The sequence below is a fragment of the Netta rufina genome (genome assembly GCF_964035555.1).
Source record: "Netta rufina genome assembly, chromosome: 10".
NCBI lineage: Eukaryota > Metazoa > Chordata > Aves > Anseriformes > Anatidae > Netta > Netta rufina.
Genome location: NC_140133.1, coordinates 20,034,043 through 20,178,221, shown reverse-complemented (window position 1 = coordinate 20,178,221; position 144,179 = coordinate 20,034,043). Strand labels below are relative to the sequence as shown.

The window sequence follows — 144,179 nt, the reverse complement described above, 5'->3', positions numbered from 1 at the left end:
TGCTCGTGCAGTCAAAACATGTCATATGCATATTCTCACACAGAAAGCAGTAGAGGCTCTAAAGCCTATCTTAGAGTGTGTTTGATTTTCTGGCTGCCTTATTTGTTTACAACAATGCTCTTAAAATTGTCTCTACCATCTGTGTGGTTTCTAGTTGTTTGAATGAGAATGAGATATTAAAATGCCATCCAGATGTCTAGATGCATATCAGCATTAACATATTATGCAAATTGTCACAAGGATAGTTTTTTTTCTTCTTAAGCAAAACAATATTTTTAGACGGAATGGAGAGAAATAAATCTGTGAAGGATGGCAAGAAAATAAATGCACTGAGAATATTCAGCTGAACTTTTCAATCATTTTTATGAAAGGGTTAGCTACAAAGTGTCGTTAGTTGTTTTGACTATAAATCTATAGAAGAACAATTGGATGAAAACATAATAATAATAATAAAAAAAAAAATCTTGATAATGCAATGAAGCACCACTAAACCTGAGGATCTCATAAAATGAATTCAACAAAGTGAAATATAAAAGTTGCCTCTGTGTATTTATCTCATGAGAACAGGACTTCATGAACAATGATAACAAATATCTGTTGGCTGCTAAGCATCCAATTTTAAGAAACCTTTGGCTCTTATTCTACCAATGTTTACATTTGGAGATCAGAGCTCAGAATCAGCAGTGCAAGATCAGAATTGTGTCTTCATTGTTCTCAAAATAAGAAGTGGCATTAGAAAATTAAGATAAATGTCTTTAACTGAAATTATTATTATTATTTTTTCTGGGACTTTGATTCTTACAACTAAGAAAAAGTATGATGTCTGTTAAATTTCTCCTTAAAGTTAGGCTGGAAATTTTCAACCTAAATTTCCCTTGCAATTTAATAGTGGAAATTATCCCATCTTCTCCTTGATGACAAGGAGTACTCTTCACAGCCTTCCTCCTCACAAAGTAAAGAGCTAGACCTAGCCAATGTAGGTTACAACAACCTTTCAGTCATGTGAAGGCATTTCACCTTCCTCATCATCCTTTTCCAGACAAGCTCAGTAATTTCAGTCTTTCCTCATGGTTCAGGTTTCCTGAAGTTCTATTTTGCACGTTGTCTTCAAAATTCCCTTTAATTAATCCATATATCTATAGAAGTATTGGGCCAAAGACAGGCCAGAGTAATCCAGCTGTGGTCAGACCAATGACTAGGCTTGAAGAATTACTTTCTATTTTAAATATACTATCCCTATTTATTTATCCTGATTTGATGGCTGCTTTTCTATGTTAATGATGTTCCTAGCATCTCCCACCATAACTCCTCTCCTACAGGCATCTACTGCTGCTTCCCTATCCATAATCTGTTACTTTATCACCGAAGGGCTTTAGGTTCGCTTGATATGGTTCCTTCTCAAACCATCCATGCTGTTTCTTACTTACCATCTTTTATCTTCTGAGTACTTAAATAGATTGTCTGACTATTAATTCTGGTATCTGTCTGGGCACAGAGTGGAGTATGATTGCTCTGTAATTCCTCAACATTTTAATAACATATTACATTTAACAATAACCATTTCTTTTTTTATTATTATTATTTTTTTCCCTGTCTGTTACCAGTGGCATATAATCTTCACAAAGGAAGTTTATTATGTGTATGATGAGGGCTTAATCCACAAAGAAATGAAGAAAGGTTTGTACTTCAGCTGCTACTGCAGCTACTCCCGAGCAAGGACAGCAGTCCCAGCATGCAGTGGATCAATGATAACACAAAAATTGATCTTTAATAAATAGGCTGAGAGTCCTGTAGTGGAAACCATATGCACGAAATGTTATGTATAAAATCTTATATACATTATAGCAGAATATATGCACTCTCCCATCCTGAGGGGGGTGAAGATAGATTTTCTATCTTTCAGTTTGTTGCATTTTCCTTTTTTTGCTCTAAGACCACCAGAGACTTCTAATGATCATTCTGAAATGCCAATCTAATGTCACAAGAAAGCAAAAAAAAAAAAAAAAGAAACCTAACCATATATTTTAGTTCCTTCAGTCATTAAAGCAGAAATCGTAGCCTGGTTGAAAAAAAATATTGCTGCTCTGAGGATTGCTAACTATTCAGAGAATAAATCTGTTTGTGGATTATTAACTGCAAAGTAAAAGCCTATTTGCAGTGTATGAACAATAGCTGCTTTTTATATTGGTGTGTTTTGAGTGTCTGCAGCCAGAGATACAAACATTTGTAAACAATCCATGCATACAGCTTCATTTTGAGTTCCTGAGAGTTATGCACTGACGCCAAGAGGATAATAAATAGACCGCCGTTTTTTTTTAAAGTGGGTTTTTGCTTGGCATGCAGGGAGTTTTAGTAATTCTTCTTAAAGCAATAGGGTTTTTCCTTCTGCACTGCAGTAACTGAAAAACAGGAGATCCTGTTGGGGAAAACCACCAAATGCTAAAAGTACAACCTTACTTACAATGTACTGAAACAGGGGTCCAAACTCACAATAGCCCCAGTTTGGGCACCTCAAACGTTCAGAAATGACCTAGCAGAAAAAGTTCTTGAGATATGGCTTTGGAAAGAAAACAGTAACAATCACTTCCTTGATTATAGGCTGTGCTTTCCTCCCGGATGGTAGCAAGTCCTTATTTACAGTGCAATGTTAGTCCTTATGTACAGTATAACATTATCCTAAAACTCTAATTAAGTGTAAGATCTCTGAGCTTCTGTTGTCCAGATGTAGTAGAGGATGCATGTGCTTCTTGTGTGCGTTGTTGCAAGTGGAACAGATCTCTGCTGCCGCTCTGCACCCAGGAAACCCCTCGCAGTACTGAAGGCCAGACCAGCTGGTTTTCAGGCATGCACATGGAAGTTTTAATTCATCCTCTCACCAAACCAAGGCATGAATGACTCATATAACACATTCTAGGTTGTAGTTGTTGTCACTCTTCTGGCTTTTCTCGTTCCTCTCACACATGCCGGACAGGCTGCATTTCACGCGGGTGTAAGCACAGGCTGTGCTCTCAAATGTTCTCACATACGCAAGAGTGTTTTAGCGTGAACTATTTTGACACTTCCAAGAATGGCTAATTATGCACATTTAGAGGTCTGTTTCAAGGCTGTACCCAAAACATATTGATCTTCCATTGACTCTCGTTGCCCTTAATAGACTGGTGGGCAGTCAGGCTCTTTCTGCCTCATTTGATCTCTGCTGCTTACCAGAAATTTGATTGCTTTTCCAGTGGAGATCTGGACACGTTTTCATTTTGCATCTTTCCACATTACCTCAGTAGTTGTTGTTTTTGCCGTAGTTTGAACCTTCTACACGGAGTGCTTCAAGGGAAATAACAGAACTGCATCAAGGGAAATAAAAGATTTGATGTAATCCTGAGACATGTTTTAGTTAAACACAGGCAATTTGTCTTAGAGCAGTTCGATATCAGGATGAGAGTGCATGGTCTTTGTATACATGAGACAGTATCATCTGTCCTAAAAAGCAATGAATTTGTTAATTAAAGCCAATCAAGTGATAGCAATAATTTTACTGGCATGTTAAGAAATAATTATTTTTTATTTGAGCCTCCGTCCTTCAAAATGACTTTCCTCAAGCACTTGGTAAGTGAGCTTCAGTTGTACAAAATATTCCTAACACACTAATTTTAACTATAAATATTTTCCTTAAAGTTACTTCTTAAATGCTTTTCAATTGCTATATGCAGAGGTAATATTAGCCTTTCTCAATTTGCAGTATTACTTGTTTGTATATAACTGTCATTTGCAGATACAATATCTGGTAATTTGCTCTCAAGCACCAATACTTTCTCAAAAGAAATACTTTTAAACCTACTCAGAAACATTTCACAGAGGAAAAGTGTTGAAATTAAGTTACTACATTATTTATGAGTGTTTTTTTTTCAGCCCTATGCAAAACAAAGGAGTATTTTTAACCCATTAAATCAAAGCTCTGAGAAAAGTGGTGAAAGTGTTTTATTTTCTTGGCATTATGGAATACTGCCTAAATTACTTTCTAGGCCTTAATTTCACATGGCAGCTGTCAATAAGTAGCTGTGTCTGAGTGAGTGGATGATAAAACCATGTGCAATACTCTGCTTTTCAGGAGCTGTAAAATTGAGCTTTTTTTTTTTTTTTTTTTTTCTGAGTGCATTTGAGCACTGGCTTAGCTCTGCACTGCAAGATGCCTTCACAGGTTCATAGTCCTTGGACCATGCTGACCTGTGTGAGCTTTTCAGCCCTACAGGGAAGCATTGCTTGTGGTCCACATTCCTTTCAGGACTCCATCTCTGCACCATGTCTGCTAGCCTGGCAGACAAGAGGTCTCCTGTACATACATAGGCAGTTTGGATGCATAAAACTATAGCTCTGCCAGTACTGCTTGCAGCTCACCTCACATGAAGGGAAAAATACAGGACTGGTAGCTCCTGTACAGCCAGGAATAGTGGCATTGCTACTTGAATGTCTCTCCTCTTTTAGCTGTGATGTCTGTGTCTTTTGCTTCAGGTTTCACATAGCATGGCTTCTTATACATCGTTCTTCTTCCCACTTTAATTTTCTCTATATGTAGTTGTAACAAAGATATTGCAACTCAAGAAATACAGCGCAGAATGGAAAATGAATTCACGTGAGGCATGCAGGTACACCTCACTGTATAATTAATAACATAGCTTCCTGCCCGCATGTGAGACTTCAGAACTGATTAGCTGGCAGCTTTCACTGCTGTTCCACCATATAAGAAAGTATGGCTATAAAAGAGGATTCAGCTTCACAGCATCATATAAGCTTAAGTTTCATTGATAGTAACAACATGAACAAGAAAATGTGAGATGTGGGGAAGATATCTCAGGGTAAAAAAAAAATAAAAATAGGAAAATAATTCTTCAAACCTAAAAACAAAAAAGCAGAACAGCCTACCAACAGATATAACAAATTTCTAAACTGAGATTGCAAGGGAAAACACTTCAATCCCACAAGAAGCAATTAGAAGATCCTGTGGAAGTAGTGCATTAAAAAGATGAGTTTCCAAAGGAGCAAATTGCTTTTTCCATATATATATATATATATATATATATATATATATATATATATTATTGTTCACGTGGAACCCATCTGACCGTGTATTCTCTCCACAGAGTATGAATGTTGCTTTCCCCTTTCTGGATGATTATCTGTCCTCTATTGTAAAGAGGTATGAATAAGCAAAAGCTTTCAAGGCTGCTGAAAAGGATGAAGTACTTTTTTATTTCTCTTTGTAGAACACAAAGCCTGTAGGAGGGAAATTGCAAAATATTGTTCTTCTCTAACATGCTTTAGAGAAATGCTTGGTGTATTTACTCATATCCCACCTGAAACAACCCACAGAATCGTTTAAATAAATAAGCTTGCACTGCACAGTAGGTTTTTACATACACGGAGTAGGGTAACGAGAGTAATGGAAATTCTCTCTTCTGCAGAGTGGATAAGTCTGTGCTTAGACTTTTTTTTTTCTTTCTTTTTTTTTTTTTTTTTCAGTTTTAATCTGAGAGTAAAACTTTCCCATATTGAGTGAGTTTTATCTGAAAGAGTTTGAGAATCTCATAATCCAGGGCACTTAGTCCTTAGTTTTAGACACTTTATAATTTTCTAGACTAACTCACATGAGGTTTAAAATGTATATGTCATTGTAATTCTCCAGTAACAGTCACTCTGAAGCTGAAAAGACCTTCATATCACTGAATCTGCTATCATACCTTTAGTGATTACTTCTCTTTCTTGGAGGTAACTGGAGGCAAATTACAATCTAGGCTAATAGGTTTTATGATCAATCAACTCAAAGGCACATACCTGTCCTATTAATAATGCAAATGTGATAGGATTATTGAGTTACGAGTAGCTTATAAAGAAATATTAACCACTAATACATTAATTAAAGCTGAGAAAAGTATTAATTAGCTTTGATGCTGCTGGATTACAGAGTAGTAGATAATTTTACCAAGGCCTGCTTGAATTGATTAGTGTGATCCCATGCTGTGCACTGTGTTTCCACAACAGAATTGATTTATTTTTTTTTTCCTCCCAGATGAAGACAAACAGCATTCTGAACCACATTCAGAGGCATTTCTGACTAAGCTTGGTTAGGTAAGTAAATAATAGAAGTGGCCTTCTTCTGCCCTGAGTTTTACCAGTTTTACCTCATGTGAAATCTTGTAACCACTTTAAATTTGATGTGACTACTTCTAGAACAAAAGCAAAAGTAGAATAAAAGGTTCTGCATTGTCAATGTACACCACAAGGGTATAAGCAACCTACGAAAGTGGGATTATTCTCCAGTATTCCTGGAATGCTATGTCCTAAACTGATCTTCATGTTCTGTCAATTATATTTATCATGAAACCGTCAGCTTTGGCTTTTCCAAATTACAAGTGAAAAAACCCCTCAGTGTGATAGTGTCTACATAGGCAAATGCCTGTAACTCATGAATAGTACTGAGCTGTTAAAATGAGGCCGTCAGTATCCATAAGCATTCAACTTAACAGTGGCAAAATGCATCTCCATACTCACATGAAAAACCCAAAGTGCTGAATTTTGTGTAATTCAAACATAATTTATATCTAAGTAAACTCAAAAGCAAAAAGATCACAGCTAAAGCATATTAGTTAGGCAACCATGCACTTCTCAAAGATGCTCAGATAGTACCATGATGAGCTTCCTGTGATGCATATGAAAGCCAGTTAAATTACAGTTGCAGAAAATTTACAAATTAAATTAAATTAAATTAAATCAAATTAAAATTTACAGTTAGAGTTATAAAATATCACTGGCAATCACTTGAAGGAGATATATGTGGTTAAGTAATTTATGCAATAACTGAAAAATAGTTTCTTATTTCTTCTCCTTTCATCTTGGAGGGATGAGGCAATAGTAATACATGGAAAACTTTCCTAACATGGTAAACACTTTAGATTTCTGTGCTGGTAAAAGTAAAAGTAATCTGGGCTTCTCAGCATGCTGGACATCAATGAAAACACTGGTTAGTTAGGGTATAAATATTGGTCATATACTTTATTGCACAGGTTTAACATTTTTTTTCTCTATCTTTTTAGGAGTTCAAGACAAGCCTGTGAAAGACCGCGAGATGGTTTCTAACAGTATCACTGGCCTAAGTTGACATGGTGTCATTTCACTGCAAGTATTGAGGTTTAGAAAAGTTCTTCAAGATTTGACCCGAGTGAGTGTAACACAAAGATGATTATTCTCAAGTTCTGAAAACAGTCTTGACTGAGGAAAATTTCAGTTTCCTCACATTTTTTCCCCAATTGTAGATGGCTTATTATCCCTGTAATATTATTTCTCTGGCTTCGGAAATAGCCTTTTCATTTGTAGCACTTCACTGATGGTGAATGGCAGTTGTCCATTAACCATTATCTCTTCTAATTTTCTGTGAACTAATTGTAAGGAGTGTAAGAAAAGCTATTAGGATACTGGAGCACTGAGAGAAAAAAAAAAAAAAAAAAAAAAAAAAAGGAAAAAGAACAGGTCAAGATTACGTTGGGTCATCACAACTTACAGCAATATTTCTTTCAAGAAATGTGAAGGTCTAAAAGTCGATTGTTAAAAATAAGGCAGAAAAACACCTGTTAATATCAATTCAAAAATCAATAAAAACATCCAGTTTGACAAGAACTTCTATAGAAATTTCTAGGGAAAATACTTACCTTATGACATGACAAGCATCTTTATTGCATAGGTTAAATGAGACAGTAAAGGGAAAATGTTGCTACTGTATTGGAACATACTAAGACAACTGAAGAGCAGACATATCCAGGCACAAAGATATGAAAACCAGAACCAAAACCAAAACAAACCCTACTGGAGTTGATAAATGTAATGCAAAGCTGATATTTGAAGAAGGGACCATTTATCTGACTAATATTTTTCAGAACTTTGAAAGAACTAGAAAATAACATTATTAAAATTATTGCAGGTTATGAGCAAAGTAATTTTACTCATGTCTGCATTACCTTGACTAACCACAGCAGGAGATTTCTTACAACCTTAGCTGATTATGAATACAAATCATCAGGTTTATATATATCACTCACGGTTAAAAATTCATTTTTGATAGCAATGAATAGGGGTGGTGAAAAATTGTAAATCAAAATATGTACGTGAACAATGTCCTGTTGTGTTGTGATGAAAAGGTAGAAATGTGTGAGTGACAGTTGTGGGAATTAGTTTTTTATATTTCCTGTCTTTCAAAATTTAGACTAATAGGTGGATGTAACATGAAAAGATAAACAATGATAGAAAAAAAAAATAAAGCTGCTTTGGTCGCATGTAGCAAACAAGATATAGGCATCTTTATAAATCAAATCTACGGCTAGAGCACAGACGGATTAACAGGTGGAGAAACAACAGATGACATATACAATACTGATGGTGAAGAAATATGACCAGGTTGAATAGTTTGGACAAGCTTTAATTCAACATAGCACACTTTTGAAAATTGATGGCTTTTAAAATACCTTAGGAATGATTCTGTTCTGCCCATGTTGCCTGCTGGCACCCAGGACTAAGATCTAATCCATAACTATTGTTGGGATAATGAACACTAAAGGAGAACAGTTGCTCATATTCACTTTGCACCCATTTGAAATGATTGTCATGATCAATTACTCAGGTTGTGGCTGAAATCGGTGACCACTGAGGGGCAGTTAGAGTTGTCCTGACTATGCCACATGCTATTTCCACAGTTCTTGATTCACCTCCAGATCAGAAGTTAAAATGTTAAATTACTTCAAGCAAAAGGATTCATTGCCATGCAGAGGTTCCCACTGCTTAGGTGGGGATGGGGGGAAGTGTATTGCTGAATTCCTTGTGGATGAGGCCAAAAACAAATGTTAGCCTTGGATTAGATTAAAGGCAAGTAAACAGAGCAGCAGAAATATCAGTCATAATAATGAAGGTGGAAGTAGATGGCTTTTCCAGATTGGTAACCTTCATCAAACAAATGCAGGATGAGATCATTTGAACAGTCTGGAAGAATTATGGAATGAAAAATAAGTTGAGTAAATCAACAAGCATGTCAGGTGATACTCTGCAGTGAAGATGGAGGTTTCTTTTTTAATTTACTGAAAAGGTACATTCTATTCTCACAGGGATGAAGCTATAAGGACCCATTGCCAAGAAATTCTGCTGGATACACAGCTCCACCCCCTCACCCAGGGGACTATTGATGTGTTTGCATAGCAGAACTATTTATGAAGATACTTTTGTGCAAGATATGAGTGTACATACATGTGCACAATTGTCTTTAGTGATAAAATAATTGCCTAATATGCAAAATCGATAAAATCAGAAATGTGAGCAATGCAAGAAATGAATCTGAATATTCAGGGCTGTACCCTTTTTCTCCTTTAAGCTGGTCAGAATACTCTTTCTGTAAGAAACCTGTTTGCCTGCTCCCCAGGCTGTTAAAAGGCAGGATTGATTTGGGCCTTAACCTATGCAGTTCCAGCTGGGATATTCAGACTGTGCAGGCAGTACCTGAATGATTTTTGAAAACAATAGTATTCAAACACATGCAATACCGAGTAATAGTAGGAAGAAAGAAGGGTTGTGATTTATACCATGTGTCATGATGCCAGTGGAAAGGGGAAAGATCTACTGAAGCCTCTTTGTGAGAATAACACTGTGCTCCAGTCAGCTCAAGATTGTGTCCCAAAGCGTGTTTTGACCAAGGGAAAATAAAATAGTCATATAGACAGGTGGGTACCTATAATCCCATCAATGACAATATAATGGTATACCAGAAAGGCTTTCAATCTTTTTAGGCTTGTACATCTGTTTCTATCACACCTGCCCTAATTTTGCCCCTTGGTCAAGTTTTGAAGCCTCTCCTGATTCCACACAATTTAATTTTCTATGTAGATATCACTAATATTTTTAAGCTATTGTTCATCTGCTGCCTAGACTCTTAGACATCTAAGTCTTCCAAAATAACTGTACCATCTGTCACAGTCTAAGAATTACCATTCTAGTTATCACCAATAAAGGGATGGAGTCATTTGATACAAAATTTATGCATAGCACCAGACACTCTTTCACCCAGTATACAATTGAATCTGCCACTGGGGGATTTTGGATAACTACTGAGTCAAAGGCTGGGTTAATCATATGCATAGAGGGCTAAGAAGAGTATATTGGAGTTGTGTAGATATTTTGAAAGGCTTGGTATGAACGAGCATATGTGAGACGGAGCAAGAATCGTTTTTTAATTGGTGGTGGAAAAATCAAGCTGTTATGGAGCAGTGTGGGAATGAGGGAGATAGGTATTTGTTCCAAATAATGGATTATACCAAAGCTAGATTTATCTAGAGTTTTCTACAGGTGCGAGGCAAGATTTAGCACTCCATGGTGAGCGTGGCTGAGGTGACCGCAGATTAAAGCACCCACACTGGAAGAGGAAAACGGCTGCTTTCCAAGCCCTACCCCAATGAGTTCATGAAGACTTTATGGCAAGTTGAACAGCTTCAAAGAAACACCAAGTCCCCCCTGCTCGTAACCGGTGGCCTAGTCCTGGGGGAACAAGCAGAGGTAGGAACCGAACCCTTCTCAGCCAGGTGACAGAGCTCAACCCCAGTCTGCCTCTTTGTGGGCCAGCAGCACAATTAATCTCCTTCTAGGTGAGAAGGACACAAGCTGCTGTGTTTTGCATGAAGTCCAGATCTCACCATCTATTGGCTTGGGTCCTTCAGGCATGGCAGCTCAGGGAATGCCAGCTCTGCCAGTTGTGACACAGGCTCATCTGCTTGGCCAGAGCAGCAGCCAGTAACTCTAGGGCTTGGTCATATCTGAGCAGAGGTTTTGAGGACACTCATTTAAGCATTCACATCCAAAATCACTGTTACAGAGATAGAAATACTCTAGTGGGTCTAGCCCATAGCACTAAACAATATAAAAGTTGCCTTTCCTGTGATGCAAATATCATATGATAAAAACCAGTATAACAGAAACTGCTGGTAGAGTCTAAGTGGGTTAATACAGTTATTATCCAAGCCTTGCTGCAAGCTAATTGTTCATGAACATCCAAGCTAGCAAATTAAAGTAAACCCATTTTATCACTCAGATTTAATGATTTTCTGCTGGGAAATGTTCAAAAATGTCCTTCTTTGAAATACTTAGCTCACCAGCAAATTCACCATCAGTTGTTCATTTCTTCTCCACTGAAGGTCACTCTGAAATTTTCACATTTTCCTTTAAAAGGTTTGTATATAAGATGACCACTGTGAGCACGAAGAACTTTTACTTCTCCTTGAGCTTTTAGTTCATAATGGTGTTTGAACATTGTAAGCCTGTGAGTACTGTAACAAAGTGAATATTCAGATCCAGAAATTTCAAATCCAGGTGAAGTGAACTTGCTGATTAACTCTGTGAATGAAATTAGTAGTTCAGCAGAGGTTCTGATGACAGCAAAAGAAAATCTGTCTTAAAATATAGTAAAACCTGCAGGAAATACAAGGTACCTGCTGAGAAATCAGCTTTCTCTTTAGCTATAACGTTTAATCTTTTTGACTCTTGCCTAGTTCTTCATCTGGGGTAGAGGGAACGCAGGTACGGATTTCACAGTGCTGTCACTGCCAGTGAAATGTTCATATTAATCTAGATTTGTATGCTGTATAGCTGTTGGCAACGAGGACAGTTAACATTCCATTATCACTTTCCCTTCAAGGATACTGAAGAGCATTAAAAACATTAAGCTTTGAGGTTGGTAATTTACTAATGAGAACACTGATTCAAAGAGAAATTAGAACCTTAATCTCTCATCCATTGAAGCCAATAGAAATCATTTTGTGATTTCCTTGGGCAGACTCTGTGTAGCTTGTAAAAGGTCACAAAAGAAATCACAGAAAAATTAGACTGAAGTTCAATAATTTTTTGCTCATCCAGTAAGAGAAGAATAGCTGCCCCTTATGCTATGCCTGTGCCCTTTAAATCTGAATCCCTTTTCCTTAATGCCGTTGAGAAATATTCCAATAAATTTAGATTTCTAAGATCACATTTCCGTGTCACCACCAGCTGTGTGCTGTAGCAGAGGAGACATGGAACAACTGATAGCTTTGGAGCACTATTAGTTTTCATTCAGGCTGAACATCACAGCTCTCCTCCACGGGATCCAAGCTGGAGCCTTCCCTGGTGGTGGATGCTGAAACTCCAAGCAGATCCTGGAAACAAAGATCTCTTGGACAAGTTTCCTAACAGAAGAAGCATAAAGCCAGTCCCACCAAACTGAAGAACCAAAGCTTTTGCATCCTGCTTGCATGCTCACAATTACATTAAGCATTTTAGTACAATGGAAAGCCATACCTCACGCCACATAAATTAAATTTCCAAATTCTTGGAAGTAGATAAACTTCACCAAAAAGCTATTCCATACTGCTGAGACCTTTCATTGAACTAAAGCGTCTAGTTTTCAGGGTGACATAATGACATTGAAGAAATCACAGCTAAGTTCTTCAAGCCTGTTGTCTTATAGATAGTATTCTCAAAGGCCTGATCCAAAGCACTGTGTAGTCAGAAGCAAACATTTCAACTTGGGCCTCATGCAATGTTTTGCAAGATCCTCCATCTCTGGTAATAATTCAAGCAGTTTATTACAGAATTTCATAATGCAATATGCATTGCTTGTGTGGCTAGCAACCTTTATATCAACAGTGTAGATAAATGCCAGTACTGCTATCATAATACACTTCAAGTGAGGTAAGAAATATAGTGCTGTATTTACAAATTTGATCCATTCAGGGCCCAGGGCTGTAGCAACTTATATATAGGAGCATTTATGCACAAAACCACTGGAGCATACACATGATTATTTATCAAGGTGGTCTACGTGTAGTGCTGGTATTATGCATTAGCACCTACTTGATATAACAGGAATAAACATTTCATGAAAGAACACAAAGGACGCTGGAAAGGTGTATCACAAACAAATTTATATAGTGAACCCCTAGAATATTTATGTTGTACATTCCACATAAAGTGTGTGAGAGCTAGCCATGTAAAGCCCTCCCAAAACCAGGTAAGAAGGACAATTTTATAATGGTGATATAACTGAAAGAGTTTTCATTGACTTTAAGTACAAACCTTATATTTTCTATTGATGTTCCTTCAACTTATGAATCCCATAAAGATCATTCCACACTATGATAGAAAGAATAGATGCATTTCCATGATATGCAGAACAGTTTTAAACATTTGCACTCATCTGGATTTAGCAAACTGTAGTGCGCAGTGAGTGGCAGATGTATTGTTCTGCTGTGCCATATAAAGTATTATTTCAGATGTTTGAAATAATGCATATAGTTAAAGGTTATGGTAGAATAACATTAAAGAAATTCATTGTTTCTTGGCCTGATGGTAATATGAATGATAAAAAGGTGATGACTATTATAGCCTTGAAGCATTACAGTCATTTTGCTATGATAATAGTCCTCAGATTTGGTTATAGCCCTAATATGTTACCTGAAAGTTAAAATCAGATTCATAGGTCTGTTGGCACATAGTGATTACTTATTGTCTAGGATGTAATATCTAAAAGAAAAGGAGTGTTGATCTTGAGGATAAATCCTGGTTTCTTTCTTTATTTTTTTATTATTTAATTTTAAGAGGAGCTAAGCATGGAGTTTTTATTTCAGAGAATGAATCAATTCAGGATTGTCATTTCTACCTTGAAATATGCCATGATGAATACCTCTCCTGCTCTATGCTTTTATCACTCTTTGTACCAAATTATTATGGACCACAGGCAGCTGATGTTTCTGGCGTTACAAGCAATACAGCAAAGCTGTCAAGTGACCGAGAGCTTCAAACCTGCCCCTGCATGATTTGAGAGCCCCGATGGATTGTTTTGGTTATACTTTTGAGATATTTGGGGATATTAAAGTGCCCATTACCACAGTATTAGTACTTCACCATCCTTAACACTTGCTTAATCCATCAGTTTTAGAGTCCCAAGTCAAGGACTTGTTGTCAGTGAATTACTGCTGCCAATGCAATGCAAACTGTCAGATTGCAATCTTAGCCATAAAAAGGTCACATAATAAAGCACATAACAGAGGAAAGACTGTAATAATTATTGTTTTCATTGTGTATAATATCTAAGTACATACTAAAGCTTAGTAGTAGACAGAAGAGCTGTGAAAGTAAAGGCATTTCTTTTGTATTTCTGATTCTCTCTCTCTGAACAGAAATAAAAATAAATAAATTAAAAACAACAACAACAACAACAACAAAAAAAAAAAAGATAACAATAATGTTCCAGCCAAAGCAGAGCTGGTTCCAGACAAGCTGAGAAAGAAATGAAATAGTGTCACGATTATGACAATGCAGAATAGAAATTCAATATCTGCTCTGTAGTTTGTGTTCTGTGTTTCTTTAGGGGACTAGAAAATGTTTGATTAAAAAGGGAGTCATGTTCATGGGGTGCATTACTCATTCCAGATTTCACATTGTAACTCAGGCTAGTCAAATACGTTTCTTAGCCCTGAATCTGATATCTCTGTATTTCTAGAGCTTCACACAAGCGATTGGAAATCAAACATTCACAAGAGATAACACAGTAAAGCATTAAACCTAACGGATTTTATGTGTCCAGGGCAATAATTGATTTTGTGTTATGCTAACCTACTCTGCAGGTTTAAGCAGTGAGGACAGCTCCATTTCATAGGGTAGTCTATGAATTATTATTTTTAGGGTTTTTAAAAGCACTGAGGCAATTTACATTTCTATTTCCTTTTTCAAACATTTATATGGATGAAGAATACAGGGAACACTTGTACAGGCAATGGAAGAAATTCATCCCTCAAGTTTTCTGAAAAAAAAAGAAAAAAAAAAAAAAAGTGAAGTAAGTAGAAAAAAAAAAAAAAAGCAAAATGTTAAAAGTACATTATTTTTTCAAGGGAGAAGTTATATGTTTATTCTTTCCCTCTCTTTGTGCTGCCTGCTTGCTGTTGGAGTGTGTTCCCTCCACCTCTATAAGCTGGCGAGGGCTTGATGGTAGCACAGTGTGAGCAATTCCTGGCATTTCAGAGTTTAAAAACAAACAAACTAACTCTCGTCTGAGCACTATATTACCAAAAATGCATCAGCATAATGTCACAGAAGACAAATCAGGAGGGAGACCCACTCCTTTCTTGATGGGAAGGTTTCAGAGAACAGCTACTTCCCCAGTGTGTTGGTAGAAGCAGTATCTTTCTGGTTAATGCTGGAGTAAATAGTCCCCTGAAACCAGCACATCTATATTCCAAAACACTGCTGTTTTTTTTAAGCACATATTTTGATAAAGTAAGGAAATAAGTAAAGTGTTGGACAAGATACCTACTCTCCATGCCAGGGTACATAGCCTTTTCTTTCTGCTACGAATTAATCTCGGCCAGTCAGCAGAGCAACTTAAACATGTCTCTCTTAGTTTTTGGGTAAGCTCCCTAAACCACAAATAAGGTAGTCTAACCTGAACTGCCCTCAATCTTCCCAGGTGTTACTGTCTCATTTAAATATGTTACACCTGAAAAAGAGAGCTGCTTCTGTGGGCAGCTGCTGGGGCACTCAATTAAAACAGGAACACCAGTCATATATGCTATGCCAAGTGGAAAACCATTAACTCCAGGATTAATTCACAAGATAATGCCTTTTTGCCTACCGTTACCAGGAACTGCCATGGCCCGGTGCCTGTTGAAGTAACAGAATTTCTACTTCAATAAGGACCAAGTCAGACTGCATGTGGTCAGAAGCCTCTTCTTCCAGGTAGTTTTCAGTGTGTATTTATGGTGAGAAATGAGTGTCGCTTTCTTTTTTTCACATTAGGACTGCTGGGCTGAAGAAAATGGGTATAACTTTTCTTTTAATTCTATAATCTTATTATCCCAGCTCCAATAAAAACTGATAATGAAATCTGAGGATATTGAGAACTTGGATTTTTTCCATTAAATTTAACTTGATATTTTTTTCAAGCAATGTGGTACTTACTATAGTCCAACTCTTTTTAAGACTATCCAGGGAAACATAAACCCTTGCAGCGAGCCATTTTCTGTCAAAATTACATCTGACCTGCATATTTTTGCAATTCTCTGATGCATTATACAGTCAGATCAGGTTGTTCCTTGACCAGTTGTTCACCCCTATCAATTGCATTAGCATTTAACCTGTCAGTTTAAATTACAAAGGTAACAAAGGTTTAGGAAGGTTACAATAGATCCAATCTTACACAGAAGTGTAGAAGAATAATCTTAAATCATCCTTCAATTCAAGTGTTATTTTTTCTCCTGACATACATATACTCACCTTCTAGAAACATCACTGTACCTGTGAGCAGCTTTTTATGGTGAGGAGTACATGAGATCAGCAAAGCATGTGATATAAGAGAAGTACCTGCAAAAAGACAAACATGTATAATTTATTTGAAATGAGATTATATCTCCTGTACCTTTTCCCATTTTCTCTTCTGTTCTTTATCCTTTTCCATTGTTAAATTTTCTCTTCTCTCTCCGGAGACTTTATTCTTCATTGTATCTGATTAGTAAATTAGGTCATATTCTGTAGTCTCATAAGCACTTCATTCAGGGCTGGAGTCCATCATATTAATTTTTTATCCTTTAGAACTTAAGATACTGTGGCTCGGAGAAGGAGAGCCCAGCTTCTCCTCAAACTGTCTGTCATCCTGTGTTGCACGCTTACATATCTACCACATCAGTTTGTTTGGTTTGGGTGGCTTCTCAAGTAAAATGCCATCAAATACACATAACCCAAGAATGCAGAATTACTATGATACCTCAGCAGCTGGAGTAAATGTGAGGACAGTTCCTGCTACCTGCTCAGTTATTTTCAGCCTATAATGCCAGCGCACCAAGACAAAATGCATTCTCTTTTAAGCAATTGAATATGTTTGGAATAGTCTAGAATCATATTCATTTGGCAAGGGATCTTTCAAATCTGTTTAATGTGTGTATAACATGAAGGCAAAAGGCATTCTAGTGCAGGTCCTGTGGGTTGGTTCCAAGGTAGAAGGAAGATCTGCAAAATGCTGCCCTCCAGCACCCTGCTGACCCCAGTGCTTCAGGAGAGCAGAGCAGGAAACCACATTTCAGCTAGCTCCCAGAGTGTGTTTATGAACAATGATGTCAGAACTGCAACTACAGGTTGTCTGAATACAAAATCTGACATAATTCCTATTGCAACTACCCTGCCTGTCTCTCTGTACCCCTCCCAGCATCAACGCAGGTTGTGTAATAACATAAAAGCACTCCATAGACTTTTGCAAGGCTAAATCAGCATAGCATGAGCCCCAAATGCCACTTTTTCAAGCAACAGGGAAAAACAACCAAACAAAAAATTACAAAAGCAAAATCCTAATTCTGCTAACTTGTAAATGCCATGGAACTTCCTTCATATTTTCTTCCTTTTCCTACTAAGGTGAAACAAAGGGCTTCTGCCAATAATATTCATATGCACAAAGCTTGCATCAAAGTCATTCTGTCTTTTGTCTGCATGGAAACTGCATCATTAAGATAATAAAGATGCAGTGTTAAAGGTAAAGCCAGATTGTGGCTGTTACTGAGTTCAGGGAATGCTGTTGCATATTTCTTGTAATATATGTAAATATTTTTAAAATATCATTTCCGGTGTGTCCAGAATGCATGTTAAAAAGGCTCTAAAAATAACAATATCTGGCCATATATTGTTTTAGCAATAGATAAGTGCCGAAAATAATATCATTGGAAAAGCATTTGAGGCATATATCTTTGTATGCTTGCACAACTACCAGCTTTACCACATGCAGCTGTGTTGCATTAGCTGTGCCATAATGAATGTTTAATAAGCAGAAGGGAGGAGGATGGCCACATTTGCAGAGTGCATTCGCTGCCGGAGTTGGGATGTGTGGGTTCCTGCTCCCTGGAGGCTGAGCAGCTGAGAGGTGAGGCAGAGCTGGGCACCAGCAGGGCATTCAATAACTAAAATTGTCCAGATACGTAGATATCTTATGATATACTTAAGATATATATATATCTTATGATATACGATATACTTAAATGCATAACTTATTTAAGATCATCATGAAAATCTGTTGAGTATCCAAATACTCATTACAACCCAGTACCAGTCAATATGGATTTCCAATGAGTGTTCAGAGCCATACAGGCATCAAAAAGACAATCTTCACAGTAACAAGAATGACTCAGACCTTATTGATGTAACCCACAGTATTAGGCTCTTGAGCAAAGACAGGTAGATTACTCTACGGTTCCATGCCAGGTTTTATTAAAGAGTGCATTGGGAATTGTCAGACTTCTGAAGTCTGCCATAATATCTGTACACTCAGAAGGCTCTTATGGCCTTTACCCAGCAACTCGTATTCTATTCTCACTATACATAGAAAAATGTTAAAGAAAGAAACAGAAGGTGATGTGATTTCCATATTCAGTGCAACATTCACTGCTTTACAAACACAGCTGCCTATTTTGCTCTTCCTTGCACTTGGGCAGAGCTAGAATTTCAAAATTTTTGACCCCATCACACCTGCTGTTTATAATGAGACCTGTCTCAAACCTATCTTAACTGGACAGCTGCAGCTATTTCTCCTGAGGAGGCTCCTTTGCCAGACCTGATGGGGGAAGAAGTCCCCTAACAGTGTAGCAGGGGACAGGATGGAGCTGGTGAGCTGATTCACCCAGCACACAGATTTTCAGAACAGATTTCCTGGTGCAAAGCAGTACAAGAAAAAAAAAAAATAAAATAAAGTTTCATTTGAGGGTTCTGCTTTATAATTCTACCTCCCCTGATGTACATATATTTTGAAGTAATTTTGTCATTTTTAAAGACTTTTTTTTTTTTCTTTTTGAAGAGCAGAACATTAAAATATCTAAAATGAACTGGCTCCAGATTTATTATTTGTTGCTTCACTGTTATTTCCCTCTTTCACAAAATAAGCAGTCTTCATTGTGGAACAGAATATCCACTGCCCCCAAGTGTTCTCAGGAGCACAACAGAGAGATAAAGTTCAATCAGGGAGGTAAAAATACGAGCAAATAACAAAACCACATACTTTCAATCAGGGCTAGTATTCATGTCCCAACAGCCACAATCAAGCAGCCAAAGCTAAAGTTAATTAAACATTGGTCCTAACCAATGTTTAACTAAAATAAAATAAAAATACGCTTTTTCATGAGTTCACATACCGAATGTTCTGGGGCCACAGATCCTGGCTATGCTGCTCTGATATGTTTGGGTTGTCAACTATAATGTGAGTATGAGGACACTGCTCTGTCTTCTAGCAAAGAATTGTTCCTGGCAGCAGGAGCCAAATCAAACCCTTATTTCTATAATACCCAACAAAATACACTGGGTCTTTTCTGTGGGACAATTTATAGGGTTAGTGCTTTTATTTTCATAACATAGGATATTATGTCACCTTTTCACTGCTGGGCAATATACAGTCCTGAATATCCAGTACTCCATGAGATGATCTCCAAATGCTATCAGTTTTCTTGCTGCTTCAATGCTGACATTTGTTCTGCTGATATATTGAAAAATACAGAGAAACGCTTTGTGGGGAAATTCAAAACGTAGTGAATAACGTTATCTGAGTGTCCCACTTCCATGATGGTCCAAAAAAGAAAACTTATCCAAAAAATGGGAATAGCAAAAAAACATTCTACTCACAATGGCAAGTGGAGACTTGCAAAAGACTTTTGAAGAGATGAGAGACAATTTAGTTTGCAGAAATCTGAAAAGTTGAGTGAAAAAAATTCTTTAAGGAAGGAAGGAAAGAAGGGGGGGGGGGGGGCGGAGGGAGGAAGGAAGGAAAACTTCCCACTTTTTTCTAGTTCTTATTCCAGATGTATTCTCAATATAAATGAAATTAGGTCACGTATTCAATAAGGCATACACGCACTATTTATGGTATGCAATCAAGCTTCATGCTGCAGAATTCAGTGCCACTGTCTATCATGAAGTCAGACTCCGAGGCTAAATAACTTAATATCCTTAAATTTTGTACCCCCATATATTCATGCTTTGGAGAGCAAATGCCTGAGCTGAAGGCTCCAGAGTAATCTGTTTGGAGTTCTGACCTTCCTTTGAAGTATTACCAGTATTTGTCACTGTTATATTCATAATAGTAGATGAGATTTAACAGTCCTTGTTGCCTGTGTTATCAAAATGCTTAACTTAAATGCAAAATGTTTTTTGCATTTTTACAGACATCTGGGGTAATTCAGATACAGGATCTTTGTAGTACAGTGGAGGGAAATTCTTCTGGAGCTGGGAACTCTGAGAGTCCTGGTACAATCCTGCTGTGTTCATGTATAACCAGGGAACTCCACACAGCTACTACATTGAATCCCTGATTGAAAATGGGAACAGAAACGGAGATCATTTTCAGTCTGCACACAGAAGACTATAAGGCTCCACTGGGCCAAAATCCCATTTTAGTCTTCTCTATGTGTTCAAGTTTTGTGGATTTTCTTCAAATGCATACATTTAGTAACTGCCACCCTTCCCTGAACTGCAAAGAAAATATGGAAAATAAAGTATGCTTGATCACAGATATCAGGATCCGGTAATTAAATGATTGTTTCCAATGCTTACTTCATGATCCCAAAATTCATGTCATTTAATTATGTTCCTAATACTACAGGAAATCCTAAACACCTGTAAGATTTATAGAGCCTCCTTGCACTGAAGTTCAGTGTGAGCTGGTAACCTAATTTCTGCAGATTTTTCCAAAGCACCCAACTGTAAAATTAGACAAAAACAAATAAATACTTTAAAAGTAATTTTAGATGTCTCAGTTGGTGCACGCCTATCAAGTCACCCAAAAGGTTTTCTTCCCTTAGTCCCCCAAAAACTACGGATAAAGATTAAAAACAAAAACAAAAATAAACATGGACATAATCAAATTTACTCCATGTTTGACAATGTTCAGAAAGCCACTGCTGGCATACCACAGATACGCTGCTTGTATACATGACAAAGAAGTTTCAAACAACTGCTATAAAATTGTATGGGGTTAATTAATTAGGGGAATTTTATACCTATTAAATTAACCAATACAGAACTCAGTGTGAAACCCCCTAATTCAATCCCAATCTGTTTTTATTTGCTTTGGGAAATGTACAAGCAGAAACTACATCAAAGAAATCAAATAGCAATACCCTTGCTGCTCTGATATATGTCTCCATCTGATAGCTTTCCGCAAACTTAAGTGATTTTTTTTTTTTTCTGGGGGGGGGGGCGGGGGAAGGGAGGGGAGTGTCAAATAAATAAAACCTCTGTATTTAGACAAAAACACTGCCTTCTTGGATATCATCTCTCAGATAAATAAGAATAATATTGGGGACAGAGAACTGATCAATATTCCCTTTAAAGTAGAATGGTTAAGTGCACTAATTAAATTAAAAAGCCTGAAGTTTAGATCTCAACAGCAAAGCAGACTCTTTGTCCTCAGTAGGGGGTGTTCCCCCTAGGTGGGACATTTCTGTGCACCCTTCTGGACCCCTGACACAGACAGAAAACCCTGAGAGGGCCAAACCCAGCAGGAGTTAGAGGCCCCAGCAACTCATCGTCTGTCCAGACAGGCCAGGTACTTGCAATGTACAAAGTTCACCTTTAAGCATCTTTTCACTTTACTCTTAGGAGCTGTAGCTCCAGTCTTTTGGGAGATGTTCCCAATGGTTAAGGTCACAATAAGGCTACTTATTTCATTAGTGACCATCCAGCCCTGAAGATCTGCTCTGTTGTGTTTTAGACACAGGGAAGACAGACGGTGGGCAGAGATCACAGAAGTGCATGTAGCTCTGCATGTCCCCTCTCCGTGCACCCATTCAAGAGAGGCAATGCCTGAAATAACAGCCACTGCACTCATTTTCATTAGAGGCAGACACAACACTGCCTTGTCACGTTGCCTTATTGCCACATGTCAGGTGTTTTTGGAACATTGTCAGTCTAACAACCACTCCAGAAGCAGGAGGAGCAGTCTTTGAAACAAGCTGTTCCACAATCACAGCATCTGAGTGAGCGTGCAAGGCATATGCTTGGCAGGTGCCTTGCTACCTGGATTTTGGAGCTGAACAGGAGAGCTAAGCAGCTACCCCATTGCCTCCAACTACATAGCTGGCTGCGGGGCTCCCTGCTGCATGGTAAGACAATGCAGAGGGCTGCAGAACATCAGGGAGGTGCCCTGCAGACTGCAGAAACAATTGCACATCCCAGAAGATGTCCTGTGTCCAAACCCAGAAAGCCAAGAGGCTGTGATGCTGAATATGACCTGGAGCATTACAAACACCTATTGACAGTACACTTCTTCTTTAAAAAAAGTGTATTTACAAAAGAAAAGTAAGCATCAGAAGTACCATTCCATATCACCAGTAGCAAGAATAACCCTGTTTGCATCATAAGAATAAAGCTTACATCAAACTACAAAGAGGTTACAGGAAACTCTTGTATTTCTTGTCAATGTACAAGGCTCAGAAATAATATTCTGCTGAGCTAAATGCCTTTTATGTTTGCTGTTTAAAGTAGTAGCCACTTTGTATTTTAACTATGACCTTTCCATTTACTGGGTCAAGAATATCAGCTGACCATGGAGTTGGAAGTAAAATAATTCCTGACAGACTGCATTTTATTTCCACAAAATGACAGCTCTAGCCTTCGGCTCCTAGTCAATATCTTGAAGAATTATTATGATTCTTGTATTTTGCTAAAGAAAAATGGATAATCACATCTTTTCCCCAAACTGCAAAGATATATTGTTTAGTCTCTTTCTATCCATCCATCTCTTTCCTACTGCAAATACTATGTGTTGCTCAGTCTAACCTAAATGCAATCACCTCACTAAAAACACAATCTTTAGAACAATTATAGTCACAAAAGTCTCAGGCAATTTTCCTGCGAAGTACAGCAGTAATGTAAAAGGGAAAACAATAGCTCAGATTACTCAATCTATTATTAACGTTGTGGCTTTACTGAGAAAGTTAATGGCAGTATCACAATGAGATGCTGACACACATGTCACAATAACATTGTCATAGCAGGTGCACATGCCAAATGTAACTCCTGGAAATGTTTGAGCAATCTCTTCTACACAAAGTGAGGATACTCCTGTTGCAGCAACTTTGCCATTACCTAAATGTGTCTAATTTGATGAACATCTTATTAAGGCTGAAGAAAAAGAGATGAGAGAATAATGAAACAAATAAACAAATAAATAAATATCAACAACAACAAAAAAAACAGTATCACTTACATGGAATATTTGGCATTTGTTTTTGCCATGATCAATCCCTGTGGGAGGGGATCAGGATAGAGGCAGTCGCTGGGGCAAAGTCTTCTATGACAAGATCTGTTGAGGTTGTCTATCAACAACCATCTGGCTGCAGATTTTCATAAGGTGTTTTGATACCACTAGGCATTGTAGAAGTTTTAAAAGCATATAAATATCTCATTGCACTTGCAGAATATCACCCTTAAAATACTCCCCTTGGTCTGGTAGACCTAGGGCTCTCCGGTGCTTGATGGCATTGATTTCTGTATAATGCATTGTCACGTTAGAGAGCAGATGCTTTACTCTCCTGCGAAAGGTAAAATACAAAAGAGCTAAAGAAGAACATAGGAAAACTTGTAAGAAGAGGCGGAGAAGGTGAGGCAATAACTTCTGTAAAGGTGAAACTGTTCTTCTGAATCTGGTTATCTCAGGCAGAACTGAAGTAGATAAAACACATGTTGGCATCTTAATGCTTAGTTTTTCATTCTTCCCTTTTCTTTATCATAAAATGAAAGAAAGTATTTCCTCTCCCATCTTAGATCTACCCAACAGACAACAGATCAGTAAAGCTGTGTTAAAAAAAAAAAAGAATGTTTCCAAAGCAATAGGAATTCTTGAAGGAGTATGTATATATTTGCTTGATAAATTATTTCTTCATTTCTATATTCATAAAAGCACATGTATTTTCATGCACCATTGAACAGAAAAATACTGTGAATTTCCATAGAAAGGTGCTATTGGTTTATTTTTTTTCTTTTGCTGAAGGAGTTATTTGTTATGGATTTTCAAGGCATAATAAAAATTTTGTTATCCTTCCTGCACCTTATTGAGTGTAAAAGTGCAATTTTTTTTTTGTTTGTTTAAATGTTATTAAATAAAGATAGTTTCAGATGTTACTTAAAATAAATTCAAGCATTTTCTCTGTATTTTCAAACTAATTTGACAGGAACTTGACATTACAGCAATGTAAATCTCAAGGAAAGCCTTTACTAGACATGCGTTAATATCAGTTTGACATGAAAATGTGAAGTTCAGTAGAACTAAGGCAAAGAGGAGATGTTCAGCAAGGCTAAGACTGGTGTAAGCTCATACCTAGATTCAAAGAGCCCCCAGGCTTCTGGAAAGGAGGCTGGTAAGTCAAGAAATGTGCAAAACAGATAATAATGCAATGAGATAGAGGAGAAATTTTCATTATGAGATTACATATTTAATTGAATTTCTAAATTATGTCATGACATTTAGACCTCTGACTGGAATCAAACCAGAAGTCCAGAAATGAAGAATAGAGAAGTTACTCTTAGGGAGCTCAAGTAGACATCAACCAGAAGACACAAAGAAGGAAGAAAACTGAATGTTAATGACTTCTATATTAAGAGGTCTTTTTTCCCCATTTCCCCATTTGTCTATGAGTAGAGGTTGAAAAGGTCTCCACAGCACGTCAGCACAGTGAAGAAGTTCCCTGCAGAGCATGAATTATGTTTCCTTGCCTGCTAAGTTTTCAACAGTTGGAGGAAAAATTGCATTTTAGACACAGGGTGTAAATCTCACATTTTAAACCAAAACCTCCCCACACCCATTTTTTTGTCAGGTCAGTCAAATTAATTGGATTCAACTGTTTTTTACTACAAATTCATTAAAATTTTGAAAGACTGTCATTACGAGAAAAAACACAATCTTCAGTTAATAATATCAAGTTGCTATTACACTGGCTTCTTTTTCTTCTTAATTGGATATGTTGAACCAAATTCTGCTCAGCAAGCAGTTTTTATTTTGGCAAATCAGCATTTTTTTTTTCCAGTGGGAAAAAAATTGTCAAGAATTTCCAGCCATCTCAAATAATTTCCCAGATGTGGTGGTAGCTTAATGAAGTTATAGCCTATTTAAAGCTACATTCTTGTATCTTTTAGGTCTTCCTGTAGTATCAAGGGACAATCCGTCACCATGTGCACTCAATAAACCAGGAGAAGATGATACTACATGAATCGATGTAGCTCTGTAGAGATTTGGAAGGTGTATACATATTGGAGAAAGCAGTAAATAAAAACAATGTCTCACTGGAATTTAATTTAAGCATCCAATGGGTGAGCTTGTACTTAGGTGCGTATATAAATAACTTAGACAAAGGAAAGGGAAAATTGTGAACTTAGTTAAGTATTGCTTAGTGTACAAAACATAAGGCCAATGTTATCAAGTTATCCTCAGCTACGCTAATTCTGCAACAGTTTTACATAAAGGCCCTTTCCGATTGGATACAGATAACTTTGGGCTCTCCACTCCATCAAGAAAAATCAGTCTGGGGATATTATAGAGTAAACTAACATTTCTCCACTATATTACAGGTTTTACTTTTATAAACAAAGCTCCATTCCTCATACAGACAAGTTTGCACAGCTAACAGAGGGTGCCAGTGGTACTGTGGGTATGCAGGAAGCATTAGGAGTAATGTTATGTTAATATTGAGCTAAAACTAATAATGGCAACATTTTTAAAGACTGCTTGAACAACTTGCCATTAACATTTATTCAGACTTCCTAAATTATCAACCATTATGAAAATAGACCAAGTCATTGTTTTACCTGTAATAAAGTCAAAGGGATTGCTGGAGATATAGCAAGGGTATTACACACATAATTACCACCATGGTAATTTATTCAATAATGCTCCCATTTAATTACAGAAACCTATTACACTGAGTGATGTGTTAAATGTGATTTATATGCCAGACGTAAATATTCAAAAAATGGCCTCCCATAATGAAAGCATCTCCTGGCTCCTGTAATGAAGGAAGCATTCAACAACCAATGTCCAAGAGGCTGAAATAAGAAAATCACTCCAGATACACAGGGGCCATTGCATAATTCTGGAGTTGTGTTTCTCTGTCACAACATGGCAAACATTAAGGAGCAACACCACAGGCATCTGTGGAGAAACAAAACAAAAACCTCGTTGTGCCCATTGCTGCACCCATTGCTGCATTCCCCTTTAGCACGCACTGAAAATAATGCTGGAAATAAAAAGAATAAACCCTCTACACTGACTTTATTTAACCTTGCTTTAATGTGATTGTTAAGGCAAGTCTCTGAAGACTGAATCTACAAAAGATTTAAACATTTGCCACCTAGTGGAGTCAAAACCCACAGTTGCTGGCTCAGGGACTTGTGGCTCAGTCCTGTTGTGGTCTCAGCCCTCCCTGATGATCAGAGAGGATCAGCGCTGAACACCGTTTCACCCCATTGCCATCCCCACAACATTTCATCCCACTCAGCCCTTACCTCTAATCTAATTTGACTGAGATGTAGAAACCTCACACTCTCTAGAGATCGATTCTCCTCAAACACAGCACATAAATGAATATTTTACAAGCTATATAAATGAATCCCTTTCCATTTTTCTTTTTCACGTCTGCTGCATGAAGAGAGAGGCTGGTGCCAATTTGCGGAGTTATGCTCCCATCTGAGGGGTCAGGCAGACTCTCCCAGCACTCCAGCTGAGCCCTCTCACCATCCTCCCCCTTCATTGGGCTCCCTCCTAAGTTCCAAAAATACCATATGCTGCTATTCAGGTTTGTGTGTAACTTCAGACGTCATTTCAACTCCTGCTCAGCTGCAACGGTTGATTATTAAAAATGTGTAATTGCTCATTTGTTCTGGAAAACATCTTCCAAAGGTCCTGTGCTTCAGTGGTCTTCAGTGACCTCTTTGCTAGTAAGAAACAATCTGCACTGAAATTACTGATGTGTGAAACCCTCAGCAGCAAGAAAACTCTACATGTGGTTACATCCTTTAGCACTTAGTGGTCAATAGCTAATACGATGTACCTTAAATGTAGCTATGGGGAATTAACACTTGACATGTTAGGATCCCACTGCAATAACCCTATGCTCTTGACTTCAAAGTCAGTAGAAGAGTAATGTTGAGATCAAAGACTTCCAGTGCAATTACAGTTTTTGAAGTTTGCAAGCCATAGAAATTGAAGGAGTTTTAGTTTATTCACTCTTGTAGTTTTCTGAACTCCTGAGTACTTTGAGTCACTGTTCAAACTTTTGATGCAAACTAATGTTTTGATGCACAAGGATCTGAAGATGACAAGGAATTCCAGATTAATCTGTACTAATGGCAAGGGCTTTCTTTAGCTTTCCATTGATTGTGCAGATAGCTTGCAAAGTTTTCCAATGTAAAAAAGAATTTTTATATATATATAAACACATATGTACACATGCTCTATATCTTGATGAAAAAAAAGCTGTTGGGCCAAACACTCTCTTTTCAAGTCTCTCTTCCTGTAGTTTTACTACTTTTGTACCTGCTTTATGAACATACATAGCTTTGGCTGGGCGATACCTTTCCAACCTCAGTTGGGAAGGATACAAATGCAAGTTTAATGTCCCTCTTAACACATTAACCAAGGAATACTTCCAGTTCAACTTCCTTCCACCAGTAAGTCAGACATTCAGAAACCTATGATTTCCTGATGCACTATGACAGATACACGGTTGTCCATTTTTCTGGTACATACATTTATCAAATCCCTTTATCTTTTTCTCTGTATGAGCAATCTTTTCCTCTTGCTCATCTACTTGCTTTTATCAATACTCATTGCCTTGCTTCCTCTGCTGAAAGTTATCTAGACTGCTCCATGATGGATCATTTCAAATAGACTTAGTCAACTGTGTTTATTGTGAAATTCAGTATTTTTGTGGGAAAGTGTTTTTAACTTCTTCCTGGACTGCCATTTGTAACCAAAATCTCAAAAGCACAAAGGATGCTCTATCTCTTTCATTGTTCTTGAATGGAAGAGCAGATGCTGATTTAAGGCTATGATATAATCTGGATTTATAAATCAAATAATTGCTCAATTACCATGACAACATGCCTGTGCTCAATATACCAAACTAACTATAAAACATCAGTTGCAAATATTTAAATTAGGCCTTGCAATCCACGTCATTTAGTGACCATAAATCATATCAGACAGTACTGCAAGTAAAACGTGACCAATTCAAATTGCATCCCAAGGACTTTCTGTTCCTTTATGAAAGATAATCTTTGAATGTAGTGGTGCACCATGTTAACCCCATTTGTCCACAAGACTGTCCTGGGCAGGTACAATGCTTATAAATTCTGGCAATACGTTGCATATCTGGGGCGCTAAAGCTGGGCAACATCCTCTTTCTGCATTAAGGAGTCCTTGTAAAACAGACTATATATAGCAATAAATCTGTTTATTTTTGTTATGGTTCTTCCATCACTCTCTGACTGCTTCTGTTTTCTTTCTGAAAGCACTTGATTGTACCATTCTCTGTCTGTTTTCAGCATCATAAAATGAAATTCACCTCATTGATCAAACGATGACCTCTATCCAGTGCCTCTTAGATTAGAGATAACAGCAGGCTGCTGTCTAACTGAGAAATAATTTCTTCAGCTCCTTCAGCTCCTCTTTATTATGATTGCTTCCTAAAATATCACTTAAAACTGAAATGGAAAACAAATGAGAATATCTTCTGTCAGTGTTTGTATTTTGACTTACCAACACACACACGCTGCAGCACACGTTGTTTTAGAATAATTCATTTTTCCTGTGGAAGATTAAGAAAATATTTAACTGTACATAACTGATATGAAGAAAGGAGTAAAAACGGATTGACATAATGCCTACCTTTTGCCTAAAAGACTTTATGCTTGAAGCAGGAAAATGGTAGATGTGCATTCATGTGAAATTTAAACTGTGTGTATTCAGGAACAGGTTTTTAAATATCAGCATTAAAGATCATGCTAAAATACATTATCACATTCTGCACTATAGCATGTGTTACATATTTATAACAAGGAAAGCAGGAAAGACTAATCATACACTATGAATAATTACATGTTTTTATGGTGAGATTTGCAGAGCATTATCCCAGACAGTCCCTCCTGCCAGGGCAGGAAGAGGGAGTTGTTGCTCCACGCTGTATCTCTCCATACTCAGCATCCACTGCTGGATGATCCTGCTCTGAAGCTGTTAGGCATACAGTGATGTTTGTACAAAAATAAGCATAAATCTATGTATTATTCCAGTCATTTCAGGCCTGGCTGCAGGAGGGACTTCAGATGGCAGCAGATGCTGCACTTTTTTCCCAGAGCCCTGGGCCCTACCACCTCGGCTAATCAATGGAGTGTCGGAGGGACTGGTCTGCATCAGTAAAGCCTTTCAGGTTCAGCCTGACTATCCTTCATTGTATCATATGTGCTTTTCAGGAATAAAATGAACTTTTTTCTTTTTCCCCAACAAAACTTTGAGTGCCTCAGACACTGGAATGGGTTTTTGACAGCTGACCTTATTTTATCAAGTAATATATCATCAAAGCAACACAATTCGGATAGTGTATTACACTAGTACAGATGAAATATTACACAAATGTATCAACCAAGTAATGCTGTTTTTATGATCCTTTTGACCTAATATAAGCTACCCAGCAGAAGCCTTTTCCTAGATACTGAGCTTTTCTTGCTTTATTTAAAGAGAGGTGAGAGTAAGGGTTTACAAACCTTTTTAACGATGGATAATATAGAGAAAATGTGTTTCTTTGTGCCTGTGGTGTGTACCATTGCCCCTTTCAGGTGATGCAGCAAAAGCTGTGACTGATGTAGTCTGAAGGAAAATAATATGAAGTTAATAAAAATTAAAGCTGCCTTCCTTGCTTTGATTAAGAGATATAGTGCAGTAGTTTACTCTGTGGGGTCCCAAGGAAGCTTGCCAGGGTGCTTTGGGATGCTGTGTGTAAGGGTGGAAAGGCAGCATGCAGCCCCTGCAGAGACAAGCCTTCCACCTCAGGCATCTATACACAGATTGTGCTGCAAAATTTTTACATTGAGATTACAAGACTGGGCATGAAAGAAAATTCTGGTAGCAGTTCTGCAAGAGAGGATCATGTTCAACAGATAAAGGCTCAACAGCAACAGAGCTTGCCCATTAAGCACACTGGTGACTTTTCAGTATTCTGCCCCAGCAGGCAAGCGACAGCCTTTAGAGTCTCCAATACCATATCTGGCATGGACTCTTTGTACTTCACTGGTCAGTAGTAATGTCTAAATAAAAAGTGACGCACCAGGCTTGAAAACTCAGAGCACATTCCCAAAGGAAAAAGGCAGATATTTCTCAAGGTCAATCTTGATCACACAGTCATGGATAAAGAAAAGCTGAACATCTCTTAGCTGGGAAAATATCATTTGGAAATCATCTGTTTTCTTGAGAAGAAAGCCCTTGGGACACAGAATCTCCTCTGAATAGCCTTGGTCCTTGACTTCATACTGAAATAATATAAACACTAACTCAGAAAACTTGTCCTGTGTAAAACTTCCTGCATCCTCCAATGTGTCACTAAATGTTTCCGTGTCATACAGAAAAAAAAATAAAAATAAATAAATAAATAAATAAAAACTTAAAAACTAAAACAAGCAAACAAACAAACGAACAAGCAACTGAATGTTTATGGTAATAGCACCACTGTTCCCCTTTAGGTGCAATGAACTCAAATTCTCTGATGGTCAAAATTGTTTTGAGATAATACCAGATGGTTTACTCATAAAGCATGCAACACATTGCAGTGCAGAGCCTGCCATTGCTTCAGACAACTTTATCCATTCTGTGATTTTCAAGACTAGTAAAAGCACACAGATAGGTTGACAGATACATTTGCTGCATAATACTGGCTCTGCAATGCTAATATTGGCTGTTGCCTGACATTTTATATAACAGCATTTATATAACCAAAGTTCCTGTAATTTCTAAGTTACCTGATGCACCACGAAATTTCAAACCAGTGATTCCATTTTCTACACTGATCAACTTAAAGCTGATGATGAATCAAGTAATATCAGAGAAGATAAATTATGTGGCTGTTTATTTACAGTTTACATCCCGGCAGTCAATGTACCTCATGCAGAAATTGACCTTTGGAAGAACTATAGCAGCACATTATTTTTGCAGCAGTAAAATTGATGGAAATTGATGATGCCTGAAAAACACACAATTACAGTGTCTTGATTAAAAATGGAGCACATTTCAATGAACTTTTTCCCTTCTTTGTATGATTATGATACACAAGTACTAACATTAATGGTATTTTTTTATATAATGAACCATAAAATTACAGTTGGCAGTCAAGAGCACTCTAGCAGATAAGTAAGGCAATTTTCCTCATCATTTTTCCCTTTGTTGTCAATCTTGTTGCATAGCCCATTGCCTTTTCAATGAGCTGTAATGTGAATATTCAAGATCTTGCTTTTCCCCGGTGTATATATTCCAGTTGAAATAATTCAGTTTCATGCCACCCATTTTAATAGGTTTTATTAAGTAAACTTAATATTTTAGGTTTTCCAGTAGTACCAGAAATTGCCTGCACATTGGCAAAAAGAATAATGGCATCTAAATTATACAGGTTTTATGATCAGCAAAAGTGCTCGTTGAGTTTGCTGCACAAACATGCTTAAAAGTTTGGTTTTGATTTTCCACTAATACTATCTTTTTCTCTATACAGGAGGTTTTATGAAGTTTAGACATGTTTGAATACTTAAATACATAAGAATTACAATCCAATTAACTATCAGCTTAGACTGAACCAAGTTACAAGAAACATGCATTATAGTTATTACTTCTCATATTAAGGCATTTTAAGAAGCATTTACATTGTGCTATTTCCAATTGTCTGTCAATTTACAACTTGAAGTAAATTACAGTTACAGGAGAACGAGAGATGAGTAAAATGTTTCATCACCTCTCTGTCTTACACAGATTAAAATAGCAATAGAAATTAATATGTTATATAGTTGGAGTTAGAAAAAAAGATGTCAAATATTCTTGAGGGGAATTATCATTCTCACCTCCCACTACATGTAAACAAATGGCTGTCATATAAAGAGAATTTTCTTGTGCTCCAACAGCAGGATGAAATCTGGGCTCTACTGAAGATCTGATGTTGGTGAATCTGACCGCCTCCACAGCTTGCAGTGATAGATAGGTAGATCCTTCTCAAAACAAGTCTGAAAATGTTGCTTTTGTCCCTTAGCTCTAGTATTTGCTCTGAGAGCTTTGCAGTCAGGAAAGATTATTTAGATAGCTTGGACTTGATAAGGATCAACATATTATCATCACTGTAAGTGCAGAGCCATGAGAAACTCATCTCAGGCCTTGTGCTGTCTGAAAGTCAATCTGATTTTAGGCTGCCAACTGTTTCCCAATTCTCATTCCTATCTTTCCTGATCATTCGCCTACCCTTTCTTTTGTACTTCTACAGGGACAGATGCTCTTTCATCTTTATCTAAAGAAGATGTCAAGATGCTGGAGGATGTCTATATGGCAACTAGTAATGCTTAAGAATAACAATAGCATGAGCAAACAAAAACATGCAAACTCCCTGTTCACATATAGAAACCTCAATTAGAAAAGGCTGACCAAAAAGTAAATAATAATAATAATAATAATAATAATAATAATAATAAATATTATAGACTTACTTCCTTGCAGAAATCTAGGCATTTGCAAGAATGTACATGTCAAAAGTGATGTTAAAAGAATAATAATAAAAAAGGTAGTTTTAACTACTAAATATTCTTTGACTTAAATTAGAGTGTTATTCATTTAAAGACTGCATTATTTCACCTATTTTTTTACTGAGCAATACTTGCTTTAGTTTTACCCAAACTACCTAAGATGTTTTTTCAAGGAATAGTATTAAAGTATTAAAGTTTTGGGGGTTATTTAAACATGGAGGTGTTTAGAGCCAGGCCAGATGGGGCTTTAAACAGCCTGGTCTAGTGGGAGGTGTCCGTGCCCATGGCAGGGGGTTGGAAGAGTATTTAATGGTACTGTTAGTCTGGTAAACCACTGTGTCTGTGATACTGTACTTGACAATGAGTAATGTTATATGGGGATTTTTGTTTATTTTTGCAATAGCTCTTTTTCTCCATCAGTTTTCACTGCAAGGAAACTGAAGAAGCAACTTGTAGTGGGAGTCATACCTTACTTCTTTAAAAGGGGCGATTCCAGGGAGAATTTCCTGGTGGCATCAATTCTGGTTAGTTCTAAAGTTGAGGTCCAACAACTGAATGTTGCAAGTAATTACTGTAAAGAAGTGAGTCCAGCTTGCAGGTGAGATGGAGCTGATGAGACCATGCTGGCTGCCTGTCCAGGTGGCTTTGAAGCAATGGTTAGTTTTACCAAATTGAGCATGGGATCAACTTCCAGCACTCACAGAAGTGTTTACAACTTAGTATTATAATTTCAATGGGCTGTATCTCAAGTACAGGCTGGTCTGCTGTGTAAAAGCTGTTATTAAGCCAAAGTTCATAAAATAAATCAGAGATTAAATAAATAGCAATTAAATTTTGGTATGAGCTGTGAATGATGAGATTGTATTGCTGATGTAAAATATACTCTGGTGAATAAAGGATCCAGTCTGAAAAAGAAAACACTATGTAGGCTTTTGATATGTGCCCACATATCTTTCATATAAACAGTGGTGGCTAATCTTGATTCAGAGAGCTCAGAAAAGAATCTGCAGCTGAGAAATGAAGAGTGTCAGGTTTGCAATGAGCTAATGTGGCAGAAGGTCAAGGTTGACAAATCAGCACCGGCCTAATGCCTTGAATATATCCACTGCAGTGTTAGACTACGAAAGATAAATGAAGAAACTGTCAGGCAGCTCCACTCTAAACAATGGGACAATTTAAAGTGGAGGGAATCATAATCTGAAGCAATTTGTTTCATACTGTACAATCATGATAAGGAAAATCTCATTTTTATTTTTTTTTTCTCTCAAATTGGGGTGTAAATAGGAGTTTCAGCTGAAAATCTTCCATCAGAATAAAAGTCACATTTCAAGGTAAACTTAATGATAAGAGCCCAGTTTTAACCTCAGTGGTAGTGCAGAGATGAGAAAACAATTTGGGCTTGGTCATGTAGCAGTCAATAAAATGCTTCCACTTGTACTGCCCATTTGGAGGTGAACAAGGACAGGTAGTGAAATATGCACTCACAGGACAGTGTGCTTAGCAGCAAGTCAGAGGAGCTCTGAAAAGCAAACTAGTGCACATCCCTTGATGAGGAAAATCATATTTGCAATTTATTTCTAGAAGGGGGAGAGAGATATTCACTTTATAAAATATTCCTCCTGTTCAGGATATTCTCCTATTTTGGTCTCTAAGATAACAAATTGAGAGTAGAGTGCAAGAATTGTTATTGCTCACAGATAAACTGATATTTGTTCTTCTGTTCTGTGAAAGACTTTACAGGGGTCTCCACCGTGAGCCACACGAGCAGAACAGCAGAGGGAAGACCCTGCAAAAAGTAATCTGAAGAAATGGGTTGTAACGTGTATGTTTCACTACATAAAAATGGTAAAGTAACAGTTAGTACATGTTAAACCCACAAAGTGAAAGAAATTGAAACTTAAAACTCTCACTGATCCGCTCTGTAACTTCACACTTCAGTTATGGATTTTTATTTCAGCTCTTTCATGAGTCTCTGATCTTACGATTTTCTTTCCCATTTTCCAGATTTTAATGAGTCTATCAAGACATTTGTATAGCACTGAAGAGAAGGTTATGCAAAGTCTGAAGTAAATTCAAATTGATTTTGAGTACAAGGCAATTTGACTTAATATGCATCTACCTCTACTCAAAATGGCTCATTACTACCACCTCACACTTCCAAACTCATAGTGGTTATATTTAAATAAAACAGGTTCCTGTTATCCTGTGTCATTAATTATTCACGGCCTAATCCTGTTGCCTTTAATACCAATGGGAACTACTCACTATTGACTCCAAAGGGAAGAGGTGTGAATGTGGCAGCGTGAATGTTTCAGCTTCACTCTGATAGGTGGCTGATCTATCTGTCTGAGAGCTGATAGCCTGCAGAGGGCTTACTTTTGGGAAACCCAGAGAATATATCTTTTCAGTTACAATTTTCTGGCTGTATTTTTCTCAAATGTAACTATTCCTCATGTAGTATTTAGTCCAGGTGACATGGAAGAGACAATGTTGTACATACTGAACCATGAATAGGTGGCCTCACCAAGTTCATCAGCAGTGATGTTCGCATGCAGTGTTGCTGCTGTTCTTGGGGATCCATCTCAGTTCTTTTCCTCTGGTACTCTAACACCAGCCTTGAATGTATTGTTTCCCAGCAGAGGAATTCCTAAACATTGTATCTGTGCCCCGACAGGTGAAGGTGATAGGACCATGCAAGTCATCCCAATACTTTACATCCAACAAGTTTTGCTGGGACCACTCTCCTTTGAGAAAGGGCTGTTCTGGAGTTGTCTCTGCTGATTCTCTGCCATTGTTTCAGTTGCTGAAATGGCACCACAAGGACAGAGTGACTGTAATGGCAGTTCACTGTAATAGCAAGAGGCACTTACATTTTCCACTCATTTCTCATGCTTCCATAAACCCGTTGTTCTAATATGTACCTTGTACTTAGACTTGAATCCCTCAGCTCACATACACTAAGGAACTCTGGTAACTCCTTACGCAAGTAAAGTACTTTTCTTCTTATTTTTAAAAATAATAATTCAAACTTTACCATATTGCTATCCTGAATGTCATAATATAAAAATACTTTAAGTAATAGCAAAATATTTAACAGAGCATTTAAATATATTTGTATTTTAACAGTCCATGTACTCAAAGTTGTGGTGAGTATAGTGTTAGTATAGATTTGTAGAATAACAAAGTCTGAAACAATATAATTTTGTATTCTTTATATGTATATATTAGTTTCATTTCAGATTCATTTGTTAATTGGAGAATGGCAAAAAACCACTGTAGATTATAATCAATATTTACAGTGAAGACATATTTAATAGTACTAGTGAAATCTAGGAAGTCACACGTTTAATAAGATGTGTATAATACCACACATTCTTGGACTGAAAGAGCCTGGGTATGATGGAGAGATGCACCATAGCAGGTTTCAGAGCACTAAAGGAATTTCCTATTTACAGCTCCCAAAGCCTGCTCACCGTTAGGCTTCGACTCTTATAGGATGAGATGTTTTCAGGTGCTATATCCATGCAGATTATAATTAAGGGATCTTTGAAGGAAGTTCCACACAGGCAGCAAAATCACTAGCAAAACAGCTGAAGCAAGAACAACAATAACAACAACAACAACAACAACAACAAAAATAGGAAGACAAAGGAAACTGCTCTTAAATTAGTCTGTGTTTTTAGGATATGTCTCACAAAATGATTTGCAGACCACGTTGGTGTAAACCAACCAATGCTATTGACAGAACAATGACAGACTATTGACTCACGTGGGGAAGGATCTGGCCTGTGCATATCGCATCTGTCTCGCTGGAGTTTGAGCCCTCTAAGGTTACAGAGAATGGATTCTATAAAACTAAACCTAAAAAGTGTATTATTTCTCAGAGGACACAATTGTAACAAGCTTTTCCTGATGGCAAAAATCCAATTATTGCAGTAAAGTCTGTGCTCAGTCGTTTCTCACTTTATGTCAAAGCAAATTGTAAAATAAGGTGCATGGGAACTCTGCTGCTTTACCTTTACTGATACACAAGCTTATGCTGTACCTTTTTCGTTGTTGTTAGTAAGACAACAGAGAGAAAAACTGAAGACTAATGTCATCAGCTGCTGGCCAAGAGTGTGATATATAGATTTTTTTGTATTTCTCAAGAACTGCAAGGAAAAGTTTAGCATAGATTAGATCAAATATATATTTTTCTTTGGTGACAGAAATAAAGTTATCTTCATTTCTATTGAATTTTTCTTCTTCTTAGATAGTAGTGTATGTTAAACTAGTACAAGTTCTGTTTCTATTTGCTTGGCAGAGGAAAAGAAAAAAACTCTACTAAAAACTAAAGGCTAAAGCAATTATTCCTAGCTGTATCTTTGGCTTCTGTGATAAGAAAGCAGGCCTTGTGAGGAAAGTTAAGTTCTATTTTTTAAGAAGTATGAAGACCTTGGCCAATTTTCTGCACCCGTCACTAGAAGTGATTGATCCCATACTCCTCCCCTGGAGCTCATGGCAATCTAACCTCAGAGCAAAGACCTCTTTGAACAACTGCTCCCTGATTTCCTAGCTGAGTGTCATTAGTGCAATATAACACTTTTTTTTTTTTTTTTTTTTTTCCCTGTTTTAGGTTTCCTTACAGATATGTGCCACATATCTGAAAGTGCTGCTAAGTGCTGCTATGCCGCGTGCAAAATATAATTAAGACCAAAATCCAGACTTCTTCATCTCAATGGGATGAAGCAACACTCACAAAGCAGTGAGGAAAAGGCCAGCAGAATTGGGCCCAATGATTAGTTTTGACCTCTTTGCATTACATAGATGTTTGGAAGAGTGATCATCCACCATGAATACTGTGTTCAGAAAAGTGCTCAACACTCACAAAGACGCATTACCTGTTGATGGGGAAATGCTATGTCTGTAGTTGAAAGTAATGTCTCTTAGATGAGTCTGAAGATACTAAGTGTGCACCTTCCTTCAGGTGAGATAGCTTTGATTTGGAATTGTTCTGGTGAAGCTTATTAAGATGTTAGACAGATGACTCCATAATTGACAACTATGTGCTGTGTGCTAACGATACAATCTATATTTAGACAAGAATTTCACAGGACAAAGACTAAGCATGCTACATACAGCATATATTTGGGAGAGGGCTTGGGGTTACCCCTTTCCAGCCATTCAAGACATTTACCCATTTTAATTGTTATATGCAGTGATTAGGAAAGAGAATCACTTAGATAGATAGATAGGGCTATCCTCAGTGGTCCTGCAAAAGTACATTCATTGGAGTCAGCAATCCCAAATAGCTAAGGCTCAGATCCCTTTTCTGTTTGGGGCACGATGTTCAGTAAACATCTAAAACGTGCCATCAACAATGTTTCTTTCATTCAGAACTCTTCTATGAACAGCAAACTAGCCAAATCTCAGAAAATGCTGTAGGATATAGTTACATTTTCTATAAGGATCTTAGTAATACTAATACATAAAAAGCAATAGAAATATGGTTTGTGGGAATCCAGCACAAAACTGTCCTTTGCTCACCCTGAAAGGCTTTTAATAATGTTGTGACACCCAGACATGCTACCACCAAGCCAATATTTATTTATTGACCCCAATTTTGTGACACAGGTCAGGGCTACAAAGGATTATTTGCCAGACACATGACAGAGGCTTGCCTACTGGCTATTGTCAGAGTCCTTAAGTCTACTTTCATTTATCTTAGCAAAAAATCTTCCCCAGGTAAAAGCTGCAGGGCTTGACTCTCAAGTTTAGAACAGATTCATTTCTCAAATTAAAATTTTATAGGGCCCTGGCTGTCAGGGCAATTCCCAAACATGCCAGCCTTCATCGCTCCTACTGACCCCACCACAGAAGCATATGCCCCTCTTTGCTCCTCCTGCACCCCAGCCCAGGCATGCTGGCCTTGTGCTTTCCATTTCATTTAGTTTACAGGAGCGTTTTATGCAGCCAGGTTTATGATTGCTGTTTCTGCCAAGTCTTGGTCTGGTTTCATTTATCAGTCTAGCTGACAAGATGTGTAACACAGTTCTTAAATATGGCTGTGAATGCATAGTTAAAAATAAATAAATAAACAAAACACAATCTCTAATCCTGAGAAAAATGCGTCTTTTGGAGGAAAATAAAACCAAAGGAAATAGACAGGTTTACCTGAAAGTATACTATGATAAATAAAACTACTCCTGTGGAATATTCCAATAATTTGTTTTTAATATTTAGACTGCTTTAAAAAGCATGTAGGTTAAATTTGATACAGAAGAAATTGCAGCCTCTATTTATTTGTATTGATACATACAGAAGCAACATAAAAACCTCTTGAGTTTGTAGAGGAGTGTGTAGCAAATTTGCAAATAACCATTTCTACAGCAGCAGTGCATAATGTACCATTATAATATACTGGAAAATGTTGTCACTTGTTTGGCAATTAACACTGATATAGGAGGGAAAAGGAAGGAGAGAATATTAACAGATTAATCTTGGTCCCTTTTAGGTCGCACTGAAGTAAAATGACAATTGAGTTTACTCTGACTCCTGTTGGATCAGTGCCCTCTGCTGATCACTGCTTGGATTAATCTCCACGCTATCTGCTCCCACACTGCAGTCAAAATATATAGCTTCACATTTAAAGGAAGAAACCATGTATGTATTTAACCCTCAACACCATATTTCTGAGTGAGGCTACAGACAACCAAAGAATGTAGCAACAACAACCTCTACTGACAAAATCACCTAAAAATAAAAGCATCTTAAATTCTGTAGCTCAGCCCAGAAACAAAAACTCCTCTGCCTGCTGCCTTGTTAGATTTTTTTTTTCTCCTTTCTTACCAAATGATACTTTTTTAATGCATTCTGAAAAGAAGCAATTGTGAGTTTCATACTGCAGGTCTATACTGAGGTAAATTACCTCACTTTGCAAAAAGCCCATGCCATGGTACTTGGTACTCAAAAAGTAAGGAAATATATAAGATGAGTAAAATTGGCATAGCCAAGACCATGGATGCAAAAATAAAGCAGATATCCAACTTGATATCCTTGTTTGGCTAGTAAGTAAAATGTTAGCATGGGATAAACCTGAGATAGTTACCAGCTGTCATTTCATCCAGAAGGAACAGGTGGAAGGGAATTTTTTCCTCAGCTAGAAACAGCACAATGCTGGAGGATAACCGGATAACCACACAGCCAGGGTCTTACTCCGTGACCAAGTGAATGCTGCAAACATATAAAGCTACAGAAAAATACGAAGACTCTTCAGTTTAAAAAAAAAAAAAAAAAAAAAAAAAAAAAAGTAAAAGAAAGGTAACTACAAAAAACAGAACAGTTATGAAAAGAGGAAAAATCCAATAGCTGGGAAATTTGACAGCAGCCCAAGTTTAAATGCTGCCTGAAGGAAGGAAGAGATTGTTCTACGAAGAATAAAAAGAAATGCACGTAGCAGTTTTTAAAAGACTTCTTGGGGTCTATTGATACTATTTACATTTAATTCCTACTTCTTGTTAGTTTGAACTTTCAGCTTATATGAATCAATAAGATTCAGCCAACTTTGAAAAAAAGCACCAGAACCTTTTTCACCTGGAAGCCCATTTCCCAGAGAAGCGTTGTAAACTGCTTTACTAGTATATAAACCCAGCTCACTGTTCACTATTCCTATATTTTTCTATTCTCAGAAATGACAATACAGGAACATTTCGGTAGTGGTTCTGCAGCCACATACTCATCATATACACGTGTGCCTGATTTCCTCCAACAGCTGGTACATTTGGGCTCTAGCTTTGTGCTTTGGATTGGCAGATTTCCCCGTGCCACATCCCTGCCTTCTGCAGTGTCACACAGCCCTGCAGCATGAAACATTTCCCCCAGATATCTTTAACATATTGCAGTGGCCAAAGCAAAGTCTGTTACATATGGGCTACTGAATATCGTTGCTGTCCCCAGAGGTACTTTATCTGAAAATGTAGCTAGAAGACAGAGGGCCAGCGATCATGTAACTCACAAGCCTTGCTATGCTCCCGCTCACTGCTCCATTGCAGGGTTTGTAGCACTTTGGCTCTCTCTTGTTTCTCCTCTCTGTGCTGTGAAAACATGTTGTTGCACACATTACAATGGGGTATTTATGCTAGGAAGCAATCAGAAAAAATCACTAACCATTAGACTGAGAAGTGGAAATGTAGAGTCGAAGACTTCTTTATCTATTGGTAATCATTTTAAATAGAATAAAAATTCTTGCAACAAGCAGGGACCCTGTCTTCGTGTGTGACTATCCTCCATTCAGCACAGCCCCCCCAGAGCATCTCAGCACAGTAGGGACAGCTCACAAAAAAAAAAAAAAAAAAAAAAAAAACAAGGCTGGATGGAGACAGAAGATTCTATGCTTGTGAACATGAGAGAGAGCCTCATGCCAGGGCTCCGAGTACCCTGGTTTGTATGCAGACTGTGGTATAGGGCCACAGCCTGAAGCCAGCCTGATCCTTGAACACCATTCCCCTTCCCTAAGTGCAATGTCAGTATTAGTGCTGATTCAGTGGCACTAATGTCTGCAAGTGCTGCTTTTGGGAGTTAACGTTTAAACACAACGGTAGTGCTGGCAAGGTACTACTTGGCAGGATAAGAGCGAAAAGTTTGGCAACTACGGGCCGACATGGGTAGCAGATGTTTTTAATGCCAGCTTCCCTCTAATTGTAGAGCAGCAGCAACAGCACAGCATGAAAGGAGAATACCATAAATCTCCAATGTAGGGACTAGTCTGTGAGCACATAAATTCTGCCACTTGTTAGCAGAATTTGCTGACAATCTCCATGCTCCACTTAAAAATGCGTGGTGTGCAGTCCCGTTTGGCTTCCTAATAATAGGCACAGCGAGCTGAGGCTGGGCTTTCATGGGGGCCAATTTGGAGTACGAGGCTGAATCTTGCATACAGTGAAGCCTTGGTGCCAGGCATCTTCACTCAACAGTGGAGGATTAACACATATAATCAAAGCTTCTTTGGTTTTCAGGCTGCAGTGGTAGTAACACGCTTTTCCCCTTGCCTGTAGGTAAAGCTCAAACAAGCTGTAAGGGTCAAGCCTCTGAAAAGGTTTTCACCCCATGAGTATAACTTTGGCTTCATGCCCTCACTCCCTGAATGCAGCCATCTAATGTGTATTTTCCTCCATGGCACAGTAAAAACCTCAGCTCCCTCATGAGGCAGGCAGGGCCTCATGGCAGGGGGTGGCTGCTTTAGGGACAGCAACCATCAGCAGTCACTGCTGGCTGCTCTCACCACAGGCGCTCAACCTGTTAGGATGTGCTCTTACAGCATCTGGAGATGCCCTCTGCTGCTGTAGGTTTTTGTACAAGGAAACCTGTGTGATACTATTCCTCATACTCTAAGTTGGGTTACCAGGCTTGGAGGTTTTCATCCTGGAGATGTTAGTGACGTGACTGCTCCCAACAGGGACACCCAGGAGCACGTCGCTGCTCCTTGCCCAATCTGACCGTGCTGTTTTTGTTAAACAGCAGGGGTCAAACCACAAACATAAAAATAGTGATTTAGAGCTGACCTGGAAAGTAAATTTATGAAACATTTATTCACTGTTCTGATATCTGGAGGGAGATACTTCATTTAGGTCATGAATTTTTCTGTTTGGATTCAGGCTGATTGCTTGTGGTGACATCTTCCACCCTCTGCTTCTCTGCATCTTCTGACCCACTATTAAGTTAAAACTGAGGAGGCTGACTATTAAGAAGACTTGTTAAATAGGCTGTTTCCTTTTCTTTTTTAAGTGGTGGGAAACAAGACAGTTCTCATGAAGAGCAAATGTAGGTAATGTTTGAAGAGTGAAGCATTAATCAGAAGGAAATAATCGTGTACGTTAATAAAAGTAAAATGAAGAAGTGTCCTCTTGAACCTTGCAGTCAGAGCAATATGAACTGAATGAATCAATCACCAGACTACTGATAGGGAAAGAAATGGCTGGTTGGCAAGCTGCTTGCAATGGGCATAGATGGACAGCCTAACATAACAGACCATTTTTAAACAATTAAGGACAGACTGCCAGCTAATTCAAATCCATAAAGCACCATCCTAATCAATACAGCTGAGGTCCTCAAGCTGCAGATATTGCTTGTTCAACTTTTATTGTCATTAGTTTCAAAATTAGAGAATATGGGCTTGACATGCAGTGGTCAATGTCACTCCAAGAAGTTTTGTTCCTTGGTAGGCAATGCACTTCTCAGCCCCCATAAATGTTATCAGAAAACTGGAAGAGTATTTTGCAAAGTAAAGGGTGAAAACTGCCAAAGAAGTCAAAACCCATACTTCTGTCTATTACAGTACTTCCTAAGACAGAATCCCCTGAAGGAAGAGACTGTGTGAAAACCGGAGCTGCTTTTCTCTCTGACAGAGAATGGATTGACAGATTCTGTATTTATTTTTAAAAAATGCCTAACTAAGCAGCATTAGTCACCCATCATCCATATTCCTATCTATAAATGAGTGTGCATCAAGTTATAGAGTCTCCAGAGAAAGCAATTACAATATTAATTTCAACTAAATGACAACTAGGAAAAAGAAAAAAAAAAAAAAATCAGCAAGTTTAAGGAGTTTGGTTCTTTTAGATCCTGATTATGAGAACTACTTCACAAACACCAAAAAACACCAATCACCCATATAATCTTTAAATGAGCTCCCTGGAAGGCACTATGAAGAGCAATATCCGTGTAGGAAGACATTTCAGCAGTAATGAATGTGCAAGCTTTCAAGTCTGTCAAGCTGCAAGTTTGACCGTAAAATAGGCTAGATCCCCGAGGTGGGTGAACCAGACACACAGGCAGCCCATTTACTTAGTTAGCTTTATTGGCATCTTTGCACTGAAATTCAAGGAGTTATAGCTTATGACCCAGCTCTATAGGCTGTCCCATGCAGCTGGGTGTTGTTCAAAGCCTCAGTGGAGCCCAAAGTGACTCTTGCCTTCAAGGTTTCATGGGTGTATAGAAATTTTTGCTGGAGTGAACCACAAGGGATCATCATTTCCCCACTCAAAGTCAGTCATGAATTTTTCCAGCTAAGTTTTTAAAATCTCCAAGGATGGCAATTGTGTAGCTTCCGGAGCAGCTGGCTCCACTGCTGCTAGAGGAAAATTTAGGACAAAGAACTCCCCATCCCTTCTCAGACTGGAGATCTGAAAGAAATCTTGTAACTTGCTCCAGCTCTGAAAGAGGATAGAGGCAAAGTCACAGCAAGACAGTCAAAAGTCCCAAAGGGCTCTAGCTGTCTCCTCATTTTTACTCACTGCTAGCAAGGTCAGGCCGATAACCTCTACACTCAGCTCCACTGCACTGTGTGACCACTTCAACACCAGTGAGAGCCTTTGCCTTAATTCAGATTTGACGCCAAATTCTTCTGATGAAATGGTTTGAGATGATGCCAATATAATGATTAAGTCAATTTACTTAATAATGGAAACCAATTATATACCAAGAACATTCACCTTGTGAGCTATTTTTCTTCTCACCAAACAGTCTTATTGAAAACATGTTGGCCTCTCATCCTCTGAGTATCACACAGTATTTTATCCCACTTGTACAGCTGCCAAACACACGCTAGAATGTGCGTGCCAACACCAGCAAGATTGATGGGATGTTGTGTTCTAACTACACTGGCTGTTTCTGGACATAGGTTTAGCTTTTTTTTTTTTTTTTTTTTTTTTTTTTTTTTTTCCTGGCAAAATATTTCACATTAGAAACTGTAATAACACAACATTATAAATACATAAAATTGGATAGGATTTTTTGAAAAATTCCAAGGGACTTCCTACTTCATACCATCCTCTTAGATGGAGTTCCTTTTGTGAGGAAGGGGGAGTTGATGATCACCAAAGCCAGTTTAAAAGTTGTCTTTAAAAGAAAAAAAGAAAAAATCCTCCACTCCAAGAAGCTTAATTAACTTCTAAAGATGCATAATTTGTCACAGAACTAACTCTTTCTTCAGAGATCTGTGAACATACCTCTGTGCCTCTATCTGATGTGTTAAACTACACCTTGTGGAACAAAATGTCTGGGACATCATGCAGCTGGGAGTCTTTCAGAAAGACAGTATTTTGCAGAAGCTGTTGTGATATTTTCTGTTGACTTGGAAAATAAGTGAAAGTGCTTCATTCTCTGTCTTTATCTCTGTCACATAGATTCTCCCAAATGAAGATATGAATATAAGGAGCCAAAGAGGAGCTGTATCCATTTTCTTGAACTTCTGCTTATGCTTTCAGATCTGATAGATTCAGGTTTCTGACCCCAATTAAGCAGCTTCATCCCCATACTTCAACCTAGGAAACAAATAGGTAGAAGGGACTCCCATATGTTTCAGTTTTCACTTCATTAAATCCTTGATTGTGCAAAACCTTTTAAGAGATACTACCGCATAAAACTCACACAAAGCTATAATTTTTGTTGTTTGGAAGAATCTTATTAAACACTTTCTCCAAAGAAATATTCCAACCTTTTGTGAATCAGCATGACACTTAAATGAATTATTCATGCAAGGCTCTGCAAGATGGGCAAGTTTCCTGCCAAGACTTGCACAGTGAGGGGTGTTATAAAACTGAAATTGGAATGTGGAGAGAACTGATGGAAAAGATTTCAAAGATCATCTCTGTTGAAAAAAAAAAAAAAAATATATATATATATATATATATAAACAAACCAAGAAAAAAAATCACAACTTCAGACCTTTAAACTTACTTCTTCACAGGTGAGAGCCTTCTAAATGTCCTGCTTCATATCCATACACAAATTCTTCAGTTTTAAAATGTCCTCTCAAGCAGATACACACTTTAAAATGAAGCTGCTGAGTGATGTAAGTGCAATTTTTGAGGCTCATTGAAACATTATTCATTTCAGTGATCCTTAAGTGAGGCTTCCTCTCTGAAAACTCCAGTAAGAGTTCCCTTGCCATCTTCATGGAGGTCCCACCCACTGACACAATGGAGATCTTCCTAAATTACCAAGTGCTAGACAAACCAAGAGCTTCCCTGTACACACAGAAGTTAATGTACCTCCCCTTTCCAGCCTACCCACCCCATTTACTTTGTCTCCAACAAGTGCACTGCATTGAATAACTAATAACTAAACCACATTTTAAATAATACAGCACACACAAGAAGGGACTATAATCTTTAATGCAAAGCTACTTTCTACCACCAAACACTATCTTTGTGGCATTTGCACAGGGGAAAAAAAATAAATTGTAAACATGGAAGCTTGACATAAGTGATTGTTGAGCACATTTAAATAATTAATTCCACAAATAAGTGAAGTCTATTTTAATTTCACCTTAGACAGCATTGTTATCTCAGTGAAGTAAATTGCAAGTCCTATTCTATTACCGTACCCAGCACTGACACTTTGGAAACATTACAAAAGCAGCATGAATGTAATGAAAAATATATATAGTGCTGAGATTTCTGAGCTATCCAAAGTGCTCTTTAAGATCCTGCAGATAATCTTCAGGGAATAATCCAAACAGCTCTGTTGTATAAAGTTACATTAAATGACTGTACATCATGCTGTGATTGAACAGTCATGCCCCCAAATGCTGATCAGTTTGATTGGACATGGATTCAGTTCCAGCTCCTTAAAAGACCTGTAAAGAACAACTAATGAAGAAAAATAACTAAAACCACCAAAGTGATCATCTTTGCATGTTTCAGTATGAAACATAATAGCATTATTTATCTGTGAAAGGAACTCCTAAGAGGGTCAGGTGAAAAATAAAATATGTGGAAAACTCTGTCTCTCCTGAGCTAAGATAAAAGCTATTTTGTCCTGTATTTTTACTTCTCAAAAGTTTCTATAACATTATCCCTATGGAAAATGTCACAATACTGCTTTGCAAAGCCCTAACAGGGATCAGTATTTTGTACAAGAAAAATCTCAGCTACAGTGAGGAGAGGTGCTTGATTCTGATAAGTGAATGCTTGAATTTACCCAGCTACCTCATACAAAGTAATGGTTTGAAATGCATCCCAATTTGGGGGTTAAATGTAGGCCCTCTTACCATTTATATGTGGTTTGATTTTTTTTCTCCTGCTTTCTTCCAAAGGGACTGGACTTCATCTTGGGAACTCTGGCATTTCTTCTTATCTCACATGTGACTACCCCAATGAGGAACACCTGCTCTCTGGGGCTGTGTCTGCACAGGGGTGACAGCAGCTTCTTTAGTGCTTTACTGGAGGAATTTCTGCTCTCAGATAAGAAGGAATACACTTTTGGAAGAAAGTTCAGACTTTTCATAAGTATTAGTTCTCAAATGTAGTTCTCTGGTACCTGAAAATTCATGGCCCTATTCCAGTTTCAACAAAAGAATTACTGTGGATACATCATCCATGATGTATGTTTTACAAGAAAAGCTACATTGCCTTACAATTTCTTTGCATTTTGAACAAAAAGGACTTAGAAACAATATAGCCCAAGAGACTGACTTATTATATTGCATCAGGTACACATTTTATGCCTGCTACTCTGAAATGTTACAATTTGAAGTAATGCTCAGATTGTGCTCTAGACCTGCATACTTTTTCTGAGATAAGACCATTGGGATTTTTTGCAGATCAAGTCTCACAAGAAGAGATTATAAACACATGTTACAGAGTTGTCCCAGCCTAAAGTATATTCAGCAAATACATCTTAAGGTTCTGTAAATAAGGTTACTACACATAATCCCACAGGTACCAGTATTATATGTACATAATAAAGCTTAAGATCTTATTCAATTTTCAGGTATTTTATGAGGAAAGATACTGAAAGATTCTCAAGGGCCAAATATTTCATTCAAAGGCAAGAAGATATTATCATACTTTGAATAGATATAGTAGTTAGTTTGTACAGCATCTCATAAAAGTGTAATTTGCAGACTTCAGGAGAAAAAGAAATGCTTTAAGGAACACAGGGAACATTTATGTAGCTACACAAATTACTTGGTTGAGTGGGGTTGCTTCTTCAGAATGATTTTAGAAACTGAAATTACTCCTTGCAATATGACTTTTGCCATTATTATTATCTCTTGCACTTAAAGATATTAAATTCCTGACTTGAAATTTGGTTCATGAACATGCAATTATGATCAAAGAACTTCATCTTTTTGGCCCATTAATTCATCACAATAACTAGCCAAATTCCACTGCATGCAAAATCTAGAATAAATGGAGCTGGCTTAGGCAACCTCAATACAGTGTAGCAAATACAACCACAAGATGAGCACATTCCCATTTTCTTCCAATGACAATACCTCCTCTGTCTAAATATGTGTTTTTAAAGTGTAAAGAGTTGGTGTCAACAGCAATCTGAGAGTAATGACCCCAAAACCTGTAGCTAATAAGTTAGAATCCTGTTTCAACAAAGGCTTATCAGAAGACTTGGAAATAAGACTCAAATCTATGATAAAGTGCCCAAATCCATTTGAGGATGTTTATTGCTATGTCATGCACTGAGGCCGATAATCACCCCACCACAAACACACACACACGATTGCTACTCGTGCTCGCACAGGAAAGCAGTGATTTGAAAGACTTGTGGGAAGGTATCACATAACAACCAAAGCACAGAACAGCCATCTCAGAAAAGGGAACTACCTAGAAAAAGGGAGATGGAGATTTCTGAGGGAAATAAGCAAAAAAAAGTTGCAAACTGAAAAGGCAGGGCTGTTTTCTGTAAATTAAAGGTTTGGGCTGAGCATTTACAGTTCCTATGAAGTAGCACCAGAAAACAGACAGGTGCATGTCCAGCTGCTGAGCCTCTATGTCTCTCTCACTGATGCCAAGGAGTTCAGGCAATATGCAGCAAATAGCAGATAAATTGGGTTATCTGGAAAATGAAGTGACTTTCACATTTTCCAACTAACTGTGAAAATAAAATTAATAATAGATTATTAATGTGAAAGGGAAATGTTTTTCTTGTGCTCAGACAAAATTGCTCCAGAAAGTAGTTTCCTTCTTTCTCTGCTTTCCCTGAATGAGCTGTCTCCCAGACCAGCATGGAGCACATTAGGCTGAAGATGATATTGTTGGAAAACCTGTATTAGATAAGACTGTAAGATTCAAATCATGATATTCAGAAGGGCTCTAGGACTTGAGTGTTAATATGCTCACTTTATTATTAAAGTTAATGAAGGCCATTGCTTCAGACAAGAAGATATGCCTATCACACATGTATCTTATCTATCATCACTACATTTAGTCAATAGACAATGATGCTGAACATGTCTGTGCAAACATACCTAATTTTTTACCCTGAAAGCTAATCAATAATATTTCTGTTAGCATACCTGAGCTTAAATATTGGAAACAATTGGCTGGAAACATGTAACTGGTATTTTCTCCTTGTCGCATATTTGTGGATACTAAAACTTTAATAAGATGGCTTCTAAGCCTTGTAATGACACCTTTGTGTCATGGAAAAAAATAAAACAAAATTGTATTTTGCTACACAAACACCCCCACTCTTCCACTCCTGTTCCCCTAATCTGTCATTTATAGCCCCAAAATATTGGGGATACAAAGGTCATGGCAGAGAGATGCCGAAAGTGGTTCTCTGTACTCTTCTGTGACTGACACTACTTTGAAAATCTTGTACTGAAAATCATACTCTGCTAAGAAACCTCTGTTTTGTTTGTTTTCCCTGGCTGTAGTTTTCCTGATAGGTATGCATGATACTAAAAAAAAGGAACAAATCTGCTTATGTGATCAAAATTTCATGTTAAGTTTCTGATAATTCACTCCCAAGGGACTCATATAGGAACCAGAACCCCTAAATGAAATTACAGCTCCATGTAATTCATAGCCATTTGCCAATGAATATGTTAGCACTAACACCAATGAAAGACAGCTTGACAACACTCAAAATATGTACATATTACAATAATGAAGACTTCATTAGAAGCCTTGTAAAAAGCGACTTCCATATGTTTCACAAAAATTGGATGTTATCTGCCCATTGTTTTGCTCAACTATGGAAAGGACATTTTTAAACATTAAAATGTTTAAACAATATATTTTATATTTTTATAGGACGTGGAAGCTGAGGACAATCTGTCAGCTGACCAGAAAACAAATTTTTGTCCACTGTAACTCCAACTGGTTATCATTTGACAAAATGATATCAATTACTAATATCCTGAACATTGTTGATGTCATTAAAAGACATTGCAGTTGCATAGACACCCACTTTTGGGTGGGTGTTTCTTTAGTGGCAAAAGCAAAGAAGCACTCATAAAAAAAAAAAAAAATAATAATGCTGATTTTCTTATTGTTAAGACTAAAGAGATATACAATGTATTTAAAAAACATTCAATTAAGATCTGTATAAATGATGCATACTCAGGAAAAAAAAAAATGTATTTTTTAATTGTTTTGGTTTTAAATTGATGTTATTCTACTAGTTATATTCCATTGAGTTGAATTCTCTTGATTAGAAGTTAACCTATAAATCTGACATGGTTCCACGCAAATCAATAGAATTCCATCAACTTGCTAGAGAAACATTGATAATCAGGCTCATTAACTTCAAATGAGCAGAAATTGATTTACCAGTCATGAGGAAGAACCAAATCAGACTCCCAAATATATGCTAATTCTAGTAGACCGCCTCACAGACATTTTGTTCATGAAGATATCCAGTAAATATTTTAATAATCTTACAAATAAAAGCAAAGTTTACACGTCCTACTATCCTGAAGAAAGAGGAGAAATAAACAATTTGGTAAAAAGGAATAAAGAAAGTCAAAGGAAAGTCTGTGAAAGTGAATTTCTGGAAACAAGCATATTCTAGAGACTGCAGCAAGATGTAACCTCAGCACAGCAGGGGTGAGACGAATGGGTTGTCAAAGCCGTTAGGAGCCATTCATACCTTCAGAAGAGCCGTGTACTAGGATGATTGTCTGTTGCATCGAGGGACTTCAGACTTCAACTTCCTGAAGTGGTTTTTTTTATGAGTAGCTATGTCTAGGAGACAAATATTGGCCTATTTTGTGAGAAATATCAATATTAAACTTTACCCACACAGGAATTAAATGAATGGTAGAAAACTTAACCTAGTGTAGAATGTTAAAAAAAAGAAAAAAAAAAAAAAAAAAAAAAAAGAGAGAGAAAGGAATTATTCTACAAAATGAGAGCTATAGTTTTCTCTTAGTGTAGGATTTGAAGGATTTCATTTAGTTTTGATCTTTCAAAAATAGAGGATATAGATTTAAATTGCAAACCAAAACGCTTATAATTTGAATCCTCCAAATTAAACCTTCACTTAAAAAAAATCAAATCAAATCAAATGATACCTGAAATGCTTATATTAATTGGGAAATTTGTCAAAAATATCTTTGTTCCCACCACTGAATATTATTTCCACATCCTCTTAAATACAGGTGGAAATCAGGATAGTAATAGCCAAGACTGCTCTGCAGTCTCCAGAAGTCCTTCTAAACAAAGTTCCTCCAGAACTCTAGGAGATTTATGACTTCTTCCTTTTTTTCTAAAGACATTTGTGATTTTTTTTTTTCCACATAAATGCTTTATCAATGCAGCAGAAATGCACAAATTGCATTGGTAATACAGGACAGGCAGTGCTGCTAATGAAATCAATTAATTCAGAGAAGAAAGGAAGTTAGAAAAGAATCTGGACTGTGCAGGATTTCAGTTGTTGTTTAAAATCCAGGAACATTGTGAGCAATAATTTAAAGAATGCTATATCTGGAAAATATTTTTAGATTTCGCAGAGTCTATAGACACCTGTGCATTCTGACCTCCAATAGAGGAGCTAAAAATAGGCTTCAAGGTAGATTTACACTGTGCCTTCAAAAATAGCCTTGTAGCTGCATGGCTGTTTAGACAACTATAAATAATAGAAGAGCTTATGTAGGAATCACTTCTGAGTGTGGTGGTTAAACAGGTTTTGGAAACCTGAAGGGTCAATTTTCAATTTCATGTTTTATGGCAAATGTGTTTCTTATTCCTCTGACTCCAGAGGCCCCACTGTGAGATGCACCAAGGGGACACTCCCATGCACAGGCCAATCAAAGTCAACAGCAAAGCTCTGCTGACCTGCAGTGGCCGCTAGCTGGACCCCAGCACACCAGGCAAAGACCAGCCAAGGTCCCTCCTAGTTCAAAGGCCACCTGTGATAGAAGATACTTTTATAAAGCAAACAGATTGTTGCAGAGAAATCCAGTGGTGGAAATTTGCCACGATCTCAATTTGTCCAGACATTAATTAATGACCCTGATGCAGATGAGCTTCCCAGGTCCAAGCTTCATTTTATGTTACTGTTATCCCAACTGAGACCAAATGGGGAATTCCCTTGCCTTTCCTGTGCAGCATCAACGATACCCCTTTTTAATGGCTAGACTGTAAAAAAATAAGTATTCTGCTAATTTTTCTCTGAGCTCCCTCCAAATTTTCAGCCAGCTTCATGAATTGTGGTCATCAGACCAGGACAGCCACATTGCTGCCTTGGCTTCCCTATCACCTATGAGAAAGCAAGTTTCTCCCCAAACTTATTCAGCATTCTCCTATTGTATGCTGCTCAGGATAAAATCTCCTATCCTGCAAGTATCAGCTACCTTCATTATTCTTGGATATATGACCTTACATTTGGTGGTATGAAACACATATTGATTGAATGCTCATCTGACAGGCCTGTAATTACTCAGGTCATCCCATTTACCCTTTTTAAATAATGGCAGAGCACGAGCTTTCTTCCAGCCTATTGAAGCTTCCCTAGTGATCCAAGACTTATTAAAAATAAACATTAATGATCCAAAGAGTAGCTCAGCTGGCTCTTAAAAATTTTAGGTGCCAGTTACCCAGACTTACCGATTTAACAGAGCCCGACTGCGGAGCTGCCGTTTTACTGCCTGCTAATCACTGCTGGGATGTAAATTATTCCCTCCCGCGATGCTTCCCCCGCACCGGGGAGGACAGGAGCACTGACAGTAAATGACTGGTGCATTTGTTAAACTTCTTTTCGCTCCTGTCATACCTAAAGGACATTATAAAACAGGCTTAAACTTTCTGGCCATATGTTTTCTCATGCCCTTTTGCTGATCAATCTCGACATGTCCAACTCCCTATTTGTATTCTCTGCTATATGTTCCTAACTCACCCATTGGTATAGATTATTTTGCCATGGGCAGGGGGAAAATTTTGGGGAGTTTTGTTGTTTTCATCTCTGTGAAATTGGATCTTCTGGAAAACAAGTAATAAATAACTGAGACTTGTATTCTCCATTAGCACATGCTTGATATAATCAAATCATGCCTCCACCAAGCAACCACTACCTTTTCCTTCAGTGATCAATTACCCTCTTGCCATGGAGACAAGATCTGACATAGAGTTGCCTTCTTTTGGTTGCAGTTCACCTTCAGCTAAGGAAATATGAACCAATGTTTTTAAGATACACCCAGAGTAACCTCCTCCCAGCACTGCAGCCCTTCCACATCCACGTTTCAGAGGGGAAGACCCCATGATGCCAGAGTTGTGCTCCTCCATAAGCCCAACTCCCTCCCACCCTGCAAGCACACACTGCAAAATGGAGTTAACAGGACTCTGGGTGATTTGTTTTCCTAGCAGACATAGCCAAGTGCCTCATGTCATATTTTAGCTATTAGAAAACTGAGCTTGAACTCTGGTGGCTCATTTGTATTAATTGTGTGTGACTGAGAAGGGTAATGCACTCTGGTCTAAGTGCCATCTCCCTGTGCCTTCTGCCCGCTTCCTTCTTCCAAAAGAGCAGAAAGAGCCACTTATTGTTATATTCAATACTCTATATTTCCTGCAAGCTATACCAATTTAATTAAATTTACACGGTTGTAAGTGACCAGCTACAATTCCTCTTGTCTGTTTATACAGGCCACTAGAATTGATATATCTCCACTTCATTGCTGACATCTTCATTGTAAGTGCTCCCTCAGTCCCTTATTGACCTTTCTTTTTTCTTTTTTGTTTTTAAAGAGCTGTTCTCTTATTTTCTGGCCTTCGCACTCAGCTACTCTCACTGCCCTAGCTGAGGCTGCTTGGAGATCCTCTCCTTTCAGGGGAGGCCCTGGGAAGTGCCTCTCTTCTAAAGCCATTCACAGGTGAAACCAGGTGTTGCAGTGCCTTGGCAGAGACCATCATCACCACTGAAGCCTGCTGAGACAACACTGAAAAGGCACCACTCTCCAAAACACAAGCAAACTGGAAAAAAAAAAATACTGGTTTTAACCACTATCTCTTCAAAGAATCAGTGGTTGCCTTTGAATGGGTGGAAGGAAAGAAACAAAACCAGCTTTTCAGATGTATATGACAGAGGGAATGGGAGGGCTGTGGCCACAGACACCAGCTCCAGTGGTTCTGCCCGGGGCAGCCGCAGGGCCCAGAGGGACGTCGTGGGATGGTGCCGCTCTGCTCCTGACCACGTCCTGGGGGACGGCCAGCGTTGCTGCCCTGCCCTCACCCTTGATCAGAGCATTGCTTTTGGGCGCCCAAAGCCGACTGAGGTCTGAAAAGTGTGACAGTTTTACAGACCAGCAAAGAGGGAAATTCTGTGTCACCAAAGCAGCCAGAGGGGAAAGGAAAAAAAAAAAAAAAAAGCGATGTAAGTAGACATGGAGACAGACACAAGGGCTGCTGAGGCCAGTGTCACTGCTGGAATGCTGGGGGCAAGAAGGCGTGTAGAAAGAAATCTGGCTGTCCTCTCTTCTCTCTCACTTGCCTCTTGTAAGAGCTCATAGCAGAACCCTCACTTCATCAGGGAAAGGCATGAAACGTCATCCATGGAAAATTTCTGTTTCATGTAATATGCCAAATTTCTGAATGTAGTCATTAAGAAAAAAAAAAAAGTATAAACACTTTAATTTCAAAACGTATTGTTAATGAATGCATTGTAACTGGACTTCTATTTTCTGTGGAAAGAAAGAAAGAAAACAAGGAAAGAAAACCTTTTCTAAAGAGTAAACAATAGCAAACTTGTTGAAAAAAAATCCACACTCCTGAGCTGAGAGATACGCAAACTGACAATGAAAGTGCAGCTCAAATTAAATATATTGTAAGAATCCCTTTAGAGTTTGTGCCATGTCTAATTCACCTTGAATTGAAGTCATCACTTTTTATTTTTCATGAGAAGTGTAAGAAAAATAAAGGAAGTTTGGCTCTCTATGAAAATAGGGCAAATCTTTAGCACAATGGTAAATTATTTCTAATTCATTGCAAGAGAGTCATAAAATAAATGACATAGAGCTGTCAAGTAAAATTTATCTAAACAGCTCTACAAATCTCAGAGGGAAACTTCCTTGTTCTCAAAATACAGTTACAAGGAAGTGGGTCAGCTGTATAAATCTGAATGTAAATTCTTCAGTATACCATGACTGAATGAAACCATGAGGAAATCTCAGTTTGAGTATCAGACTTGATTTATCTCTAATGCAGACAGCAGACTTGTAAGATCTGCACTAGAGGCAAACAGCTTCAATATAAGGACTTCTTAATGGCAAGTGAGGGGCTGATGTCAGATCCTGCTGCAGAAATCTAATGTCCTTGCATCTAAGCTGACCTTGACTTTGGACCAGCAGAAGATAGAGGTGCTTTGACTCTCTCCAGGCTTGACTTGGATTCCCAGAGCATCCGTCTGCATCCTTACCCACCAGCTGGATCCTGAAGTATGGCTGTTAAGTACACAACCCAGCTAAAGGAAGATATATATAATATATATGTATTCTTTATATATATAAATTCACAAATATATATATAAACATCCACACACATTAATTGCCGTGGTCTCCTTGCAGCTCTGTGCACACCTGACCTCTGTCAGAGCAACCCTCAGGCTATTCTCCCCAATTCCTGCTGCAGCTGCCATGGGAGGTCTGCAAAGGCAAAGCACTGCAGGGGCTTGGGCCACTTTCTTCTCATCAGACAGCTTTCTCCTGCACTACCTGTAGCAAGGAGATTGTCTTCAGAGTCCTACGTTTGCTGTGAAGATGCATTTGATATGGAGTGGAAGCTAAGCAGACTGATTATACCGCTGTTGCCATGTGTGTTAAGTCGGAGACAGAACTCAAAGCAGCCAAAAGGCAAATCTGGCCCAGTTTCTCCTCTTTCCCTCTGGGGAGAACTCAATCAAGAATTGATTAATGCTTGAATTCTCATCAAGAATTAATGAGTTCCTGATGTGGTGAAAATGAATAGTCTCAGAGAAGCAGCTAAGCTTGTTGTTTTGTACAGGGGAAAAAATATATTTGGCAACTCTGATGCAATGGCTAAGCAATAGAGAGGGGGAATTCTGAATTCCCCGATTGTTTATGCTTTTTTAATAATGTAATGAATGAATTGACTGAAGGCCAGTTCTCACAGATCACTTGGAAGGGATGGTGTTTCCACCACTGATTTCTCAAGCTCGTGTATGATTCTTGGATTCCCTGCACACATCTTGAGAGAGATCTGGGCCCATCCCTTTGCAACCATGGCAGGAGCTAGATCTTCGTAAAGAGGAAACCCTGCAGCTCAAGATGCCTTTTAAAAGTCTTAAAACTCATGTCTCTCCAGAGCTTTTACATTTTACCACTAGGCAAGAACAGTAACTAATGCTGGAGGTTTTTCACTATGGGATATTTATTTATTTATTTATTTTATTTTTATTTTAAGCACTCCAATCTCACTGGCCATTTTTACCCATTGGAGCATCAATCCAGGAAGGGCGTCTCCAACCTCAGAGGTCCCCAGGACGTACATGTTGTCCTAGGGTCCTTGCCTCCAGGAGACCCTGTGGAGGCCCAGCCCCAGCAATACGGGAATGCATAGAGAACTGGACACAGTGTCTTGCTGCCTCATCATCCAGCTAGTTCTGCCCTGGTCAAACCTGCCGAACTGAGGCCATGAGAAGGGAGGCTCAGCTGGTAATCCTTCCCTCGCTCGTGCAGGAGGTGCTCTGAACAGTTAAGACTGAGAGCTTTGGGGTACACACATCCAGGAAAGGAACTACAGGGAGACAATAAAGTTTAATATTAAAATACATCTGTGCTTGTATACCTATGGGTGTCAGGCACTTGCAGGTTAGGCCACAGGTAAACAAGGGTTTAAGAATTGGACTGGGATGCTTTAACTGTTTTGAAGGTCTAGTCTTAAATCCCCAAGCAGCAAAAGTTTTGAGAATAAAAAATAGACGCTGAAACACAGTTGAAACTCAAGAACTGGAGGCAGGAGAGTTAGAGTACACATTATTGAGGTGCAAGGAAGGCTGTCTTTCAGTCCAGGAGGGAGAAAAAGCAGGGAAATAATAATCTCAGGTGATTTCTTACAATCACTATGTCCTCAGATCCTTCCAGAGGACACAGCCAAAGAGGTTATAAAAGTTATTATCTGAAGAGACACAGGAACAAGCAATATCCTTGGCACAATTGCTGCTTGTAATTATCTTGAAGCATTTCCTGGAAGAGTCATCATGCATGTTGCAGCATCTGCCTATTTCCCTGGTGTAACCACAGCAACACTTGCTTTTCTGCTCCGAGAGGCAAAGAACAGAAGGGAGTTGGGATAATAGCAGGGAGCGGAAATGCCAGGTGAAAGCTGCAGAATATGAAACTCTAGACTACATTAGTTTGTGTTTGGTAATTGGTTCCTCTTATGAAAAGAAAAAAAAAAAAAAAAAAAAAAAATTATCATTTTGTGAGCATCTGAAATTAAAAAAGCCAAGAACAGCTTCTGTTTGCATCACCAGCAGATGTTTTGGTCTGCAGAAGACGGCTGCATGAAAGATAGCTGTGCTGCGCTGCTCTCGTTGCCAGCCTCGGATGTGGATTGCAAAACTTAGCAATCACAACCAATGATTAAAATTAAGGCAGAACTGAATAAAATACTGCTGTAAAAAATAATTAAAATCTCTATATCAGGTATCTGTTACATACAGGGGAAGGTTATTTTATTTTACTGCTTGCTGTTCATGTCGGAGTAGAAACCTGAATGCAGATTTCTGTTTTATTCTGCTCATTTTCGTTTGTTGGTACAGGAAGACTCATTTGTGTACATGCAACAAACTCATAAACATATATTCCCACACAAACTCATGTAATATGCTGAATTTCCATGCATAAAATGTGCAAAGGGAAAAAAAAAAAAAAAAAAAAAAAGTGCAAATGTGTGGAAAAGGAGCTTGGGGAAGGGAGGGAAGGGCACACTGAAGCCCACTAGAGGTGACCAGTGCCTCTTGTCTCAGCTACTAAGCAAGCAATGCCACAGAAAACAGCCAGTCCCCAGTCAGGGAGTCCATGCAGGGCTTTGTTTCCCTTTGACAAAGGAAAAAGATGTGCCTAAAAAGTTAATAAGCTGCAAGAAAGAAAAGACTTTTATATTTAGCCCTTGCTGACACGCGTATTCTTTCATTCACATGAGTAAAATCAGAGCCAAAACTGCTGCGTAAATCCACTGCTCTTGCTGTACACAGAGCAAGGAACAAATAAAGCTGCACACACTTCTGCATCTTCACAGGGCTGTGGGTGTCAAAGTCAGCACAAATGTTTCTTCTCTTCCAGCCCCAAAACCATGCCCTCACCATTTTGTGTGGCAAGCCTCTCTTCTAACAGTCTTGGAACCCACATGTCCTTATCTCTGCCTTCCTCCTGCTAGAAAACATGGGTTCCACAGAGTAAAGGAACCAAAAGGAAACAAACAAAAGCACTTGGCCTGCTATATGCTGGTGGATTTTTGCAGGGACTTCACTACAAGTGGGTATACCCATGAGCAAAGGTGTTTTATTAAGTTTTATTCAGTGTGTAGACACTGAAAAGGTGGTGAGAATCACGAGTGGTTTGTGTTTGGGGAAGGCCATGGGTACCCCGACCCATCACACTACATCACATCAAACCTGTGCTGTGAGCACCAGCTTCTTCAAGAGCTCCCTGTAACTTTATAGGATGGCCCTAATTAGGCCTCCTTACATATCCCTAAATACTCCTTCTTACAGTGGAGCCCTAAAGCAGAAATATCCTTTTTGAGCCCCAGTCCAGGCTCCCAACTACATTCCTTGAGGCAGGGCAGTGACGTGGGCCCATAAGTAAAAGTGTACATTTGTAAAAAAACAGACTGAACAATGCCCCAGCCTGACATGAACAGCTCCTTTTGGGAGCATTTAGGGTGCAGCAGCTCAACCACAGTGTGCAGAAATAGCCAACGTGCTTATTTTGTCAGAAAATAGCTGTGGTCTACACCATTGCAGTAAAGCTCATTCCCTTGCCCAAGGAAAGCATCACAATATGGTGAAAATAAAGAAAACCACAAAACCAGAAAACCAGTCAATAATTTTCTCATCAGAACCTCAATATATCTGTATAGAGTGGTTAGAAATGGGTCTCAGTGAGTGCAGTAGGAAAGTGATAAAGATAAGAAATATTTAGCAACGTTCTTAGTACCTTCTTCAGCTGCCTGGATAACTCAGATACCTCCCCACACCCCAGCTCTACTAAAAAAAAAAAAAAAAAAAGGAGAGACATGAAGCTTTAAGACTAATTGAACCAATAATCAAAGGCTGTCTCTAATTCCTGGACTAGGAGGTCAATTACTGAAATAAATTTGACAGCGGATAGATGGTAACAGTGTGCAATTACCATTTAAAGACTTGATAATTATGGCAAGAATTAGTCTGTATTTTCAACTGCAGAAAAATCCATCAGTTTTTAGTGGTTATTATCATGATTATAAGAAGAAATGGCTCAGCTATGTCTTGTCAAACTGACAGAAACCTGAAAATACAATGGGTGCTGATAACAGGCTGATGAAATGAGCTGGTTGAGTTTAAAGTTTCTTTTCCTAAAGTGGAAACTTAAATTGCAGATGTGAGAAAATTTTAATGTTCAGACCATTTGGCAGGGAGGGATGTAGACAAATTTACACTCATAAATAATAGGATTGAGAAATGCATATTTTTATGAGCTTTGCCAAAATTAGTCAGAACATGTGCTGCTCATTCAGAGAAACTCTCAATTTTGAGAGCCAGAGCCACAGTCAGAGTCCTCCCTGTTTGAAGAATTCATGAAGAATTCAATTCTTCCATTCCCCTCTGCTTTTTGAGCCTTTAGGCTGTGCTCTCAGTGCTCCCCAAGCTTGGTGATTAGGTATGGTTTTTGGTCACTTTTTTTTTTTTTTTAAATCTGGAATCTAAGCATTTCTTAGTTATCTCTCCTCCCTTCTTTTTCTTTATTTTTTTTTTTAACTTTAAAACTTAAAATTAAAAAAAAAAAAAAGAAAGAAGAAAAGTTGAGCCATGGCACTGGCTTTGAGCATGTCAGAAACATTGCCTAGGTCTTACTGAATAAGATTTCAAACCTGCAGAGCTCATGAATTTCGGGTGAAAAGGGCTGATGAGCGGGGCTGGTGGTATTTCACCACAGGGACAAATGAACGCTGCTAAATTTCAAGCTCGTTAACAGATGGTAAAAGTCCAAAAGTAATGACATTTTATTGTACTATTGAGGACAGAATATAAGATTTTAACATTAGAAATTATGCTCTGCACTCAAAATAACACCAATAATGGCAAATTAGTATTAAAAGCAAAACACCAAAGCCAAGCACGGTGGTCCTGTATCATCTCCTCGAGCCTGTGCTGAGGAAGTGCAGGCTGGGTGCCACAGGGGCAGCAGGGCTGGGACCTGCAGCCCAGGCTTCTGGCGGTGGCAGCCGCCACTTTGTTCTCCCTCCAGTGAAGCACATGATTGTGAGACTTTTTCTCTCCGTTATGTTATTGGGAAAAGTATAAATCTCATTATTGCAGAATATGAATAATAATGGAAGTGTGGAATGTCCTTGATACCTTCCTGAAAGGTGAATGCTTGTTAGCACGGTCCTGCTGGTTCCTGCATCTACATTGAAGATATTCAGGAGTTTTTGCAGATGAGGAAAGCATTAGAAAAGTCCTGAAACCTTTATGCTAAAGTGAAATAGCTAAACACAAGAGAAAGAGAGAAGGAAAGAAAGGGAGAGAGAGAGAGAGAGACATAGAGACACGAGCATTTCTCTCCCTGATAAATATTCTCAGGATAGTACAGAAAACACCCCAGGGTTAGAAGGCAGTGAGCAATTCATGTCTCACACTTGAGCACAGACTAGATCTTTCAGATTTCTGCTAAGGAGCATTTTTTTTCTTTTTTTCTTTTTTTTTTTTTTAATGGATTTGGTAGCAACATCAGCTGTCACAGATTTGTCTGATGACTTTTAATGAGTTCTCAATAGCAGTGGTTTCACTGTTTTGGGTGTAGGATAGGTGTAACGCTGCTTAGTTAACTTTTGTCCATGGACAGGCAGCATAGAAATAAAGAAATCATATTTTTCTGAATATCATGAGAAAAAAAAAAAAAAAAACAAACACACACACAAAGGCGAGATAACCATTTTAAGACTCAGCAGCAAAAGAATTACAGATATTTTAAGCTTTTTCTAATTTCCTCGGCAAAATAAATAATAAATAAGTCATAAATTTATATAAAATAAATACACTTAGATTTTAGACTTTTAGCATAATTGGGGATTTCCACGTGGGAAGAGAAGGAAAGAGAGGGAATTACAAGGTTTAAGTGTATATTAATACTGATAATGTTATTATCGAAGGTATTTCACTTGCCATTTGGGTTAACACTGTGTGTGCTTAGGGGGTTATGTGATGTTACTGACACAACCAGAGTATATAACGCATTATATAAGTGCTACCGCTATAAAGAATGATAGTTCGGTCCAGGAAAATATTGTGCCATGAAATGAATAAGCCACTTGGACTCAAGGTGCCAGCAGCTCAGGTTCTGCCCTGCTTTGGTGTGGGGCAGGCCAGACTGTCTGTCTGTCTGCCTGCAGCCACACAAACCCACCACAAGCTGCAGAGGCTATGGATGGAGACTGGCAAATAAATATTATCCAAAAAAAAACATCACCAAACCACCACCACCACACACACAAAACCAAAACAAACCTGCTGACTGCAGCTAAGGTTTTTTGAAGATTACATCAAGTCAAACTTTTATTAGCAAAGTTGAATTTCATGTAAAATGAAAATATCTTTTAAAACCATACGTGCACGTATGCATGATACAAACAGCCACTACAGTACAACACGTTTCTCTAAACTTTAATAAATGCACACTAACATTTAGCTCAAAAAGGAACATTAACGGCGACACCACATTTGCTTTGATCTTTTCTCATGAAATTACAAAGTATCTTGTTTAAAGTAAAAATAATAATAAAAAAAGATGAAACAGACAGTATGCTTTGGCTCAAACCCACGCATTGTTTCCTGCATGACAGCTGAACAAACCAGTGCAGATCACAAAACTCGCTTGCTTCATTGTGTAGTTGAAATTTTTAGGTGAAAGATACAGAGCTGCAATGTAAACATGTACTGGTACTCCAACATTGTTGTACACCTTACTCTGAAACACTACACATTTAAAGAGATGCAGCTGAGGGCTTGATCCGTTGTCAAAGAAAGGAAATATTCTTGCCGTGAAGAACTATCTTTACTTATTTATTTTACTGTCTGTTAATAAACAGACATTTACTGTCTGTTCTTTCAGGTACTTGAACTAATCTAGACTTACCACTCACCTGCAATATAACAGCTATAAAAAGTTATGATGAGATTTCCATTCAGAAGTGTCAAAAGATCAGTGAATGTCACTCTAATTTTAGTTTACAAAACTACATGTGGAATTACCGTAAAAACAAACAAACAAAAAACACCCAAACAACCTTTGTATAGAAAGATTGTGCTAATATTTGTTTTCATTTCAAAAAGAATATTGGCCTGAAAAGTTTTATTAAAACCATTTATGCATTGGATCTGACCCATTAAGTCAATGGAAGCAGCAGAGAAAAGAGCTACTCATTAAAATTTGTATAATAAGAACATAACAGAACAGAAAACATTAAATGATATGCTATTTAAATCCATTTTAACTTGCATTACAGACATTTTTATATTGCTACACATACAAACATTTTAATCCATAGAGAAAAGCCATTTTCTGTTTTGATTTTTAATCTTGCTCTTGCTATGGATCCAGCCCCAGAGGAGGTTTGATGCTCAGCCCCATATGTCTCTGCTGAAGAGTGGCACAGAAATACCACAGCAGAAGTGGCACAGCAGAGCCAAATGTAACCAAGTGAACACGTATGGAACCAGGGAATTAATAATTACCTATCTGACACGGTCTACAGGTTCACACACTGGCCATGGCTGACTTAAATATACCTGGCCAGAGCAAAAATATGATATTCGATTAACAGACTATTTTGGAACAGCTGTACAGCTGGTGGCACTTTTCATTCAACCTGCATGGCCACATTTTCTCTCACCTGTAACAACGTGCCCTGGACAAAAATTGAACCCATCTCCTGGCAATCACAGAAATCTGCTTGGGAAGGTGTAAGCTTGTTCTGGTATTTTACTTCTGAAAACAAATCTCTAAAAATCCCTTTGTATCCTACACTTTCCAAAATACGCTGTGTGAGTGGTGTCCTTACAATATAAAATAAAATGACAATAGAGAAGAAAAAAAAAAAAAAAAAAAGGAAGAAAAAAAAAAGTAAATGGAAAAGAAATGACTGGAAAAGAGAAAAACGTTCCTGTGAGTTCGACTCACTGGGAGTTTCAGCCATTTGGTTAATATTCATTGGGCATATTCCTCAAAAGTCAGCGCACACTGCACAAATTCCATTGCACATCTTTTTGTCACTGTATGATTTTTAGGCCCTGAGGCATAATGAAACACTAACATTAAGATTTAAGGATCTGAATTAAAATTTTAATAGAAAAAGCACTCATACCAGCACAGATGAGTAGCACATCACAGGAATGTCATAAACATCTCTTAGCAGCAACAGAGCAAGTGATAGCACAGGGGATTTATTCATTCTTCGATAATTTGACACTCGCTAATATGATTTGAAATTTGTGTCTGTTTAACATAGGTGTTTTCTGGGACAATGAGGCTGGTTGATCTGCATCAACCCGAGTACAAGAAAACACAACCATGACTGCCGATGGGTTGCATCCAGCCTTGCACTGAGGAGGGTCCTGGGTGAGGACCCCACGGGTGGGAAAGCTCTGTTTGTTTCAGCCCTTCCCGAGCTCTGCACAGGGAAGCATGTGAAAACATGGGGGAAGCCTGCCCTAATTTTATTCCTTGACTGTCCCTTGAACATCTTTCACTAATGACACTCTCTCAGTGCCCCTCCAGGAAATGCCAAGGGATTTTGTAAGCTTATGCAGGCTAGGGAAGGTGAGGCTAAGGAAGGTGAGGAGCAATGTGAGATGGAGATGAATCCTTGGTATGTGCAGACTGGTGTTTTAGGATCTATTTCTCCAAGGACTGGAGAAAGCTGCAAGTGGCCCCGCTTTCACCCCTAGAGATTTCCAGTGGCTGGGAGATAGAAGATTTGGGGATTCACTTTAAAATTTACACTTTAAAATTCACTTTTAAAATTTTTAAGTATCAGCAGAAATATCTCAATTTGAAACACAAAACATTTAAATGAAAATGACTGAGGAAACAAAACAATGGCAGTACATTGCAGTAGCTTGCACTAGTGCAGGTGATTCCTGGAGGAAATACCTTAAAACAAGAAGAAGCTTGTAACAGAGGCTGTCACAAGCCTCATCACCTCTAAGGCTTCATCCGGGTTGGGCTACAACAGACCAGATGAAGACAAAGATGCTGGTGGAAAATGTCTCTGTTGACAAGATACCAGTTTTCACATTTCTCTAGTTATGCCCTCCATTCTTTACAAATGAAGATTTATTTATTTATTTATTAAATGAAGATGACTTTGGGCTTCCTCAGCATTTGGACTGAGTGAAACACAGAAATAAGAACTTTATAAATAATAAAAAAATAATAATGAATGACTCAGTCAAGTCCTTCACTTTTCAGGGGTCGTGGACATGGAGTGGAACTGTTTTGGATTCAGGGTAGATTCCTGCTCATCCTGCCATGCTCAAACAGTTAGGGTTTAGGGTGTTTTTTGTTTGTTTGCTTTTGTTTTGAGATGGCTGTTTGGGGTTTGCTTTTTCAAAACAGAGGCTGCAGGAAAGGTCCTTATGAGAAAAAAAAAAAAAAAAAGAAGAGAAAAAAAAAAGAGTAATATATTCAAAGTACTGAGCACCAAAGACCCCTTCCTATGTTCAGAAATCACTGAGCACATCTGACAGTCCAGCTGCCCAGTGAGGATCCCACATGCGTGGTTAGCTGCCTGTGGTCCACAGCCTTTCCTCTGCCAGCCAAGTACATTTCTTTGTGCGACTAACAGAGCTTTAGATGTCAGCATTACCTGTAAACCCATAACCATGTGAGTAATCCTTGCTTCCTCTCTTTCTTCCATTGAAATAATGGAGACCATGAAGGAGCCATCAGGGATATTTCCCTAATTAATACCATGACATAAAATGGCTTTTAGGACCTCCTAGAGTAAGTTTTTAAAAAATATTTAACTTGAAGTTATGGTCACTTTTAAGTTCAAAAAAAAATGAAACAATATTAACACTCAACTCAAATAAGCATATTTCAAAATACAAATCTTTTTAAAGAAAATCAGGAGATTCCAATAGAAAAAGACCAAAAAAATGTGCTGTACAGCTTTGCTGAGTTAGTAGTGGAAAGGACTGGAAAAGAACAGAACCAGATTTAAACCAGCATTCAGTAAACAAAATATAAAAGAAACTATGCCATAATATTTTCTCTTTGCTTTTGTCTTTGTTTATTTAACAATGATCTGGTGAAAATAAACGATCTCTCAAAAAAGCCAGGTAGATTCATTTTATGGGACCCTAAAAGGAAGTAAAATTTATGACTGGTATACACACAACTCTGTCAAAAACTAGTTTTGCTGGCTGAAACTCATACTGAGAAGCAATTCTATTCCTACACAGCTATACAGACCCATGCTAGCAACATGTCTCATTTCAAAATAAAACAAGGCTAATTTTCACTTGTGTCAATATTAATATCATCTGTACAACGTCTCCATGAAATGTATGCTAGCACACAAATATACAGATATGAGACGGACAAAAAGCGCTTTGCTTAGAAACACAGCTTGCAGAGACTGAGGAAAATAAAATAAAATAAAATTATTTCCAATGATGGTGGATGGGAACCCTGTTTCGCCTTGCCACAGGAAAGTTACTGCAGCTTAACTTATTTAAGGAAATAGTGCCAGCTACTGGACAGAAGATTTATCCACAAGGCCAGAGCTTCATCTTTTCAGAGCATATTTTCTGTGGATAAAGTTGCATTTCAAAGTACTGATAATTGCAGTCAACTGTAACCACTAAAATAATTTTAGAATATCAAAAGCAAAGGAGTTTATGTATTTATGAAAAAAAAATATAATATATAGAATATATTTCTTAAGTAGTTTAAAATATCATTTTTCTCATTAGGATGCACTATGTCACTTTGCAGAGTAACCTGTCTTTTTGTTCACTTTCCTTGTTCTGTTCTGACCTCAGTAATGCTGAGGTCACGAGGGAATTGTATGTATAAATGTATGTACAAAGTGACAACAGCCAAACAAGAAAAAAAATATGCTATACAGAGAAACATATTCCAAACCTAAGAAACATGGCAAAGCAGTTAACTATACATATGTAACACTGAGAAATTCCATTTTGGTAGGACTGAGTGATACACTTTGTATAATAAAGAATGTTTTGTTGTGTTTCTATTAGAATAAAACACCTGAAAATTAGGATGGAAAAGTCTCAAAAATCATCTCTTAGTGGCAGTGACTTTTTTTTCTATTACCTGGATGTCAGGTTCCTGACTGTCTCAACTGGTAACCTGCTTCCAATTGCTTGTGGTAACTGTGGAGTACTAATCAAGATAAATAGCACAATTAAACATGAATCTTCTCACTAGTATTTTACGCGTGCAGAGGAAAAGTTGCCGTAGAGCTCCCAGTGCTTTCGACTGATCCTTTTTCCTTAGATCCAGAATAAGCTCCAATAAATGAACCATCTTCATTGAACATCCCGTGCTCCCCTTCTCCATAATCTACCAGACTATCAGCACTTTCGGTGGCTTTAATGTCCCCGTTAATTGACCGGAGGCTGCCTTTCAGCGGCTTTTCATCGCTGTCACTACAAAACAAAGAAATGCCTTTCCAAAAATCTAGCCTTTGATTGCATGCATGGAAACTGCTCTTCTACTGTGAAAACGGGAGGGAAGAGCAAAGGAACATTTCTCTGTGGGTTGTATATTGAGAACAACATGAACATGAGTTCTGCTTGGTGCAGTGGATATCAGCCAGTTCATCTACACTGACCTATTGTATGGCTGAATTTCCCATGGGTATGATGGTCTGATTATCAGAATTAATAACATATTAATCTGCTCATATATCATATTTGTTCAATGACTTTTTTTTTTTTTTTGGAAATGGACAAACCATCAAAACTAAGAAAAAAAATAAAAAGAGGAAATTACATTATCTATTCATCCTAATAGCAACACAGAAGAATAACCAAAGCAGCCTAACCTCTCCTGACTGATCATGACATTTGGTTGACCTTTACTTATCTCTAAAGAATTGAGAAAACGCTTTCAGCTAAAGGCCATTTTTAACTTCCTGTTAAAAGGAAGTTAAAATTTTGCAGTGCCTTGGCTCACTCAATAAAAAATGACGGTGAAACCTATCTTAACTGTAGAGAGAGGTCTTGTGGCCATACATATGGCCATAGGTGTCTCCCACGTCACTGTTCTTCATGTTTACCATCTCCCATGAGGTGCCTCCAGCAGCTTTGGCTGTAACTGATTTCTCTGTGAATTGAAGCTGGTTCCAATCAGCCCACCACTGCTTGTATGGCTGCAGCATCCTGCACATCCTGCAGGCTGCTCACTCACATGGCTAAAGTCTGCCCCTGCCTCTGAAGCTGAACAGGGGCTGAGGGTAAAGGAAACGTTCCAGATTTTTCTGCATATTCTAAATGTGTTTTCAGCTCTCAAAAATAATCATACACAAAGGGGAGGGGGAAGGTAGATTAAAAGAGTATTAAAAAAAAAAAAATAGGGCTCTGAACCAGGTACATAATTACTCAGGAACTGTTCTTGCTAACGCCAATTCAGAGTGAAAGATTTGGTAACATTATATGAGGAAAGACAGAGAAATGCACCTGAACTTTACCTCTTCAGCAGATAATCAACTACATGTATAATCTATACAGTAAAAATATTTGCTACTTTTCTGTACATGGCATTTCTATTTATAAAAAAAAAGACAAGTTTGGACTTTGAGGGGAAAGGACAGGGGGTTAAAGTTATTAACCTCAGGACTTTCTTACCTTTCTAAATATTTGTCCCATTAGAAAGCATTAAAAATTAAATAAAGATGAAATTATGCAGAAAAAAAAAGCCTATTCCAGTACAAATAATGTAGTATATATAACTGGGATTTCACCAGAAATTTTATGTCTTTAAGGCCAGCATGGCTCTTATATCAATGCTTTTTTCTTCATACCACACTTACATGATATTGCAAGTTTTAGATATTTTAAAGCAGACAAAGTGATTATTTCAGTTCTCCTACAGAAACTTCTGTAGTGAGGTGTTTTATTTTGTTTGCTCATTTGTTTGTTTTTGTCATCTCTTACAGTATTTCAAACTTTTATTTGTTTTGTTCCACAAAATGAACATCCCCCATGTTACGTGATGAGGCATGACTGGCTTTCAGAAGTCCATTGAAGACATAGAATTCTTTCTATTGACTTCAGTGGACATCAACGCAGGATGCCCAAATTATCAAATATATTTACATTATTCATACAATGCTAAATAATAATAATAAAAAATGAAAAATGACCACTGATACATCAACATTTACTTATATCTCAACCTGGGGGGATTTAAGTATACTGGATATACCTGTATATCCCTACTATTATCCGCTCCTGTCAGGTTTGCTTTGAAAATGAAAAATAGAGTTACTTGCATGCTAGAAAAAATGTCCTAAATAAAGATGACATCTGAAAACAAACAAAAGCCCAACAAACAGAAACGCTTGTTAAAGCAGGTCCTATTTACCTATATTCCCCAAAGATTTCATCTTTTATTGATTGAGCTTCGGGATCTGGATGCAAATCTTCTTTTTCTTTCACTGTACAAATAAAATAAAGCACAGATCTGTATGCCGTGTTCCGTTGTGGACTTTTTGTTTTGCAGGCACAATGGGAAAACCACCTGCCATTACCTACAGCCTAAACCTGAGGGCACCATCTCGCCCTATGTGTCTGACAGTACCCAACAAGCATGCTTCCACTGAGAGCTTGGTGCCTCCACTGAATTGTTAAGAAAGCTGGCAAGTGCTTACACATAAATCCTTACTCGTCACTTTGAAAGCTGAAGAATTATGATTAGCAAAACATCCTGTTGTTCAGCAGTTTGGCTGCACATGGAAGTTATGGCAGTAGTTAAGCAGCATTTATCAGGCTGAAGTGTGCACATGTCCCAGCCAAGGGAGGCTCAGAAGTGCAGCTGGTGAAAAGCCTCTATGGGTGGATTAAGCACTGAAAGATTCAAAAAGCAATATCGAGGGTCTGAGCTAGATCTCTGACCAGCACACAGCACTGTCTCACCCAGAGAGCATGATTTCACTTCTATTCATTAAAATCCATTCTGTGGATATTTATCAAAAGCTACAAAACCTAATTGGATGTTTTTGCTTGTGGCTTTGCAGTCTCTAGAGATAAAAGTCTGAAGAATGTTTGTTGTTAACATGCGAACATAGCGGAAGGACAATAAATTAATTTACCTGAATATTTTCCTCCTTTATTTCTTCTGACAAAGCAAATAGTTAGCAGCAGTAGGGTGAGTAAGGCAACGGCACACATCAGTCCAATAAACCACCCCTGGGTGGAAATCCCATCGTAAATGCCAGCATAGGCTTCATGAAACAGAAGAGGAGTTCAAAAAAAAAAAAAAAAAAAACAACAAAAAACAAAAACAAAGACATCAATCAGAGGAAAATGGCAACACCTGCCATAAAATGAATACATAACATTTTCTTCACTGAATCATAATTGAATCAGACTATTGCTATTGTGTTCAACTTAAAGAAATACAAGACAGAAATATGTCCAGAGCGTGACATTCTTAGACTTCAGGTGAATGTGCTGTCTACAGGGCACAATATAGACATTTTGGGAAGGTAATTGTGAGAGAGTATTTGACTCAAAGGATTAATGCCAAATAGGAAAGCTGAACAGAGAATTGTTAAGCCTCTCATGCAAAAGCAGTTTTGTGAAAGAAACAGAGTTAAAAGTGCACCTGATGCATGCAAAGCACTGGACTGGCACATTTAAAATGGGTTATATCACAGCAATACCCTTTCAATATCACATAGGAGGTAAAGCTATGTTTTGTAAGGGTTTGTAATTGTTCCAGGCCCTTGTGCTTCAGTTAAAGCACAGACTTGTTTACACTCCTATGGGACTCAATTGCAAGAGTCAACTTTAAAACCACAGGACATAACGATGCAATAATGTCTTTGGTACACTTCCACTGCACAATGTCACACGAAACGTCAACATTTACTGACATTCAAAAGAAATCTTTGTCACCTTGAAGGGTTTCATTTCTCACCTCTCCCCCTTGTCTCAATTACATCTTCAAAAATGCTATTGTTATCAACCCAATTCTTAGTCACTAGACGAACTGTATATTCAGTTCCAGGCTCAAGTGCCTCAATGGGGTGAAACTTTTGGGTGGGGTTTACTGCTTCTGAAATCTTGCCGATCCCTTTACCTATGGAATGTACATATTCAAGTCATATTGATTAATTGAACTCATTAAACAAAAGGCCCGTGAAATACATAGTTATAAATAATGCAAGTAACACAAATATGACACATGAGGATTTTTAACGTTTATCATCAGATAATCTGATTTTCAAAAACAGAGAATAAACTAAAAAAACATTCTCCCTATTTGATTTTTAATATTCCATCAGATAAAACAAACAGCAGACTGAAATAATCCTGATGTTTATGAAGGGTTTTGTACATTTCCCAGGATGAAAGTTAATATTGATGGGGGATTATGGATCTGCTTTAACTAATGCGTGCTTAAAAAATTACGACTTGAAAAATGGGCTTGCTTCGTATAGATAATCTGGGGTTTGATGCTTCTCCCATTGAACGGAACTCAGCAGGGAAGCACAGACAGCTTGTTATCTGGAAATGGATTCTTATATGTCTCATAAAAAAAAAATTAACATTGGGATTTGTAACTCATTTCTCCCCTGACAGTGATTTTCCATGTCCTTTTAAAGTCCACAATGCCCACAATGCACTGTTTTAGATACAATGGAAGCTTTCTTTTAAATCAACATTTAGGTATTTAAATGTTCTTGATGAGTTTAATATTTGATTAAGAGGTAAAAGGGAATTTCCAATAGGTCTCATTTTAGAGCCTCTTTACTTGCAAAAGGCCTGCTGTAACATTAGTCTGCATTAAGATCACAGAGTATTAAATATACCTTTTAAAAATATCATTTGTGGGTAACAGAAAGAGGACTTCTCTGAACATGAGCACTCACTGTGTGAACACCGCAAACAGTCAATTCAGCCAGGCACATTTGGACTTGTGTGTTCACATGGGGAATCTCTGTAGTTAACCAATGGGCACAACATGTGTGCTCACCCTCAATTTTAGAAAACAAAATTTGAAAGCTACCACTAGTAAGGATAGCTCTTTAATTGCATTCAGTTGCCTAATTTACGTGATTTATCTGGCCATCCTTTCGAAGTCTTTTAAGTTAAGGATTGAGCCCACGGTATAATTTGGAAACTACTTGACCAATTAGCACTGAAAGTATAATGATGCTCATTAATACTTAAGCTAGAAAACAAGCAAAGCAAGAAGCTTTGAGAGATTAGGGCTTAGTTGACAGCTGAAGAAAAAAATAAAATAAAATAAGATTAAGACCAACGTAAGCACAATCAAAGAAGCAGTTCAAGAAGTTTTCCAAGACAAGTGTACATGTATTGCAATAAGCAGTTAAATTAGTAGACCATTGGAACCCACAGGGAACACATACAGCTGAAAAACTGCTGATAGTGAAGCACAGCAAATTAGCATAAATTAATCCATCAACTGGTAGTTTTTGCTAAGTGAAGTATATGAAATTCGGACATAAGTTTTAATCAAACTACAAATTAAGCAACAGGATACCACAGGTACATTTTAATTCCATGTTCTAAAATCAAGACATCACAAAAATACATTTAATGTAAACAGTATCCATAACGTAATAAGAATTGATGTGAACTTAAAACCCATTGTGCATTACACACCACGTAACACATATGCATGCCAAGCAGAAATGATAATCACATATTCCAATCTGCAAACAGCATAGGTCTCCTTGGGGTCACTGAATTCCTAGGAAGCAAAATGTTCAACCTAGAGCTCAATGGTATACCACAGCTGTGATTCATGGGCATTTTGTTACACCACTCTCATAAGTCCACATATCCCGCCTATTTGTTCCCCTCCGTCTCCGGGGAAATGGGGATGTCCTTAAGACTGTCCAGTGATAAGCAATTACGTGATTTTTTTTTTTTTCCTCACACGCTTTCTTTCTGGTCTGTGTTAAACAATCAATTTGGCACCTAAAGAAGAGAAAGCATTGCTAATTGGGACATGTGTGGTAGTTGGAATAGAAAAACAAAAACAAAAACAAAAACAAAACAAACAGTGTACCACCCTGAAAAATAAGGAAATGCTCAACACACAGAAAGGTCAGTGAGCTGCAGAAATTAGCTTCAGAAAATTGAAAGCAGTTGGGTTAGGTTTTTAATCTACAATAGGGGAGAAGCATTAATAATAAAGGCATATCACCAGCACTTCTCATCCTCCCCCACTATTTATCAACCATACCATGGGACTTGCATGAACATTAAACACTGAACTGCAATTTTACAATATTCCTACTGGGCTTTGAGATTTATGAGAGCAACAGAACACACTTTTTTTTTTTTTTTTTTTTTTTTTGTAGAAGCTTATGGTATAAAGGGAAAAACAATATAAACTGCCCCCAAAGACTTACAAGTCTGCTAGTTCTCCAAAAGTTAGCACATCCGTTATAAAACATGCTTAACTAAAAAAGCTGGCAGTCTAACAGCTAAATACTAATTGTGGGCAACATCCTAATTTATAACCATACCTTTCTAAATACATCTGCTGCAATAAATGGGAAGATGAACTTTCATTAGTTTTTCCCTACTGCCTGGCTATTAAAAGTGTATAAATACGCACCACAAGTATCCTTCATCTTCTGTGCTTTTTTAGTACAGGAAGTAATTCATGCTAAATTGGGAATATTTTAAACTGTAGATTAGCAAACCTGCTGTGTGTAAGATTTATTGAGAAGAATTTATAGGTGAGGTTACTGAGCTAGCGATCAACTGTTTGTAGGAGAGATCTGAGCTCAGACAAGAAGAAAGGTTATAGTTTGTTTCATCTCTTGCTGCGTCTCTTTTGCACTGGCTGCACTGAGGAAGGCTGCTAACAGAGAAGAAAGGAAGGCATAATACATAGCTAAGGCATAAAGTTAACTGCAAATTTGCTTAAAGTACTCAGAGACTGATATATTTAGCATATTATATTTCATATGTTTATTTTTAGGCATATTAGACATCAAGCTCACAGTGAGAGGGTTTTGAAGCAGTGACATATCACACCCTCCTCCTCCCTGTGCAGCAGGTGCCCCAGCTGCAGCAGAGGCAGCAGAACAGTGAGGCACAAATGGTAGAAAAGGAAACTTGTGAGCAAAAGTTCGAGTTCTCTTCATTGTGACAAAACAGGGTATGTTTTCTCCCAGGATCTGGGGCTTTGGTGGTAACAACGCCAGTGGTTACACATGGCTAAATCAGTTACATTTTTCCTCTTTAGCTGTGCTGGTGGCAAAAGAGAACTAAAACCATGTTTTGTTACAAATAGTTGCTTTCCTCATCTTACAATGTGTGCTGAAGTTTAGTACTTCTTGTTAAGATTTTAAAAACCCTGGGGGAGTTAAGTACCAATTGCCATTGATATAAAATGAAACTGGTGAACTTCCATTCCGTGGCTTCTCTGCAAAATAAAGCCACAGTTGTGCAGCTTCCTCTGGATGAAATTTTCATTAAAGCTTGCAATTTTGGACACACAGTAATCATTGTCAACATGTAATGCATATTTAGTAATCCTTCAGAAACACTGGTAGCTCTAGATAAAAGGAAGCTTTGTGTTAAAAAAAAAAAAAAATAAAATAAAAAGAAAAAGGACTGTTATATTAAATGATTTTTTTTCATATACGTTAGAACATTATTTTGTGTTATACTTCTGAGAGGTAGTGATCATTGGGAAATCAACATTTTCAAGGGGAAAATTAATTAGTTTGTAGGTCATTTAAGAAATACTGACTGAAAATGAAAAATTAGAGATAAAACATTTTCTAAAGACAGAATACCTTCATCTTTGGAATGAAACCAAGATAAGTCCACAAAAATTAAACTATTATTTATTTTGCAGTACAATGCAAATACCCCTTTGCCCAGGTTCTTCATGATTGCCCACAGTATTTTGTCAAAAATAGATAAAGACCTTTGGTTGTATTATAACATTTCATGTGTGAGTAATTTTTAAATAAGTTTAAGATATTTCATAGGAAAGTGGTATTTCAGTTAAGGGAGTTTACATTAGCTGCCAATGCACATGGTGTTTGGTTATGCAACAAGGATGCTATAAATGAAAGTTTTTCTACGGCTTACTTCTATTTCTCACTAATTCTGGTGGGTCTACATTTAACCTAGAGACAAATATTAAACTGCGGCTTTCCCCCATTAAATAATTACAGGGAGACAGCATCTTCTGACAGAGGCAGCACTGTGGTTTAGGGGGCTCTGCCTCTGCTGCCAGGCATGTGCAGGCTGCAGAGCTGCACTGTTCCATCCAGGAATGAAGGAAGAGAGATGTGAGCAGAAGTTTTTATTTCCCTATCGCACCCACTCACTGACCTTTTGGTAAAGAGTTGTTAACCAAAGGGACGTGTAACTCCTGATAAACAAGAGAGAGAATCTGAAAGGTTCATTCACAGAAGAAGATACTGCGACTGTAGACAGACAGTAGAATTTACCCATTTATCTGCACAGGGATTTATAATTATTTAATTGGCAATTTTTAATTTTTTTTTTTTTTTAAACTAAATTCAGTCATTCTTGCTGTCACTGTCAGGAAACAGTTTGCATAGAAATTACACACTTGCAAAATTATTATTTAGAGCACAATAATTTTCCCCACTCAGACTTTTTTTTTTAGTGGTGATGCATGCGTACTCACATATGTTCAAAAAAAAAAAAAAAAAAAAGAGAGCAATAGAAGTGTTGCAGTGTTGCAGATCAAGTATATCAATGATAAAATGTGAATGATTCCATTGCTCCTACTTTGACATCTCCACTTTCCTGGCAGAATGCATTGTGAAATTCTTCAATACCCCTGGCACAGCCTGCACAGGCCATACCGCAGCAGTGGAAGCTATTCAGAGTCTTAAAATGAACAATGAGAACTTTATGTTTTCATTACCAAAAGCAGGATGTACTGGATATGGAATCACTGAATCAAAACCCAAAGCAGCCTGGAGTCCTCTGTCATGGAGTTTCATTTCAGAGGGCACCACATTTTATATCTGTCATTTATGTGGGTCATTTTAAGTGATGAACTTTGACTTCTGAAATCGTTCCATTTTTTCAAAGAGAGAGATTGGTTTAATTTTGAGCAATCACCTTGCTTCCCATATCACAGTCTAAAAACCCAAGAAGGTCACTGAAAAGTGTTTTGTTTTTTTTTTTTTTTAACCTATCACATTTAGTTGAAAAATGTCCAAACAATTTACCCAGCAAATAATGACACAAAACTCTAATGGCATTTCAGTGACAGATGCAGTGTCCTAACTTAAGGTGGCTTGAGAACGAGCAAATTTGTGCAAGGGGCACACATTCATCACAGAACTGGACCCTTGCAGCTTTTGCTACTCTATTCTACATGTGTTCCACAAGAAGCAGTCGTTGCTTTTGCTGAAACAAAGTCTTAGGAAAGAAAAGAATGAGAGCAAAATGAATGGCACTGTTATTATCATTTTAAACATGTCATACAGGGATGTCAGAAATCTGACAAGGTTACTTAAAGAAATAACAGACTTTCAAGTTGCCAAAACACATCATCCTGACTGCCCAATGAAGGCCAGAAGAGGTACCTAAGAAAGTAAAATTATGTATTTTTAGCATGGGAAAAAAAAAAAAAAAAAAAAGAATCTTTTACTTTTTTTACTGAAGAATGTTAAACCATGCTGCTTTTAATTCCTACCACCTTGTATATTACAGCACATCTGGAGTCTTCAGGGAAGAGCTGACTTGTACAGCAAGGACATTGCACATTGGGGAAGGAGCTGACTTGTACAGCAAGGAGGTACCAAACAGTCTGCAAGGATGCAGTGCCTCACCTAAAGTGAACAGTATGGTACAGGCAGCCTACTAAGCACAGCTTCTGTAAGAGGGAAGGGATGACTAGAAAACCTTGCAACAAAGGCAAAGGGGATATATCACCAAAACAGAAGTTTTTAAGGACAAAGTCTGTAAAATCTACAGAGAAATACAATGATGTAATTTGGGACTTGGACATTCCCTGGGATGATTTTCCACACAAGTCTCACAGAAACAAGTAGGGAAACCCTGGACCAGATTTGTACACAGTGCTCCAGCCTGGGCAGGGCAATTTCCTTGTAATAATATCTGTGGGACTGCAGGTGGAAGGGGAAACCATTGCAGAGGGGAGGAAATGCCTGTGTGAGACAGGGAAAAGCCCTGGGGCGCCCCTGCTCCAGCAGCTGAGGTCAGGCAGGACATTTCTCCTTCAGTTTATGCATCTGTTTAGAGAGGTGTGCATTTTGTAACTAGAAATGGAGCAGAGAAACATTTAGGGTAGCCTAAAATCAGCCAAAAGTGGATAAAAAAATGGAACAAAACAGAATTTTTGTTCCACCAGTGTAGAAAGCAGCTAGTATTTAATGACTGGATCCTGATCTGGGACCTCATAAGTTAAAGTACTTTGTACTTGTTTCTTTTCTACAGTTCCAGTCAACAAGGAGATTTTGCAGCTTGGAAGTCTGATAGGATATCGTGCAACAAGGACCATTTTTCTATTTTATATCAACATTGTTCCAGACTGTTATCATTGATAAAAATGATGAAGCCAGGACTCTTTTGCTTATCACATTCTCCTTCCCCACGGTAATTGCACAGCAATGGTTTCTGATTAATAGCAAGGACTTGTTGTTTGGTATTGTAGAGTTTTTAGACTTGCTGAGTACAGTATATTTTATTTCATTTCATCTGTATGAAAAAAAATGAGCTATAATACAGTGCTTGTAGATTTTCCTTAAAATTACTGATTGTCAATGTTTTAGGGTATGCTATAAGTGGCATAAAAAGGTTTACTTCCAGTCTCCAATAAAATAATATATATAAAAAAAGGATTAAATACCCTACAGTCATATTTACATTCATATGGATTTTCCATGTCACATAACCATCCCTAGTACCCTTGGGAGTCCCCCATTTTCACACAAGGGCAGAATTTGTTTTTATAATATTGCTGAGGACAGATTTAGATCTTCAATTTTCTGTTCACAACTAAATGCAATAGACTGATCCTAGTATAGCTTACAGAGCTGATCAGAAGGGACAGAAACACCGTACTGTATGGGAAATGGAGCAGATAAGCTCAACTTTTCTGAAGAGCTGCATGGCTATATTAAAAACTTCATTGGTTGTTCTTATGGCCAGAAAAACAAATTTATTTCCTCTAATTCCAAAGAAAATGTCAAGCCTGGAATATTCTCAGTATTTTTTTTTTTCCGTTATTGTTAAAGCTTCTTCACATGAAAACATATTGCCCATTAACTTACTCCCTTGAGCCATTGTTAATCCTTCTTCCGTGACCGGATTCCCGCAGCCCTTGGCTGTGCAGGCCTTGACATAGAACTTGTACTTGGTGCTGGCGCTGAGGCCCGAGAGCCTCCAGCTGAGCGTGGACCGGTTCGCCACACTGATGTCATTCAGAGGCCCGATTTCATGAGTTTCATTTACTGAAAGAGAAAGTGAGGTCAGATCTGGCGGCCAAAGCCTGCAAAGACTCACAGTGCCAAGGGTGCTCCTGCTAGGGAGGCATGCTGTGTCCCGTTGCAGGGGTGAAGCCTGGACGAGCACACTGCACCCTCCTGCTGAGCACCAAGATGGGATCTCTCCTGCCCATGCCAACCTCCCAGCTGCTCGGTGAGCTATCACTGATCTTAAAAAGCTCCCTGATTCTAGATATGCATACACTGAGTGGGAGGGAAGAATTACTGTCTCTTAGAACATTAATTATATATGAATTGCTTTTCACTTTGCTTTCAAACATCTGCAGACTTTCACCAGCAAGTTAACGGTGGTTGTTGTGCCTCATTGCAGCTGGCAGCAGCAGCAGGAGGGGCCGTAGCTCCCAAACTACCTTAATAGTTGGTCTGAAAGCAAGTCTTCTGTACACTCAGGACTTCAGATGTTACTCAATAACATGACTCAAGAGGCAATTACCTGCATTTCTGCTACCGAGCAGGGAGGAGGTACCTACAGACAAGATGTGAAAATCCTAACGAACACAGCCGAAGCGTTCTCACTACAAAGCGTTTTGTGTTGAACAAATTTAAATTCAGTAAAAAGTACCTACAATTTATTGATTTTCTTAACTACTATATTAGGCATAATTTATAAATATGAAACAACTGAAATAGCTAGCAAAATGTGGAATAATGCATGGCAGCAATGTGAGTTTACTTGTATCAGTAAAACACACAGAAAACTTTTTGCTCTGGAAAATGACCTTGCCCTGCCCTCTAGCAGGCAGTGTGCACATCACAACTCGAAACAAGCTGCTCAGATGCTGTGGCTGTTATACAGATGCTGGAAACAGGCTTTCTCATCAGCCTTCTGCACATACAATACTCCCTACTTCTCCCTCTCTCCCCCTCCTCCCCCCCCCCCCCCCCCTTTTTTTTTTTTTATAAACTAATAGTGTTTAAATTCTAAAGTCAAAGCAAAACAAGCACATACTTATCTGGTACTGTAAAATGTAGCCGGTAAGGTGGCCGTTGGCCTTCTTGGGAAGTCCCCAGGACAGTGTGACAGAGTCCTTGTCAAAGTTCAGGATTTTCAGAAAACGGGGTTGTTCAGGGACTGAAGATACAGGGATTAGTTCACAGAAAGCACTGCACAAGTCTGTCTCTATATGCACTTGTTAAATGAGGATATAGTTTAGCTCAATACCTGAAGTTCCCCAACCTACAGTTCCCCTTTCTAGTGAACAGTGTTATGACCATTGGCGATTTTACAACCACTTTAATTTATGAAATCAAGTTGTTTTGTTACATGGACAATTTAAATTTATTCCCTTCCATCCCGCTTCTTCTTACCTCCTTCTGGAGTTTCAAACACCACAGGAGAGCTTTCCGGTCCATCGCCCTTGGAGTTGTAAGCCAGAACAGTCAAGCGGAATTCACTGAAGGGCTCCAGACCAGGAATCATCCCATAATTTCTGTCTCCTACAAATGTTAGGTGGTGTTTCTCTGGGTGATGTCTTTTCCCATCCAGCATGCTTTTTGTTTTCCACCAACTGACCTGCATTGAGATTGGCATTTCTATAACAAATTACCTTTGATGGGGCTGAACACTATATTGATTTCTCTCATCTTCCCAGAAATGAGATTGTGATCTATCATTGACAAAGGATTCATTTAATAGTTTGTTAAACTGCATGCAATTAACGAGAAATTCATAACCTTATAGCCTTTTAAATGTCCACGAACTCTGTCCCTTGGTATTCCAAACCAGAAGACTTTGACCAGCGTGCTGTTGACAATATCCACTGAGACGCCGGAAGGAGCAGCATCTGGAGCTGTAAAAACAGGAGCGATGCATATTAAAGATGCTTACGGGAGCTCAGTTTCACACCATTTGTATGCTACAGGGCTTGGCTTTCCAGCTCAAGCTGTGCCAGCTCATGCAGTCTTCCTGCAGGCAAGAAAAAAGTCATTCCACCTGCATCCAGTGGGTGAAACAGGCCAATAAATGTTATTTTGCGGTATCAGAGCTTTCTGCTGAGGGCTGGAATACAGGTGCACTGGGACATATGAATTTCTACACCCGTATTTATGATTTCCTGTTTCAAGTAATGCTTACAGTACTGAGAAGAATAAAAAAATGATTAACACAGCATTCAAAAAGGCAATCATAAAGTTTTTTTTTTTTTTTTCCCAATCAATTTCATTTTATAGCTAAACTCATTTAACGGTAGGATTTTAATCACTGCACAACAGAGAGAGCTATTATAGAGCCTAAAAGAAAAAGGAAAAAAAAAAAAAAGAAAAAGAAAGAAACAAACAAACAAAAAACACAAAAGAGGCCTTGATCCACTGACAACTGAATAGTACGGAAGATAGAAGCAGATGTTAAATTAGATCCACCCTAGACACATAAAGCAAACAAACATGCTGTGGTGTCCTTATTCTCGCTGTCCTCCACCTCTTCTGTGATCCAGCAAATGGGGGAGAGGAAACTTCTACAGCACTCCCCAGTGCCCACCTCTGGCTGGGCAGAGGCTGCCCTCCAGTCCAAGGCCACCCCAGTGCTAAAGCCTGATGCTGGTGAAACACCAGGATTCACTCAGTAGGTTTTAAAATCAACCTGGAGCTTTTTGACCATTTGATGTCACTTAGGATGGATGGTGCTACCTCATCACAGCTGCTGCAGAAGCTGCAACAAGAGGAGGTGGCTGCAGCACCCCCAGTGACCACGCCAGTGGGAGTGCTGGCTGCAGGAGCTGGCTGATAAACGCAGCTCGTGGCAGTCTGGGCATCTCACTGAGCAAAAAACACATGCTGGTCTTAGGGTAAGACACTGTAGACTTTCCAAAGGCTATTCAGTCTGTCAGTTTATTTCATTTTGGGGAAAACGGATGAAAGATTTCAGATTCTGCATAGGATGAAAACTGTCTGCCTTTAATAAGATTAATTGGCAGATCTGAAAGGCAGAGCTCTTGCTGACACCCCTGCCAACTGTTCCCAGCCTCTGCCACCAAGTGTTTGCAAATGCAATAACCATTTGTATTTGGGATCAGGGAAGCTTGGCACCCCACACTAGCTGGCCACCAGGCTGTTTACTCCCTCAGTGATATAAATCCTTAAATCCTACAAAAAAGGTTCTTTTTAAAGGGAGGTTGGCGTTTCATTGCTGCAAATGGGTAAATTTCCAGTCATCCAAATACCTTCTGTAGCCATGCAGTAAACACCAAAGGGGAAAGACTGCTTTCAGAAATGCTGGGATGGACCCAGCAGTGCTATTACCCAGTGTCCCACAGATTGTAGAAGGGCTGTCACAGCCCTTGTGACACCAGCATTAATTCTATTAGCAGAGAAATCCTCCTGCATGCTCACCTCTCACAATGGGAGATGATTATTAAGGCCCACCATGAAATTGGAGCTCGAAGAGGACATGTAAAGGGTCAGTATCAGAAGTGGTGGCTGTGACCTAGGGCGGCCCAGGCATCTATTACCTGAACGTGGGTAGCAAGGGGAGAAAGCTGCTTTGGTTTGGCCCAGACTATGCACAGTTGGCAAAGCCCAAGAGCAGAGGTGGGCCAGTGCTGAGAAACTCCATGGAGAGGGCTCAGAGCAGGAGTAAACCCGAAGCTAGGCCTTGTGGTGGAGGAAGATTTCTCCAGAGACAAGGGGAGGCCTGGGAGGGGGCTGTGCCACCAGGGGGACACAAAAAGCTGTTGGACAGAAACCCAAGTTAAAGGTTTGTCCCCCCTGAGCTCAGCACAACTGCTGCAGTAATTCACAGACTTCTTTGTGGACTGCAGCCTTCAAATGAATATCCAGATTAAATCAGCACTGAAATGAATAAAAGCATGAGGGACCTGTCCACAGAGCTGGAGTCCACTGTGCCCAGCACAAGAAGTGTCTGTCTCTCTGGCGGCCCAGCACTTTCAACAGCTGTATTTAGGCATTTTGGCTGCAGGCTGCCCAATCTATCGCTCCCCGTCTAAATGTTTTGCATCACAAGACACACTCACTAAGCACATTTTTCACGGGAAAGTTCCCGTTACTTACTATCCTCTCCTGAATATCCAGTGGTGATGTTTGGTTCGGGACCAGTTCCTAAATTATTTACTGCTTGGACCTTGATCTCATAGGGCACGAAAGTGGGGGTGTTCCTCAGGGTCAGGGAGTGTTTCTTCACCAATTCCTCATTCCAATCAGTCTCGACGCCACGCTGCCGCCAGCTGACTTTGTACTCCAGCCCTGGCCCATTTCGCTCCGTGGGCTTCAACGGCTGTGGGAGAACAGGAGATGTTAAAAGAGACCCATAAGTTGTTGGGATTTGTTTTGTTTTGCTTGGATTTTTTTTTCTGTGATTTAAACCGCATGCCTTTTAGCGCAACTAAAATGCATATTTTGGCATAAGGCTATTTGTGCCTTTTAGTACAGCTAAAATGCATTTCATCTTAGAATTTTATGTAGCACAGCAAGTTGGGTCATTAAAATTTAGATTTGTTCTAAATACGTGCCAAATGCTTGAAATTATGCCTGGTCATTTAATGGGCAACTGCTGTGCTATCAGTTCTTACTGATCAGCTGAAGACTTCGTCACAGCATGGTTCTCATCTAATTAACACAAATTTATAAAATATTAGAAGACATATAACAATGACTTGTCATGAGACATTCTCCAACTGAGTTTCTTTCTCTGAAAATGTACCTCTTTAATTAATAATGTTAATTGGTCACATGCACTACCCCAAAATGATGTGTATGTGTTTTGGGGGGAGGTTACCAGTCCATTGAAATATCTGTGGATATTTTCCACCACAAACTACTCTTAAAAATATTTCAATGAAACATTATACATATCAAATATATAACGCCTGATATGTAGCCAAGCCACACACAAAGCCCAGATCAGCACACCTTGGTCAGAGAAGTGCAGAAGCCTGAAATGAAACGACATCGACTGAGTGTCAGCAGAGCACTGTTTCCCACTGACCGGCTCACCCACTGCTCCTCGCATGTGGGGACTGAAGGTGATGCAAAGAGCATCTATAAAACTTGAACAGCTCTCTTCAAGGCATGCCAAAAAACTGAGTGTTTTTCCATGGTATTAATTTGTCCTACAGATTGACTTACCGAAAACTCATTGAATTCTGTTCAGCTGGGGCAGGACAATGTTAAGCAAACCTAGCTCTTGGCCATGTGCAAAAATTCCCTTTTACTTGCTCTGAGGGTACAAGGACCAAAGCCATGCACCCTCCCATTCATGACCTTCAGGATGACTGTGGTGAAAGGGCTGGTATGCCACACAGCTTTCTAATAGGCAGTGCTGGGTTGAAGCTCCTCCACGGCAAAGAACCCATGGAATGGGATTTGCAAGAGAAGCTGGAGAAGTAAAAATTCCTACTAAAAAATAACTTCTTGTTTGGAATAAAATTTCAGCACTGCTTGACTCCTATTTTGATCTCCCTTAATGCTGCAAATCCTTGGCTGAAAAGCTAGTCACTAATGCTCATCTGGTCTCTTAATCCAAAGTAGGCAGATTAACATCATTTTGCAGCCTTTGTCTGCCAGAAATAGTATTTTTTTTTCTTTTTTTGTGAAATTCAGTGCCTAGCATTTTCTCTGGAAGGCATGCAGAAAACACCATAAATAAATGAATATCCTGTTTATGACATTTAAATGATTCAATGAGATTTAACAAAGCCTTTCCATCCCATTCTCTCTCTTTAGCCTCAATTTTCACTTTTACTTTTGCCATGTCTGAGCTGGGATTACTGGCAGGGATGGTGGTTCCTTCCCAGCTCAGCCAAGGCTTCAGCCCACTGCTGGCCCTAGCACCTTCACCCACCCGTGATGAGTACCACCACTCTGCTTTTCCTCCAAGAAGCAGGTTTGTCTTCCTTGACTACATCATTCAGCAAAAATCCACTTTCAAATCCAAGTCAACAGATCTAAAGGGCCATCTCCTTTTTGGCATGATTATAGCCTGAAGTGCAAATTCACACTTGGGAAATATTTATTGTTCTTTGCTGCAAGCAGCAGATTGAAAAGTAAATCTCATGTAAATTGTGTTTAATTCAAGCCACAAAAAAAAAAAAAAAAAAAAAAAATATGCGTCCTTCCACAGTTGTTGAAGCTTGTGTTAAATGGAGGAATATATATCTCTCTAAATTGTTGGCACAGAAGCTGTAAGCTTAAAAGTCAGAGAAATTGAAGTCTGGAAACCATCCTCAACACTTTTACGTGATTCCTTTGACACATGATCAGGAACTGTATCTGCACTCCTTTAGCTTGTGGTGTAGAAATTCAAACTCACGTTCTCTTGGCCAAGTGATCTGAGTCATTGTCAAACCTCCAGGCTCAAGGAGCAGAAACTCTGTGCCTGGCCAAGGAACAGGTCCTCTACCTGGCCCTGGCTGCTCCTCCTGCAGAGCAGGGTAAGACCATGGCTATTGCAAGCACTCCCTTGCATGCAAGAAGCACAGAAGAGGGGCATACTCTAGGTAATTTCTCAACGTACATACAGCACTTCTGTATTTCCTTACAGCCTGCAAAGTTTAGTTGGAAAAAGTTGCCTTTTGAAACAAAAAATGAATCTAGGGAAGGAAACCCAAACATTTAAGTCAATAATAATTTAACCTTCGACTGAAGTAGCATCAATGATCCTACCTACAGAATTTGCTAGTGTTTACTTAAAAGCATTAACTTTAATTAATAGGGAGAAGGGGAAATAAAGTCAAGGGAACCATTATTTCTCTCCCTCTCTCTCTCTTTTTAAAAATGTATTTGCATTAAAACAACATCCTGATAACTTTCGTGCTGCTCTAGGAACTGCTGCTTGAAGAGAGAACCTGTTCCCAATATTGTAGCATTGACAGACATGTTTGCATTACCTCCCATTTCATCACCATTTCATTTGGTTCAGAAGCTTCAACTCGGATGTTTTCTGGGTTCTTGTCTGGAGCTGAAACCACACAGGTAATAAGGTTAGTTTCCATATTTCTGTTTTTATTTGCATGTGTTATTTAAATAATAAACAAATATGTATTTATTAAATACATATTTGAAAACTTTTCTTGTTTCCGTATTACTGAGAGTGAAAAACACCTAAACAAAGAGTGCTCATGAGCTTAATTACTTGGATCAGCAAAAGCTGCTGTGAACAAAATGAGTTGTTTATGCAGTTTTGATTCCTAAGTGCCCTTGTTGGTTGGAGCCACCAGCTAACATGAAACTGTGACTTTTGGATTTCAAAGCACCAGATGTAGGGGGATTATTAGGAAGAGATTTTTCTCCCTGTGGGGATAGTAAACAGAAGGTATATCATTAGTGGGGCGCACACAGCTGAAAAGCTGAAGAAAGACCTGGAATTGAAGTGAAAGAGAAAAAAAAAAGAAAGAAAGAAAAATGCCAGGGAATGCAAATGCCAGGTTGAACAGTTGGCCTCTAAAATGACTTTCAGGGATACAGCATTTTCTGTTATGGTGAGAAATGCACTGTGAATGAACACTTTTGACAAGCTTATAGCTGCTGAAAGGCTCCCCATAAATCCTGAAAATTCTCACCAGCACCTGCATGTCCATAAATGGCTGCAACGAGCCTTAAAGGCACAAAATCAGCAGAGTTCAGAAAAGCTTTGTGTTACAGGTATGTGGGTAGGAAACACACTGCTAGCCATAGCAACAGAAATTCCTCATTTTGGCATCCCCAGACTGATGTCGGCAGCTGCAGGGGTGAATCCTCTCTTTGGCGAAGATACTTCCTTGGCATGCAGGATGGCTGGACTTGGCTTTGGTGTGTGCAGAGTGCTTCAGTGTCTCATCTCCTACCACACACATTGAGCAGAAAAAGTAGTACAAGCAACCTGACATCTTTATGCCCCTCAGAAGGAAAAGAGGGCAATGCTATTCCTGGTAAAGCACTAAAAATATTCATATAAAAAAAACTAGATGGCAGTGTTTACCAGCTGGAGGCGTTGCATAGCGCAGCGATGGTTTACTAGGCTGGCTCCTTCCAACAGCATTCACGGACACAACACGAAACTGGTAATTCATGTATGGGGCCAGGGTCAGAAGGGCTGTGGTGTCATTCCCAGGGACTTGGGTCAGCTCCTGCCACCTCCCCGGCTCCCACTGGCTCTCTTCATACTCTATAATGGACTCTGTGGAGGAGAGAAAACAAGGCAGAGGAAAACAGGCAGCACCCTTATGAACTGCTTATAAATAGCAGGATAGAAATGAACTTAGAGTAAATTAACTGTCATAGTAAAACCGATTAAGGACAGCTTTGAGCACGGTTTGTTTATTCTGACAGCCGTGATGTGTCATTATGCTAAATGATGTAAGGTGATGCTACCAAAATCCTTCATACCATTAACAGGGCTGTTATGGCTGGCCCCAGCCTTCCAAGACAGTCGAACACTTCGGTTTTGATGTTCTGAGAGCTGCAGATCTTCTGGTGGATCAGGAACATCTGAGACAACAAAGAGCTGTCAAGAGCGTGGCAATTATTCCTGTTTATTTGGCATTTTTGAAAAGACTGGAACAGCAAGCTCCAGTGAAGGCAGTTGTAAAACATCTTCTGATTTCAAAATGGACAGGATTAGGAAAGTAAGAATTTCTTTTAAAGAGCCTGGTTTGTTACAGAAAAATACACTGAGTCTTCTGATTCTGCTTTCTCCCCTATAAATGCAATATCCCTTCTACAAGTGTATTTCCATCTATTCTCATTAGCCTTGCTTGGAGCAACAGAGTTTTCTGTGCAAATCATCACTAGGATTTATATAATCACTAATAGATATTGACACTGCTCTCAGCAGAAAGTTATATTAGAATCACTTGGATTTACTGTGGTGCAAACCAGAGTGGTAGGAGGAGGCTTGGCTCTCACAGTTATTGAACCTGGCTTTTAGAGAAAGAGTGAAAGGATAATATTCATTATCACAGCCATGGGGATCTATATTAAAAGGAAACAACAAAATTCATTACTTGCCAGCTCAATTAGTGCTGTCCAGAGAATATATCAAGTTAGTTGTGTAGCTCGTGGTTGGTGTGATAACTGCACTGCACCTCTTGGGGACTAGCATGGGACTGCCAAAGCCTTGAGCACAGGATGACCGTGCTGATGCTCTGTACACACTAGAGCTTGCTTTTTATGTACGTGGTTGTCAATTTGAAATCTGATTATATTGGATTAGCCTGGTAATTGGATTGCATAAAATCTGTTGTAAAAGAACAATTTCTTATTGCAGGGGTCTGATGGTTACCCCTCATCCCTCCAAAGTTGCACACACTACTCCTCCTTAAACATGTAGTCTTGAACACAAAACTGCATTCACCAGGAAAACAATCTCAGAGCTTTTGCAGGAAAGCTTCCTGGGCATGAAGCTAGAGTTTCAAAATCTAAAAAATGTATGGATCAAGGAAATGAAATTACGCAACTCTTGATTGGTGTTTGACCTCCTTCTGCCCCAACATTCTAACTACATTTTGGTTGACAATGTCATTTCTTACAGGAAAAGCAGCTGGCTCAATGAATAACACTGTCCCTGTCATTGTGAAAGCAATTAGTAGGGACTATACAGAGTTTTTAAAATAACAATGTTGAGTTTTTTGTTTTATATATAAGGGAACATCAAAAAGTTTAAAAGATTATGTTTGTGTGCTACGGTATATGGTGCTATGATTTTTTATTTGAAGACAGTGATGGTATATCTTTGAGGTATCCATCCTGCTCTCTGTTTATTAACAGTAGAACAAATACCTAGAAGTATTTTAACAGAATACATCTTCTGTGCTCATTTGCCCATATTTTGATATCTCCATCTGTTCCATGTTTAGTTCTTTAGTCATCTCACAGGTCTTTCATTGCAAAAGCCTGAATTTTTTCATTTGGAAAATAACAGATACTGTTAATCCATCAAGACCTTTCTTATGTACAATAAACAAGAAAAAACAAGCACAAGAATGTTTTTCCCCTTCTGTAAATCAACTTTTTAAAAACGAACAAAATGCTTCATGAAATTTTCATAAGTAACATAACAGTTTACAAACATCTTGAGTTATATACTACTAAAGAACACAGTACCATAAATAATGTGCATAGCATCTACTTAATTTACTATTTACTGAAAAATACCATTCATTTAAAGTGTGAAAATATCCTGAAGGTCAGATTGTCTTAGCTCCTGTTAGCAATCACTGCCAGAAATAAACAAAAATATAAAACAAACAAACAAACCAACCCTGAAATTAAAACAACACAAAACTCTCAGCAAAATAGCATTCTAGTGATTGTCTGATGTCCTTAGGTAAGTGTTAGAGGCTGATGTTGCAAAGGACTGCACATCACTACACAAATTCATCTCCTTAATTTTGAGCAGCCTCTCAGGACAGAAGACTGGTGGTAAGGATGCTCAAAAGCAAGGTCAAGCTTCAGACTGTGGGTCAAATCCTTTCTCTGCTATGAATTTACCTTTTGCCACTGGGCAATAATTTATTACTGAGGTTTGGTAACTGAAATGGGTAAAAGAACTAATTAAACGAAAGTGCACACTCGATTGCACCAACCTGACTGCACACTAGGAAAGTATCCTCTTACCAAGAACAATTAACCGTGATTCCGCTACAACACTGTCTAGGGAAGTGCTAGCCACACACATATAAACTCCTTGATCCTCCAATGTCACACTTGAAATGAACAGTGTATCCATGTCCACAATTATCCTACAGGGCAAGAAAAAAGGCACATACAATTAAAAAAATATATAGAAAAATCTGTAAGATAAGCATATGTCTGACACTGTTCACTGAAAAACAGTTCTTGAATAAACTTGTTAAGGGAACATTTTGAATAACATAATTGCACGTTAGGCCTATTATTTGAAAATGCAATTGTAGTTGTATTATACACTGTGCTGTAGACTATTATTTGTATTTTGTAGCAATTTAGCCTCTATGGCTGGAAGTTGGCATGTCTTCTCTTGATCTGAAAAGAGCCACATTGATATGCATCAGCTGAGGGTTTGGCACATAGGGTTTTGGCACATCATTAATGAGGGAAATACACAGGCTTTGTGTATACATTTTTAAGAGGACTGAATAAAACGCAGCATTCCCAGCCCACCTGTGTCATGTCCTATGCACCAGGGGCAGTTGGCCTTAATGCAGGCCCATGGGTTCTGTCAGGGTGAAGACTGATCTGGTCTTTACCTGGTACTCTCTCCCCACCCTCTGTGGCCTCAGCAGGATCTTCTTCCATACCTCCTGCACTGCAGCGTTTAGAAAATAACCTTTCTGCTGTGACTAATTAATAAAGACATCCGTGTGCCCACTGTGGGACCTTTCATATGGAATAAAGTCTAGGCTCCATCCCATTAAAGGGACAAACAGGTATAAACACAGGAAAATACTAGTTAAATCCAAGTGGAGAAACAAAATCCCAGTTGACTACACGGAGTTTAGAGTTATATTTCTGGGTTAAACCAACATTTATGCAGCATTATACGATGACAGTGAAAGAGAGTAAACAAAAACAACAGTAATAATAATTTTCCAGTCACAGCTCAAAACTCATACAGATGCATATATATGTATGTAGACAAAATGCAGATCTAGTCATATATTGCATGAAGAATTCCTGCAGACATAAATTTGCATTTCAAGCTATTAAGTTTCATGTTTATTAATACTCATGTTCCAGCACTATACAGCATTATTTCAGCTGAGCTCAAGAAAACTCTTGTTCTTCTCTGCTTACCTGCTGTCTTGTGTGCTGTTGACTGGCAGCTGATCTCCATCTTTCCTCCAGGATAATTTGAAGCTGTTTTTCAAGTGTGAATCATACTCAGACTGACATTTCAACAAAATTGAATGTGATTTCAACACTCGGGGGTTCTTTGGAGTAATGACAATTTTTGTAGCATCTGGTGGATCACAGAAAACACTTTGATTAGGAGAGAGAAACTATTACATCAAATTTTCACCAAGCACTTCATATATAAAAATCAACCTCAGGAGCAATGATCATATCTTCACCTATCTATCTATCTGTCTCTATATACAAACATTTCAAGCGGAGGAGGTTGGTTTTGAAATGGAGATTTGACAGGATATAATTTTATATCTTGAAAATTTCTATTTTAGTTCAGTCCAAACCAACATATTCAAGAAACACAAGTGCACACAAACACACAAAGTCACAGGTGAAAATACTTGTTAGCAGACTGTTATGAAATGAATGATAAAAAAAAAAGCTTGAATATGATTTTTATGTCCAATTGCCATTTGAAATAGGCTTTGGCAATGACCCAAGAAAAATTACAAGCTTATTAAAGTCGAGTGAGAAAAAAATATTGCAATCAAGTTTGTTCTTTTAATTGACTCTAATCTAAATGCAGAAACAGATGAATAAGTAGGAAGAAAGCACTTGGCTTCACTTCTCTATACAGTGAAATACTGCTTTGTGAGAATTTTATTGTACATTTTCATGTTTATTATAATTGTAAAACTTACAAAGCAAAGAGGCTGGCCTGAAATAGAACACTTTTTTTTTTTTTTCTTGAGTTAGTTACAGCAAACTGAGAGTGCTTTTGAGGACTTTGCTAATTGAGTATTGAAGTTGTTCATTGTTTTTACTTTTTACTAAGTATCTATTTAAGTAAAAAAAAAAAAAAAAAAAAAAAGTAAATATAAAACCTTATCAAAGGTCTTTCTATTCATAAGTGAAACTTTACCTCTTATATCCAGATTCGCTGTGATTGCTCTTTTTCCAACCGAGTTTGAAGCCCAGCAAGCATATGATCCTGAGTCGTCTTTCTTTGTTTCTTTGATCTCTAGGGTGCCATTTTTATTTAATTCATAGCGTAATGCTGAGAGTGTCTCTACGCTATCATCCTTAGTCCTAAAGAGGATAATAGTTATGGCTTATTTCTGGGGTTGTAGAAACTATTATTTCACAGAAACATAGAATGGCTCGGGTTGGGAGGGACCTTAAAGATCATCTAGTTCCAACCCTCCTGCCATACATTTTCATATTCCATGGTTTACAGATAGTTCAGGGGACTCAGGAGTCTGGGGTCAGCAAGTCACTTTACTTACATGCAGGCAAATCATAAAGGGACATAAGCTTTCTGCAAACCTGAAATACATTGACAGTGTCTACCAAGATCTTTAAACTACTCTGGCTGAGTCTTTAATCCATAGCTGTCATGTGCAATTTTATTGCACCTGTCAGGTGCTATGGCAATCCAGTGATTTCCAACTACATGGAACCATTTCCAGGTGAACGTGTTCTGTAAGTCATTGCCTTTCAACCCCAGCAATGTGTCCAAACTTTAAAAATTACCAATGTTAAACTAACACTGATGAAGTTGCAGCAGGATTTGGCTACATAAGGCATGGTTCTGCTTAATGAATATCCCAACACCTCTTCACGCAGGTATTGAGGACTTTCATTAACTGTTTTTCCACCCCCTCTTTAAATCAACGTGGCAAGGTTCTTGAGGAAAAGTATATTGATTAAAAAATATACATATATTAAACACATTTTTGTTACAAACTGCAAATTTTAATTCCACAACATGAGCACATGAGTGTTTGGGAAGCCTGTTTGAACCTGTTTCATGTGAAGAAGTGAGTTCTCAGTAACTTACCATCTAATATCTGCTGCAGGCGAGGCAAAAAATTCACAGTGCAGGAAGGCACTGTAACCCACAACTGTGGCATAGTTTTCACCATCTGAGGTCAGTATTAAGGGAGCAATATCTGCAGAACAGAATGCAAAACAAGCAGCACTGAACTTCAGAACTGGGAATATAAATACAGTCCCTGCATCATACCCTTTTCCCACCATACAAAGGCCAAAGGCTTGGCCACTTAGCAGGAATTTCACTGCCTTTTTGCTCTGCACTGAGCAACTGAGTTCCCATAAGCCTCAATGACAAAGATAACAGTGGTTGACTGCTGGACATGTCAGACCATGAAAGCTCAACTCCAAGACAAAAAACAGACTAGTTTTGCTTCCTCTAGAGACTTCTCTTATTAAATAAATTCCCATGACTATCTGTCTTCAAAGAAGAGGCTCAGTATCACAACTGAAATTAAAGATTAACAATACACAGTACACTTAATTTAAAAACACAGTCGTGGCCACAATCTAGTCCACAGTGATCTTAATACATTTGAATTCCAAAGATTTTGAGCCCCAAACAACTATATTGTTAAAATAAGAAGTATATAAAAGCTCATGACCACTCAAGCTAAGTGTATAATGTTGCCCATGATAAGGCTTGTTGCACTAGTTTGGACAACGTATTTCTTAAAATCCAGGGCCAATGCAACAGAACAGAGACCTGGTTAATAATCCCACAACTATTCTGAAGACTTAAGAGGTATCAAAATGGGAAGCTTTAGTTACATTTTTCTTGATAAACTTGAAGAGTTGGGAGACTACTCACTGAGGACATTCACATTGGCGCTAGCAAGGATGGTACCATGCTTGTTGCTGGCCTCGCACTGGTACACGGCACTGTCCTGAAGCTGAAGGTTGGTGAGGCTGATCTCTCTGGCAGAGATTCTCCCTCTGAAGGTCCTACCTGAAAAGAGCCAGACTTTGTCAATGTTCAGTTCAAACCAAACCAAACCGTATATAAAGTTTCAAAACAGTAGTGATAACACCAACACACCAGGAAGCAGGGCCTGTGCTCCCCAGACTCCAACGAGTCTTTCGTGCTAATTCTGAAGCAGTAAGACCAAGAGACCTCAAAAGCACAAGTACCACCCCATATCCCAAACAGATGGGAGCAGTACAGGGTTACGTACTCACAGCCACTCTACACCTGCACCTCTTTCACCTCCCTTCAAGTTCATGTTTAAATAGAAGCCTTATTAATTAAATATGAAAATATGCTTAAACAGATGTCACACAAGACATTATTTAGTGCATTAGGCTTTTTGTGCATTCCAGGGGCACAACACAGACACGTCCTATCCAGCCACCTCCTAAAGAAGGCTGTAGGACCTTGTACTTACTGTCAATGGGCATCCCGTTAAGTTTCCATTGAATGGTTGGCTCTGGGTTGCCAATCGCCTCGCACAGCAGCACAAGGTTTGTTCCTACGCTGTAAACACCACCTTCTGGCTCCTTAATCCACCGAGGAGGCTCTGTAGAGAGGGGACATGGCAGGTAGCAGGTGACACAGGACAAGTCTGACTGCTATTACCGTAGTTCTCCAGGAGATGGCAAACGCTACCAGCAGTAGCCACCAGCTCCTAGCAGCCGTTTGTGCAACCGGAGCGTACTTCATGCAAACCAATGCTACAAAAGGTAAAATTACCATTAGTATACATCAGTTTCTGTCCTTCAGGCTTTGTAAAATGCAAATGTCAGAGGGAAGAGTGTAGGATATGGGCAGTGTTTACCGAAGTGGAAAACAAATGCAGAGAAGATGAGAGGTGAGGCTGGGGAGGGAGGTAAACTTAATGGTGTCAGGATTTTCACAAGGACCCTCAAACATAAGGCTGTGGTCTCTGAAATGACGTGAGACTATTTCAGCTACTCAAACAAGATGCAAATAACCATTCAGCTCGAATACTCAGTAGACATGAGCAAATGGCTTGCATCGGCTTGCCCAGGAGCAGCCAGAGGGCAGAGCATGATGATGCAGAGGCGATGCTGAGCACCTCCATCTGCTCATCTGTGGGTGCTGAGGAAACACATTGTGCTTTTCAATATCCCGCTTTTCCACCCTATATTCATCTCCGATGCTGATCCATAACATATTTAGATATGATGAGACATTTTCTGACCACTGATTGAGGACCAGTCCTGAAGAGTCCCCCACAGGGTGGTGGTAGAGGAGCAGCATTTTCCTGCTGCATTCTCTTTCCCCAGCACTGGCAGCTAAACCAGAGCATCCCCTGAGCATCAGCTACCCAGAACTCATTGGAAAAACAAACAAACAAAAAAACACAACAACTGTAAGGGAGGGAAGGAACAGAGAGGAAAAATAAATCATTAATCTCGTGACAGCTTTCTGATATCTACAGACCAAATTTAGATCCCTGAGCCTGCATACATTTCAGAGGGCGTCCTTAATAAATAAATAAATAAATAAATGGTATTTGTCATTACCTCTCCCTGAGAAACTACAAACTTCCACATTTTAGTTCCAGACCTGTCACTACCTCTTTTGCCTGCCCTAAGCAGATCACTGGATCCCTTCTTCCCTATTTGAAAAAGATGAGCTAATGTGTGGGATACATGAGGATTCATTAGTTAATGCTCATAATACGCTTTGAAGATTAACAGAGCTGTTGCTTGGTAATACATCTCCAGATGTTATCTGTGTGATATATTAAAACAAAACGTCATAGCTCACACAGATATATTAAAAAATACCTCTGATGTGTGATAAACAAGAGCTTCTACACAAACTCCACTATTTCCACAGTAGAGAACCCATGTAGAGGCATTGACTAGCAACAGCTAAAGAATGAACTAAATGTAAGACACCAAAGCTTATCAAAAATTATAACATTATAACATAGCATTTCATTCACAGAACAGATTCCTTCTACTGCCTGCCTCGCTGCAGAGCTGTTTGCCCTCCTGTAGTGCAGCATGTAACATGATCATACTTGCTATGCTTCCTTTTATTTGACTCCAGGAAAAACCTGCATGCAGCAGAACATTTTGGGTTTGCAGATCTCTCTTTTTCTCTCATACATTATGCATACATCAGAGAAAGACAGGTCAAAGGCATGGAAGTGAAAAGGTTTATAACAATCCTAATGAATTTTTTCCCCCAACTACGTCTGCCACAAGCACCATATTTGAGACAGGATGTTTTGGAGGAGGTGAGACACTAAGGAAAACCTGGATACAAGCTACACTATAGAGCCCTTCCTATTTTAATTTGTGCATATACTTTTGAAAGTGAGCTGCAGATATATTACACTGCTGCCTTCCTTTTTCAGTATGGGAATTGCTGTGGTTGCCCCAAGGAAGTGATGCAGCTGTGAAGCTTCAGTCAATGAGATTTTGTCAAGTATGAAATGTAATTTCACAGAAAGACTGAAGAACCTCTCTTCTTTGTGGCAGATATGCTATAGTGCTTATAAGTATATAAAATGTAAGAATAAAAAAAATATACACATACAGTCTAGCAACCACAAAAACTTGTGGTTGGACAGACAAATCTGCCATTAATCTGCACAAGCAAAGTGGTATAGCTTATGTTTCACTGCATAATGCATTCTTCTAGGTAAGAGTTATAGATGTGGTCAGCCCAATCAAGAGATTTATGTCATTATGGGAACGTAATGAGAGGTCTGAAAACAAAAGGGATCTAAAATGGTCATCTAGTCCATACTTCTGCAACAACACAAGATCACCTACACCTAGAGCATTCCTGATGGATACAAATCTCTACAGCCTCCTGTGCTGTCTACAGTAGTACTATCCTTTTCCCCATAACTAGAACAGACGTAACGTTAACCAAATCCACTTCATTGTAGTTTAGATCTATAGTATTATGCCCAGGGGAGAAAGAGAATATTGTGTTACTGTGAAGAAACTTTTGTACATTTGAAGGCTGTTATATGAACCCCAGATTCATTCTTTCCTAAATTAAACATATCTATCCATTTATTCTCAAAGGCCACATTTTTGAAATCTTGACTACCCTTACTGGCTTTTCTGTATTGTCTTGAATAAATTCCATCCTCGATGTGAAACTGGATGTTACGTGAGGCCTTATCAGTTCTCAGTAGTCTTCTTTCACAAACAATGCTTTTCTTTAACCTTTCCAGGATGATTTTTCTTTTTCTGCAAGGACAGTATTTCTGAGCAGAGTTCAGCTTATGATCCAATACATCCTCCAGACCAGTCTAACCAGACATTTTCCATCCTGTGTTTATGAAGCCAATTAGTGCTGCCTGATGAGAATTTGCATTTGTGCTTACTGAAGCCCATCCGTTTCATTCCAGACCATTTTCCAAATTTGTCAGGATCATTTCAAATTCTCTCCTATCTTCCCATGGGCGGACAATCCATCCCACTTTGGGGTTATCATCTGCAGATTCAGATACAGCTATCACCTTTCCCAGTGAAAGGCTGAGAACTACAGCTTGAGTCTCATTAAAATGACTGGGCATGTATGTACATCACACTAGTTTTATTTATTTTCCTCTAACTCAGTAATGAAAGTAGCTGCAAAGGCCCTTAGGTATTCCATCATTACTATAATTAATCATTATATTGCAATTATTTCTATTAAACACAGCCCAGAAGCCTCAGTTAAGATCGAGGTACCATTAGAACAGGCACTATGATAGTGACAAGATGTTGAGGTTGTATATACATTTTCTATTAGGCTTAGGGGATTATACACAATAACCAAATAAACAAACATTTTAGATCTAAACAATTTGAGAGCTTGTTTTGCTTTTTTTTTTTTTTTTTTTAATAGTTTATTCTCTCCCTCTAATAACAATAATAGCCTTTTTGTGCCTCTTCCAGTGTTCCAGGCTACATCTTTCCTCGCAGAGAGAGATTAAAATGTTCAAGCAGTCAAGCAATTTGCTGGCTGAATATTTTCAGATACTGGGTAATAATTGCCTGAATCTTTGCCTTCAGAGTACTGTAGGATTAGTAAGTGGGCTGCATGAAAATATCATAATTTCAGGCTGTTATTTAGAAGGCTGGGGTGTTGCTTTGAGATCCTCAAATACCAGAAAGAAGAACAGAAAAAAGTGAAATAGTGCAGGAACAATAACCAAGTCCTCATTTCTACTCCAGCACTAAATGGAGAATAGTTCATGGTTAAAGACTGAGATTTTTTTCCTTTCATATTTAAATTTTCTTCTCCCTGCACACATCTTTTGAGAAGTGCCTATCAGGCATAAGGATGTCATATGTCAGCATAACTTCCCTGAAACCAACTGAAATTAATGCTCACTTCCACCAGCTCAATACCTGCCCTTGAGTGTGCACACAAGAGTCACTACAAGAATGATGAACATACCCATCTCTACTGAATGTTAATGACATTTTCTGGTTCAAAATTATAGAAAAAGATGGTATTTTTTGCTCACTTTCAGCAAGATAACATGCATGTGATGACCTAGTAGGACGAATTCCTGTTACTGACAGCATCCTACATTAGTTACACAAATGGAAAATTAATTTAATAGGAATTGCATAAACGTTCTTTATATTGCAATTGTTAGAGTCATTTTCTTTACTTCTTTCTTTTTTAAAATAATTGTTTGTTAATGAGTAGGAATAACAATTTGCCCGGAAGCCTTCCTCCCTCTAGAGACTGGGGGAGAAGAGGGGTCAATAATCTGAACTGCTTAATTAATGTTATTTCCCTGGTATTTTGGTATTTGCAGCTCCTGCAATTTCTTTGAAGAATTCAATTTTTACAGGCGAGAAAATCATAGCCAGATTGTTAAAATATTCAGCTAGAGCAGAGATGCTCCAAACCATCTGGAATGATTTCTAGGAGTCAGCACTTCCCCTCCATTGCAGCTGAAAACTTGCCATGCCCTGGTATCCCCCTCTGCCTCACTTCCAGGAAGGGAAAGAAGGCTATGACACACCAGGCTGTGTCAAGTGAAAGGGGAGAATTCTTCACAAAGGGAGAGAAAAGGCTCTTCCACAGCTAACGAGTAAATAAAAAGCAGATAGCTGAAAGCACGTGTCCTCCCGCCATGACTTCTTGTGACTAAAGAGTGAGAAAAAGCACAGATTAAAATGAAGCGGTTGACAGACCCTGGCAGTTTAATATTGGTTTTGTTTTGTTTTGTTTTGTTTTGTTTTTTAACTCTGCAGAGCAGAGGCTGAAGAATTTTTTCATCAGCAAAGAGAAAATGCTTTCACCACATTTTTCAGCTGTGCTTCAGAATTCTTGTTTGCAGCTATTTATGGGGGGCATTACTGAAAGATTCATGGTGGCAGTAATACTTCTGCAGGGCTCACTTGTCCCTGTTAAATCTCACTCAAGCTTTGCTTTGCTCCTATGAAAGGAAGTGACGGAGAGCAGCATCCACACCTGCATTGTATGAAATGTCTGGGGAGCAAGGGAACAGCAGGTGGAAGAAGGAGGGAGAATAGGCACCAAGTGCCTCTACCTGCACTATTTGCAAGACACCTGTTATGAAGGTACCTTGGCTGATTTCATTATTCTCCTTACTTCCACTGGCAACAAATAAAATAAAATAAAATAAAATAAAATAAAATAAAATAAAATAAAATAAAATAAAATAAAATAAAATAAAATAAAACAAAATAAAACAAAATAAAACAAAACAAAACAAAACAAAACAAAATAAAATAAAATAAAATAAAATAAAATAACCACTCAGCTCAAGTTTTTCCAATACAAAGCTGATAGCAGAACACACAGAGGAGGGCAAGAGAGGAGTGGTACTATAGGCATTTAATTTTGATGAAAATCAAAGATAGAAAACTGAGATAAACAGACCTCTGATCTGGCCTGGTATGGCCATTTTCATATTTTTTTTAAAAGCAAGTAGAATAATTACATCTTCTGGTCTGACTTTCAGATTAATACAAGACATTTTGTCAATATCTCTGCTTGAATAACTCACATCTTAATGTATTGGATCTATAATTCTTTCACACATTTGTACTTCTGCTCAGTGGTTTGTAAAGCCTTCATGGTTCAGGAAAAAAAATAACAAAAAAACATTAATTCTATTCAAAAACAAAACAAAACAAGAAAAACAATGCTCTTTTCTGCCAGCTTCCCAACACTACAAGGCTGGCCCTACTAGCATAAATTGATACAGCTGGTTGAGGTTTTGGATCATCTGAAGTGATATTAGCAAAAGTTCTTATTTACTTCCCACTGACTACCTTTTAGTGTTCAAAATAAAAAGTTTAGTAAAATATACTCCGTACCTTCCACATGAACATGGAATTCGTGTTTTGTTCTGCCCATGGGGTTGCTCGCCGTGCACTGGTAAGTTCCTTCATCGGCTGCAGACACTTGTTCTATCTTCAGGATCTTCCCAAAATTTTCTTTTACTGATTTGTCCTTGGGCAAATTTCCAGTAACTTTGACCCAGCTTAGATGAGGAGTTGGGCTAGTATCAAAGAAAAGAAAAAAAAAGATTTTGAGTTGCATACCAGGATGCTGTTATTTACGTTACAGGTTTCATTTTAGCATTCTATTCTTTAGTTAATAGAAGCTATATTGCAGGCTATAGACTATTGTTAGTCTATACTGTTCCTTGATTTGAAGGACCCCTATGAATAAGTCCTTCACAGCCAAACCCAGGCTGTGGCACAAGACTGCATTCCTTGTAAACACATTGGCATTAACTGTGTCAGAGGGAATGGGGTGTATATCGTCCGACTCCAAAAGGGCACTTGAGGACAGACAAGGAGGTAAAGACTTCATTACAGTGACTTCACTCAGTGCCCTGCTGGGTTAGGAAGATGTCCAGCCATTGGAGTTGGCTGAAAATGTTCTTACATGTTTAGAAAGCAAGTGGCAGTGACACAGAAATTCAGGACAGACTGCTGCATGCACAGTCCCAGCTGGGATTCACGACCCCGACACCATACACTGTGTCATATCTGCTTACTCTTGTGTCCATCTGTCATTGTGGCAGAATGCCCAGGCACAAGCCACTCAAAGCCCTAGGTACTAAGAAATCATGGTTTTCCAAGAGCAATAAGCATAACAGTACAAACGTCCTATTTCCTGCAACAGTACTTTTCCCGCTCTTGTACCAAAGTCAGGCACTGTGTTGCCTCGGTGTTGTACTGAGGCAATGCCCTCCTGACACCGGTGTTAGTCAGAATATAAGTCTTCAGAAACAACAGATTGGAAATGTACTTATTTCCTTATTTTGCAGTTGGCTGCCCCTGATATTAGTTACTTGAAATCTGGCTCAGTCTATCTGCTTCCGTGATTTGTGGACATTTGGTTGGATGGATTGGCAGAGATATAGGCAAAGCTGATCATTTTTCTGCTGGAAGTGGGAAATTTAACAAATATTTTATTTTTTCTAAATGCTGTGGTTTCAAAGGGTTTCCATGGAAAAATATTAATTCAATGAAAGAAGCTGAGAAATAAAGTTCCTCCTGAGAAGAGAAGCTCTCAAAGAAGTACTTTGTCTTCTTTCAAAAGTGACTACTTTAAAAAAAAAAAAAATGCTTTTTGTTAGAAAATTAAAAAAAAAAAAAATCCTGGAAAAAAAATGAATGAAATTAATATATTTTGTTTTGACTATAAACAGTTGTGTTTTTGTTTTTTTTTTTTTTCTTATTCCTTTCTCTTCTTGTATATGGTATTAGTTCTTGCACATGAAAATTTATATTTGTATATTTCCATGGTGATTTGTCTATTCAGTACCTTGACAACACTGTAAACTCATACCCATGGATTTGTGGAGGTTCATGGGCCTGTGAATTAGCTTGATGGGCAGTGAATTAAACAAGGAAATGCTGCAACAGGGAACTAAAACTCACTGCAGATACTTGGAGCAGATCCAGTAGAGACAAGTAATTCACCTTCTCTCAAAAGATGGCAACCAACTGCAGAGGCATAATCTTGCCAGCCCAAATGAGCGATGCCCTTTCAAGTCCACATGGAAAAACAAAATGTCCTAAACATGTTTGTTCAGGCAGATAAATATCCTGATTTTGGAATTTTATAGAGGGGATAATTGCACAGCCTTTAATATGAGTTATCTCTCTGCTAACCACAGTCTGTGTTCACAGACCTGCAGCTCCACAATACAGCATGAGAGCACAATAATTTAAGACTCCATTTAAGAAAAAGCTCTATCACAAATAAACCAGAAGCAACTGTGCTTTCATTGTGGGTTTAGTGGTTGCAGAGATTTTCGCTTTATCCATTTCTCTGGTGGCAACTCTTCAAGGGCGGACTATTGCATCTACAAGCAGATAGTAAAATTGGAAAACTGGACTGAGGGCACAGTGGGGCGTATTTCTGCTCTGAGCTACTGCAGCAGGAACAAGGTCCAGAGAGGTACTCACATCTTCACTGTGAGGACTGCACTTAAATCATGTATTAGCCTTTTGCTTTCTTTACTTACCTTATATTGTCCTGTTACTTACAATGAGGAACAAAATTATTCTGATCTCATTTCCCAGCACATACCATCTGCTTGAACCCTTCCCTGTATTATTAGAGTGAGCATATCCTCACTGAAATATTCTGCCATGCTTAGGACAGACAGAGTCACAACTAGAGCTGTCAAAACTCTGTGCTGCTTTACAAGGAGCATGCATGCTCTAGAAAAACTTTACATAAAGGTTCAATTTAAAACTGAGCAGGTATGTACATACGTTTTTAGGAGAATAATTTTTAACTTAGCTTTTTCATTCCTCAGTTATGTTTCAAAAGGTGAATAAGTCTGTGCATTATTGTGCGTTACTCACAGCCCTTCAGCAATACACTCGAGTAGCAGGACACCTCCCTTGATAACAGTGACTGATGAGCTACTTCCAGCAGATTCAGGAGGGATCAGCAGTTTGGGTTTTCTTTCCTTGATAAAATTTGCTAAAATAAAATAAAAATGAAATAAAATAAGTTAGATATGAAATCTTAGAGCCTTTGCTTATCCCTCAATACTGCTACAAATATTACTCCTGTCAGAAGGCTTCTGACATCAATTTGTAAATTTTCTTTCTGATTTATATGATTTAAGACCAATCCAGGACTCTCCCATTTCTCCTTCTTACAGTCAGAAAATAGATACAGTAATAACAGCAGGCAGAGGTACTAAAGAAGCTTCATTTTCTAAGGTTTCAGGTCCTGAATTCCAAACATTGGCCCCTTTCTATCATAAATCTTGGCCAATTTTTGATACACTGGCCATTTCAATCACTGACCTGGTGTGCACTGTCTTTCTTAGCACCTTTGCTCTGCATTGACTCCATCATCTTTTAAATCTCAGATGGAAACACATCTTTCCAAATTTAATACCCTACAAAATTGTCCATCTTGTTATAATTATTAAATCTACAGTAATGGAGATACAATTTGTATCGAAGACTGTTTAAATAATAAAACAAGATTGACCTGCATTTGATTTCAATGGACCATTTGTTCCAGCCGCCCAAACAATGGTTTCACGACAAAATATGCATAGAGTTAAACGGCTATCCAGTTATCACTATAATAACAATTAACATGGTAATGAATGTCCCCAAATGGTAGTACTTCTACAAAAATAATTCCGGATGATTTGGTGAAATGCTACATACATGTATATCTTTCTGGAAAATCTTGTCTTTTTTTCACCCCCTTGCTTTTTGTTTCTACAAACCAATGTCACAAGTGCTCCAAGCTGCAGCAGAACACTTTGGTGCCCCTGGGCATGCTCACCTGCTTTCCATCTGCCCCTCGCCACCTGCTTCCAAAGGCAGGCAGGCAGTCCCCCTCCCAGACACAAGAGTTCAGGCATTTCTCTGAGGCATAACCATTTTTTGGTTTGTCAGTCTCTCCACACAAGCCCTGCCTGTTCTGCTCACAAATGGCAGCAGCCTCCATGGGCAAAGTCTTGAGGATTTATCAGTGCTTTGAGCTATCTATCCCCAAACAGTTAGGAAGGACCCTCTTTTCAAAAACTCCAGCACTTGTCCAACAGAACAAGGTCTTTTGAGAGTTTCAAATATGGGATCTTAAAATTAACAGACACTCTCAGGAGGAATTTAACTAAAATAAATCAGCATCAAAAGTTAAATATGAAAAAACAGACTCTCATTCTTAAGTATTTTAAGATGAAGTTAATGGGGTGGAGAACTGCAAGAATAACCACTATCTGCCTTCTGACTTATCCACATTGTCTGCATAAACTTCAGCATTTTCAGGATATGGCTCCACAAAGAAGTAGACACAGAACAAGGGGAGACATGAATCCCCAGGATGAGAACTGCTTTCTTGGAGTGCTTACCTGTGGTGCATATCAAACAGCACAGTACAGAGGCAAACCATCTCACACTCACCCTGCATACAGCTACAGATGTGCACAATTAACACAGAGCAGCTAAAGCTCTGCAAATCCAAGCCTTAAGCTCGCCCTGGAGTAATGCAGCCCCAGGGTGACCTGTTAGACATGAATTCATGGTTCAGAGGACAGCAGCCTAATGCCAGCATCTTCCTCACCACCAGAGGAAGATTCAGAGAATCCAGCTCCTGTTCTGAAATGATAACACAAGAAACCCAGGACGCCAGTCTCCGTCCTTATATTACATTATGAGATGCGAATGTTTCTTTCTTGAGTAAGAAGACCTCTTTGTTAAAAATCCTTCAATCTTCTGTCAAAAAGTACAAGATGAGCAAATTGTACTCCACGGACCACTTAAATCCATCCCATTGCAATAAAAAGTCTTTTGTGTTTTTTTTTTTTTTTTCCCCTGAGCAGCACCTCACATTTCATTTCAGCTGGTAGCTTCTCAGCTTAAAGGCTAAGTAACAGATGCATTCAACTCACCCTTAGTAACCGCAGCATTAGGTGAGCCTGAGTCATTAGCATGCTTAACTGAAATAAATAAAAGTGACAACCAAATACAAACATGCATAGTTGATATAGAATGAAAAGAAGCAATAAAGCAACCAAAACAAAACAATGTCCCCCCCAATAAATATCTGCCATAAAAAGAAAAACAAACAAACAAAATATAATGTAAATCAACAGATGAAAAATGAATTCCTGAAAACAAAGAAAGCCTTTAAATATATGCAATATTCTGCAAAATACTTCAAGGGTGATATAATCATCCTACCTATCAGGTGTAATAAAAAAATAAATAAATCACTAAGCTTGAACTATCTACCAAAAAGATTTTTATTATTTTTTTTCCAGCTTATTTTTTCTTATTTTCTGTGTATTTTTTTTAATATAGTTCCTCAACAGAAACTTGGCCTGGAGCAGAGGGGGCAGTCCCCAGCTAAATTTACAAAACCTTGCAATTGCACACCTCACTTCTACGCTTGCACCCGGTCTCAGGAATTCGATGGCAACATGCAGTCACTGCAGTCTTTCCTTCAGAGGTCTCTGTATCAAACCCTGCCCCATTTTTCTCTAATCTGCATGTGCATGGGTGTGGGACTGTAAAAGCTATGAAGGGCAACATGTCATTTTGCTATTTGCCTCACAGTTATTATCCCAAGATATGGTTTAAGCAAGTATTAAGACATACAAACCCATTATTAATCCTTTATCTTTTTATCCCAACAAGAAACTCTCAAAATCATACATTAAAAATCAGGCTTTCATTCACAAAGAAAAATCTCCTTTGCTTTCTGGGCTACATAAGCCCAAAAGGTCAGAAGCATTAGTGAACCAGAAGACTGATATCAAGGGCACAGGCAGTCTCAGCTCATGCTACGAGCCTCACCAGAATTTATTACATCCAAAAGAGATTGAAGAGAAAAGGGTGGCTTTCTCCAGCTGGTGTAAGCTGCCTTAGCTCCATCACCTCCTGCAGGGCCTTGCTGATTTAATGCAGCTGAGAGTGCCCCAAAAGCAGCTTGTCCTGCTGCCTTGGGCCATCACAGAAGTTGCTGCTGCTTCTGAGGTCCCAACAAGGGATTTACAAGGCTTGCTGCTGACTAGCATCTCGTTTTTCCTTGAGGAAAAGGGGAGGGACAGTTGTGCCTTCTATTTTTTGTGACACGTGGTGAAAGCAAAGGCACAGAGGTCTCCAGGGCTGAGCCTGCAGCCTGGTCCTTGGGCACTGTTCTTCCCGACCTCACTGCTGCACCCAGAGCAAACAGGCCTGGATCTAGGGACAGAGAGACCACAAAGTCCTCGAGACCCCACTAAAGTCCCATCAGAGACCCACTGGACCACCAGAGAAGCAGATTTCCCTCATGCACCATCATCTTTTACTGTAGGGAAAGCAGCAGAGAGAAAAGGCTGCTTTGGGGCCCCAACATATACAAAAAGCTTTTAGCCCTTGAATGTAGTGCTAGGACAAGGTTAATAATGCAGGAATAAGCACAGTATCATGCTTTTTCTTCAGAGGGAATCGCATCAGAGGCACAGGGCACACATCTGCATTCACTGTTGCCTGGGGAGCTAAAAAAGAAAAACAGAAAGCAAGAAATAACCCAGCCACAGACTTACAACGGGAAACCTTCAGTGTCATTGGCATTTTCTGTACAATCGTCCTCAGTCTTGGAAACGCTGCAAAGCAACAATAATCACTTCGACTGTCATTTTCTTCCACGTTTGCGAAGTAGAGATCTCCCTTAAGGCTCATGGAGACCCTTTCATCTTGCGGAATGTGCTGCAAATCTAGCAAGAAAAAATAATTATGATATGGTAATGATACTGAGCTGCTTCACCAATATGACTACTAATGCTCTCCTGTCATATGTTTGCTTCCAGATACAGAATTTAACTTTGACGTGAAAGAGGCAAAAAGCCCAGCCCAACCCATGGGTTATTTATCAATATCCTATATACAATGCTGAGGGCACAGCTCCTGCTCAAGTCAAAGGAAATGACCAGCACCTGTCCCTGATACAAAGGCCTGCGGCAATGCTGGTATGGAGGTCACCATTTGCAGATGTCCCCTATGGCCAGTCTCCCAAGCACTTTGCTCTTCTTTAACTACGGATGAGGGCAGGACAGAATTAGTATGGACCAAGGATGCTGTACTGTCTCATTGTTGATCCAGCCAAATGCAGGTCTGCGCTAAATATGTATGTCAGGAGTAGCGAGGCTGCCTCATAAGATCAAAGGTTTAATCTGGCACCCTGTCTCTGCAAGTACTTGGTCAGTGTCAGAAACAAACCCTTCATGTCATGGTGCTACTTTGCTGCTCAAGAGCCAGAAATTCTTACAGAATACAAATGCTGCAGATGTGACAGAAAACCACAAAGAAACAGTTATGCATACCTGGGACAGAAGGTTTTTTTCTTAACATAAATTAACCATTAGTTTATGTAAAGAGGAAAATAGTAATGATAGACATAATAATATATTGACACATTTTACTCTCTACTATAAATGCAGTAGGCCTACTTACTGGTAAATTTACTTTATTTACATTTATTTACTGACATTTAAGCTTTCTGATATTTAATATTTAATAATATATTGCACCAATGTACTCTACAATTTAACTTTGAGTTATGTAAAAATATAACTCCATTCCCAATTTTTCAATTTTGTTTTCCAATATCCAGATCTTTTTCCTAAGCATTTGCATAATTACACTCCCATCAGTTATAAATCTGTAATGAAACTGCTCTGGAAGACAAATGTTTTGAGTCTCCTTGTATGCATTGTGTGCAAATTGGTTACTTACCAATATTCATCCAATAGATATGCAGAGGTGGGATGCCTTTTGGGGGGTTACAGTGCAAGATCACAGAATCACCATGCTCTACATCAAGGGGCTCAATTTTTTCCTTCGGGAATTTTGGTACACCTGTACAAAAGCAAATAAGTTCCTCTTTTATTGTTACCCTTTTGAAAATTTCCCCTTTAATATGGTCCTTAATGAAATATTTACCTTAACATCATCTTTTGCATTCTCTGCCTTTAGTTACTACCATTTTTTACAAGTGATACAGGTTAAGATTGTATTCTACTAAAAGCAAGATTTTTTTGCTAGCTTTATTCATTCCTGAAGTTTAACATTTGTCTGTGATACCCATGAGGTTTGCTTACGATTTATTTTAATGCATTTATTTTTAAATGCTTTCTACAGTTCATTTATTTGCACTAAGAGGGACAAGTAAAGGCCACAGAGAACTGAAGTGGGAGTCAGACATGGGCATAGAGAATAGGGCACAGGTGGATCCCTGGAGATACGAGATCAATCTGGGAGTACAGTGTCTTTTGGGAAGTCCTGGCTAAGCAGTAGTTCCCAAGAAGCCACTGCAAGTCAGTGCAGTTGAGGACAGACACCAGGCAGCTATTCTGCCTCGTGGCAGGAGTCTTTCTGTCTCTTATCCCTCTCCTGAATTAGATGAATTCTCCTGAATTAGATGAATGCTTCTGTAAAGACAATATTGCCTCCTCACCCCCTCGGGTGTGAATTGTCTGCTGTGCAGACCTGCAGCCTTTCTCAGCAAGGCACAGGTACGGGCTTTGCACAAAGGAATACACAGGGGTGCACAAGGGAGATATTATTATTAAATATAGGTTCAATAATTCATGGATTGAGGACTTGATTAACACCTAGAGTAAGCAGACTATTCGAAGCCTGAATGGCGTTTGGTAAATCTGATCAACCTGGATGGTCTCAGCAGCCCAAAATGCAATTGGAGCGCATCCGAGCAGAGAGGAAACTGAGACGAGCTGAAACCCACCCCAAACCAAGCACTTGGAAGGCTGCAACTCAGACATTTCTGCAAAGAAAGTAGTCTGCAGAAAGCAACCACTCCTTAAATGAATTTAGCTAAGACAGTTTCTGGGCGGACACTGTCTTCTGATTTCATTCCAGGCAAGTTTAAACTCGTGAAAGTTTCAGTTCAGACAACCGCATTAAACAGTAAAATTAACAGCAATTAAAAGCTAAGGAATGAAAGCATCCTGGCTGTACAGAGCCAACTTGGCACAGCAAATATTGCCATCCTGGTGTTCGAGTCATAAGAAGGAACTCTGATAGCAAATAATTTAAAACATCAGTGGTCCAGCAGCACTGCATGATAGCTGCAGTGTCACACAGCAGAAGTCAAACCAAAGAAAGAGGGCGAGAAGCATAGGGCCAGGACTCCGAGGATCTTTTATTCATTTAGGATTAGTGAACACAAAAAGAAGCAATCCCTACAATGCTGATTGCCTGAATGTAGATTGCGCATAGATTTTATCACCGGAAGGATTATTAATGCAATAGGAATTCTTAGGAGAAACAAAATGGAGCTAATGAGCATAACACATTCTGTAGGTGGTATTTCAGATAAAGGAGGGAACAATATGTGCAATAACCTATAATCCTCAAGCCTTGGAAAGTGCATCTACTGACTGCAGGAGAGGGGGAACATTTTCCAGTAGGAAAAAGCCAATTTGTTGATCTAAAGCTAGCTTACTTTTCCCAAAAGAACACCACTCTCAACAAAGGTAAGAAAGCTGGATCAGGTGAAAGATAAAGGATTTCTAAGGGACTAATACAACAACAGCAGGAGGCCAGCAAATAGACCAATAAGGAGATTACTTATACAGGGCATTGGAAACTTTTATTCAAACCCATTTTCTGCCTCATTTGGCAAAACAACAAAACATGGGTCTCCAATATCCCAACTGCGTGCCATAGCCACTGGCCTTTTCAGTCAGTTTCTGTTGCCAATAATTAACTAATTATGCGAGAAGATAGTAATTCCCACCAGAAGACAGTGAAAAATCACTGTCTTGGAGTCAATAGCTGGTAGTGCAAGTATTCATCTAAGTGTGTGGCCCAAATGTCCACTTTGGTCCCTACTAGGTGAAGCAGCACCATGAATTTCAGTGTCTTGTGTCTCTAATAGATACCTGAACCATGAGGTGGTCGGGGCTCCTGTTTTTTTTTTTTTCCGTGCTGTTTTGTTTCGTTTTGTTCGTTGTGAAAAACATTGAAAAACTTCAATTTCCCCTCAGTGTGTAATTTGGAGTGTTTGTTGTGAACTCTTAAAGTTTTGCTAGAGAGGAAAATTCAATTTTCATAACAAATTTCTGAGTCAAACGTCCTGACAAACATATTTACTTGCTGGTGCCCCATTGGTCTCAAAGACTAGAAAAATGATTGCTTCTGAATTCTGCATGAGGAGATTTATTAAGACTAAGAAGCTAATATCACATTAGGTTTCAGCTCTTGCCCATTAGTCTTCAATACATACATGCAGGCAACATATTTTTTTACCATGCTCCTCTGTTTTAATTAGTGGACATTTCAGAATCAATCACTACTGATTTGTGGCCAATCTCAGAAACTATCACAACCAAATTAAGCTAGAAAGTACCATACAAGATTAATAGTACTATGAAAATGTTTAATACTGTATGGAGTTATCAATGCAGCACATGGACACTGTAAATTTACAACCAATTGATCTCTTTGCAGTGATACCACTAAAAGTGTCGTGTCAATCCTTCATGCAATTCCCAACACACAGATATAATGAGAGGCCACAGCATCCAGCATTGCTCCAAGTGTTACATCACACATATCCATAACACAGGGGAGAACAAAGTTATTTAATGACTCTGAGAAATGCTTGCTGAAGTACCAGTTGGAGGACACTCACGACACAAGCAATCAAGTGGCATGTGTGAAACAGCCACAGGGAAGACAAAACACCTGACTTCAGTTATGGAAAATTCTTCTAAAAGCATACCGCGTTATATAAAGTTCTTAAAAATTCTTGGGAAAGGCGTCACTGCCCAAGTACTTTTTTCTGCCAGGGCTCAACCTTGAGTGATGTACAGCACTCAGAAAACATAATCACAGTGCTTTGACAGTGTGTAAACCATGGAAATGAAATATTTTCAGTTTCCAGAATAATTTGTGTAAGGAACCAGGCTCTGTTAATCCCTGGGGTGACTCAAAGTTTAATGACCAAACCATACTTGAGATTAGGCTGAAATACCACTGACGAATTAGTTTGGCTGAGAGAAATTTCAGAAAGGAGACTGGGTCAGGTCACTCCCTCCTATTTCTTATCTGTTCAGAAAATGCAGTATCTCAATGAAAAGCAAACAGGAGGGAGAACAATACAATGCAATATAAAATCTGAATTTGAGTTTAGCTGTATAGAAATATGGCAACCTGAGTCATGGTACACTGGCACCAGCAAGATTGCTGCAGATTTACTCATGTATCTATTAGCACATTTCATCATATAGCTTAGTTCCTGTCACACTGCTACAACTACAGTTGACTTCACCCAACTATAAATATATTGAGGATGTGAATTTACACCAGTTAGAGAATTGAGTGCATTCGGTCTGGTATTCTATATGTTTCTGGGAAAAGCACTGAGAAGTTGAACTGAAGGGAAAGGTCTTCTGCAAGTAACTGTAGAAGTCATTGGGACCACTGCATCTTGTTCCTACCAGCATCTGATGTAAAATACGAGTTGGCTCATTATGATAAGTCAGTAATTAGTATGTATTTTGGGAAATCATTGTAGGAAGACACCACTGTATGTGAGGTCTGTTTTTATGACTTTCTCTGTGTACATTGTTGGAGATGTGTCCTGTACTAGATGGATGTTTAGTCTGATCCATTGTGGATGTGAAGTTCTCCCCAACTAAATCTCTAAAAGATATAATGGTGAGGGAAAGTAGAAATAGTCAAGAAATGTCTACATCCTGGAAATTCCCAGCTCCTCTGAAACTTCAATTAACAGCTAAGCAATTTGTTATACATATTTATATCTTGTGTGGTGAACAGTTAAACATATCAAAGAATTAAGAACATCACTTACAATCACCAGCTACATGAGTTATACTGAATGCAGCCTGGCAGCTCCCAATACGCATCTCAGTACATCAATTGTTAGTCTGGTCCATGTTGTACAGGCAGTAGTTATATCTGTAATTTCCACTGCAATCTTTGTACAGTTTATAATCTGCTTATTTACAGGGTTTGTTTGTTTGTTTGTTTTTTTAACTGCTGCATTACATTGAAAAAGTGATGAAAGTCTGACCATCAGCAAGACCATGGATGTCAGTCCACTCACTCTCAATGAAGTTTTTATGACAGAATCAGTGAAGTCTGTTATTCTGTGTAAATCTCTCTCTATCATCCTTTCCAAAATGATGGTCACTAGCAACAGTCAGAGTGATCCTGATGATTTAGTTGGCCAGAAAATTTGTCAGATGTACAGGTCACTGGTTTAGGAGGTAGGAAGTTTTAGTCCCACTATGTGAAAATTCTCAGCAAATTTCTCTCTTTTGTTTTCTGTTCTATAAAATGAGTATGCTCTACTGAATGCCTTCACAAAGTGTGTTACTGAGATCTCTTATTCTAGTATTAACTCAATATCTTCTGATTACTTTTTTTTTTTTAATTATTATTATTACTTCTTATATTAATATAGGCTTGGATTTCCTTTGGAGTGTGAAACTGACACCCTTGCCTTAGCATAGGCTGCCCCTGTACAATTTTATGTTCAGGCTAGGTTTCCATCCTCAGATCTTTGGTCCTTTAGAGCAAAGTCTTTAGAAATCCTGAACATAAATTTTAATGGTCTACCATGAACAGTCTTTTACACTACAGTTAATTAAAAAAGTTGAAACCCTACTTTTTCTCCTTTTTCTGGCATTGGGCCTACTCAGTAATTCAAGCAATAGATTCTCTAAATACAGGAGGAGGGGAGCTGAAGTCTGTGTTCTCACCATTTAAATTCATTTTCATTCTGCATGTATCTGGTAACAATCTGGACTTTGTAAATCTTGACAATCTTGATACCCCATTTTCGCCACTCTCCCTAATGTCATCATGTAGGGGAGGTGTGGTGTTTTCATTATGTTGGTGACATTTAGCGATCATTTCTGCTGACATTTCTATTGCTTTCTTGGAATGACTACTGTGAGTAAACAGTCTTTTGTTCTCCTTTTCAGCAGCAACCTTCCTTTCCTTACAGACTCGGTATTCTACTTCTGTGCAGTGGAAAAGTAATTTATGAAAAAACTAACCTAGTCTGACTTGCTGGGTTTTCTTCACTTCATTGGCATAGTGACTTGCCAAGTAGCTTAAATTTTACTTGAATACAGCTGGCAAGGCACTGCAACCTCTGCATCATTATCATGAATGCATGTAGTGATCTCACATGTACCAGTCTCCACTTCAAAACTTGTGGGTGAATAGAGGTAATTTTTCCCAAACTCTTCTGTGTCTGATTGCTTAATTTACAACAGTTCTGTACACCAGCAGATCTCTTTCACTTGAGCAGAGCTGTAGACTATCCAGCACTTTAGAAAATGAAAGGTGTCTTCTGTTCTCCCTGAATCCTGATTTAATTTGCAGTATCTACATTGCACAGTTAAATGAAAGAATTAATGGCAGAGAGTATGAATAAAAGTAAATGCGCCTTAAAAGGTGTGGGAGTTGGTTAAATACCTTTAATATATTACCTGCACAATCTATTTATTTTCTGGATTTAGAACTTTGCATGTGGTAACACTGAAAATCCTCTCATATTCATTAACAAGCAGGTTTGTAATTTCTCAATTATTTTTTGGAATATTACCACCAGTATATTTAATATCTATTTAAGCTAGTATAGACAATTTTTTCTTCTAATGAAAAATTATCTGCCTTAGATACTTATTCAGCAGTCCCAGATAAAAACATCAACCAGTTCTTGTTTTCCCTTTTTAAGCATCTCGTCTGGTTCTATTGCAATGGAGTCCTGGGGTGCCAGTGCTGCTGCTGGAGGTGACATACTTCCACTGAAACATGACAAAGAGGTCTTTAACTCTTCTAACAATTAATGAGTCTGAGACACTTTGCTTAATATAAGAAGCATTAACCCTATTGCCCTGGCCAGGCTCCAAAGTAAATAACTATGTCCTGTCCAAAGCTCTGAGTGTCTGCATCGCTCTCCTGATCCTGCCTGAAAATCCAGTTGTCATCTGGTACATAGCTGCATTGTTCTACCTGTGGAGACAACGTAGATTACTATTTCAGTAAGTTTTAACCTACTGTCCTAAGCCTTGTGCAGCTCTCCTGCACCAGGAATGCTAGTCCTTTAAAGCAATTGCAAGTTAGTGGAGACAAAACAATATAGCAATATACATGCTCTTAATAATTCCTTACCAAATGTCAAGCAGTAGGGAATATTACACAATACAGTGCAACATGAAATTAATTTCCCAAGGAAAAGAAAAGGAAAAAAAAAAAAAAAAAAGAAAAGAAAGAAAAAAAAAAGAACACATTAAACTAGCTAAAATGAAAATAAATCTTGCCTTTCATGCTCACAACAATACATTTACACATTATGCTTAGCAGCCCTCCCACAGGAACAATCCCAGCCCCTGCGATGTTTTTTACTTCTAGCATGACCACAGTGCAACCACTCCCCCATGCCTGGCTGTGCCTAGAGTACTTCTCAAAATTATTTACAATGACAAAGACATGCTATAAATGATTATGCATGTTTCTTATAGTCCATTTCATCTGTGCTGAGTTGCTAGACATAGGCTTTTATAGCCAGGTGGCCATCTGTCAGTGCAAAGCATTAGAAGACAGTGGGAATGCGTCCCTGTGTGGACATACCAATTCCACGTGTTCCTGGTGCTTTCAGATCCTTTAGTACCAACATGTTGTAGGAACTTAGAAATGTGTGATCAGTCGGAGACTGAAAAAAACCTCCCCTGCATCACTGGTTCTCTCTCACACACCTACACCACATATCTGTGCTTACCTTCCTTCATCACATAGACACTAAAATTCCTTGTCCCTTCTACTCCACTGGGAAAGTACTGCCTTAAATTTCCCTCTTCTAACTTCATGAATGTCTATCCAGAATTTATGACCAATTGTGTCTTTATTGTCCTCAGCTACTCCCAAAATACAAGTGATCAAATGTCTTGGTACAAAGCCACTGTAGCAACATTGTCCTAACCAATTCCCAGCAAGATGACCTTAAGCTTTTTACCAGTAAATTTCATCCCACTTCCATAACGCCAGTCCTGAAAGTCACCCAACTTCCCCTTTGCCTTCTATGCTAACGATGGAAGGACATATTTCTGTAATCAGTGATTTTAACAACTATATCTTTGAGATAATTTCCCATTCACTTCCAGGACTTTAATATTCTCCCCTTAAGTATTTATATTTATACCATACCCTGAATGCTACTGACATCGGACTAATGAACTCACAGTTGAATATATCACTTTCTCCTGAGTTTTCAAACATTTGCATCACCTGCTGTTTTGCAGTAATATGCTACTATTTCTTCCATCCTCCCCGAGCTTCTGATTTTATGCTCCTTGCACTGAGATGGAGGCCATACCGTCTTCTCAATTTCTGGTCACTCAGTCAGGGTTGACAAGCTGAAATATTATAGCCTTATGACTCCTAGCAGCTTTCACTTTCCAATAAACATTTGGAAAGTAAAAACGTCACATGGTTCCTAATTTTTTATCAAATACATTTCTCTAGTATTAGGAAGATGACTTCAACTCAAAAATTTTCCCCAAATTTATTTTCTCAATGAGATTTAATTCCAACCATTTTTGTTTTCACTGACAATGACTTCCTATTCCTTTATTGTTCACTGTTTTTAATGCATCCTTTTCATGATTTCATGATTTATGCCATTCTTTCTTTCTTTCTTCCTTCCTTCCTTTTTCCCTACCTGTTTTCTCTCACCAAATATTTTATTTTCTATATATTGATGATGTGCTGGCATCAGCTCACACACAAATAATGTCTGGCTAGATTAGGTAGAGAATTTATCAGACTACAATTCTCATGAATATTTATGCTTTCTTCTTTACAGCAAGAGCAAAATATTAGAAGTGGAAGCATCACAAGAGGAAGTAGAGGCTTTAAGTAAATACAAACTAGAAAAGAATTCTTATGGGTTTTATGGAACAGGCAAAGCAAGTGCTTTATAAAAGCCTTTAAATAGTCAAGTCAAAGCAAATAATTATTTTGTCATTGAACACCCAGTTCTTCTGAGATGGCTATTAAAACATTTATACTAATTTACCCACTAACCCCTTCCTCTAGAAGCAAACTGTGTTAGAAGATACATACACAATTTACTCAGTTGCTTTTGTGTTCATTAAAGGTTGTAACGAGCATCAGTATCAGCACTTGGAAACCTGTAAAACCATTGTTGTTGTCTGAATGCCTGAACTCGGATTTTGTCATTCAGATTTCTGGCCTCAAAAATTGGAATGAAATAAACATTACAGGTAGGACAAAGTTTTCCTTCCAGTATTCATCGAATTACAAACCATACATGTTTTTCTATATATTGCATTGGTAACTTTCCATAGTTTTTCATCTTAAAAAGCATAATGAAAGTAAAGCAAAAGCCCTTACTTGGAACAATTAGTTCAATTTCTTCTGACATGGCAGTTCCTAGTGCGTTGGATGCATAACAACGATATTTCCCTTGAAAATTGCTGATGATTCCATGGTTCTGAATCACAAATGTCCCAGAGTTGTTAAATGTAATTATCCTTGGATCAGACAATAAATTGAATGGTTTTCCATCCTTAGTCCAGTTGAAACTGAAAAATAACACAAGTGTTAAAAGGACCAGTCACAGTAAAGTGCACTACAGTACAAAACCACTGGTAAGTATCATTCCAACACTGCAGTGTCAAAACAGGTAAAATAAAAATAAAAATAAATAATAAATAAATAAATAAATAAAAGGAGGTGGAATGTACACAGTGCTGCCATAACTTGTGCAAGCTATTGGGCATGTCTCTGTTACTGGACACTTTACCATCACCAAATCCAGGAGAAATGGAGTAGACTACTGAGGTTCTCCTAGTCTTAACATCAGACACATGGTTTTGATGTTACTGGGGTGTGATTGTGATGAGTGCCTAAGTATTGGTCATAGCTCAGGTATCTCTGACCAATAGTCAAAGGAAAAGGAAATGAAGAAAATTTAAGATATAAATCTCCATTCATAAAGAACTTTAAAATGATCAAACATTTGATATTAACATAACAATTGCCTTTTTCTTATCAAGTTTAATTTTTTTTTTTTTTCTGCAACAAGAGGAGGGGAAGGATTAAACAGCAAAAATGACATGCAAAACAGTTGTTACTACAGCCAATACACCACCCAGTGGTGAAAGTCTCAGGAGGAGCTTTTATTACGTTATTTTTATGTTTTTATTAATCACAAAATGTATTTGGTATTTTTAGGGTTGCTGTGGAAAAGGCAAAAGACCCACTGCAAAACCCCTGTCTTCTGCAGCATAGCCCAGCCCAGGTCATGTGTATCATGGGGTGAACTTGGCCTGTGATAGAGAAGTGAAACACCACCTAACAAGAAAAAGGCGTGTTAATATCTAATCATGTAGTGAGTGAAAGAAGAAAACAAAACCAAAACAGAACAAAAACACACACAAAAAAATGGCTCAATGGTCTAAATGGAAACACAAAGTTTAACCTCACCTTGCAATTACGAGCCAGTTCCTGTACACCACCTGTTCCTTTCCTCCTCAGAAAATGAATAATGTTTGAAAAAAGCTAAAAGCAAACCCAATTTCTACTTAGTTCTCCAGGTGAAAGCAGTACTTACGTGGGCTGTGGATTTCCTCTAGCTTCACATTTAATTGTAAAGTCCTCATCGAATGGGTAGGCAACCTGGGTGTGAGATTGCTCCGTGATTGTTGGAAGCTGTGCAACTGAACACAAAGAGGCAGCAGATTAAATCCCTTTCAAGCAAAACTGATGAAGGTCTTTCTTTGAAAGGGACAATATCAGAATTGCTTTACTGCTGCAAAGAGCGAGGCTTGCTTTAAATAAAGGATGACGATCATCATCTTCCTGGCATTGACAGCACTCTGCTCCCAAATCTGCACACTTCTATGCCTCAGCAGCATGAGCTGGAGCACTGACTGCACTTGGTCATGCCCTCAGTGAGCACTGCTGGTGTCTGCTTCCATGTATAACCATCCCATCCAGACAGAGAAGAGAACCTTGGGCCATGCTAATGCCAAATCCAAAGCCAAATCAGATCTGGAGTCTAGGGCTACAGCAGGACTGACCTTTCAATAACCAGCTGCATGCCTGACAGTGCAGCTCCCAATGTGTACCACACACTTGTTTATAAACACAGCAACTCAACAGCCTGTGGCTTTCACCATATGGAAACTTGTTTCAGTAAGAAATTATGAGGCAGAACTCACCCCAAAAATATCCCCCATGAAATAAGCCCACACATGTATGAATATCTTGGTTGTCAGCACTATCTTGCCTCCTGTTTATTCCATGGTGAAGTTAATAGCTGTTTTTTTTTATACACAGATTTACAGACACAGATACATACGCATGAATTAGCAAACTTCTGTCTCCATCCTGGATAAAATTACAAGGAAATCTATCGGCTGCACGGATGACTTAATGCACCCTCCAGAGCAGACGAGCCACTAGCAGTCCCGCAGTTACGCAGTGATGTTTCACTAACTTTTCTTTTCCTAAGGAAATTAAAGTGTTGCAAATGTCTGTGTAACAGAGCTGCAGAAAGGAGGATGCACCCTGCTGTGGAGCAGGGGATAATAAGATCATCATATTGTTATAGGCAGCCGTGAAGAAAATTAACATCTTTGGTTTCTCTTTTAAGCCTAAGAAGCTCAAAGCTGAAGCAAACCGGGGTATCCGGGGTATCATACGATACCATGTGGTCTCAAAGCCAAGCACTTCCAAACCCACCAGCTCCACAGATCAGCCATAATTCCTTTTTGTTAAAGCATAAAGTGCTTCATTAAAGCACAGAGGGCTCGATGTTTGTGTGTGTGTGTGTGTGTCCCATGTAGGTACTTAAGGACAGTGGTTGCCCAGACAGTTTGTCCTGCGCTTTTCAGTCCCAGCTCCACTTCTGCTCTACTCGAACACCAAGAGCCACTGTGGCACCTTCCTCTAAAACACTTCCATCTACTTCACTGGTAAACAAGTTCAGGTAGCTTTAGGAAAATATGCTACAAACCTGCTTGATAACCATCTCCTTTGCAGCCAGGGCTCCTGGCAGCATACAGCCCACAGCAGGCCCAAGCAACGCACTGCAGAGGGTCCATGTCCTGCTCTGAGGCTGCAGCACCCAAAAGTCTGCAAAAAGCTTACGCTTCCTTCTCCTTCAGCATAGTTCATCCAAAACCCAATACTGTTGAATTTTGTTGTACCCAAAAAGCAAACAGTAATCCTCCTGGTTCCCCTGGGCTTTGGTATCCCACTGGCTTTCATGGGGTTGTCCCATACGAGCCTTATCCCATATTTCCCATGTACCGAACACACACCAGCCATGTAAAACAGGCAGTTTGAATGCTTCCCTGTCAGAGATGGATAAAGCCAGTGCTCCCCAGGGTGGTATGTGAGCCATAGGAAATTCTTCTCTGGGGACTAATGTACTCCCTGAGACATACACCTGTTCCTTCTTCAGACTGAAATGGCAGGTTGCGAGACAAGTAAATAAGGCTGTGTGTACATCAACCCAGCTTCAGGGAGATTTAGAGCCAAAATGAGGAATCTACGTGAAGGACAAAGCAGAACCCTCAGAGCTAAATGGTGCATTGGATCTTGAACATCAGATAGATGTTATTAGACAAGTTTACTGCTGCATTTAAACAAGACCAAACAAAGTGGCTTATATTTTTATCACTTCTGGATTTCCCAAAGGCCATGTTATGGCAGAATTAAATTCAAAAGGAAACAACTGAAAAGTAGGATTTAATATTTTTTTTCTTCAGGGAAAGGTAAAAATGAAAAAAAAAAAATAGGATACCAAAACAAAACAGCAAAGTGTTCAGTAAATAGCTACAACTCACCTGATAACGGTATTTCAATAGCTGCTGCCAAACTCAGTACAAAGAAAAACAGGCATATGGTGATCCTTTTTGTGCGTAATAGCATCTCCATCACTCTTCAGTAAACAGGGAGTCCAAACAGAATGAGAGATACCTTATGCTTCCTCTCACCATCAATTCAAATCAGATGTAAGGATGGGAAATTGGACGTCTAGCAAGGAGAAGAAAGAGCCATATTAGCTTGCAATATTAACTTGGTTTTAACGAGGTTACTAAATTAAAGCAATGCTTCAGGATTTGCAGCTAAATTGCACAAAGTGGTACAGTTTCCTCTCCTCTCCCCCCACCCCCTGGCTTTGGGAAGACTCTACATTAAATCTCTAACAAAAAATACTTGCAAAAAAGGTACATATCAATTATAGCACAGAACTATAATTATTTTTTGCTTTGCAATTAAAAGCAGGTATGGCTTAAAACATGGTATATTTGTAATCATTCCAGTTCATAAATTTTACTAATGAGAGTTGTGCAAGTTGGAAAGTAATGTAACAGACCTAATGAGAGAAATTTAGTACTTTAATGACCTTACTCATAAATCTCACATGTCTTTTATCTTTCATTTATGTCTAAAAAAGGAGGCTTAATCCAATTTAGTTCATTAATAAGGACCAGAGCATGAAAACTCCACTTTTGCTCTATAATCCCAGAACTACTGCAGGTAGGTTTTACACAATCCATTGTACATAATTAGGCTCTGCATTACAAGGCAAAATTGCCAGGCACCAGCCAAAGAAGAAAAATTTCATCTCTAATGAGTGTTTAAGTGCAACTCACAGAGGAGTAAAGGAGAGAGAGCCCTAGAAATGTAGGAACATGGAGGGTTTCAGTTATGAGCACCACTTGCAATATCTTGGTGAAATATTAATGAGCGCATGGTGTGCTACCAGGATAACTTTTATTCCTTCAACCTTCCCTGGAAATCAACATCTTTGAGACAAAAATCCCTGGTTTAAGATTGAAATTGGCCAACGAGAGGGCAACAGACAGACATGATAATCCCATAATCCTCATTTGTGTAGAAATGAGGCTAAAAAACAGATGTCTTATAAGTATCTTAGGCACCAAGCATTCACTGGTGGAAGAAGCTGGCTGATCTGCTCAGTGCTTTGCTGGGCAGAGATGAACAGCACAGACGGGGACAGGGACCCACTATGTGCAGCTAAGGCAGCATCCAGTAGCAGCAGCACACTGGTTTGTGGCAGTAGAAATTTCCTTTGGCTTGATTCGTCCTAGTTTCCTGACTTGTGAGGAAGAGGCCCTTCCAAAGCCCTGCCCAGTAAAATCCTTATTCCCTGCTGCAGCCCAGTGTGTGGTGGGCCCACCCACCCAGCTCCCCCAGGTGCCGATACCTGATGCCTGCACAGCCTCAGCCCACGTGGGACTTCCTAGCGCTCAGGCCCAGATCTACTTCTGGAATTTACAGTGACACAGAAGCTCTGACAGCAATCCCCCAGCCACACAGCTGCAGTTTCTGTTCACAGAAGTCCGACCAGGCTTGCTGCTCAGGTGAAGCACTGATGGCAGCATGGTCCTCTTCTTCCCCCACATGCTGCGGGCGCTCTGGGGCCTAGAGCAGCAGCCGCTGACATTGCAGAAGGCAGGCAGCTTGCTATGGCTGCAGACCGAGGAACGGGGAGTTTCCTTTCACATGAATGGCAAAAAACATTGTACAGTTACAGATTAAACTCAAGGAAAAAAATGATGGCCCTCAGCGGATGGACAGGTGGAGACATTCCTCATCAAGCCAATAACCAAACTTAGGGTGATGTGCAGACAGGGCCAGCAGGCACCACGTGCTTTGTACAACAGTCACGGTTTGGCTCTCCCACTGAACCTCAGGCCCACAGCTCAGCTGAAATTGCCAATTCCCTCACCAACTCACAGACCTTCTCTCCCACCTCCAGCACCCGAACACCCCTCAGTCTCTTCCTAAATCACTGACCCCAGCCATCTCCCAGGCTCCCCCATCCATCCCAGCCTCGAGCACTGCCACATACCCAAACAGGCAGTGCAATGCTTCGCTCCTATGATTATTAAACCCCAAACCAAAATTTCTCATCTTGTGCCAGTTCCTAGCAAATGAACAATTTATCTGCTTAAGCAATTTGGAGAAATAAATGAGGTAGCTGCACAAGAACTTGGCAGCAAGGGGCGGGTTTTGGTCTCAGTAGTGCCAAAGCACAGCACTCTCCTGGGGGCCAGTATATGCCAAATAAAAACCTGCAAAATCTTGACCTTGGTAAAAACAACAGCTCTGCTCTGCAGGGAGCTGGAACAGCCCTGCAGCTTGAGTTGGATACCTGTCTTTTTTTTTTTTCCAGGAATCCCAAATTCTCCTTTGTTCTCCCTAGGAGTGAGCTGCAGCATCCCTTGCACTGGGGTGGCAAAAGCTGATAGGAGAAAACCTTTCCTCAGCACGACAAACAAGAATGCTACAAGAAACGTTACATTACTGATCCCTTCTCCTTTTTCCTTTTCCCCCTCCTCCCTATGTTTCCCTCTTCCGTCAGCCTCAGGCTTAAGTCAAGTAATTTGAATTCACTGCAAATACTTATCTGTAGTTCCTTACCTGCAATTCATTATTTACTGTGCTGTTTGGCTAATAGTAAATACTGATTGCTCTAAGGACAGCTCATTTGTTTGTTTAATGAGCTGCCTTTTACTTACAGTGAGCGAATCTTTCAAAATATCAGTATTTGTAAGGAATGATGCAGTTCCAGATTATATTATTGTATACCATTGCTCCCAGAAACACACAATACAAATATTGGACAACTAAACAGCAAAAGTAAATAAATAAATAAATTCCATTTATCTCATAAACCTAGTGAACAATTTTCCCTACATGTAATTACTGCATTAAAATTGCTCATAAACAGTAGCAGAATGACAGCCAAAATTCCCAGATTAGGGGTCTAGTGCTTCCAAGAGAAATTACATTGTACTATTAAAAAAGGCATCAATCTCAGCTATTTGTTTCCCTCTTAAAATATGCAAGATTTAGTTGCTGTGTAAATTCTGTACAGTGCAAATATTAATGAAAGTACTGAATTCCCACAGCTTAATATTTGGTACATTTTTGAAGTGACCTTTTCATTAGCTAGAATCAAATTTAATTTCTCAGTGACATATATATTACAAGATTGTTAAATAAAAGCTATTGGTAATTAGAAGTTACAGCCTTCAGGGGTGGCTCCAGTCACAGAACAGCAGAAGAAAACTCTGGGAAAAAAAAAAAAAAAAAGTTTCCTGGTATGAGATATTAAAATTTGGTTATTTAATTAGACCATATGTTGCAAGATAAGTGACTGTATAGCACAGGAGTTTAATTAAGTACTCTGATTCTTGGATACAGTCACAGATAAAAAAAAAAAGAATCCCAGCCTGAGTGACAGACTTCCCCCATCTCAGAAGACCAGCAGCTTCTCTAGATTCCGATTTTCTTTATCACCTCCCACCAGGTTGGCAAAGCCACCCTCTGGCATCCAGAGCATCATCTAAATCCCACTGGCTGGAAGACACACCTCTGTGCTCTCCATGCCCTGAGTAACAAAACCTCCCTGCTTCGCTAGTTAGCTGAGAATGGCTGATATTTATGCTAGTGAAACCTGAAATGTAATGCTACAACTTCAACATTTATGCTGCTGTAGTATTTCAGGGAAATAAAAAGTGCTACAAAACAAACAAAACACAACAAAACAACACTGCCTGCAGACTCATTCATGTGTCTGGATATATTTGGAAAGGATGAGAAGGAATATTCATAAGGATCCATCCTTTCACTTCAGGTGTCAATGTTATACATGGCTTTTCTCTTAAAAGTTTTTGGATGTCTCAGTGCACATAGCAGTGAGAAGATAACCGTCAGCAGACTCCATAGCAGTAACCTATTTTTGGAAGTTGTTACTTCTCAGGAAAGTAGTCCATGATGCAAATTCTGGAGGTGATTAAAGTAATCATCCAAATCGGAAAGGGTCTTCCTGCTGTGGTAAAATATTTCCCAAGCAAGTACTAGGTTGTATCATATAGACATGAAGACTTTTTTAGATGCAACCTCACTCCCAGGAGGGTTAGTGAGAGGAGCCTGAGCATTATTTATCTTGCCAAGGACTTTATGAACATTATTGGACAGCACAAGTAAAGTACAAGCTTTCAGTGCACTTAGACAACGTCTCAACTTTATTTTAGAAAAAGTGTTTCAAACATGATTTCAGCTATTGTACCTTCCCAAATTTGGAATCTATTAGTCTTTAGATTTTTCAACCTCCCAAAACAAAAACTAAAAATGTGACAGAATGCATATAAAGATTGAAGAAATACGCATGCAAGGCTGTGAAACATTTTACACAAGACAAGCAGGAGTAACACTGTTGATTCAAGAACCAGTGTAAGTAGCACCATGAATTTCCCTGGGACAAAGATTTAAGAAATAAGTAGGGGTGTGGGGAGCCTGGCTTGCCAGGTGCTGTTTAGCTGGAGGAGAAACCAGGCAGCAGCTAGGAGCACCAGACATGATCTCACTGGCAAGGTGGGGCTGGGAAGTGCCGTACATAAGCGTCTCCTGTCCCACCGCCTCCCCACAGGGGACCATTTTTGCATGTTCCCATGCGACTCCCAGCTGTTTCCAGCAAAATCCTAAAATGCAATTCTCCCAAAGTCTCTGCACATCACACCCTATGCTCGCAAGCCATTTACAAGCTGGCTGTGAATGGTTAATGTTTTCTCTTGGTCATCATTCTGTCCTTATAATTGCCCAGCACCTGACAGCTCTGATTTAATTTGTTCTGTACACCTAGCAGCTGAAGAGCTGTACTACTAAATCATCGAGTACAAGCATCATATTTCTTAAGGTCTTGCACATCTTATACACGCACACAAAGACTGAAAACTACAGAAATGGGCTTCTAATCAGTACATGTGATCTGCTTGTTGGTAGCTGCTTGTCAATGCAAAGCCTCACTTCTAGGATATAGAGGCATTTATGAATGTGAGATCTTCAGGCTTTTCTAAAAAACATATATTAAAAAATGATTCCCTCATGCCATTTTACCAATATGATTCATGTAACTTAAGATTATCTGAATGAATTATTGTTTACATTTCCATTGTGCACTTTGGATGTCTCCCTTCAAGTCTGCAAGCGTTTGGTTTTGCAACCAGTGTGGAACTGGGCAATGGATGGTATTTAAACTGAATAAATAATACATCAGTACCCATTTAGGTCTGGCTGCTGAACGAACCTAATGCTGACTGAACTTGACCTGGCCCTGCAGAGGATCATTTGTAAACATAAGCTGAGCGACCTTAAATAAAACTCCCCACCTCTGTATTTGCTCTCTGTGAAAATTGTGTGAGCAAGCTTAAGACCCAGAACATTTGATAAAACACCAGGATTGATACAAATCACACAATGGCTGAAAACAAAGTTCCTGTCTGCAGCTGCGGATATTCATGACAAAGCCTACTCAGAAGGTGGCTGCCCTGTAAGGCCCGTGGGGGCAATAAAAGCTCAGAAGAAAACCCAGAGTGGAAATCAATCCCTAGTTCAGTTTAGTCATAAGCAAGGAAATAAGTATTAACTGTGAACAGTATGTTGTTTATACTAAATACATCATTAAACTTTAGTTTTAACATCATGGACATGGCACATACAAGGAAATCAAGATAACTGGTAATAGGGTCATTCCTACAACTAGGCACATACAAATCTAAATGCCCCATAGCCAAATGCTACCATTATGGATGTTCTTAAATATGTGAATAAATAAAAGCGTGTGCACTAACTTACGGAGAGTGGTGACGTTCACCACTGAGCCTAGCTGATGGGACCTGCAAGGGTCAGCAGCAGCACCGCAGAGCGCTGCTCCCCAGGTGCGTGCATCCTGCTGCTTCCTACAGCTGTAGGATGACCTTCTGAGACAGGTGGTGCACCTAAACTTTCATCCATAACATCTACCAACAGGTGTATCTTCCACAAATTTAAGTAACTTTTTTCTTAATTGATGATGTATTTTGATCCCCATCACCTGAGACAATGAGTCCCTCATTCTGGGCTCTTTCCACAGTTCATTTTCAAAGTGGGTCACCTGGTTCGCTCTATGTGAACTGCCACGTGTAGTTTTTAGGAGCCTTGGGGAACAGCCAAGAGCATAAGGACAAGGGAATATTGCTGCCTCGTGCTCACATCTTCCCATCCTCTAACATCAGCAACTAGGACATGCAACACAGACTTTTATGGCCTGCCATAAAAACATTCCTCTTGCGGACTGCAGAATAGCCCTCATTATTTTAGGCACTTAGAGCCAAGAAAACACAGAAAATTAACAGTTACGAGTTGAGGGACCCAGAGGGGCCGGGCAGAGCTGAATGGGGACCTGCACGCTCTGTGCAGGGCAGGAGCAGCAACTCCCAGCCACAGGAGCTCCCTGTAACAGGTGAGTTTAAGTCTATAGGCGTGAACTTGGTCCTTTCTTGAGTAGGAACACATCTGCACCTTTGCACTTAACTCCTTCTAGCCTTCTTCTAGTTTTACTATGGCAGCAACCTCTTTTTTTTCAGGGGAAAATCTGGATTTAAGATAGTGTACTTGAGCTTTACATTCTACATCCTGCAGCATAAATTGCTTATGTAAATACTTTACAAACTTCTGAGAGATCTACAATGATTTGATTAGCAATTTTTTATGATATCTAAAGTTAAAATTAAATTCAAAATATCCTACTGTAATTTTAGATTATATTTCTCCATCACACTACAAAGCACACTTTAGATAATACTTGTACAAGCCATCATAAAATAAGGCTCTTGGCTTTATAGATGCACACATTTACAGAGGTAACAGCAGTCTAACCCCCCAAGTATATCTGTTACATCACCCTTTCCTAAAGGCATTGCCATACATTTATTCAGTAGTTGTTAACCAGTGGAATCAGCGTGCTTGCTCCAGCACCAGCAGATAAAGCTGTAAGGGAGGAATGGTGTACACATGGCTTTTTCACAAGCCCACAGACACACAGTGACAGTCACTCCCCCGTGCTGGTAGCAAAGCAGCAGAGATGTGAGCTTTAGGGATATAGCTGAAAGCACACCAGCTGGTTAAAAATTAAACCATAGTCTGAAGCTTTTTTATTATTATTTTAAACTTGAGACACAACATGTCCTAAATGAGCTTACCACATTTCTGGCTGAAACTCGTTTCATATTAATCAAAATTTTCAGCAGTGATTAGCATTTCAGCTCATAGGTCAAGCATGAAGCCCAAAACAAAGTACAGTAGCACCGGGGCTGAATGACTGGAAATGATGGCATGTCAGCCAGGCACAAAGGACATAAAAGCAGGTTGTGGTCTGTTTTCAGATGAGACTGCAGGAGACAGCCTCCTTGAGTGGAGGCAATGCAAATCCTCCTGGTTTCACAATGAATTTGTGGCAAAGGCACTTTGTTCTTTCGCACACTCATTCTCCTTGTTTCAAAGTGGAGAACAATAGGAAAGTCATGAGCTTTCTCATGACAATAGCAACAAATGCCTTATAGCAGAGCAATGCCTTCAGGAGGATCCCTGCCTCACCTCGAGACCCAGCTCAGGCCAGGGGCTCTGCAGAGCCCTGGTGGGCTGGAGGTGTGGGCAGGGTCCTGCACTGCAAAGTTCCCCTGCAGCCCCAAGGTTTAATGAGATTGCTCATTCCCCTGGAAATCCTGGGTAAATCAGCACATCCCTCTCCCAGTCTCCTGATGGGAAGTTACTGGAGAAAGGCTGCATTTATCAGGTAGTAAAAGAGGGGGGAAATTTACAGCACCCAGGAGCTAATGGGCTGTGTGAAGAGTGTGGCATGCGCGTGGTATGGGGGCCATCCCCGTGGCAGGAAAATCACCTGATGGTGACAGAAACCACTGCAAAGCAATGAAGTTCCCACTTTGTGTAGTGATTTTCACAGCATGGGGCCATGTTTACTTGAGAGTTCCCTGCGCTTGTAGCAAGGTGACAATGTGCACAGGGAAAAAAAGGTATTTAACTGCAAGTGAATTACCCTAAAAACAGCAGCAAGCAGCAATTATTCCTACTTGTTTCATTAGGGATGAATTGTTTCTGATGTATCCCAGACAGGTGAACTGTCCCTCTCTTGCCCCAGGTGTGCTCACTAGATCCCAAGAGGAGAATCCCATGAGCTTGCACGCATCAAATCCTAAAACCAAAGGAGAACTACCACAATGATCTCTTCAGAGGCACATGAGAAACTGATGGAATGAGTTTTTGACTGGGATCTCCACCGAGAAAGAAGTTCATAATCTTAATGGAAGTGCCTGAGATATTCTACTAAATAGCATAATATTATAATTTATCAGGTCATCATTTTGCTTTGATGGCTTATGTTAATGGAAATCTTTTGTATCGAGGTTTTCAAGGGAATGGGGTTGCTGATAAGGTGAGGATTACTTCTGATCGTGGGCAGCAGGGACTGAAAGTTTTCTGCACTTGCTCATGCATCATTCCTACTGTCATACTCTACAACCAGAGGAGTTTTTAGCTGCAGTAGTTACTTCTCTCCATTAATGCCTTTGTTCAGAGTACTGAATCAAGACATCAATCAACTAAAATGAAGACGGTTAGCTGACAATATATTGAATGTATCTGCAGCAGCTCTGAAATAAAGGAAAAAGACTAATTCTGGTTCTCTTTTGGATCCATGTTCATCAGCCCTTTCACTACTGAGAAGACAGAGAAAACCAGTTTCTAGTGACTGCATTATTTTCAGGTGATAACACAGAAAATCTTCGTCCAGATTTGAATCCAACTAAGGTGCCTAGGTACACAATGAGGAGAACGGAGAATCTTAAAGTTAAATAACAATGCAGAACCGTGGCCTTCATTACCCATTCAGCCCATAACATGATATTCTTCAGAACAAGTTGTACTAATCAATTACATGCACATTGGGTAAAAGCACTTCCTATGTTGTGCGCATGAAAACTGTATTGTACACTTTGCACAGAGCTTCTATAAGCACTGTGTGTGTTAGGCACCTTTTTCTCTAAAAATTGAAGAAATCATAAATACTGTTAATTGTGTTGTTTTTCATCTCATTTGCATTGCACCACATAGATAGATCCATTTATTGCCCTGTAATCGTTACCCATAACATCTCGCTACGCACCTTAGAAATGCTGATCAGAAAACAACTCTGAAAACCACAGAGAGGAGTCAGTTATTAAAAAGACAAGCACTGCACGTGACATTTCATGCACTTTATTCTCAAATGTCTCTGACTTGACTTCTGCTTCTTCATGCTCCCTTGCAGCTGCCTCTGAGCCCACAAAGCTCCCTAGGGCACAGGAGAGCCAAGCTGCATGGCTTCACTTCTTACAGGTCCTAGCGTTTCAAGCAGCTCCCCTCAACACAGACAAATTTTCACTCAGAGGGTGGTGGGGCACTGGCACAGCCTGCCCAGAGAGGTTGTGGATGTCCCTTCCCTGGAGGTGTTGAAGGCCAGGTTGGACGAGGCCCTGGGCAACCTGGTCTAGTGGGTGAAACTGGGTGAAGTCTAGGGGTTGAAACTGTATGATTTCAAAGGTCCCTTCCAACCTGAGCCATTCTATGATTCTAGGAGTCTCTGAAATGCCCCTGCACCCTGTGCTCTTCTTGCTTGTCCAACACCTTTGGTGTGTCCATCATGTGCACCCCCTTGGCGTAAACAACATCAATTATTCTATAGCTGAACTGCATCTTGCAGCCTGAGAGATGCTCTTGGGCATCAACTGAGAAATGCTGATCTATTATAAATAATATTTTGTGTTAGGTGAATAACAGGGATCTTTCAGAGGTGCAGACCACAGTGTGCCAGGTTAAGAAGGTGCAAAGAGGACTAACCAAGAGACTGCTACTAAATGCAGAAATGTGCCTGTGGCCAGGGCAGCTCCCTGGCATGAGGGCGTGAGGCCAAAGTGGCCGCAGGCCCCCGAGCAGGGTTGTCTCTGTAGTTCTGTCAGGGAACATGAGAAAGGAGCAAATCTTCTAGCTACTGAATTCTGTTTTATTCCACTTTGCAGAACAGCCAGTGGGAGATTTCCTCATTAGAGCCAGTGTGTCTAAAGCATGGGAGAGCAGGAGCTGCGGGTGATGTATTGCCTGCCTTCACACTCTCCTATCTGCTCTTTGGCAGCAGTGTAAAACCCTCAGAGCTTGTGGATATCCTGGTCTTCCAAACAGGCAGGGAAGTTGCTTAAGGCTGGTAAAGACACTGCAATGTAAAAATGAAAACTTCTTTTGCAATTACAGCCCATGCCCTTTGAGCTTTCCATTCCACTCTCCTCCGTCTTTTATTTAGCTGCAGTTATTTAAAGCATTGATCTCTGTTTAAGCAGCTGCTGCCACAACTAGTCAGCCCAAGCAGCTCTTTTAATTAAATATTTGCTATTGTGCAAGTTTTCTCTCCCCTTCCTTCTATCCTCATGGATAACATTTGTTCTTGCAGAGTTAACAAGTCTGCTGAGCACCCTCCACCTGCGCCTGAAAGGTGTCCTGCACTCCAAGCAGCCCAAGTGATGCGGTGTCTCCACAGAAATGAATTTTGATATGCACCCTGTCATTTGCTATCAAGGGGAACCATCAATAATGAGGAAAAGAAATAAAACTTGCTGGGATTTAATAATCATTATTAAATTATGTCATTTACATAACTACGCTGTAGCTGTTACACCAAAGCTTCTCATTTTATGGCATGGTAGATTGGCATAGTGCTTCACAAAATGAATTTTTTTTCCTTCTATCCCGTCTTTTACCTATAACTGCAAATATAAAGTTGACCAGGTAAACGATGCTAAACCACAACAGATACTAAACAGGTTTGCCTAAAGGATGGGAAAGGAGACGAGATTCACAACGTGAATAAAAAAATTCTCCCACAGGTTGCCCCGGGAATAGCACTCAGGGCAACTGGGTTGAACAAATGCCATAAAGGCTTGCTTTGTTTGGGCAAAGGCTGCTTTTTCAGGCTGATGGCTCATGAAGCAGACACCTGCCTTGACTCATCTCTACGTGGTTGAAGCATGACTCAGACTCTCACTGCTTGCAGACAGCAGAGCCAACTTGATGCAAACCCGCCCATCCATTAAGACCCCATTTGACACTGGAGATAAAACAGATAAAGAGGAAAAAAAGTGCTTTTTGAGCCCAGATGTTTCAGCAGTGAGCATGGATGCTTGCAGTACCCCTTTATGCAGAAATGAGAGTGCATCACAGGCTGGAGCTGAAGGGGTGCAGCACTGTGAAGCCAAACAGACAAACACAGGACTTGGAGTATGCAAAGGAGATGGGGAGAGAAAAGTTTAGGGAAAAAGGAGGCAGCAAGAGGAGAATATGAGGAAATTAGACCAGACACCAACAAGCATGATAGAGCTATGCGGGGCCTCGAAGCAGCTGCTGTTAGATGTAGATGAGAGAGTGAACAGCTCCTGGGAGAGGGCAGAAACTGTCAGAATAGCAAAGAATGCAGATGAGTTTGGGACCAGCACTGTACAGAGACAGACAGGGCAGGGGTTTGGGAGAACTCGTGCGCCAGGAGCAGGAATGCGCTAGGGAAGAAATGAATGAAGCAGCAGGTCCCAAAGCACTGCATGGGGAACAGGAGATGCCGCAGCGGTACCAGCAGTCTGTGGGGAGGGGAGAGGAAAGCAGCTCACTGAGGCACAGCAGCAAATGCTCCTTCAGCGCAGGATTTCAAACCCGCTTGATCTCTCCAAGTGGAGAGACACAGTGGGGATTTATTTCAAAAAGAAAGACTAATGGCAGAAAGAAAATCTCATCTATATTCACATAAATAAATATAAAACGAGAAACATTGTGAAATACAATATTGTACAAGTTGTTTGGTGGCACTTGCTGCAGAGGATGCTGAACTGCACCAGGCTGTATCCTTTGAGGTCAGGAGAGAGGCTCCTGACTGGCTTCATCTTAACTGGCAAAACCAACCAACCAACCAAATAAATAAATAAATTGATCTGTGTCTATGGGAAACACATCAAATTCCACTTGTGCACCACATCTCTTTCCCAGACTTTCCAGTTAGTGGAAGCAATTAGTAAAGCAAAGCAAGGTTAAGGTTAGAGCCAACTTCTGTTACCTGCTGGCAGGAAAACCTTTCTTGGACAGCAAGTGGATGGTGAGGATTTATTAAAATGATTTATATGATTTGTAAAATGTTACCAAATGTCTGCAATTCAGCCTGTTTCCTGAGAGAAACATAAAAGGGCAATGTCTGAAATCGTTGTTTTCCTCTGATTCATTCTCCAGTAAAGCCCAGTTCCTTAGCACCCTTCTGGGCACCAGGCAAGTAAATGCAAACACCACAAACAGGTCCTCCAAATCAGCAGAGATATCAGGGAGGGCTATTATAAAATGCCATTTACATTTAGTAGTAGCCAGAAAGTTAGAAAGTTAAAAATAAAAATAAAAATAAAATAATAATAATTTAAAAAAAAAATCATCGGACTGGAAGTACCAAAGTCAAGACGAATGAGAAACAAGTTCCTCCTTCAGAGGTAACGCCTTCTGCAGCTGCCAACAAGCCCCACTTAAAAGGCATCTTTCTGTTTCCTAATTTTCTCTGCTTTCTTTTGTAACACCATTTCCAATTTTGTAACTTTTCTTTATTAGCGTGAATGATGTTTCCATTCTCAACTTGTCTAATGTTCAAAGCTGGCTTACCGAACTTGTTGGGTACAAGGAATACTGCTTTCACACTCAGAAACCAGTGTTTTCCACAAAGACTTTAAACCTGCATAATCCAGGACAAGTTTGGGCATCCCAGCCTTTCAGAGGTAGCTCTCACTGGCTGCAAAACCAGCTCCAGGGCTGCTACAACCAGGATGCAGCCAGGAGGATCCATCCAGGAGCTAGTTGTTATCTCTAGCACTACTTCTCCTTCTTGAAAGGGACCACCCAGGACTGCAGAACACCTCAGACTGGCACACAGTGTGGTTCCTCTCTTTCTAGACCTAAGGGATGTGCAGGCAGGACCAGTGCTGCCGAAGATGTCCCAGCACAACGCAGGCTGGGGCTAACCCAACACCTATTTAACATGCCAGGTCAGCATGCTGTACAAAAGCTGCAGGTGCAGCATACACCCTGCAATATCCAGCTCAAACACCCTGCACTATTGTTTCACCCCTGCTCAGGGGCTAACTTTCTTAACTTGAAAGGCTCTCAGCAGCTCTTTCACAACAAATAACCAGGAGTATGATTTCAATTTCATCACAAAGATGGCACCACCTTTGCTCCAGGCTCTGCAGAGCTCAGGCTCTGACACTGAACCTCTGGGAAGGAAAGACCCCAACGGCATCCCAAAGTCCTTCCAGTTCCCTGCTGGAGTCAGAGCTTCCCGCAGCAGGCAGGCCCCAGCAGCCTACATGCTACCCTTGCACATCAACGTGCCACTAATCCTGAACCACAAAAAGGCTTAAAATATCTGTCAATCATGCTCCCTCCGTGCAGCCCTTGCAGTCTTTCTGGTAGAACTGTGACTGCCGGGCTGGAGCGCAGCATGGCAATGTACTGTGGGAAATTAAAGGCCAGCCAGGGAAACAATTGCTACCATAACGCGTGTAATCAGTGGGAGATGGGATGGATGTTTGCAATTCCAAGCCATGGAAGGCATTTTTAAAGTGCTTTTAGTCTCGTCCATTCTCCTTTAACAGTAATATTTTTCTCCCTAATAGTTGCATTTTATATCTAGGTCATAATTTTCCAAGGTACAAACTTCTACGGTATATGTCAAGCTATGTAGTAAAGTCAAGCAAACACTTGTAGTAATTACATGCCCAGGAGATTTCATAACATCACAGAATTAACAAGCAGTTCAGTAAATTATATATCACTTGATCTGCAATTGCTACATCTCCAGCAAAGAGCTCTGCTCCATCTGCGATGGCAGTGACACAGCACGTCAGCACGGTGCGAGCCCGTCAGGCGGTTATCACACACTAATATTAGCTACCACCTTATCTCACGTTTCTCTTTGAAGATTTAAGTACGATTTTCTTCCACTTTCTTTTCAAGAGGGCAGTTTACAGAGTTAAGTGCTTCTGCATTGAGAAAATGAAGTTCTGCTTAACAGAAACATAATCCTAACCTGCAGAAAGAGGTACATTTCTCACTTCTCATGATTTGCACTAGAAATTGTTTTCACATTTCTTTCACTACTCAGCAACTCTTTAGGACTAGCTCCACACAAAGGTGACTAAGTCCTTATTCAAAATGGGTGTCTTGACACACATAAAGGCTACATGGATAAGCTGAACAGGGACGCAGCCTCCATGCTGGGCAGAGAGGTGTGCCCAGTCAGCGGGAGCAAGGTTCTTGCTGCAGACACGTTACTGAGGTCACTAACCTGGCACAAATCTCATTAAGCGTCCCAACAATCATTTTGATAAAGAATAAGCCTCTGCTCTTAAAACTTAAGAGTTCTACTCTGTCTCTACTCTTGAAAACTTAAGGATCAAAGATGGTTCAAAATATTTCAAATAAAGAAAATGCAGGATATTTATTTTTAAAACATTTCTTTCTAGACTACTTCAGTGATGCCAAGGTTACGAAAGGGATTACAAACAATCTGTACAAGGAGGTATCTGAGCACTGCAACAAATTGCCCAGGCAGCCACTGCATTAAAGCTCAGAGGTGAGCACCCTTCACTGTTTGCTTAAAGGGATTTCCTGCAAAACCTGCATCATTTGTCTGACACTAACTGGGAAGTGTAATGCATTTAAAGAACTCACAGATTAATCGTCTGTTAATTCTGTTTTCTGAACAGTACAAAGCAGAGAAAATGGTCCAGGATCAACTCCATTCATAACCATCACAAATTTCAAGGCAGACTGCTTACAGCCTTGCGTGTGACCAAGTGGGGTGTCTGACATCTAGACAGGCTTGAGTAAAACAATGGAACCAAACCTGGGAGATGGACAACCTGTAACAACCTGAGCTCCTATCTGACATAGGAATTTTATTTTATTTTGCTGGCAAATTTGATTGCAATTCTAACCTTGTTGGTTGAATGACCGATGCACTGGAACTCTGTCTCCAAACAGAGTTGACCTCGTGTGTTGTTTTCTTTAGCAAGTGACTAATCTATACTGTGCAGACCTAATACCTCAGCCGTCTGCCAAAAGGTGTACAAACAATCCACATTGTAACCGAGTCTATTAATATGTATTAAAAGCCCTACTGCAGTTGACATGACATTCCTGTACATGAATACGAAAATACGACTGCTATATTAAAAAAATTCAACTAATCATGCCTCACTGATTTTCTCACTGTGAGTTTCTAATTTAAACTTTTAACTGTATCACAGCAACCTCATCAAGCCATGATTTCTTATGGCTGCAGAAGCAAGAAAGCCCATTACAGTAACAAGGAAAAAAAAAAAAAAAAAAAAAAAAAAAAAAAAAAAAACGAAAAGAAAGCAAACACAAACCTGTTCTTGAAGAAGAAAGAAAGAAAAAGGAAAAATGAAAAGGAGTAAAAATGAAATGGAATTTCACATCGAAGGAGAAAAAAACAAACAAACAAACAAACAAAAACAGATTATGCATCTGCTTCCCCCATTGTTTCATATTCTACTGGTCATAATAGGAACATGGTCTATAGCATAAATCTGTCTAAAAGGGCACCAATGCCCAGCAGACAGAAGAGCCATGATGGGTGACACACCAGAACAGACAGACTGGAGGTGACTTCTGAATAAACCTACGTCAATTGCGGGCAAGACCCAGGAAATCAGACATCAGATCCAATCCACCCATGCAGCTTTGACTTCCACAGAGGGCAGGAAGCATTACTTAATTCTTATTCCACTCATGGGTTTAAGCCCTTTACTCAGCTCTACATAAAGCCTTGGGACTCAAGAACCTGAAACCTGTGAGCCCTTGAAGCCCAACACAGGAGCAGCAGCTCCCAGTTCTCTCCAGAAACAGCTCCCTCCAGGAAAGCAAGTTCTTCAGGCACTGGACATGATTGAGAGGAGGATTTTAAGGGATTCAGATGCTCTGTTCACATTAATAGCGTAAGTAATCTCTGCACAATCTCTAGGGGTAATTTGAAAATCCCAGTGTGGGTTTTGGGTTTTATCTTTTTGGTTTGTGTACTCTCCCCATGCACCAAGGAAGCAGATCCACTTATTAAAGCATTTATTAAACTTGCCGAGCTGTCTTTTTCGCCATCTCTGAGCTACCCTGTGTGAATGCTAATCACTGTCATTACACAGTTCATCCTCAATGAAATACTTGCCACGATTCCCACTGACCAACAAAACAAAATTAAAAAGAGCTCAGGAAAGAAAATAAAGAACACAAGCCTAAACCTGGAAAATATTCAATAAAGGTTTCTTTCCAGAGTTCCTTATCCCTTCCCTTATGGGCCACATTCCTCATTCCCAAACACCCAACCCCCTCTTCATATAACTGTTTTCAAAAACGATCCTAAGAGAGCACGCGGAGCTCTTCCCCTGCTGGGTGGGGATGGGAAACTGGGGCATGGAGGAGATATTTTTGTGAGCAAACACAGCCTAGTAAGGCTACAAAGATTTCAGGCAGGTGGAATATCCGAAGCCATTCTGCAGACATGCAAGCTCCTGGAGCTCCCCATCACAACAAACACGCACGTGGAGGTAGATAGGCATGGATACCTGTAGTTAGGTATGCATGAATGTGTAAAAGAGACTGAGGTTACATCAATGAACTCCTTCAGTTCACTCCTTATCACCAGAAAGAGTTGATTTCAGGTGTCAAAAGCAGTGAGGCAAGAGCACTATCAGGCCCTGCTGCTCATCTCCACCCTCTTGCAATCAGCTACCTTTCTGGGGCCAAATGACAACACCCAAGACAAGGACAGACAGCGGCTTTGAGCTGGAAGAGCTCTCATAAGCACCTCTCAATACACAGGTCATAGCATGCTGAGATGCTCTCACAGAAATCATACCATTTCTTTCAACATCCCTCACCAAAGGAAAATTTCCTAGAAAAGTGATGTGCAGGAGAGGGATGCTGAGTTTTTATCCTGTCCAAGTTTACCTTCTTACGTCCCCCAGACCTTTCTGTGATTAGCCCTCTTCAGCACCAGCAGAGCTTTGAAGCTGATCTCATCTTACCCCAATAGAGCCCTGGGATGCCAGAAATTCTGGTAAAACTAGAGGGAATTAGGTGCATTTCAGTGAAAATAACAACAAAAATAAATAAATAAATAAATAAAAATAATAAAAATAAAAAGACATACAGGCAAACAAACAAGAAGCTTTCCTCAGAGTAATTCTGTATTGATTTGAGACATAAAAACCCCTCTACATGTAAAAGAGAGCTCTGAACTTGGAAAATCACTCATGTTTTCTACCCTCTTGTGTGCTGATGGAGCCATGAGTGAATTGCAGCTCCCCAGCATCCCCCAGCTAGGTTTCAGCTTCAAAACCCATTGATAAAAAGACCTGCATATGAGAATTTTGCAGCATGTACAAAAACAGCCTTTGGGGGCCAGGAACTGCTCCCCAGGCAAGAAGTAAGTGTCTGAAAAGCAGGAGAAACACACACCTCATCCATGAAGGAAATGTTCTTTGTTCCTCTCCTTTTTGTAATGCTGACTGTGATAAATCTGCCTCCTGTTTTAATTATCTCAACAAGGTCTTCTAAAAGGACCTGCTTGCTGATCTAGAGATGCTTCAAAATCTAATGTAGAAGATCAAGTAAATGATACAACTAATTAAAGTATTCCATTAATGTAATTACCATTTAAATCTAATTTCTCATATTATACATCTAAATCTTGATATCTTATTCTATTCAACTAATACTCTTAGCGTGTAAACTCATTAGAAATTAAATATATGAAAAATTAGGATATTTCTTTCTAGCAAATCTTTCTCTGGTGTTCATGTGTGTGCAAATCTGCAGTTTCAGAATAAACCAGCTTGAACAACAGTCCCTTATACCACTACATCAGGAAAGATCTGCTGAGATTTCAGTTAATTCCTCCCCTCCTTGGCTCTCTCTCAGTTTCTGTGCCCTGCCTGGCAATGAGTCACACCTTACGTGAAGACGGACCTGACTCCAGATGCTGGAGCCCTGGAGGTCAGTGTGTTTGCAGAGAGCAAACAATACACGCTTGTAATGTGAGCCGTAGCAAACAACGTACCACTTACAGGGGCAAGCTACAGTGAAAACCCAGATGATACCAAACACAAGCACCAAGAAGCAGAAGAATTTAAATGCAAACAAAAGCCTGTGAGTCTCTGGGTCGTCTCATGAGTCCAAATTTTTATCTTGACCTTTCTTCAGAAGTCACTGAATACAGGACTAACTATCGGAATCTCACATGCTGCACGTAAAGTACTACGTTTAGAGCTGACAGGTGTTACTGGGAAAGGGGACAAGGAAAAGAGGTTTCGGTGTTTTGTTTATTTTTCTAAGGACCTGGAGAACTTCCTTGTTTTTGAAACTGAAATATGTCCAATGCTTGAAACTAGGAGGTTAGAATTACCTGGAAAATTCATGTGTGTGTAAAAGTCCAGACTATAAAATAAAGATGCTTTCCTCCCATTTGTTCATTATTTCAAAATTATCTTGAGTAGTTTGTGCCCTTCTTCCTCTGGTGACTTTGTACCTGCTACATTTTCCAAAGTGATTTGTATATCACTTACATGTAATTTGGCCATTTTCTACTGAATGTAGAAATGTGTCATTTTCTACTCAGGCCACTTCAGACCAAGGAAGCTAACATCACACCCAGCTTAGTACAACCAAAAACTTTCAGCTCTTTCCTGTAGCTCCCTGGCCTCTCACTTTAGCCATTACAGATGGGCAATAACCATCCTGACCTGCAATGCACAGGTGATTTGAGACTGCTTGCTTGCATCTCCAAATAAAACAAAAATATCTGCAACTGTAGCTATGATATGAAAAGGCCAGAGGGCTGGAAAGGGAAAGACAGAAAAATGAAACAGATGATTTCCTCCTGCAATGTAACAGGCATTGCTCTTAGCAAAACATGCAGTCAAGGAAGGAATTCAAACATCATATTTCCATACTTGAGATCTATGAATAAAATTCATGAGAAAATTGTAATCTTCCAGCTTTTCAAAGAGTTTGTTTATACAAGTTATGGGACTTAAATACTACAAGAAAAATAATCTAAAATGGAGGTGTGCTGAAGGATCAGCAGAGAAGTAAAGCTGGAGTAATCACCAAACATCACTTAGTAAAACATGCGCAGGGCCTCTCCTCTTGCTCAGCTCCCCCACCCAAAGTAGCACCTTCACCCTCCAATCTCGCCACCTTGACATTGCCCTTGGCCACCCCCAGGACAGGGCACCCCCAGCTCTGTTGCACAAAGTAACTCCTGAAGTAACAAAGCAATTTGCATTAAAAAATAAATAATAATAATAGTAGTAACAGTCAATTCCTTTGGTGGAATTCATTTTGTTGTAGATATTAAAGCCTTTTCCCTGAATAATTGCAAAAATGTAGATAACCCCCAGGAATACTTCCCACATCTCTTGACTGACTGCACACTTGCTGCCGTTGAGGTTGGTTACAGAAATCTGCTCTATCAGGAGGTAGACTCAGATTTATCACTAGGATGCCTCCAGATAGAGAGGTGATACTATGATTAATTTTAATCCATCAGAATAGTGTTTAATTATTAACAACTTTCATCCCCCAGCTCACTTGAATTATTAATACTTGATTATCTATTAATTGATTGTATTATTTTTTCATCAAGTGCTGGAGTTCCTCTCTAGGACTATTTTTGTTCCAGCTCTCTCACCACACTGAAATCATCCACGGCCCTGCTCAGGGTATTAAACACACACCTAGCAGTGAGAAATTAGCATTTGTATCTCATCTGTGTCAGAAGCTAGACTTCTGAGGAAGTCCATTTCTATGAAAAGAAAATATCTTTCATTCCAAGGCTATTATCAGTAGTGACAGCTTAATTTTATTACTTGGTATACTACTGCATACGGACAAAATCCAGGCCATCAGAGAAAAGCAATCATCTCTTACAAGGCAAATGTCTGCTGTGTTGCAGATGTATCATTGTACAAACTTAACAGTTTGCTTTTCTTTGTAACGAAATATTTAATCACACAGAAAGTAAAATGTGCAATTTCTTTCAAGAGAGATTGTACATCTAATAAAGAATTCTTTTTAACCTGTATGTGAGGAACTTCATACTTGAATATGCCCAGATGCAATACAGCATAAAGCCATACAGCATAACATCATAGTATGCATGTCATTAGAGCTCTGGTGCCACAAACTGCATTTAGATTATTAAAATGAAACTTATTTCACCAAGATCTTCTGATTGCTGCATTCAGTAATGCACAGGAAATGGACCTAAAAGGGCCATGAGGAATCTCGAGGTATTAAGGGCAGTACTGGGAGAGCAGCTGCTGCTTCCTCAGCATCTGGGATTACGCTGGTGGCAGACAGAGACCAGGACCTATGTGCAGAGCCTGTGCTGAGCACCCACTGGTAGCTTTAGCAGGTACAGGGTACAGGTGCCTTCATGCTCTAACAGCTGAAAATTCAGACTCCAGATCCACAGGATGCAACTGGTACATTAAGAAGCTTGAATTACAAGCCAACTTATCCCATTGTATTTATTCTTAATTATTGATTATTCATGAAAAATAGGATCAATCTTTGTATCTTTTTCCCATCTTAATAAGCACTTTGTTTTCCACACTGATTTTCACTTTCTTAGCTTATCTTCATCAGCAGAACTAACACCATTCTTACACAGACATACAGTGGCTTACAAACCCAACAATTATGGTGTTTTAGTGTCAGCTAGTATGGCTTTGTTGTGACTGGATTCTGAGTAGCAATAAGACACAAACAAGACTTACTGCACAGCCATACCAATTCAGCTCCTGTTTTGCGGAAATGTCACAAGAATTCAGCACTGACATACAATTTTTTATGTAAAATACTTGACTCAGTCCTTTTCTTTCCTCCTCCTTCCAGTCCTTTGCCTTCCCACCACACTGGCTGACATCTGTGAGTAGGTTTAAGCATCCCTGGGGACAGACAAACCCACACCAGCTTTATGCTGCCTTAGACCCACAGCATGGCCTCACTAGTCCCTTGCTCTTCAATCTACCATTGTCACATTACAAACATCACATTCTCCTTTCTGCCTCCTGGCCAACAGAGTGCCATACACCAAAAGCCTCTGGGACACCTCCAGGACACCATGTGCACGTGTGGTCCAATGCTCTGCCTTTCTCCTATCATCCCCATCCAACATGACCATCCTTCTACAGAACACACAGAAAAAGCAGTTACTGAGGACTGCTCCAGCTTTAGAAAGAGGTTTGTTGAAAACCAGTGCACACCAGAAGTCAGATAATGCTCTGATGCAATGTATATGCCACCCACCAGGACACATGATGACATGTTGCACAACGAGAAGCCACAAGGGAATTAAATGGGCCAGAAGCAACACTTGGATGACCTTTGCACTCATGAATTAAAATGGGACAAGTAGGGATCAGAGAGAAGACTTTGACTGACATCATATTAAGAGCTTGCTCACATTAAATTCATAAGAAATAATGAACATTTAACTTCAGTTCATATTAAAAAAGAAAATGTATTCATGTTTTACTTTGTCACCCTTAATGAAAAAAGAAAGCAGCCTAGCTATTCCTAATGACATATATGGTGCACCAGCAAAATTGTTGAACCTAAACAACTGCTCTCCTGAGTAAGGGCTGGCAGGAGCTGGCAGCTGAGATTTGAGGCGAGCACTGTGCCAAGCATCGGTCTGCATTTCAGATGGTACCAGCTGCATCCACCAACCAGCACTTCTTCTGCACTCAAACAAATGCTTGTAAGTGCAGAATATGATAGGCAAGCCTATGGGACAAATCCAAGTTTCTGATTATGAGAATTTCAGTAACATGGTTTCAGCTAACAGAAGTTTTCCTGAGGTGCACTTTCCTGCCATACTTCAGCCATTTACTACAAGATACGACATACGCGTACAGATCTACTTTGCATATGCTATTACTTACCAAGAGCATTTAGTAATAAAACCCTCTGGAGAACACTTCATTGAAGATTATGGACCAATTTGGCCAAAGACGGCCCTGGAAAGCATGAGTGTTTGGTGCAGGAAATAGACATGACTGCTGCTAGGGCCAAAGATAAAAGCATCAAGGAGGACCAGGGAAAGAGTTAAAGCTTTTTACACTGGATTTTCTACAGACTAAACCAGTTAATAATCCTTAATAATTTAATTTATTTGCAATACCTTACTATGGAGTCAATATTTGTTTTTGCCAATTGCACAAAATAGTCTGAAGTGTTTCTTCTAAATCTGGTTCAATTTCATCCCTTAATGCTAAAAAACAAGCTTTTTTTTTTGCTTAGTGTCGCGGTTCCGCTCGAGTGGGCAGCCGAGCTCCACCACAGCCGCTCTCTCACTCCCCCTCCTCAAAGAGGAATGGGGAGAAAATATGTGAAAAGGGCTCAAGGATTGAGATAAGGACGAGAAAATCACGCAATAATTATTATAACGGGCAAAACAGACTCGGCATAAGGAGATAGTAAGATTTATTGCCTACAACTAACAAGTGAGAGAAGTGAGAAAACAAAGGAAAAAAAAAACAAAAGCACCTTCCCCCCATCCACCCTCTTCCACCTCCTCCCCCCGAGCGGCGCAGGGGAACGGGGAATGGGGGTTATAGTCAGTCTACAGCACTTCTTCTCTGCCGCTCCTTCTCGGTCACTCTCGTCCCCTGTGCTGTGGGGTCCCACCCACGGGATGCAGTCCTTGATGAACTGATCCGGCGTGGGCTTCCCACAGGCAGCAGCTCTTCCAGAACTGCTCCAGATATGGGTCCGTACCACGGGGTCCATCCCTCAGGAGAAAACTGCTCCAACCTGGCTCCCCTACGGGCAGCAGCTCCTGCCAGATCACCTGCTCCTGCGTGGGCTCCTCTCCACGGGCTACAGGTCCGGCCCGGAATCTGCTCCGGCAGGGGTCTTCCACAGGCGGCAGCCTCCGTCGGTGCAGGGCCACCTGCTCCACCGTGGTCTCCTCCACGGGCTACAGCGTGGAACCCTGCTCCACCGTGGTACTCCATGGGCTGCAGGGGGACATCCTGCTTCACCATGGTCCTCACCACAGGCCGCAGGGGACTTCTGCTCCGGCGCCTGGAGCACCTCTCCCCCTCCTTCTACACTGACCTTGGCGCAAGGCTGTTCCTCACTCCCGGCTGCTGTGTGGCGCAGCGTTTTTTCCCTGTCTTAAATATGCTCTCACAGAGGCGAAAAACAACATCGCTTATTGGCTCGGATCTGGAAAACAATGGGGCCCTTCCCAAACATGGGGCAGCTTCTAGATCTTTCCCACAGAAACCACCCCTATAGCCCCCTGCTACCAAAACCTTGCCACGTAAACCCACTACATTCCACCCCTCGCCTCTGTTAAAAGCATATTTAAGACTACTCACAACATACTCTTACTTTACAATTATCACAACAACCTTCACAAAATTCACTTAAATCAAAACGAAAAAGAATTCACCACACCAAAATAAACATAACATCATCACAGCACCGACAAGGTGGACATTTTACACACACACACCACCCCTCGTCCCTTCACCACACTAACATATCACAGTTACTGCTTTCTTAAATTCTTCACAACTTGTACATTCCTAACAATCATCCTGCACATATTTTTGCCCGTTACTTCTACTAACTATCATCCTTATCTCAAATTCCTCGAGCCCCACGTTGGGCGCCAAAAAAGACTGTCGCGGTTCCGCTCGAGTGGGCAGCCGAGCTCCACCACAGCCGCTCTCTCACTCCCCCTCCTCAAAGAGGAATGGGGAGAAAATATGTGAAAAGGGCTCAAGGATTGAGATAAGGACGAGAAAATCACGCAATAATTATTATAACGGGCAAAACAGACTCGGCATAAGGAGATAGTAAGATTTATTGCCTACAACTAACAAGTGAGAGAAGTGAGAAAACAAAGGAAAAAAAAAAACAAAAGCACCTTCCCCCCATCCACCCTCTTCCACCTCCTCCCCCCGAGCGGCGCAGGGGAACGGGGAATGGGGGTTATAGTCAGTCTACAGCACTTCTTCTCTGCCGCTCCTTCTCGGTCACTCTCGTCCCCTGTGCTGTGGGGTCCCACCCACGGGATGCAGTCCTTGATGAACTGATCCGGCGTGGGCTTCCCACAGGCAGCAGCTCTTCCAGAACTGCTCCAGATATGGGTCCGTACCACGGGGTCCATCCCTCAGGAGAAAACTGCTCCAACCTGGCTCCCCTACGGGCAGCAGCTCCTGCCAGATCACCTGCTCCTGCGTGGGCTCCTCTCCACGGGCTACAGGTCCGGCCCGGAATCTGCTCCGGCAGGGGTCTTCCACAGGCGGCAGCCTCCGTCGGTGCAGGGCCACCTGCTCCACCGTGGTCTCCTCCACGGGCTACAGCGTGGAACCCTGCTCCACCGTGGTACTCCATGGGCTGCAGGGGGACATCCTGCTTCACCATGGTCCTCACCACAGGCCGCAGGGGACTTCTGCTCCGGCGCCTGGAGCACCTCTCCCCCTCCTTCTACACTGACCTTGGCGCAAGGCTGTTCCTCACTCCCGGCTGCTGTGTGGCGCAGCGTTTTTTCCCTGTCTTAAATATGCTCTCACAGAGGCGAAAAACAACATCGCTTATTGGCTCGGATCTGGAAAACAATGGGGCCCTTCCCAAACATGGGGCAGCTTCTAGATCTTTCCCACAGAAACCACCCCTATAGCCCCCTGCTACCAAAACCTTGCCACGTAAACCCACTACACTTAGATATAGTTCACAATATATCAGTAGCCTAACCAACATTTCATGCTTATTATTTAGACTCAGTCTCACAATAATCAATTCCAAAAAAAAAAAAAAAAAGCTACCACAGGGCCCTAGTTAGGGTGCTTAATCTTCCTTTTTCATATATGCAGTACACCTCTGTTTTGCCATGGATTTGTACCAAGCTGATTTGTTTCCATTATCATGCATGCACCTTTATGGTAAATTAGAAAAGAAAAATAAATGTATCATTGTCTCTACAAATAGAGTATTTATTTCCTCTCCATCTTACTTTTTTCATCTGCACTTTATGCCTATGAGGCACAAAATACAGAGCAATTTTCAGACACTAAGTTTCTGCATTTAATCTAAATTAAGCCCCATGTCCAATTTGACAACAAATCTCTGGAATGTAAGTATTCGCACTTACTAAATGCAGCATGATTGTAATTACATACCTAAAAATTATCATGTGATAGTGTTAACTTGTGCTTCAGACCAGATTTTTCCACCATTCTGTACACAGAATACATCTGATACTTCTATACGTGATTGGTTTGCTTGGCCGTAGGCTAGAAAATAAAGTCAATTCTTTCAACCTATTTCTTCTCTTTATAACTGTTTCTACTGAGGAAATTGAAGAGCACTTTCTTTCTCATTTGAAAATCTTTGAGTTCCAGTCACAAAGCAAATAAATATGCCTTGCATTTGCTTATTTTCTGGAAATAGCATCTTGGGTTGTACTGCAATGTGGATCACCCTTAGAAGATGAGGGTGATCTGTCACGCAAGGAGAGGCTGAGAGGCCTGAGCCTGGTTAGCTTGGAGAAAACAGAGA

The 144,179-nt window shown here is 39.3% G+C and overlaps 1 protein-coding gene across 1 annotated transcript; it reads right to left on the bottom strand.

The window, feature by feature from the left end:
- Positions 1-66,722: 66,722 nt before the first annotated feature.
- Positions 66,723-118,535, bottom strand: CHL1 (cell adhesion molecule L1 like; the record flags this gene model as incomplete). The annotated part of the gene is made up of 26 exons (XM_084292464.1): positions 66,723-66,939; positions 68,879-68,951; positions 69,606-69,737; positions 70,436-70,597; positions 77,796-77,975; positions 78,979-79,101; positions 79,338-79,542; positions 79,704-79,819; positions 82,035-82,257; positions 84,869-84,939; positions 85,939-86,136; positions 86,346-86,447; positions 88,575-88,699; positions 89,733-89,898; positions 90,709-90,875; positions 91,627-91,738; positions 92,431-92,568; positions 93,005-93,136; positions 98,904-99,088; positions 101,418-101,538; positions 103,475-103,522; positions 105,113-105,283; positions 106,302-106,424; positions 114,981-115,171; positions 116,203-116,308; positions 118,445-118,535. The coding sequence occupies 26 exons, from the start codon at positions 118,533-118,535 to the stop codon at positions 66,723-66,725; spliced, it is 3,678 nt and encodes a 1,225-aa protein (XP_084148590.1).
- Positions 118,536-144,179: the final 25,644 nt, after the last annotated feature.